At 44.0% G+C, this 131572-nt stretch overlaps 5 protein-coding genes and 1 non-coding gene across 11 annotated transcripts; 3 read left to right on the top strand and 3 right to left on the bottom strand.

Annotated features, from left to right (window-relative positions):
- Positions 1-6913: 6913 nt before the first annotated feature.
- On the bottom strand, positions 6914-7852 carry LOC123949932 (olfactory receptor 10V1-like). Its single transcript, XM_046017686.1, has one exon. It carries the CDS (start codon positions 7850-7852, stop codon positions 6914-6916), a length of 939 nt encoding a protein of 312 aa, XP_045873642.1.
- A 29048-nt stretch (positions 7853-36900) lies between these two features.
- LOC123950156 lies at positions 36901-37003 on the bottom strand. The gene has a single exon (XR_006820154.1). It is a non-coding gene; the product is annotated as a U6 spliceosomal RNA (small nuclear RNA).
- A 6460-nt stretch (positions 37004-43463) lies between these two features.
- On the bottom strand, positions 43464-44393 carry LOC123947950 (olfactory receptor 10V1). Its single transcript, XM_046014291.1, has one exon. The coding sequence runs from the start codon at positions 44391-44393 to the stop codon at positions 43464-43466; it is 930 nt and encodes a 309-aa protein (XP_045870247.1).
- Positions 44394-61607: 17214 nt separating this feature from the next.
- LOC123948558 (olfactory receptor 10V1-like) lies at positions 61608-62609 on the top strand. The gene has a single exon (XM_046015771.1). It carries the CDS (start codon positions 61608-61610, stop codon positions 62607-62609), a length of 1002 nt encoding a protein of 333 aa, XP_045871727.1.
- A 15108-nt stretch (positions 62610-77717) lies between these two features.
- LOC123948557 (olfactory receptor 10V1-like) lies at positions 77718-78656 on the top strand. The gene has a single exon (XM_046015770.1). It carries the CDS (start codon positions 77718-77720, stop codon positions 78654-78656), a length of 939 nt encoding a protein of 312 aa, XP_045871726.1.
- Positions 78657-89858: 11202 nt separating this feature from the next.
- Positions 89859-127826, top strand: STX3 (syntaxin 3). 6 transcript variants are annotated; one of them, XM_046014326.1, is made up of 12 exons: positions 89859-90167; positions 101970-102240; positions 105064-105147; positions 115395-115494; positions 117564-117638; positions 118661-118728; positions 120363-120471; positions 121549-121622; positions 121813-121947; positions 123678-123788; positions 125262-125375; positions 127688-127826. In XM_046014326.1, the coding sequence occupies exons 2-11, from the start codon at positions 102142-102144 to the stop codon at positions 125343-125345; spliced, it is 939 nt and encodes a 312-aa protein (XP_045870282.1). In that variant the 5' UTR covers positions 89859-90167; positions 101970-102141; the 3' UTR covers positions 125346-125375; positions 127688-127826. The 6 variants fall into 6 exon arrangements, with proteins under 6 accessions (XP_045870282.1, XP_045870281.1, XP_045870278.1 ...); XM_046014325.1 differs by having other exon boundaries at positions 127560-127812; XM_046014322.1 differs by having other exon boundaries at positions 89873-90167; positions 127591-127812.
- Positions 127827-131572: the final 3746 nt, after the last annotated feature.

Below are 131572 nucleotides of genomic sequence, written 5' to 3'. Positions count from 1 at the left end.
GACCAGCGCGGTCTTTGGGGGGCTCGGTGGTCCTGGCGAGACACGCTGTGCGCCGAGTGGAGGGGGCAAAACCCGTCAGGTGCAGGTCCTCGAAAGGGGCTGAATTCGTCGCCGCTGTGAGCGGCTCGCCACCCGCTGAGTCCACAGCAGGTCGGGGCTGTGATTTATGTGTCTCGAGGTGATGACGGCGCCGGGTTTTTAAAAAGCGGAGGCTCGTTTCGGGAGGCTCAACCGGGGTGATATTTTTAGGCGCCAGGCGCTCCGGGCACGTGGCGCGGGCGAGCCAGAAAGGGCAGCGCGGCCGTGGGCAGCAAGGTCAACGAGGCCGCCGGGCTCCACCCCGGCTGCGCCGCTGGGGGACACCGCCTCCGGAGCGGACCGAGCCCAGGAAAGAGTTTGTCTGGGTTCTGGTGGTTCGTCATCCGTGCGGGCACCGCCCAGGCCCTTTCGGCCCCTTAGAGCTCATGGAACTCTCTCTTTTCCCCTAAGGACTAAACTTCAACCGCGAAGAATTAATTCCTGTGCATTTCGCAACTCCTTTCTCCGCGTGTCTGAAAATGCAGCCTGGCCTCGGAATGGCATACAGTAAATTCCTCACATGCTAATCAGACCCCAAGTCTGGACACTCTGGATTTGGAAATAGAAGTTCTGGGTGGGAATCGGTACTTTGTCCCTGGCCATCAGATTTGGGCAAATTACCAAAACATCTCTGAGCCTTAATTTCTTTGTGAAATGGGATTAATGGTACCTGCCTCACAGTCGTGGTTAGTGGTATAATAACGATTGAGGTCTACCTGGTACTCTGCTAGGTACTGTATATGGATTATCTCATTATATCCTTCCTTATGCCAACCCCACGAGGTAGGTACTATTATTTTCTCTCTTTTGTGCCCGAGGAACCGAAGGATTAGAGATGTTAAGTAATTTGCCCCAAACCACCCAATAGCAAGTGGCAATGCTGCCAGCTGGGGACTCTGATTCCAAAACCTAGTATCTGAAGCACGGTGATCCTTTAACAAAAGCAAGTGCTTGCGTGGGTCAGGCCTGAACCTTGAAGAGTAGCAGCCGGAGAATAAGGTGATTGTTGGGTTTCAGGCATGCACTGAGCATTACAGAACAGTATTAGGTAACAACAAGTCTTAACAATGACCAAAGCATTTGTACTATAGACCAGGGGTTGGAAACTATGACTCTTGGCTGAATCAGACAAGTTGCCTGCCTTTTTAAGTAAAGCTTTGTTGGAATACAGTCACTCTCATTTATTTATAAATTGTCTTTGCTTTAGGGCAAGGAAGGCAGAAATGAGTACTTAGAGTGGAGACCATTCTGCAAGCAAAGGCTAAAAGAGTTACTCACTGGCTCTTTATGGAAAATGTTTACAAACCATGTTTTCTCATCACTGTGTTAGAAGTCAGATGTTAAAAAGAAACACATCTCTAATTCATGGACTACTTAAGAAAATATAATGGCAAGCAGAAACTACTTAGAACCGAATGATAAAAGATATCAAGAGATTCAGGATATAGCTAAAGAAGTTTATAAAGGAAAATAGGAAAGTCTGAATATAGGTGAAGTGGGTGAACTTGGGAAAGAAAGAAACAATAAGCAGTAATTAAGCAGAAGTCAAGGTATCATTGGATTAACAAAATTACCCTTTTTTTCCTCACCTAATACCTGTTCATGAAGGAGATTGAGAGTTCCCTAAAGAGAATAATGCATTTTTTTAAAAAAAAGTTGTGTAATGTAATCCTTTATTAAGTTGGGGAGGATACAAGTTTTTTTTGACAAGTGATTCTTTAGAGATAAGGTATGATGTCTCTGGAGAGTGTCCCTTGAGTGGGTGAAAGAAGTCTCTTGCATGCCAGGTAGGTAGAAAAGGCTTTGATAGATGAGAGAGGACATCAGTTAGATAAAGCCACTGAGTTTTCTTTAGCGCTGTCATTCCTTTCTCCAAAAGCTACAAATAATCCCTTGTGGTATTTATAGGCTCTATATATTATTTTTAAAAAATTGAGGTAAAACAATCCATTTTCTTGTGAGACTATTTTATTTATTTATTTATTATTTTTAGTTAACATATAATGTATTACTTGTTCCAGGCTTACACATTTCACAGCATTCACCATAGCACATACTCTCACTAATGTCCATAATCCAGCCACTCTCTCCCTCCCCTCCACCCCCCAGCAACCCTCAGTATGTTTCCTGAGATTAAGAGTCTCTTATGGTTTGTCTGCCTTCCTGGTCCCATCTTGTTTCATTTTCTCCCTCCCTAACCCCCACAACCCCTGCCCTGCCTCTCAAATTCCTCATAACAGAGATTACTTGATTAATTGTCTTTCTCTGATTGACTTATTTCGCTTAGCATAATACCCTCTAGTTCCATTCACGTCGTTGCAAATGGCAAGATTTCGATTTTTTGATTCTTTGCCTTTTGATCAAAAATTGATCAAAAAATCAATTTTTTGATTCTTAACAGTTCCCATAGAATCACTGGAACAGGGTCAGGTGGCAGCATCCCATTCAGAATATATCCTTGCCCATTTTACTGGCAACAGCTGGTGCTAAGGAAATAGGGGGCAGGGTAGAAGGGGACTAAGCAGAAGAGTAGGGAGTAAGGGAGGAAATCCTGTGAAAGCTGAAAAGCCTAACTCCCCGTCCCACACCTTGGTGTTCCTTGTGCCATGGGCTCAGTGGTCATCTGTTTCTGGCATTAGCTGGTCTTCTGTATTTCCCCATGTCTAAATGAGAGGAGGCAGGTAAGCTTCTAGTTTCTGGCCTTTTCCTGAGACAGTTGGGGAAAGAGAGAGATTTCAGGCTCTCCGTGGAGCCTGCTTTACTGGGGGGACCTTGCTCTATCTCTTCCTTTGGGCAAACCTTGCAAAAGAAAAAGTTTTGTTCAACAAAGTGTGAAAATTAGTCAAAGTTCCATGAACACCATTAACTGTCTTGAGGGATTCTATTACATACACAGAAGCCTGATGTAAAATATACAGTGATGTTTAAGAATTCAGGTACACTTGTTTCCCTCACCTGTTAGCTAGCAAGTTAGGACACTTTTGATTGAAGAGATGCTTGGATTCTGGTATTCTTCCCCCCCCCCCCCATTAGTGAGATAGGAAACTTACAGTGTAAAACACGTGATATGTTGGACTTTGATGGTTAACTTGGAATGTTGTAGTTACTCGATACACATAACGGAGCATCTGAATTCAGTGGTTAAAACAATAATAATGATTTGTTTTGCCAATGAATCTCAGTTTGATGAGGACACAAGGGGAGCAGCTCGTCTCTGTTCCAGGTGGCATCACGTGGAACTGCTTGCTTGCAGCTGGGAATGACTCAGTGGTTGGTTGTTGGAACCATCTGAAGTTTCACTTACTACCTGGCAGTTGGTGCTGTCAGCTGAGACCTCAGAGGGGTTTTCAGCACTTACCATGTGGACTTTCTATGTGGTTTCTTACTTCCTTCACCGCCTGGTGGCTGGGTTCCAAGAACAAGTGTTCCGTAAGGGCCAGCTGGAAGCATATGCCCTGTCATGACCTAGTTTCGGAAGTGACATAGCATCACTTCTGCTAGTCTCCTAGATTCAAGGGCAAGAAAGATGGACCTCACCTCTGGATGGAAAGAGTGTCAATGTCACAGTGGGAGGAGAGCACGTGGGAAGGGATACGTCATTGTGGTCGTTTTGGAAAATTGGGGCTAAGGGTTAGGAGACAAGGCTTTTTGGTTAAGAGAGGCCAAGAAATCTCTTGAAACAAAAGTCAAATCTTACAAGGTAGGTATTTTTCTCTTTAAAAAGTCACCATCACCACCACTACTACCTGGGTTTATATGGTGGTGTGTGAGGTTGGCACAGAATCAAAGGACATCTAGGAAATTTTAAAATCCTTGGTAAGGACATGCCCTGATTTCTGTGGTGGAATGTAGGCCATGTGCCTGCAGATCCCCCTAAAATGTAGCTCGTCAGTTCATTCCAATAATGGGGCTATGTTATCTATTGCTGCACAAAAAATTACTCTAAAACGTAGCAGCGGAAAACTAAAATCACTTCTCATCTTAGAAAGCTTTGGAGGGTCAGGATTCTAGGAGGAGCAGCTCAGTAGGGTGGTTCTGGCTCGTAGTGTTTCAGGAAGTGTAGTCAAAAAACGGCAGCTAGGGCTCTGTCATCTGAAGGCAGGTGTGTGCCTAAGGTGGTTTACTCGCGTGGCTGTTGGCAGGCAGCTCACTTTCTCTCCACATGGACCTCTCCATGGAGCTTCTTGGCTGTTCTCAGAACATGGTACCTTCTCCCAGAGTAATCAGGGAGAGGCTGCAGCCACAGTATTTTTTATGACTCAGTCTGAGAAGTCATAAGTATCACTTCTACCACGTACTATTTGCTAGAAATAAGTTAACTAAGTATAGCCCACACTCAAAGGGAGGGGGATCAGGCTTGACCTTGTAAAGGGAGGGATGTCAAAGGATTTTTTGAAACCACCACAACCTGTTTGAAGGCAGACTCCAAACCTTTTAATTATGACAAATTTCTGGAAAGATAAGTAGATTCTAATATGATGATGATCATAAAATACCAGTGGTACAAATAAGGTGGTGTTGGTGCAGAAATACACGGACTGATTTATGGAGCAGAGTAAGCACCCAAGAAGTAGAACTTGACAGAAATGTGAGTTTACTATGTGATAAAGATGATGTCTCAATTCAGTGGATAAAAGAAATATGATTTGAAAATTACACTGAAGCAATTGGTTATTTATTTTGAAGTAAAAGTTAAAGCCTTACAGCACAGCATACAATACAGTAAATTCCAAAATGATAAATACGTTCCATGTAAATTTTAAACATAAAGTAGCAAAAACAAGATATGGATGAATATTTGTATGATTTCAGGATAAATTTTCAGAATTTATTTACTATAAAAATGAAAAAATCACAAAACAAAAATTTGAACACTGAATTTTATAATAACATGTATAATATATGTAAATAGTATAATATGTAGTATATGTATAAAATAAACTTTCAAAATATTTTCAGCACATAGGGAAAGTGTTGAATAAAGTACAAAAACTTAAAAATAGATTTTAAAATTCTTTAAGCATCTTAGTAAAGCCCACAAAAATTTTTAAATAGCTGTGGAATATATAAAAAGATCAATTTAATAAATGTAGACAAGATTAACAGTTGCCATTGTGAAGCCATCAAATTGGCAGATAAGAAAAAACTAAGGACAGAAAAAAAAGGAAGGAAGAAGGGAGAGTGTGAAGGAGGGAGGAATGGAGAGAAGGAGGAAAGGAAGCCAACCCAGTGTTGACCGTGAATTTATAAGGCAAATACCTTTGTAAATAGTTTGTGGGAGTATAAATTTGTAGTCTCAGAAATGCAATTTGGCAATCTGTGTGTGTAAATAGGGGTTTAAAGTATTTTAACCTCGGTGAAGTAATTAGAGTTAACACACAATCATTTAAAGATCACCCACAGTGATACCTGTAATAGTGAAAGATAGGTAGCCATTTAAATGCCAATAAGAATAAATGGAAATGTTATGATAACTGTGTTTTAGAAGGCTACTTCAGCAAGGCAGATGTTTATTATATAAGTTAAGAGAATGAAGCAGGGTACTAAGGCTCAAATATAATATGCATAATGTATAAAGTACTCAAACATTATCTGAGGTTTATTTTAATTGGTGGGGTTAGAAGTGATTTTTAACTTCTGTCTACCTTTATATGTTTCCCAATTTTTCTAAAATTGACATGTAGTATACTTAAAAATGGAAAAATTTTATTAATTTTTTTTTCAGAAGATTTTATTTTCAGAGAGAGAGAGAGGGGGAGAGCACCAGAGGGAGGAGGGTCAGAGGGAGAAGCAGACTCCCCATGCTGAGCATGGGAGCAGGGAGCCCGATATGGGACTCAAACCCGGGACTTCAAGATCATGACCTGAGCTGAAGGCAGTTGCTTAACCAACTGAGCACCCAGGCACCTAGGAAAAACGTTATTTTAGAAGTAGAACCATAGCAAGACAGATTGGCAAGAACAGAGGAAAGAAGTTCTTGTACTGGGGCGCCTGGGTGGCTCAGTGGTTTAAGCCGCTGCCTTCGGCTCAGGTCATGATCTCGGGGTCCTGGGATCGAGTCCCACATCGGGCTCTCTGCTCGGCGGGGAGCCTGCTTCCCTCTCACTCTCTCTGCCTGCCTCTCTGCCTACTTGTATCTCTCTCTGTCAAATAAATAAATAAAATCTTTAAAAAAAAAAAAAAAAAAAAAAAAAAAGAAGTTCTTGTACTAATTCTGCCAAATAACCATTAGTTCCTGACCCCTTCTTGAAGTTTCCCATTCTGAATGGGGTGAAGATATTGTTTATGATTTTGAAGCATCACCAATTACACTTTCAAAATGATGATACATTCCAGGTATTTATTACATTCCAGATATTATTTTTATAACTTTTCAACAATAATGGGTCTCACAATAAACACTTCCCAAGACTCAGTCAATGGAAAGGAGAAAAATAAGGCTTTATGAGTAGAAACTTGAAGAATTATTAGTGTTCTTAAAGGGAACCTCTCATAGTTATTCTGAGAGTATTTATGGAATGCCAGCAGCAAATCTCAGTATATAACCTTGTGGGGAGATAACAACGAAATAGAATGTCCTTTGACATCACTTGAAGGAATTCATCAATTCAATAAACAGGTGTTGACTATCTGCTTTAGCTGTTTTAGGCACTGGGGATGGATTAAGTAAACAAAACAAAATACCTGCCCATCAAGAATTGACTCTCTCTTATTTTAAATGTTAATATCTAACTTTCAGGAGCTAGAAATCGGAACTGGGGCCTGAGGAAATAGTAAATCAGTTCCCCTGAGTTTATCATTTTCTGAGTTTATCATTTATGTGAGTCCACATTTCCTAGTGCAGCAAATTTCTTTTTGTTACCTTATTTAGTGCATCTTTCAGCTCCTTGTTCCTCATACTGTAGATCAAGGGGTTCAAGACAGGGGTGACGAAGGTGTAGACAACAGACACCACACGACCCATTTCTGGGTTGTAGCTAGAGCTGGGGCGTAGATAGATGAGGCTACAGCATCCATACTGGAGGAGAACCACAGTCAAATGAGAAGAGCAGGTGGAGAAGGCCTTGTGCCGCCCCTCTGCAGAGCGGATCTTCAAAATGGCAGTCACAATGAAGATGTAGGAGATGGAGATCAGGGAAAAGGGAATGGTAAGGATGATAACACTGACAATGAAGATCATGGCTTCTTGCATCCGAGTATCTCCACAGGCCAACCGCAAGATCGGGAGTACGTCACAGTAGAAGTGTGTGATCCTGTTGTGGCCACAAAATGGCAGGTGGAAAATCAGAGCCGTGAGCTGTAAGGCTAGAATGAAGCCAAGGACCAGGGCTCCCACTGCCAGCTGGGCACACAGCTGCCATCTCATGATGAGGGTGTACCGCAGGGGATCCCGAATAGCTACAAACCGGTCGTAAGCCATGATCCCCAAGAGGATACAATCAGCACTGCCCAGAAAGACAAAGAAGAACATCTGTGTGCCACAGCCAGTGAAAGAGATGGGTATTCTCCCCATGGTCAGGAGGTTGACCAAAGCGAGAGGAGCCACAGTGGAAGAGTAAAAGATCTCCAGAACTGCCAAGTTGGCCAGAAAGAAATACATGGGAGTGTGGAGTGAACGCTCTGCCCAGACAGTGAGGAAGATTGTGGCATTACCAAGGAGACTGCCGATATACATCAGCAGGAAAGCCACAAAAATAAGTATTTGTATCTCCAGGATGGGCGAAAATGGGTGAAAGTGGAACTGGATGTCTGTGGTTTGGTTTTCATCCCCCATAAAAGTGGCACATCAAGTTTTCTAGGACAAAAGAAAAATTACGTTAGGAAAGAAAGTGCTTTGAGCTTTAGGATGAAGGAGATGATACTGTGTTAGCACCTCTAGCTTTAGTAATCTTGAAGCTGAGTTTATACTGGGCACGTCACTCTCTAGTCTTGCTCTAGCCAGCTCACATTTTCAAGAGAGTTGGCTCGGGTTAACTAGAAAGCCTGTCACTTTGAGTAAGAGCCAAGTTAATTTGCCCCATGTGGCCACAGAGCTCAGGACTTTGACTTCACTTTTGTTTTGCAAGAACCAGCTGAACTAATAACCCCTGAGCTTCTAAATATATGTTTTACCTAGCAATAATATACTGGCTATCAAATATGGAGTCATAATGATCCTGAGTCCAAGTCCTATAATACATATTGGGATCATATTGTCCCATATAAATGATGCTCCATTGTTCTCTGAGGGTTAGGTTCCTAGACAGAAAAAAGAGGTCAGCTTGGGCCAGTGCAGTGGCACTGAGCATGATGGCCCCATTACTGCTTTGTGATTGCAGAAAAAACTCTGAGCCTTCTAGTACCTTGCCCTTAACTATAAGCACCCCATACCTTTTACAAACTTTCCCTGTGTTTTTAACCAAGAGTCAAGAGAAGTACAGCAGTTTTATAAATAGCATCCATATAAACATTTAGAAAATTCTTCCCACTATGACAACTGGACAATGCCCACATCCTTGCATATGGCAGAGAAAGTATCAAGTACAATATCTTGCACACCTTTCTAAAACAGACTTTTAATTTTTTTCTTTTATTCTATTTTTTGTGATAATTTGTTTTATGTATATATTATTTATCATAGATATATGAACTTCTACAGGATAAGGACTGTATCTTACTCCTCCCCTCTAATGCCTACTATGGTGACCAATAAACATTTGTAGAATGAATAAATAAATAAGTTTTTCACAACCTGGGTAGATTTTCATTTAGGCAGAGCACATAGTCTTGTAAAGTGTGACTTAAGGGTTCATGGAAAGAAAACATTCCTCTTACAAGCTGGGTGCAGTGTAGTTTCTTTATTAGAAAATATTATCACTAAAAATCTGTGCATCTTATTAGTACTTACTAGTTTGACTTCAAATAAATTCAGTGCTCAAATCTCAAACTGTTTTCCTATCTATGGAAGATAATCCTCTCTCTCCATCTTCCTGAATCTCTGTTTGAGGATTAGACTGATGTACATTTCCGGTCTGGGCCTTGCCCCGCTCTGGGCCTCACCACTGAAGGGGACCAAGCACCAGATGTAGAGTTTCTCTAGACTACTGGCAGTAAATTGGGAGGAGGGTAAAGGATTGAAAATTGAAAACAGCTAGGCCTTGTTTCACCTTCTTTGTAGTTACTACCACACCCATAAACACACCCTCTACCCAATAGTCATCCCAGAGGAAGTCATCCAAACTCCCATGGTTTTGTTAATTACTGCTTGGATCTGGGTCAGCCTCCTCCCCCCAGGAAGAAAGGTTAGACATTTACCATAGGGATAGGAGTTGAAAGGCCTTGCAAAGACTCTCATTCATAAAATTATTTTTTTTCTGGTAAAATGAAAAATGTACCCAGCTAAAATGAAAATGTGAGCTAAGATGCATGGGGCTGTGAGTGTAAATGAAGAGAGTCAGTTACAATGCCATTTTATCTGTCAGCAGCACCTTACCTGACTGTATTTGCCAGAATCAACTCAACTTCTCTTTCAGGCCCTGGAAAGAGGAAATATTTAATTTTTTTAATCTAAAACCTTTTTTTTTTTTTTGAGTATGCTCTACCCCCAATATGGTGCCCAACACCGGGCTTGAACTCAAAACCCTGAGATCAAGACCTGAGTTGAGATCAAAAGTCAGACTCTTAACTAACTGAACCACCTAGGCACCCTTAAAAGGGGAACATTTTAGAGCACTGTGCACAGGGGAGGAAAAAGTGACATGACCTGGATATAAACCTTGAAGAACGACTAGATGTCTTATAGCAACTTAGGGACAATTTGTAATAGACACTCTATACTTTTTCAATGTATTTCTGTTCCACTATCTCATTTGATTGTCTTAAAATATCCAGCAGGTAGGAAGGTAGCTATTAAGACCTCCATCTTGAGGCTAAGGCACAGAAAAGGTAATTAACGGACCCATTATCCTTCAGGGGTTTAGAGGTGAGAGAGAGACTGGCATTTAGATCTCCTTGTACTTATCAATGATTACTTAAATCTTAGCTTGATTCTTGTTGCAGGACCATGAGCCAGCTGGGATCTTGTTACTGACACTCCTGGGGAACTCAGAATAAGCCAGCAAATGGCTTTTCTCAGGGTAAGGCTCTTAGGTTTATAGAAGAATGTTCTTAATGATACTGTAGGAGAAGATAAAGAGAATTCTATCCAGAATTTCTAGCTAATCCCATGAATCTACAAGGTTTATACAGTTGGGGCTACTCTAAAAATACTACTAATTCAAGTGAAACTTGAGACTTGGCTTAGCCTCAAAGGAGGTCAGATCATCTCAGAATTAAAGCAGTGTTTACAGGCACCAAAAGCATCAATCCCTGGTTCCTAAAAACACAGTCATACTGACTGGTCCACAGAATTGGCAGTAAAACCTAACAGAGTTAAGAATTTGAGGACTGGAGTTGAGAAGACCTGGGACCATCCCCTGTCTCTGCTATTTAACCATCTGTGTGACCTCGAAAAGTTTCTCTCTATGCACTTCACTTCTTCATCTTCAAAATGCAGATAATATCAACATCTATCCCACAAAGTTGTTGTAAGGATTAAATGAAAGAATGACTATAAAGTGATTTATACAGCAGCTGGTGGTGGTGTCATTCCAGGCTAGCTATTGCCATAACTGATCTTTGAAAAGTTGTACTAATGGCCCTGTGCGAGTCTTGCCATAGATAACATGAGTTCTTACTCTGATATAAAAACCTTTGATGATCATGTTTTCCTGCTTTAGTTCTCTCTGTACAATTACATGTCTTCCTGCATCCGATTTACCTCCACAGGACAAAGTGTAAGTACATTGGTGTGGTATTGTCATTACTCCAATTTGAACCAGGACAATCTAGTCCTGTGAGGAAATCCAGTGACTATAAAAAGATATTTCCAAGTCGGTCCAAATTTTCCAGGGTATCTTGACCTTTCTGAATTTTAATTACTATAATCGATGACTGAGGCTATTAATATTATATTTCTCTTATTTCACATTCTCCAAGAAGGACGGGCTCATGGCTCTCATATCCCAGGCATACCCTTGTACACCCAGCACCTATCATTGTATTGGAATGCAGGAGACAATAAATATAAGACTGAAGGCATGCATGCATGAATGAAGGGTTTCTTACTGGTATATACGAGGGTAAGGGAGAGCATATAGCGTTGTCTGGGATATTTTGATGTTCTTGTAAGGAGTAGTTCAATGTAGGGCCTTATTACAATCCTAAGAGGTAAAAAATTAGTAGGGAACTTACCCAGAATATTTTGAATCTTGGAGCTGGAGCCGGAAGAATTTCCACCTCATTCCTTAGGACCATACAGATTTATGTTAAAAAATGGTATGTTAAGGAGTTAGCCTATTTGCCCATGAAATAGTCACTGCCATCTTGTGACTAGATGTATAGCTTCCCAGTTCTGTTCATTTTGAAGTTGTCAGATGGTTTTCTGCTCTTAACCCAAACGGGAATGCTCATTGTTCAATGCACAGTGAAACTCATTTGATCCCCTTTGTCTGTCTTCGCTTGGACTAAATTGTGAGAACAAGGACCTAGGATAAATAGCAGGTCTGTAAGTCACTAATTACCTGGAAAGAAAGTCAAAACATATATCGAAATTTTCCTGGTAGAGCCAGTCTTCCAGACTTTTACAGATGTTACAAAAACCAAAGACAGAGACAGAGTATTTGTTATTCTAATGGTTAATTAGAATCATCTTATTATCAAAAACTCTGATGGTATATTGCCTTTGCTATAATCTTCAGAGTTGGCTCTTAAGCACATAGGTAAGGAATCTGATGCCCTACAAGGCAACAAAGAGAGATGCTGGAATTGGCTGAGAACTTACCTTCCTCTGGAAGGAGGACCTATCTTCTAATCCAAGTGTTATTTCTAAGATTTCCCTCAATCCTCAAGCTTTTACAATTTCTGCAGGGATCTTTGGGACCAACCTCCCCTGGGTGTCCCCAGATCCCTGTCCACAAACAAGTGCCAGGTCGTGGCACAGACCTTGTCATTGCTCCTCCTTCCCCAAAGCCACACTCACCATCCAGGGGTTCTGTCAAGCACAGTGTCTTTTCAGCAATCTTGCATGTTGCTGTGTTTTAGTTCAAGGGTGGCATTTATCCCTAAGAGTCTGGGGTCTTAGAAGGATTTCACAATCCAGTCAAATTTCATCTCTAACAGGGGTTTATAGCCCTTAGAAATTCAAAGTAAGAAAAACAAACAACCTTTATCATTCACTGTTTAGTAGCCTTTAAAGGCTTGACTTATGTTTCATGGGTAGTTTAGTTTGCCTTGATGAAGTCACCCCCTTTCTCAATTGTTTTAAAAACAGTTCTTGGGTGTTATGTTCCTCGATAGTGTCATTAAGCCAAAAACCAACAACCAGAATAGTCTTTCTCCCAGAGTAAGAGGTCCTTACTTACACCTTATGAAAAGGTGTCCTTTTCATAAAGAAAAAACATACTAAGTAATATATCTAATGAAGAGTTGAGAAATTGAATCAGACAGACATCTAATTATTATTATTTTGTATTAAAGTATAATTAACAGTGTTACACTAGTTTCAGATGTACAATATACTGATCGGATAATTCTGTAACCACTGTAAGTGTAGTCACCATCTGTCACCATGCAACATTATTACACTTTTATTGACTATATTCCCTATGCTGTACTTTTTATCTCTTGAATACTTGATTATTTTGAGGCAAGCCCCTTGACATTTTGTAGAAGGAAGGCAAAATTTTGGATTAATGGCATACTTCATTGCTGTTCCTATTTTCTGAAGTTGTATAGATATATCTTTACGTTATGTCTTTAAACTTCTTTTTCTTTGGAGGGTGGCACCTGGGTGGCTCAGTGGGTTAAAGCCTCTGCCTTTGGCTTGGGTCATGATCTCAGAGTCCTGGGATCAAGCCCCACATCAGGCTCTCTGCTCAGTGGTGAGCCTGCTTCCCACTCCCCTGGCCCTGCCTGCCTCTCTGCCTACTTGTGATCTCTCTCTCTGTCAAATAAATAAAAATAAAAATAAAGAATTTAAACTTCTTTTTTTAAAAAAAGATTTTATTTATTTATTTAGCAGAGAGATACACAGCAAGAGAGGGAACACATGCAGGGGGAATGAGAGAGGGAGAAGCAGTCTTCCCGCAGAGCAGGGAGCTGGATGCGGGGCTCCATCCCAGGACCCTGGATCATGACCTGAGCCAAAGGCAGACACTCAACGACTCAGCCACCCAGTTGCCCCTGTCTTTAAACTCTTAAATCATTATTATCTCTTCTTTCAAAAATTGGTTTAGTACCACTACCACCATAGGGGAATGTCACCATTATTTTCAAGAGACTTAAAAATTTTCTTTATGTGTGTTGAGTCTGAGATACCACCTTACACCAGTTAGAATGGCCAAAATTAATAAGACAGTAAACAACGTGTGTTGGAGAGGATGTGGAGAAAGGGGAACCCTCCTACACTGTTGGTGGGAATGCAAGTTGGTGCAGCCATTTTGGAAAACAGTGTGGAGATTCCTTAAGAAATTAAAAATAGAGCTTCCCTATGACCCTGCAATTGCACTACTGAGTATTTACTGCAAAGATACAGATGTAGTGAAAAGAAGGGCCATCTGTACCCCAATGTTCATAGCAGCAATGGCCACAGTCGCCAAACTGTGGAAAGAACCAAGATGGCCATCACCAGATGAATATATAAAGAAGATGTGGTCCATATACACTATGGAGTATTATGCCTCCATCAGAAAGGATGAATACCCAACTTTTGTGTCAGCATGGATGGGACTGGAAGAGATTATGCTGAGTGAAATAAGTCAAGCAGAGAGAGTCATATGGTTTTGTTTATTTGTGGAGCATAAGGAATAACATGGAGGACATGGGGAGATGGAAAGGAGAAGGGAGTTGGAGGGGGAGATGAATCATGAGAGACTGTGGACTCTGAAAAACAATCTGAGGGTTTTGGAGGGGAGAGGGTGGGAGATTGGGTGAGCCTGGTGGTGGGTATTATGGAGGGCACGTATTGCATGGAGCCCTGGGTGTTGTGCATAAACAATGAATTCTGGTACACGGAAAAGAAATTAAAAAAATAAAAATTAAATTTTTTTTTCTTTATTAAAGAAGGGGATACCCCTGAAGCTAATAATACACTATATATTAACTAATTTGAATTCAATTTTTTTAAAAAAGAGGGGAAATTTGGAGAAAAAGAGGTGAACAAATTTTTGTGGACTTAAAAACATGGTCATTTAAAAATAATGTAAAGTGTATGTAAAATATGCACATATCATAATATGCAATGTTTTCTAAGTGCTTTTGCATTACCCTTTTATTACTCACACTATCTTGTTAGCTTGAAATGATCATTCCCGTTTTACAGATGGGTCAGTAGATGCTCACCCAGGCTAAGTAATGGATAGTGCTTGAGCCAGGGCTGAAATTCAGATTTCATAAAATAAAGTCCTGTTTTGTTTATTACATTAAGCTAGCTTTAGTCTGTATTTTTGTGACTATAATAATTGTTACAGCTTGTTATTAAGCTTTTTGGTTTAATTTTATTAAAACTTTCTAGTAAACTTTTCTCTTTCCACTCTTTGTCTTTTTGATTCTATGTTTCTCTTAATCATATAAACTTTAGAAGAGGAACATTTTCATGGTCACTTGGCTTATAAAGCTTCTTTGAAGTAGAAAAAAGTACTTTTTAAAGTTAAAAAGTTAAGCTGAGCACACTGTTTCTCAGTCATAATTAGAACAAACACGAATTCTATATAAAGTATACAGATCAAATTATTGAACTTAAATAATAGAAAAATTAAATTTTTAACTACAACAAATATGTACTGGATATAATAATTTTAAAAGTGTTATTTAGAAATTTTTCATTGAAATGTAGGTGACATATATTGTCTTCAGGTGTACAACATAATGATATGATAGTTACATATCTTAACAAATGCTCATCACAGTAAGTGTAGTCACCATCTGTCACCATTCAAAGTTATTGCAATATTTTTTCTCTTTGATTTTATTTATTTATTTGAGAGAGAGAGAGACAGGATGAGACAGAGAGACCAAGAGAGTGTGAGCATGAGCAGGGGGAGAGGCAGAGGGAGAAGCAGGCTCCCTGCTGAGCAGGGAGCCCAATATGGCGTTCCATCCCAGGACCCTAGGATCATGAGCTGACCTGAAGGCAGAGGCTTAACTGACTGAGCCACCCAGGCACCCCCAAAGTTATTGCAGTATTATTGACTGTATTTTCCATGTTGTGCTTTTTGTTCCTGTGACTTATTTATTTTATAACTGGAAGTTTCTACCTCTTAGTCCCCTTGACCTGTTCTGTTCATCCCCCTACCTCCACTCTCCTCTGGTGACCACCAGTTTGTTCTCTTTATTTATGAGTCTGTTTCTCTTTTGCTGTTGTTGTTTGTTTGTTTGTTCATTTGTTTTGTTTTTTATATTCTACATATAAGTGAAATCATATGGAATTTGTCTTAATAATTTCTTATAAAATATTTAAACCTCTTGCTTCCATGGAAACAAAATTTTTCTGAGCATTTCAGTGCTTACCAGTTCTAATATCTCTGTTTTATAGAAGCCATCACTAGATTTGACCGTCATCCTTCTTATGCCATTGAAGACCTTAAGTTTTTTTTTTTTAATTTTTAAAAATTATTAACATTTAAGGCATTATTTGTTTCAGGGGTACAAGTCTGTGATTCATCAGTCTTACACAATTCACAGCACTCACCACAAAGTATACCCTCCCCAATGTCCATCATCCACCCCATCCTTCAATCCCCTCCCCTCTAGCAGCCCTCAGTTTGTTTCCAGAGTTTAAGGGCCTCTTATGGTTTGTCTTCCTCTCTGGTTTCATCTTTTTTCATTTTTTTCCTCTCTTGCCCTATGATCTTCTGCCTTGTTTCTTAAATTCCACACATCAGTGAGATCATATGATAATTATCTCTCTGTAGACCTTAAGTTTTTAACAAATATTAAATTTCAGGAGCTATGTCCTCCACTAGCAACTGATATTGGCAAATTTAGAAATGAGAGTTAAAAAATCCCGAGGCCTAGATAGTATTTGAAAATGTGCCTCGTAAATTATTACTGTAAGTATATTGCACTCTTAAAACAGGAATGTCATACTAGAGCTTAGAAAACTGTTTAAGATTTTTAATTCCACATACACTGAGTTCATATCAACAGCACATTCCTTACTGTGCTCACTCAGTTTCAAGGATAAAGTTTTACAAATGACTACAGTAGCTCACTTTCTTCATAATTCTTTAAGTTACACATGTCAGCTCAGATACTAAAAATTCTCTTAGGAGTATAAACCTTTCTTTGAAAGATAGTATTACTTTTTTCAGTAGAGAAAAACAATAAATGGATTTGAAATTGATGAGCTAATTGTAAGATTCTCAATTCATACTTAAAATGCATGTTGCTCCTGTTTTTGTTTTTTCTTTAAAATTTCTGGCTGGGAAAAGTTGCCATCACGTTCAGAGGCTGAAAATTTTACTTGGAATAAATACGTGTATATTGTGGTTGTTTTTTTTTTTTTTTTGAAATGATTTATTGGTCTCTGTCTTTGCTTCCAAGGGCATTATGTACAATGAATTTTGATGCCTGTATTATATGGCTTAAAATATTAATTTACATAAAATATTATGCCAAATTATAACTTGGAAAAGTGAATTTTAAAGTAGATATTTTCTAAAGTATGTCTTTGGCTTGTGCTGTAGAAACTATATCCTTATATCATCAGCAATTTTCTGAAGAGCATTGTGTACTGTGTTCTTAGAGGCATGATAACAAACTCCATTTTTCTGTTATATATTTGACAACAGCTCCAAATTTATCTGATAAATATAATTTGGATTTGTTCTAGCATTTTTTTGGGATTGAAAAATCATTGTATATCTCTTGGATGATATAAAAGTTCACTGGCATCAAAAGTGAATTTTGCGGGGTGCCTGGGTGGCTCAGTGTATTAAAGCCTCTGCCTTTGGCTGAGGTCATGATCCCAGGGTCTTGAGATCGAGCCCCGCATCGGACTCTCTGCTCCGCGGAGAGCCTGCTTCCTCCTCTCTCTCTGCCTGCCTCTCTGCCTACTTGTGATCTCTGTCTGTCAAATAAATAAATAAAATCTTTTTTAAAAAAAGTGAATTTTGCTACTTTGTTCAGAATAGAATGGTTTGCAATGTTTTAGAGGATCTTATGTTTCAATCTATTATGTATTCTATGCAAATTTGTACCATTGTCATATGTCTCATCCACTCAAATTATTTGTATCTGGATTAAGCTCTTTTTGGCAGAAAAAAAAAAAGCTAATGTACCCTTCATGCATGCAGCATAATATCTATTATATGGTAGGTCCTCACAAAATAGTATCTCTAAATTGTCCAAATATGAAATCTCTCCATATTGTGATTTATTATATATTAAAATTGTTCATGTTATTTTTCTGCTTTGTGGCCCACTGTTACACTATTGTTTAAAAACAAATCCTCAGGGGCACCTGGGTGGCTCAGTCATTAAGCGTCTGTCTTTGGCTCAGGGCCTTTGGCTCAGGTCATGATCCCAGCAGGAAGCCTGCTTTTCCCTCTCCTATTCCCCCTGCTTGTGTTCCCTCTCTCACTGTCTCTTTCTCTCTCTGTCAAATAAATAAATAAAATCTTTTAAAAAACAACAAAAAAAAAGTCCTTCTTTATTCCTTCTTAAATTCCGTTAGATTTTCAGCAGAACCTCAATTTTACTCTGTATCTTAATCAGGCCATTTCCTAAACGGGTTCTATACTTTTCCACCTACATGCTTTGGTTCATCTCATGCCATTATACTAGACATATCCTAGGGTCTCTTGCCATCAAACACCAACTTATCCAGGGACATCTGGGCGGCTCAGTCAGATAAGCATCTGCGTTTGGCTCAGTTGATGATCCCAGAGTCCTGCGGCCAAGTACCGCATCCGGCTCCTTGCTTAGCAGGAAGCCTGCTTCTCCCTCTGTCTCTGCCTGTCACTCTGCCTGCTTGTGCTCTCTCTCTCTCTGACAAATACATAAATAAAATCTTTAAAATAACACAAAAAACACCAACCTCTCCTAAAATTCTTACTCAAAGAGGTGTTTTCTCCATAAAGTCTGTCCTAATAGTGTATTTAGGAATAGACTCTTTAAACTTTCATAGTTCTTCATACAAACCTTGTCTGTGATATTATAGGTAATTGTGTACTTAAAAAATTATTAGACAACATAGATAATTAAGGGCAAAAACAGTGACGAATTTATTTATTTATTTTTTTAAAATTCTGAACCGTATTCTCCGTAACTTTTTTTTTTTTTTTAAGATTTTATTTATTTATTTGACAGAGATCACAAGTAGGGAGAGAAGCAGGCAGAGAGAGAGAGAGGAGGAAGCAGGCTCCCGGCCAAGCAGAGAGCCCGATGCGGGGCTCGATCCCAGGACCCTGGGATCATGACCTGAGCGAAAGGCAGAGGCTTTAACCCTCTGAGCCACCCAGGCGCCCCACGAATTTATTTTTAAAATTTCTACACATGTAGTTACTCAATAGATATTTGTTAACTTAAATCAATCTTCTTGGCCACATAAATGATGAGGTATCAAAGAAGACTCGGCGATATGAGAAGAACTACTTTAGACTGGAAAGTGGTGCTCATTCATGGGACTCACAGTAGAGTTTTTGTTCAAAAAAATATTTATTTTGAGTGTTCTCTTTGTGCTAGAAGATGTATTAGCATTTAAGTGTGCAATCGGCTCGAGAGGAGGAGACAATAAACAGGAACTTACAGGAACTGCCCCCAAAGACGCAGAACTTTGAAATAGAATGCAGACTACTCTTGGTGAGACAAGAGGTTTTATCTTGGTTTCTTTGTTTGTTTGTTTGTTTGCTTTAAAGGTTTAATTTATTTGAGAGAGAGAGAGCGTGAGTGGGGGGAGAGAGAGAAGGAGAAGCATGCTCCCTGCTCAACAGGGAGTCTGATGTGGGACTCAATCCCAGGACCCTGGGATCATGACTCAAGTCAAGTCAAAGACACTTAACCAACTAAGCCACCCAGATGCCCCGAGACAAGAGGTTTTAAAAGAAACTTCACAGAAAAATGGCATCAGTTAATGAGAACCTAAGAGGCAATAGGAAAATCTCAGGAGACTATGTATAGATGCTGTAGAAGGTCCAAAGATGAACATGTCACATTATAGTAATGATTAGAACAACTTAAAAACCAGATATTAGGGGTGCCTGAGTGGCTCAGTGGGTTAAAGCCTCTGTCTTTGGCTCAGGTCATGATCCCAGGGTCCTGCTTAGCAGGGAGCCTGCTTCCCTTCCTCTCTCTCTGCCTGCCTCTCTGCCTACTTGTGATCTCTGTCTTTCAAATAAATAAATAAGATTTAAAAAAAAGAATAAAAACCAAAAAAACAGATAGTAAATATGTTTCAGGCAAACTGAACAAATCAGGGTTAAGAATTGGACTTCCTGAGCCCAGAGCCATTGAAGTTTTCAGTAGGACAGAAAAGTTTAGGTTAATAAAGAATTGCCAAAAGCCATAAAGAATGCTAACTATTTTCTTCTCCAAGAGACCAGCAACCAGGGACTAGCACTGATGCAGAACTTAGGTGGAAGACGAATGAGACCACAATGGGTGATCATGGGGTTCATGTCTTAAAGCCAAAATAAGAGGCATTTTTTTGGGGTGGGGGCGACTAAGATGATCTCCAAATGTAAGAGTCCCACCAATCCTGACATAGCTTATGATGGAAAAGAAACTGCAATGTCTGCTTTTCAACTTCAAATGGAGATCAGAAAAAGCAACTGAACTTGGATACTCTACAAGTTCCATCTACCAAGTCAATCTGTGGTTTGAGTATATTTACCATAAAATAAGAAACATAAACTCTATGAAACCTCTACCCTTTCCATTTTATCTTTAAGAACAGGAAACTTGAAGATATAGGGACCTTCAGAGGGACAAAAAATAAGCTCTGTTTTATGGAATACCAGAATGTAAAACAAAACCCCACAAGAAGACATTATAGATAGCATTTAGTCCTATAAAAAAGAATATCTTCATTGGTTCTGGCTCTGGGTAAAATGAATTAACCATCATGTACCTTGTCCCTTTCACTGAATGGAGCTAAAAAAAACTTGGGCAAAAAGCAAGAAAGAGCCATTTGAGGACTCTGAAAATCAAATAGTAACAGGTAGTTTGGGAAAGAAATCCAGATTGGGAGGACAGCTGAATTGGTGGTTGGTTTGCCCCTTTTTATTCCCTCTCCTGTGTTCCCTCGCCTGGACTCAGGGCAGCCTGAAACCCAGAAGTGGGCATTGGCATGGATAGACAGGGCTCCAAGAGGAACCATTCCAGTTCAGACGGGAAGAATAAGAAAGGGATTTCTTGCTGGTAACAATGGCAGCAGTGGGACTGCCCACAGGCACCTAAAACTCAGGGGGAAAATGCCTTTTTCTCCAATCAAAGAATATGTTGTCTCTAGAAGGTAAGTTAAGGTGAATCCCTGTGGATTTTTTTTTTCTCTCTCCCATCTTCCTGCTGTTGGGGCTCAGACCTGGGGCGCAGTCAAGGGAAACTCCCTTCAGAGTACATAAGTAAAGCTCAGCCTTCTGACCAAGCAGGAGAACCCAGGGAACTGAAAAATACCAGGAAGATTTTGCAGAGGGAGGAGCTCAGGAAAGTGACCTAATAAAGTCATTTATGAATTCCTGGGCTCACTCCTGAGTCACAAATGGGTGGATAGGAATACAAACAGCATACCAGAGACTTTGAGGACTTAGACAGAACTAAGAGATAACCTTCCAGGTGCCCTACTAGACACTGGGTAGAACACATGTGGAACATCTCTGAATATCATATTAAAGGCTTTGAAGATAGAATTAACATGGAAGTCACAACATAAGGGAGTGGTCAAAGAATTTCCAACACTTTGGGGGCGCCTGGGTGGCTCAGTGGTTTAAGCTGCTGCCTTCGGCTCAGGTCATGATCTCAGGGTCCTGGGATCGAGTCCCGCATCGGGCTCTCTGCTTGGCGGGGAGCCTGCTTCCCTCTCACTCTCTCTGTCTGCCTCTCTGTCTACTTGTGATCTCTCTCTGTCAAATAAATAAATAAAATCTTAAAAAAAAAAAAAGAATTTCCAACACTTTGAATCTAATACCCAGAGAAATTACTGAGACTAGTGTTGATAGTAACCCTGCCAGCTCTAGTCTCCAGAGGAGAATGAGGATGGGGAACAGATGGTAAAGATTTGGGGATTGCCATCGATGTTGATCTCTTCCCAACTGGGTTACTTTCTAGAGCAGTGGATCTTACACTGTATTATGTATCAGGATCACATGGAAGGCTTGTGAAAACTCAGATCGCTGGACCCCACCTTCTCATTCTGATTAAGTATGTCTGGGGTGTGGTGGGGGGGTGGGTGCTGATAATTTGCATTTGTAACAGGTTCACAGGTGATGCACAAGCTCCTGGTCCTGGTACCTGCACTATGAGGGTCACTGTTGTAACACAGCATTGCAGAAGAACCAACTTGGTTTTAAGTGCATATCATTAATTAGAATAGTTGAGAATCTAGCCGGGATCCTCTGTGACTTATCCTTTTTGTCTAGCAGTTATATGTTAGGTATTAAACCACACACACACACACCCCTTGGCCCCTAACCCCTAACCCCTAACTCCAGAAACAGCTACTTCTCACACTTCCTCTTCTTTTTCTTCATTTCCTTCTTCACCCCCTCATCCTCCCTCCTCATTCTTTTTTCTTCTCCTTCTTTAGAAACTACTGTATTAGCTATTGAAAAAAAATATGTGATTTTCCTGACCTCCAGGGACAAGAATTCCTTCTCTTTATTTGTTTTCCCTTCCCTCTTCCTCTTTCCCTTTCTTCTCCTCCCTCTCTCCCTACTTTTACTCCTTCCCTGTTTTGGATACAATAACTAAATGGTTGGAATTTTCATCAGAACAATGAGAATTCTCAGCAGAATGCTGACTCAGAAGAAGCCCCAGAATTTTTCCTCCAGTAATTATTCACAAGTTGTTACAACATGGGACACAGGAGTCCCATTTCTCATAGAAACTATAATGCCTTTTGGTTCATTTAATATTTGGGCACCTAACCCTGAGTTTTCCATTTAGATCCATTGATCTAAAGATGTAATTCAGTGGTTCATTTACAATTTTTATAAACTGAACATACTGGACATACACATAAAGAGAGAGCGATCTCTAGAAAATCGAACTAAAAAGCCCTGTTATTTGCAATGAAGTCCTCAACACTGGATGTTCCTTCTGTACTTTTTTGGCCTTTGGGATTTGGGCAGGAAGAAAAGAACTTGAGAAGGGTAAGAGAGGAACTAGCTTTACCAAGCCCTACAAAGAATAGGAAAGCATTTTTGGAATGTCTAAGAAAGAAAACAAAAACTATATTTATAATCTTTCTGAAATCAAGAAATGAAGAATGAGTTTGTTTTCATTCTTTTCATAATTTTCCTTTTTAGAAAAATATCCACATAGACTCCATAGAATTCCAACTCTGGATATTTACTCAAAGAATGTGAAAATACTAATTCAAAAAGATAGAAGCAGGGTGCCTGGGTGGCTCAGTGGGTTAAGCCACTGCCTTCGGCTCAGGTCATGATCTCAGGGTCCTGGGATCGAGTCCCACATCAGGCTCTCTGCTCGGCAGGGAGCCTGCTTCTCTCTGCCTCTCTGCCTACTTGTGATCTTTCTATGTAAAATAAATTAAAAAAAATCTTAAAAAAAAAGATAGAAGCATCCTTATGTTTATTGCAATGTTATTTACAATAGCCAAATTATGGAAGCAGTCCAAGTGTCCTGCAATCAATGATTGGATAAAGATGAATGGATAAAGAAGATGTGGTGTATATATATAAAATGGAATATTACTCAGCCATAAAAAGAATGAAATCTTGCCATTGCAACAGTGTGGATGGATCTAGAGGGTATAATGTTAAGTATAAATAAGTAAGTTAGAGAAAGGCAAATACCATATGATTTCACTCGTATTTGGAATTTAAGAAACAAAATGAGTGAACACAGAAAAAAAGAAAAATAATTAGCCTCGTAAATAAAAAAAGATAGAAAGTTATCAAAAACTGTCTATAAGAGATTTGTAATGACATTAGAAATGAATATAACTTTCAGTGAAAAAAGATAATGTATAATTACAAGTATGTTAAAAATATGCTGTATAAGAGATCAAATGGAAATTTAACAAAACATTAAAATAAATTGATTTTTAGTGCTGGGAATCAAGTTTATTTTATTTATTTATTTTTATTAACATGTAATTTATTATTTGCCCAAGGGGTACTTACTGGTCTGTGAATTACCAAGCTTACACATTTCACAGCACTCACCTTAGTACATACTCTCCCCAATGTCCATAACCCAGCCACCATTTCCCTACCCTCCACCCCCCAGCAAACCTCAGATTGTTTCATGAGATTAAGAGTGTCTTATGATTTGTCTCCCTCCTGATCCCATCTTGTTTCATTTTTTCCCTTCAGTAGCCTCCACACCCCCATGCCGTGCCTCTCAAATTCCTCATATCAGAGAGATCATTTGATAATTATCTTTCTCTAGTTTACTTATTTCGCTTAGCAAGATACCCTCTAGTTCCATCCACATCACTGCAAATTGCAAGATTTTGTTTCTTTTGATGGCTTAATAGTATTCCATTGTGTGTGTATACACACACACACACACACACACACACATACACATACAGACACCACATCTTCTTTATCCATTCATCTGTTGGTGGACATCTAGGTTCTTTCCATTGTTTGGCTATTGTGGATATTGCTGCTGTAAACATTAAAGTGCATGTGCCCCTTTGGATCACTACATTTCTATTTTTGGGGTAAATACCCAGCAGTGTGATTCCTGAGTCATAGGATAGCTCTATTTTCAGCTTTTTGAGGAACCTCCATACTGTTTTCCAGAGTGGCTGCTCCAGCTTGCCTTCCCACCAACAATGTAGGAGGGTTCCCTTTTATCTGCATCCTTGCAACATCTGTTTCCTGACTGGTTAATTTTAGCCATTCTGACTGGTGTGAGGTGGCATCTCATTGTGGTTTTGATTTGTATTTCCCTGATGCCGAGTGATGTGGAGCACTTTTTCATGTGTCTGTTGGCCATTTGGATGTCTTCTTTGCAGAAACGTCTATTCATGTCTTCTGCCCATTTCTTGATTGAATTATTTGTTCTTTGGCTGCAGAGTTTGATAAGTTCTTTATAGATTTTGGATACTAGCCCTTTATCTGATATGTCATTTGGGACTATCTTCTCCCATTCTGTCAGTTGTCTTTTGGTTTTGTTAACTGTTTCCTTTGCTGTGCAAAAGCTTTTGATCTTGATGAAGTCCCAGTAGTTCATTTTTGCCCTGGCTTCCCTAGCCTTTGGCGATGTTTCTAGGAAGAAGTTGCTGTGGCTGAGGTTACAGAGGTTGCTGCCTGTGTTCTCTCCAAGGATTTTGACGGGTTCCTGTCTCACATTAAGGTTTTTCATCCATTTTGAGTCTATTTTTGTGTGTTGTGTGAGGAAATGGTCCAGTTTCATTCTTCTGAATATGGCTGTCCAATTTTCCCAGCACCATTTGCTGAAGTGACTGTCTTTTTTCCATTGGACATTCTTTCCTGCTTTGTCAAAGATTAGTTGACTTTAGAGTTGAGGGTTCATTTCTGGACTCTCTACTCTTTTCCATTGATCTATGTGTCTGTTTTTGTGCCATTACCATACTGTCTTGATGATGACAGCTTTGTAATAGAGCTTGAAGTCTGGAATTGTGATGCCACCAACTTTGGCTTTCTTTTTCAATATTCCTTTGGCTATTTGAGGTCTTTTCTGGTTCCATATAAATTTTAGGATTATTTGTTCCATTTCTTTGAAAAAAAAATGGATGGGATTTTGATAGGGAGTGCATTAAATGTATAGATTGATTTAGGTAGCATAGACATTTTCACAATATTTGTTCTTCCAATCCATGAACATGGAAAATTTTTCCATTTCTTTGTGTCTTTCTCAACTTCTTTCATGAGTACTTTATAGTTTTCTGAGTATAGATTCTTTGCCTCTTTGGTTAGGTTTATTCCTAGGTATCTTATGGTTTTGGGTACAATTGTAGATGGGATTGACTCCTTAATTTCTCTTTCTTCTGTCTTGTTGTTGGTGTAAAGAAATGCAACTGATTTCTGTGCATTGATTTTATATCCTGACACTTTACTGAATTCCTGTACAAGTTCTAGCAGATTTGGAGTGGAATCTTTTGGATTTTCCACATATAGTATCATATTATCTTCAAGAGTGAGAGTTTGACTTCTTCTTTGCTGATTTGGATGCCTTTAATTTCTTTTTGTTGTCTGATTGCTGAGGCTAGGACTTCTAGTACTATGTTGAATAGCAGTGGTGATAGTGGACATCGCTCCCTTGTTCCTGATATTTCCTGATGATATTTGCTGTGGGTTTTTCATAGATGGCTCTGATGATATTGAGGTATGTACCTTCTATGTCTACACTTTGAAGAGTTTTGATCAAGAAAGGATGCTGTACTTTGTCAAATGCTTTTTCAGCATCTATTGAGAGTATCATATGGTTCTCGTTCCTTCTTTTTTCAATGTATTGTATCACATTGATTGATTTGTGGATGTTGAACCAACCTTGCAGCCCAGGAATAAATCCCACCTGGTCGTGGTGAATAATCTTTTTAATGTACTGTTGGATCCTATTGGCTAGTATTTTGGTGAAAATTTTTGCATCCATGTTCATCAAGGATATTGGTTTGTAATTCTCCTTTTGGGGGGGGTCTTTGGTTATGGGATCAAGGTAATGCTGGCCTCATAAAAAGAGTTTGGAAGTTTTCCTTCCATTTCTATTTTTTTGGAACAGTTTCAGGAGAATAGATATGAATTCTTCTTTAAGTGTTTGTTAGAATCCCCCTGGGAAGCCATCTGGCCCTGGGCTCTTGTTTGTTGGGAGATTTTTGATGACTGCTTCAATCTCCTTACTGGTTATGGGTCTGTTCAGGTTTTCTATTTCTTCCTGATTCAGTTTTAGCAATTTATATGTCTCTAGGAATGCATCCATTTCTCCCAGATTTTCATATTTGCTGATATATAGTTGCTCCTAATATGTTCTTATAATTGTTTGTATTTCTTTGGTGTTTTTTGTGATCTCTTCCCTTTCATTCATGATTTTATTAATTTGGGTCCTTTCTCTTTTCTTTTTGATAAGTCTGGCCAGGGGTTTATCAATCTCATTAATTCTTTCAAAGAACTAGCTCCTAGTTTTGTTGATTTATTCTATTGTTCTTTTGGTTTCTATTTCATTGATTTCTGCTCTGATCCTTATTATTTCTCTTCTCCTGATGGGTTTAGGCTTTCTTTGCTGTTCTTTCTCCAGCTCCTTTAGGTGTAGGATTAGGTTGTGTACTTGAGACCTTTCTTAGTTCTTGAGAAAGGCTTCTATTGCTATATACTTTCCTTTCAAGACCACCTTTGCTATGTCCCCAATATTTTGAAGACTTGTGTTTTCATTTTCATTTGTTTCCATGAGTTTTTAAAAATTCTTCTTTAATTTCCTGATCGACCCATTCATTCTTCAGTAGGATGCTCTTTAACCTCCATGTAGTTGAGTTCTTTCCAACTTTCCTCTTGTGATTGAATTCTAAGTCCAGAGCATTGTAGTCTGAAAATATGCAGAGAATGATCCCAATCTTTTGGTACAGGTTGAGACCTGATTTTTTAACCCCAGATGTGGTCTATTCTGAAGAATGTTCCATTCTTCATGTGCACTAGAGAAGAATCTGTTTTCTGCTGTTTTGGGATGGAATGTTTTAAATATATCTGTGATGTCCATCTGGTCCAGTGTGTCATTTAAAACCTTTATTTATTTGTTGATCTTTTGATAAATGATCTGTCCATTTCAATAAGGGGGGTGTTAAAGGCCCCTACTATTATTGTATTATTGTTGATGTGTTTCTTTGATTTTGTTATTAATTGGTTTATATAATTGGCTGCTCCCATGTTAGGGGCATAGATATTTAAAATTGTTAGATCTTCTTGTTGGGCAGACCCTTTAAGTATGATTTGGTGTCCTTCCTCATCTCTTATTATAGTCTTTGGCTTAAAATCTAATTGATCTGATATAAGGATTGCCACCCCAGCTTTCTTTTGATGTCCATTAGCATGGTAAATTTTTTTCCACCCCCTCACTTTAAATCTGGAAGTATCTCTGGGTCTAAAATGAGTTTCTTGTAGACAGCATATTGATAGCCCTCGGTTTTTTTATCCATTCTGATACCCTGTGTCTTTTGATTGGCCCATTTAGCCCATTTACATTCACAGTAACTATTGAAAGGTATGAATTTAGTGCCATTGTATTGCCTGTAAGGTGACTGTTATTGTATATTGTCTCTGTTCCTTTTTGGTCTGTTACTTTTAGGTTCTCTCTTTGCTTAGAGGACCCCTTTCAATATTTCCTGTAGGGCTGGATGTTTGCAAATTCTTTTAGTTTTTGTTGTCCTGGAAGCTTTTTATCTCTCCTTATATTTACAATGACAGCGTAGCTAGATATAGTATTCTTGGCTACATATTTTTCTTGTTTAGTGCTCTGAATATATCATGCCAGTCCTTTCTGGCCTGTCAGGTCTTTGTGGATTGGTCTGCTGCCAATCTAATATTTTTACCATTGTATATTACAGACTTCTTGTCCCAAGCTGCTTTCAGGATTTTCTCTTTCTCACTGTGGTTTGTAAGTTTTCCTATTAGATAATGTGTGTGGACCTACTTATATTGATTATGAGGGGAGTTCTCTGTGCTTCCTGGATTTTGACACTTGTTCCCTTCATTAATTAGGGAAATTCTCTGCTATAATTTGCTCCAATATACCTTCTGTTCCTCTCTCTCTTTCTTTTTCTTCTGGGATCCCAATTATTTTAATATTGTTTCATCTTATGGTGCCACTTATCTCTCAAATTCTCCCCTTGTGGTCCAGTAGTTTTTCTCTTTTGCTCAACTTCTGTATTCTCCATCATTTGGTCTTCTATAACACTAATTCTCTCTTTTGACTCATTTATCCTAACAGTAAGAACCTCCATTTTTTATTGCACCTCATTAATAGCTTTTTTGATTTCAACTTGGTTAGATTTTAGTTCTTTTATTTCTCCAGAAAGGGATATTATTTCTCCAGAAAGGGATTCTCTAATATCTCTGATGCTTTTTTCAAGCCCAGCTAGCACCTTGATAATCATCATTCTGAACTCTAATTCTGATATATTATTAGTGTCTGTATTGATTAGGTCCCTAGCCATCGGTACTGCCTCTTGTTTTTTTTTTTTTTTTTGTAGTGAGTTTTTCTGCCTTGTCATTTTATCCAGATAAGAATAGATGAATGAAAGAACAAAATACTAAAAGGGTAGCAATGACTCCAGAAAAATATACACTAGCCAAATCAGAACAGACCTAAAACCAGGGGAGAGGAAGGGGGAGGGAGAAAAAAATGCTCTCTCTCTCTCCACACACACACACACACACACACACACACACACACACACAATAATAATAGAACAGAATAGAACAGAACTACATACTTGATATTGGGTGTATTTTGGTCTGTTAGAAGAAACTACCTCCCAAAACTTTAAAGAAAGAAAAACTTATATATATACAAAAATAAGGGTAAACATGACAAAGGGATGGAAAAGATGAATATGAAAAAAGATTATAAAAAATGAATTGATAAGAAGTTGGTTGAAGAAAAGGAAAGGAAAAGAAAAGAGTAAAGAATGTGATCAGGCTGGAGACTAGAACAAAGCCATGTGCTAAATTTAGGGTATATTTTCATCTATTAGAAGAATATGTATCCCAAATTTTAAAGAAAAAAAGAAGTCTACATGTATGCAAAAAATAAGATTAAATACAATGAAGCGATAAAACATGAGTATGACAAGGAAAATTTTAAAAGATGTTTAGAAAGGTATTGATAAGATAAAGTAGTTAAAGAATTAAAATAGGAAAGGAAACTTTTTTAAAAAATAGAGTAAGAAAAAATAACATTAAAAAAATTTAACTTTGAATGACTAAGAAATCATGGGACAAAAACCAGGAATTCAATGTGTTGCTTTCCCCTAGGTTTAGAGTTCCGCATTGGTGAACTTGTTCTTGCAGATCTTTAGGGGGAGGGGCCTGTTGCAATGATTCGCAAATATCTTTGCCCAGGCAGGCTTACACAGCCCTTGCCAGGGGCCAGGCTAAGTAATCTGCTCGGGTTCGCTCTCGGAGCTTTTGTTTCCTGAATGCGTTCCGTAGAGCTTTTGGAGGACGGGAATGAAAATGGCGGCCTCCCAATCTCCAGCATGGAGGAGCTGAGAGCTTGGGACCCCACTCCTCAGTGCACCCTCAGAGAAAAGCAGTCAATCCTTCCTGTCTCCCTGGTCTCTGGCCATGCTCTGTGCTCACCCAGCCTGTGGCCAAGTGTTTCTATCACTAGTGCGTGGCCCCATTTAGAGTCTCCAAACCCAGCAGATTCCTGCCACACTCCCACACCATTCCACCCGGAGGAGGAAAGGGGGTGTCTCCCTGGATCTGCCACTTCTGAGGTCCCTGCTCGAAGAGCAGTGGCCCAACTGTGCCTCTGATCATGGTTTAAGATAACCACTAGCTGAGAGCTTGGCTGCTCCACTGCTTGGCTCCATTTCTGTAGCAGCTTCCCCACTCCAATACCCAGGAGCTCTGCCACACTCAGACACCCCTGGTCTTTTTGTGTCCCTGTGGATCCTGAGACCACACTGTCCCCACCAGTGCTCCACCCCCTGCTTAGCCTCTGGAGTGATGTCCCTCAGTGGAGCAGACTTCTAAAAGTTCCAATTTTGTGCTCTGCTGCTTTCTCATTTGCTAGGAGCTGGCCCCTCCCCCCATGGTCTATCTTCCTGAATATTACCTTGGATCCACTTCTCTACACGTCCTACCTTCCAGTAAGTGATCGATTTTCTGTTCCTAGAATTAATGCCCTTCTTCTCTTTGATCTCCTGTTGAGTTTGTAGGTGTTCAGAATGGTTTGGTAACTATCTAGCTGAACTCTTGGGACCTTATGATATTTTGGTCTCCTCCTCTGCCATCTTGCTCCTCTCCTCATGAAGTTTATTTTTAAGGAACATTTTATTTTTATCCATTTGAAAACTTTAATAATTATGCATTACTTTTATAATGAAAATAATGTCAAATTTAAACTTAACCATGAGCTTAGGTGGCTGGGCAAGCCAGGTTACTTATTTGGATATGCAATCTTCCCTGATAGTCCCATTATTAGTTTACAGAAAAGGAAACATAAAAAATTAGAAAGAGTAGCATACTTGCCATTGGAAGACCTTGGACAAATCATTCAAACTTGGTGTACTCTTAAAATGAGCATGATATAATGAGAAACCAGGAACATTTCGATCTTGAGGATCAAATGCATATGAGGACATTCTGTAAATGGAGAGTTCTTATGCAATTAAAAAATATAATTATTATTTCTGAGATGAAATTCCTATCTAGAAGCTGAAGGTTGATAACCATATCATGTTCTAGACAGCAGGCTGTGGGAAATTGTCATGTTCTTAGTTGTCTTAGTTTCTTATGGTCAGTTGGAAAGAGCACTGGGCTGATAATCAGGTTGGCCTGGGTTCTAGGTACGGTGTTGCCACTTGCTGGCCTGGTCACCTTCTGAGAGTCCTTCATACTTTGTCATTGCTGCAAAAATTAGGAAGCTGTGTTAGATGATCTCTGAGGGCCCTCTATATATCACAAATAATTGTTGGCAAAATGACTAATGCAAAATTTTGGAAGTGAAAAGTAATTTTTCACAGAAGGCATAATGCTAGCATTTGCTTGCCATCATTAGGTTGATTTGTTTACTGTTTCTCTAGGTTGATATTCTGCACTGTGTACAAATTTGGTGAGTCGAAATGGACCAATTAATATGTGGAAGCCAAGTTTTCATAAAGTAGATGACAGAGTAGATCATGGAGTTTTATATTTAGAGCCATGAAGTATATCCAAACAGATCATTCTGGGAACTTTTATGTAGCCTTTAATGTGAGCTGGACTTAGTCAGAACATTGAAGTTGAAGTTCTCCTTCTGTCCCTTACTAGCTAGATGACCTTGGGCCAATGCTCTCTCTATGCTCCATTTCTCAATCTCACACATGGGTATTATAATGTCAGTTTATTTTTAGAAAAAAAATTTAAACACTTTATTTATTTGCCGGGGGGGGGGGGAGAGGGATGGGGGGAGAGATATCACAAGCAGGGGGAGGTAGGGGGAGAGGGAGAAGCAGACTCCTTGCTGAGTAGGGAACCCAATGCAGGACTCGATCCCAGGACATGACCTGAGCTGAAGGCAGACATTTAACTGACTGAGCTACCCGGTTGTCCCTATAATGTCAGTTTAATAGGGATTCTGTTAAAAGAATAAAAATGATACTATTTTTGGAATATTTTTATATATGAAAAAGTTCTGTATACAGCAAATTCTCTATTTTGATGTTCAAAAGGGTAAGTCATCTGGAAGTATTTCATTGTCTGTTTTCATTCATCTTAATGAGGGAAGCAGGTAAAGGAAATAATCAAAGCCCATAGATATTGAAAAAGAAGGGAACAAAAGAAATTAGTTTCAAAACCTGGACAAGAACCAGAACTGGAAGTTGGAGTTTTGAATTGTTGACATTGGAGCAAGAGATTTATCAGGAGACTGGGGCTTCAACTTAATAATTATCTGATCCCCAGATTCATTACCTTGGGCCTTATTAAATGAAGTTAGGACCTTTAGGGATATAAATGTGGGGATGATATAATAATTCTCAAATGATACTGTGTGACTTTAAGGCATAATCATCAGACTCAAGAATAAAGTTGAATTTGTTTAAATTAACTCTAGCAAGGAGAACTCAGACAATAACTGTAAATAAAGATGCCACACACATCTAAATAAAAGATACCAGTTCCCAAATACCAGGGTCAATATCGAGAAATATTTTCTTGTTTTCATGCAATGGCACAACTCATTTTTAAGACTGCACAATTTTATGTTCTTTTTCTTCTTTCTCATGTCTTACAGAGCCATGGTTGATTATTTTATCTTAATTATTTTATTCCCCAGATTCTTGATACCTTGGAAAAATAAATGTACTGTCTTCCCTAATGATAAACAACACTATTAGCTCCTCATGGCAGCCCAAATGTCAACCTTGCTCTCTCTCTGGTGCTCCTTTCCAGTTCTTATCCTAGGAAACTCTAGCTCATCTCCTCGTATCCTTCAGTACCACATCTGTGAGGGCTTGGTCAGTCACCCCAGGCTGCAATCCACTCCCTACCATGGCTTTCACAGCCCTTTATTTATAGTTCACTCTTAGCCTTCATTGCATCAAATCATGGTGGTTTGTTAACATGTTTGTTACTCCTTCTAGACTGTGAGCTACTTAGAGAGAAGAGCATCTTTAGGTCTTCCATCTTTAGGTCTCAGGATCTCATCTAGTATCTGATGTTGGGTGCGGGATGAAGTTAGAAGAGAGATGGGAGGCACTCAGTGCCTGAATTCTGGATGTAATTTTGGATCTACATCTCTTCTCTGAATTGGATGTATGGTTAAAAGACCAAGCCAAGGGGTGTCTGAGATGCTCAGTCAGTTAAGTGTCTGTCTTTGGCTCAGGTCGTTATCTCTGGGTCCTGGGATTGGCCCCGTTCGGGCACCTGGCTCAGCAGGGTGTCTGCTTCTTCCTCTCCCTCTGCCTCTCCCCCTGCTCATGTTCTCTGTCTCTCTCTGTCTCAAAGGAATAAATAAAATCTTAAAAAAAAAGAACAAGTCAAGAAACGGAAGTCCTGTGACCATTATTCATTTATTTGCTTGCTTTCTATCTCCCGCATTGGTCCATTCCCTCATTTCCTTCATCTTTCTTCTCTTCTCATCTGTAATAAGTAAAAATATTCACAGTCTAAAAAATAAAGTTATAACTTATTCATGATTATAGGCAGGTATAAATATGTAACTGAATAAAAATTTAAATGAGGGAGCATAGAAAAATCTCCCATACAATACAATTCCGAATAATTTATGTAGATATTCTCCCCTCAGTTGGGGGAGCATGACTCCCTACTTTGTAAGTGTGCACTAAATATGGTGACTTCCTTCAAAAGAAGATGATGTGGAAAGGGAGAAAAGAGAATAAGTTTACACTGGAGAAACCTGACAAATGCTGCCTCTGCAACATGATCAAAGTCAACATCAACGATGAAGTCATGTTTACAGTATGTACCCTTGATATAAGGTGATGAGAATGACAGTTTACCTCTCCATCTTCCAGAAACCTGTAAACTCCTTGTCTAAGCATCAGACAAATTCAGTTTGAAGGACATTCTACAAAACACCTCACCAGGACATCTCAAACTGCTACAGTTATCAAAAATAAGGGAAGTCTTGAGGTGCCTGGGTAGCTCAGTGGATTAAAGCCTCTGCCTTCAGCTCAGGTCATGATCTCAGGGTCCTGGGATCAAGCCCTGCATCAGGCTCTCTGCTCAGCAGGGAGCTTGCTTCCCTTCCTCTCTCTCTGCCTGCCTATCTGCCTACTTGTGATTTCTGTCTGTCAAATAGATAAATAAAATCTTTAAAAAAATAAGGAAAGTCCAAGAAACTCACAGCCAAGAAGGACCTAAAGAGACATGATTGCATGTAGTGTGGTATCTTTGATGGTATCCTTGAACAGAAAAAAGACATTACGTAAAAAAATAAGGTAATCTGAGTAAAGTAGGAGCTTTAGTCAGTAATAACATGTTGAGGTTGGTGAATTAGTTATGACAAGTGTACTATAGTCATATTAACCATGAGAGAACTTGAGTGCAGTGTACACATAGTGTATGGACATTCAGTCTTACCTAAAGTAGATATCCCCTGCTCGGTTACTTCTATTGCATCATCATGGTTACTGCCTTCATAGCAATTATTATTGTCCATCATGTTCACTTTTATTTGTTTACTGTGTGCCTCTCCCATTAGATTGTAAACTTTGCACAGGCAAAGTGCTTCTCTGCTTAGTCTGTTGCATTCCCACTATGTTGGAATTTGCCACACATAGTAGATGTTCAATAATTACCTGTTGAAAGAATGAAGGAAGGAATTATTGGGCATAGTTGTTACCAAGACTTGAAGGATCACTGCAACTGGAGCAGAACAAACTCTTTACTTTATGTTATGAATAAACACATTTCATACTTTTTTAAAAAAGGGTGGTAGTAGGAAAGTACCTTGATCTAGGCTCAATTTCTCCCTCCCTCTCTACTTCATGTCTTCCTCCCTCCCTCCATCCCTTTTCCCCTTCCTCTCTCCCTTTCTTCCTCTCTCCCTTCCTTCCTCTCTCTCTTCTTTCTTTTTTTCTTTCTTTCCTTCTTTCTTTCTTACAAAAAGAAAAATTTCCCTAAGCATCCTGTGAAGGATACCCTGGAGTTTCTTCTTGGAAGGTGTGTAAATAAGGGTGCCAACATACATTTGTTGTTCAGGTTGGGAAGTTCCTCACTTCATTTCTTGAGTCAACTGGAATAAATACATATTATCACGGATGTATACCATAGGAGACTCAAACTTTCACCATTGAGATGTTGTCACTGAAGCAGAAGCACCTAGCTACTAAGCGTAAAGAAAGTCTCTGTGCACAGCTGGGTCCTCCCCACTTTCTGGGATCACTGAAAGCAGGGATATGACACAGAGGCTGGAAAACCTGAAAGTCACAAAAGAATAGTTGGATGGTAGACCCTGGGTGTAGTGTGTCACGCTACATGTTTTGTGAAGAGCAGTGGTGTACAACTAAGAAGGACAGTACTTTATATGGTCTGTGTTAGTCTTTGAAGTATTTCTGTGCTTTGATTGGTGGGTTCAATTTCTTCCATTAGATTATTTAATCTGTAGTTCTTTGGGTGATTTTTTTGACTTCCGCCTTTTCAGTATGGCAAGTTTTGTGAGATATTTGAAGACGTGAGATATTAGGAGTGGTGTCTGCCATCAATGAGGTCAGCATCTGACTTGGGAGACAAAATACAATGGCATAAATGTGAGTAATGTCCAGTGCGAGACTGTCCCTGGAAAGGGATGTTCTCATGGGGGCGGGGACAAGAAAAGTCAGACAGTGCTTTGCAGTAGAGGCAAAAACTGAGCCAGCTCTGAATGCATGGCTGTAAATTAATGATTCATAAATTAATTCTGTATTTTTGAGATCTCTAGGCATCAACGTGACAGGGATAGTTTCTTCCTCCAGAAAGGTCACAGTGTCCTTGAGGGAGATAAATAAGGGCAGGTGTTACAGATGCTGTGAGTTATACACAAGGTACTGAGGGAACACGAGGGATGGTGTGGTCACTTGTCCTGGTGTGGGGGTGAGGTGGATGGTCAGGAAAGGCTATTTAGATGAAGCATTGCTGAGCTGAATAGCTCAATAAAAAAATACATCTCTTTAAAAGATATGTAATAGAAAAGAATGGTGGTATATCACTTAGGTTTTAACTAGCCTCCTGATTTTAAATAGGAAAGATGGTATTCAGTGAAATAGGTGCTTTTCAAATCCTGGAAAGGATGGAGAAGCAGGGCTAGGCTGGGACTCTAGGAGGACAGCACAGAACTGATCACAAGAGGAACTGCCACATTCATCCATGAGAGTCTGGGAATCAAAGAGTCACTCACCACTGATGGGATTTTTGGCTTCAGAGACACACCTCATCTGCTAGACTCCCAGCAGTAAACAGGTGCCTCATAATTCACGCAGCTCTTTCTGTAGGTTACCCAGTTTTAATTCATGTCTTGAGGGAGTGCATCTGATTGGTGGAAAATAAATACATCCTAAATTGCTAGGGAATCTGGGAGTTTGTAGATTCTTACATCCTCAAGTATATGAAGACTCACCAGATAGTGGATGAAACAGATTGTGGGCACACCAGGTTGCCAAATTCTCTGTGAGCTGCACTCTGACCTCCAATGGCAAAGCCTTGGTACCCTGGGGAGGAGGTCTGTCTAACCGGACTGGCAAATTAAAGGCCAGAAAGTTGTCCCATACCAATCAAACACATGGAGAAGGTTCAAGACTGTAATTTATAATCAACACACACACAGACACACAAACCCATAGCCAGTTACCTGCTGTTCTCAAGGCTATCGTGCTAATGTCTTTTATTTTTTATATATTTACTTTTTATTGAGTATTTTTACTTTTATTGTTTATATATTTACTTTTTATTTATTTTTTATATTTACTATTTATAATTATTTAATGTATTTTTTATTACTATTTATTTTTATTTATTATTTATTATAATTATTATATATTTTATATAATATATATATTTTATATATATTTTACTATTTATTTTATATATTTACTTTTTATTTATTTATATTATATATAACATCATTTTAGTTTCAGGTATATGACATAGTGATTTGATATTTGTATATATTGCAAAATGATCATCACAACAAGTCTAGTTAATATCTGTTACCATAGTTACAATTTTCTTTTCTTGTGGTGAGAACTTTTAAGATCTCCTCTCTTAGCGACTATAAAATGTACAATACAATATTGTTAACTATAAGTCTTATAACCTAGGATTTATTTATTTCATAACTGGAAGTTTGTACCTTTTGACCCCTTTCACCCTTTTTGCCCATCCCCTTCCCCCCTGTTCCCTACCTCTGGCAACCATGAATTTGTTCTGTCTATGAGTTTGGGCTTTTGTTTTTAAAAATATGGAATGCTTCATGAATTTGCATGCTATCCTCATACAGGCACCATGCTAATCTCAGTATCATTCCGGTTTTAGTACCTGTGCTGTGACATGAACACTCATTTCTTTTCAAATAATGAGAAAGTCATACACCAATCTGACTTTCAAAAGACCTCAGAATGAAACCATTTTTGGGAGAGTGTGTTTCCTAAGTCAGAGGCCCAAAGAACCCCAGCACTCAGACTTTCTGTCCTACTTGGGAGAAGACAAGGGTACCTACTATCCCACGGGGTCATGCCCATGTTGTTCATTAAACTTGCTAATTGAGAAGCAGCTAAAAATCTATTCCCATGGGGTCAAAGCACCACAGACGTCTGTCTAAGGTGAAGAGGAATGGCCCGAGCTTTGGAAGTGAACAGAACACAGGAGAATTAATGAATCAAAGTCAATGCTCTCAGATATCTTAGATATTAACAGCTTTAATCCTCTTATTTTCTAGATATTGGGATGTGGACTTGAAGGATGAAAGTGACTTTCCCAGCTTACTGCTCCTAGAAATCATGTCCCCATGTCTCTGAATCTCAGTCCCATGATGCACCTTCCAGAAAAGCATGGTAGATGCTCTGATGCCCTGTCCACTCTCCATTGCCTGTTGCAATAATCCAGAACTCCTCCCATCTTTCACACCCCCACAGATTCCTCAGACATCCGCTTTCCTCTGTCAGCCCTATCCCTATGTCCTGATGGGGACTGGTTTTTCTAGTGTCTTCTGACTCACCACTTTTTTTTAAAAGATTTTATATATCCGAGAGAGAAAGAGAAAGAGAGAGAGCACAAGCAGGGGGAGGAGCCGAAGGAGAGGGAGAAGCAGGCTCCTGGCTGAGCAGGGAGCCCACTGAGGATCGCCATCCCAGGATCCCGGGAGCATGACCTGAAGTGAAGGGAGACACTTTACTGACTGAGCCACCCAGATGCCCCTCACCTTTTCTTCATTATCCTCTTTCCTCTCCTTCTAAACACTGCTATACTGTAAAAGGATGAAATAAACATGAGAGTCTTTTTTGGATTTTCTTCTGGGTGTAGTTGCAGAGTATGCCTGTCCCTTTGGCTCTTTATTTTTGGAATAAAGAGGAACAGGATCAATAACATCCACTCTTCAGCAAGTAAAAGTTACAAATTCTCAAAATTTTTCTATGAATGATGGCAGTTTAAAAATACCCTTGCTAAAATTGGGTTAAATATATCAAAGTATATGATCTTTTAATATGCAGTAATAATAGCTATCCAATTCCTTCAGATGGATATATTATAGTTCCCATTTGTATTTTTTTTATTATCTGTAAGTCTTAGGGAGCATAGGGCTTACAGATATAGAATCAAGTAAGGCATTAATAAATGACTAGTAGCAATAAATGTTTCAAAAAAGTTTTTAATAAGAATATACATTTATCAGTAACATTAAAAAATTCTGAAAACCAGAAAAAAATTATCTCCAAAGGAAGTCCTGTTTAATTCCACAAGTATTTATGGAGTACCACCACTGCTAAAGGAATAGTGAAGGATACAAATGGTAGAAAAAGGGTAAAACACAATCCCTTTGTATAAAGAACATACAATTTTTATGAGCAGCAAGACACTCTTCGTAGATGTAATTTATCTCCTGATAATAAATCAGGTGAGTCTAATAAATGCTAGCCGTGGCACTAGATGCTGGGAATTCAAGGATAAATTGCATATTTGCCACTCCCAAGGCACTCACAACTATTGAAATTTTTTCCATTCAGATGAAGACATAAAAGAAATTTACAAACTACCAGTGGGTTTCAAAACAGTAAGACAGCCATCTCAGTGCAAGTCTCTAGTAAAATTCTGGAAACACGCGTATGAACAGATAATTTATAGGCATTTTGAAAAGCCTGGTGATTACTAAGAAGAGCCCATATGAAGTGACCCAAGATAAATCATGCCAAACGCACTTTACTTTTAAGATTTATTTATTTATTTGACAGACAGAGATCACAAGCAGGCAGAGAGGCAGGCAGAGAGAAAGAGAGGGGGAAGCAGGCTCCCTGCTGAGCAGAGAGACCAATGTGGGGCTCCATCCCAGGACCCTGGGACCATGACCTGAGCTGAAGGCAGAGGCTTTAACCCACTTTACTTTTAAAATAAAACTTTTCAGTGGTTAGATTTATATCCCTATGGTAGTGTATTTTGATCATATAAGAAGATCTGATAGACTTTCCATGATATTCTTCTTGGAGAGATGGTTTATTACAGATTGGATGGTGAATTGGTTATTTTTTTAAGGTTTTATTTATTTATTTGACAGAAATCACAAGTAGGCAGAGAGAGGGAGAAGCAGGCTCCCTGCTGAGCAGAGAGCCCGATGCAAGGCTCGATCCCAGAACCCTAAGATCATGACCTGAACTGAAGGCAGAGGCTTAACCCTCTGAGCCACCTAGGCACCCTGAATTGGTTATTTTTTGATGCAAAATATACCATTTCAACCTTAATGACTTACAATATCTATCATTTTATTTGTCCATGTTTCTGTGAGTCAGCATTTTAGCTAGTTCAGCTGGGTAGTTCTTTTGCTGGAATCACCAATGTGACTGTTATCTGGTGGATCAGCTGGGGTTGGTCTAGGGAACCTTCTTGATAGCCTATCTCTAGGTATTATCCTAGCCCCGACTTCATGTGGCAGTCGCTGGGCAGCAAGAGGGGACAGATACCAAAAGAGTAAGTATAAGCCTCTACTTGCAATATATTTGCTAATGTACCATTGGCCAAAGCAAGTCACATAACCATACGGAAAAGGGGCCACCCAGAGGCATGGATCCACTGGGGGGGGGGGTCATAATTGTGACAGTGTACCACTAGTGGTATTAACTGAGCATATTTCTAGCTGACTGGACAACAATTCCCAAGTAGGAGGACTATAGATGCTCACTTGTATTTTATTCTGGATATTGGTTAATGATTTGGACAAAGGAAATGAAATATGATTGTAATTTTGATCATGTCATAAAACTATGATGAATAAAATCCTGAAGATGACTGTGGCAGTTTGGATCACTTGGCCCAAACTAATATTAAAAAAAAAAAAACAAACCAATATATCAGTGTTAGATGAAAAGTCCTACAGGGGCTTCTGGGTGGCTCATTTGTTTAAATGTCTGACTCTTGATTTCAGTTCAGGTCATTATCTCAGGGTGGTGAGATTGAGCCCCATGTTGGACTGCTGAGCTGGGTGTGAAGCCTGGTTATGATTCTCTCTCTCCCTCTGCTCTTCCACCCCTACCCCCACTTACATTTGCATGCTCTCTATCTCTCAAAAAAAGTCCTACATATATATTAGTAAAATAAATTGTGATCAGGCAAAATTGAAAGTCAAATGAAATGATATGGCGATTTTATTTGATACTGAATTTATGAGAGGCTAAAGTGATCAAGGTGAATTGATAGAAAGGTAGTTCATGGGTCATGGAAAATAACAGTTCCCCAGAACAAGATATTCCCACTGCATTGTGTTTATTTCTGGGTGAAAATTTGTAGAAAGATAGGGAGTTAGGGAAAATTTAGAAGGTGACTGGTGTGCAAGCATTTAAATATGATCTCTTGGAGAGAAAACTGATGGAATATTTGCTCTAGAGAAAAGAAGACTAAAGACTTAAAGAAGATACAAAATCTGTTCTAGTACTTGGAAGAACTGTCAAGGAGAAGAAATCTCTGGAGGGCGAAAATAGGATCTGTGGGAGGAAATCACTTGCAGATGGATTTTAGCTAAAACAAGTATGTGGTATTTTGACAACCAGAGTTGTCCAACAAGGAATGTGGTGTCTTACAAGTGAATGATCTTTTTCCTTGGAAGCTCAAGCAGAGTATGGAACACTGAGGTGCTGTAGAAGGGATTCTTGGGGAGTCAAGATTCAACACTTCTTTTCCTATATTTTCACTTGTTGAATTAAATAACATTTTCTTCCATTACTATTACCCTTTTTATTGCTAAGGTGCTCTTTAAAAGTCATGAACACTGATTTTGTATCCTGCTACATTACTGAATGGCTGTATGAGTTCTAGTAGGTTGGGTGTGGAGTCTTTGGGTTTTCCATACAAAGTATCATGTCATCTGTGAAGAGCGGAAGTTTGACTGCTTTGCCAATTTGAATACCTTTTATTTATTTTTGTTGTCTGGTTGGTGTTGCTAGGACTTCTAGTACTATGTTGAGTACTAGACTAGGACTAGGACTTCTAGTACTATGTTCATAGTGGTGAGAGTGGACATCCTTGTCATGTTCCTGATCCAGACAGCCTTCCCATTGAGCATGATATTCACTGTGGGTTTTTCATAGATAGATTTTATGAAGTTGAGGAATATTCCCTCTATCTATATACTTTGGAGAGTTTTGATCAGGAATGGATGCTACATTTTGTCAAATTATTTTCCTGAAGCAATGAAGAGGATCATGTGGTTCTTCTCTTCTCTTATTGATTTGTTCTATCAAACTGATTGATTTGCGAATGTTGAACAACACTTGCATCCCAGGGATAAATCCTACCTGGTCGTGGTGGATAATCTTTTCAATGTACTGTGGGATCCTATTAGCTAGGATCTTGTTGGGAATCTTGGCATCCATTTTCATCAAGGATATTGGTCTGAAATTCTCTTTTTTGATAAGGCAAAGGAAACAAAAGTGAAAATGAATTTTTGGGACTTCATCAAGATAAAAATATTCTGCACAGCAAAGGAAACAGTCAACAAAACAAAGAGGCAACCCATGGAATGGGAGAAGATATTAGCAAATGACCCTACAAATAAAGGTCAATAAAGATCAATAAAGAACTCTTCAAACTCAATAAAGATCAATAAAGAACTCTTCAAACTCAACACCCAAAAAACAGATAATCATGTCAGAAAATGGACAGAAGACATGAACAGACACTTCTCCAAAGAAGACCTACAGATGACTAACAGACTATCATCACTAGCCATCAGGGAAATTCAAATCAAAACCACATTGAGATATCACCTTACACCAGTTAGAATGGCCAAAATCAACAGGAGAAGAAACAACAAGTGTTGGAGAGTATGTGAAGAGAGGGGAAACCCTCTTACACTGTTGCTGGGAATGCAAGTTGGTGCAGTTACTTTGGAAAACAGTATGGAGCTCCCTCAAAAAATTAAAAATAGAGCTACCCCATGACCCTGCAATTGCACTACTGGGTATTTACCCCAAAGATACAGATGTAATGAAAAGAAGGGCCATCTGTACCCCAATGTTTATAGCAGCAATGGCCATGGGCGCCAAACTGTGAAAAGAGCCAAGATGCCCTTCAACAGATGAATGGATAAAGAAGATGTGGTCCATATACACAATGGAATATTACGCAGCATCAGAAAGGACAATTATCCAACTTTTGTATCAGCATGGATGGGACTGGAGGAGATTATGTTGTGTGAAATAAGTCAAACGGAGAAAGTCAATTATCACCTGGTTTCACTTGTTTGTGGAGCATAATGAATAACGTGGAGGACATTAGGAGAAGGAAAGGAAAAGTAAGCTGGGGTAAATTGGAAGCGGAGATGAAGCACGAGAGACTGGACTGTGAGAAATAAACTGAGGGTTTTGGAGGGAAGGCGGTGGGGGGATGGGTGGGCATGGTGGTAGGGATGGAGCAGGGCACATATTGCATGGAACACTGGGTGTGGTGTATAAACAATGAATCTTAGAACACTGAAAAAAAGATAAAATTAAATAAATATGTGAAAAAAAAAAGAAAAAGAAAAAGAAAATTCATGAACATAATCATGAGTTTTCATTTTGGTTAACAAAACAAAAATATGCAAATAAAAAAGAAGAAAAGAAAAGAAAAAGTTCCCCCCTTCCTTTGGCCAACTGAAAACCTCCCCTCTCTCTCTCTCTCTGTCTCTCTCTTGCCATTCAGGGCCTCCTCAGCCAATATTACTGTGTGAAGATAACTTAGTATTTAGATATTTAGATATTTATTTATTTTTTATTTATTTTATTTATTTATTCTTTATTTTTTAGAGAGGGAGAGAGAGAGGGAGTGGAGGAGCAGAGAGAGAGGGAGAGAGAGAATCTTAAGCAGGCTCCATGTTGCAGGCTAAGTCTCATGATCCTGAAACCATGACCTGAGCCAAAATTAAGTCAGATGCTTAACTGATTGAGCCACCCAGGTACCTCTAGATTTTTAAATACTTGTGCTGTCATCCTGGATATATCTTTTTTAGTCATTTTTGTTTCTTTTTCTAAAACATGAAGACTATGGTCCTTACTATGGGCTAAGTGAGATAACCCACAGGAAGTCCCTAGCAGATAGCAGGTCCAATAAGTGTTGATGCTTGTCCATCCATGCCCAGGACACCAGGCTGCCCTCCATGATACAGCTTTATTTCCATTACACAGTAGCATTCATCTCTTCCAGTGATCCTAGAATAGTGATCCATGCTTCAATTTGCTGAGGACATTCCTGGCTCATGTTGTCTCAACATAGTTATTAACAGCATTCCACTCACTCTCTAACATCCAATTTCAATACATCATGGGATCATCCTACCTAGAACTTCCTCAGTGCCTTCCTTAGGGCATCTTTCAGTTCCTTGTTCCTTATACTGTAGATCAAGGGGTTTAGAATGGGAGTGATGAAGGTGTAGACCACGGACACCATCCGGCCCATCTCAGGAGAGTAGCTGGAACCGGGGGACAAGTATATAAAGCTGGTGCAGCCATACTGCAGGAGGACCACTAAGATGTGAGAGGAACACGTGGAGAAGGCTCGGTGGCGCCCTTCTACTGACCGGATCCGTAGAATGGCTGCCACGATGAAGACGTAGGAGATGGAGATTAATGACAGGGGGATGCTTAGGACGATGAAGCTGATGATATACAGGGCAGTCTCGTGAACATGTGTGTCTGCACAGGCCAGACGCATGACTGCAGGCATGTCACAGTAGAAGTGGTAGATCTCGTTGTTGTTGCAGAATGGGAGATGGAAGATTAAAATAGTCAGTGGCAGTGAAAGCAGGAACCCCAGCACCAGGGACCCTACTATCAGTTCCACACACAAGAGCCAGCTCATGATGTAGGTGTATCTTAAAGGATAACAGATTGCCACGAACCGGTCATAAGCCATGACTGCAAGCAGGACACAATCAGCTCCACCCAAGAAGACAAAGAAAAACATCTGGGTCCCACATCCAGGGATGGAAACGGGAGTTTTGCCCATTGAAAGGAGGTTTGCCAAGGCCAGGGGGGCAATAGCAGATGTATAGAAGATTTCCAGAACTGCCAGGTTAGCCAGGAAGAAGTACATGGGGATGTGGAGGGAGTGGTTGATCTGAATAAGGACCGCAACAGTGATGTTTCCACTGAGGCTGGCCAGGTACATCACCAGGAAGGACACAAAAATCCCCATCTGTATCTTAGGGTCAGTGGAGAATGGACGAAAGAAGAACTGTATCTTTGAAGTTTTATTTATTTCTTCCATGGGTAGTGTATTTGATCTGGGAAAAGGAAAAATGGCATGTGTCTCTAGGCCCCTCCATTGCCAAATGATGCATTTGTTCTACCCTGTTCATTGTTAGAGCACTTTCTTAGGTACCTCAGCGATTATGTGCACACACTTTTATGTTGGTGCAGATCATGGAAGGTTATAATGCACGCGTTTGGCACCCCTCACCTTCCCAACTCTACCCTCAAATACAAAGCCCGAGAAATCCTCAGCAGTGGGGATTTGGATGCTCTTTGCTTTGATTTTGGTGCCTAGCACAGTGTCTGATATAGAAAGCTTTCCAATGGGTATTTGCTGAATGAATTAATGAGTAAAGTCAATCTAAAGTTCAAAGTTACAAAATAGATAAAATAGGACTTTAATTCATTATGTGAAACTTGAAACAAAAATGTCTTAGGAAAGTTTCATTAGATGTATGCTACAACTTAAAGAGAGCGGTGGTCCTGCTACATGGATAATACAGCACAAAACGCAATTTAGCTAAACACAGAGAGATGTTATTGACTCATCCTTCCTCTCCTTTACCCAATTTGTTTCTAAATACTGATCATTTGTCCAACAAAAAATTTCTTATATCTATTTCTTTGGTCCTTTTCCACTGCCCTAGTCCGTCCTATCCATTGCTATCTGATGTTTGGATTCTTGTGATAACCTCCTATCTCTTCTCCTTCCTCTTCCATTCATTGTCCATCCTGTTCTCCATGATCACATCACCCATCTGCTTCGGTGCCTCTTTTTGCTCACATGACAACCTTCGTGCTCCTCTGCTGATTAGTCCAGTCTCTCTTGGACATGACTGTTTGAGGCTAATGCCACTATGGCCCCAATTACCCTGTCATGTACCATATGGTGTACTCAATGGCCTCTTCTCCATCATTCCCCTTCCTGTTTCTCTGTTCTCTTTCCAGTTAGAAATCTAATCTTCTCTCTTTTGCCCAACTTTTAAATTCTTGGTCATGTTCTTCTTTTATAAGATCTTCCTAGGCCACTCCAGTTTAAATCTCTCTCTCCTTTCTCTGAAATTCTGCGTTGGTCAGTGTTATGATTTTAGTGCTAATATACTGTCTTTTGCTGTATCTATTGGTTCTTTCCCAAATTATATTCTAGGTTCTCTGAGGACAAGGTATCTTATGACAAATGGTCATTTATTCCATGTTAAGTGTTAGGTATGGTGAAAAAGGATCTATGTGCATTCGTTCCCTTGTTCCACAAAACTACTTTAGGAAGCCTGTACTATTATCACCCATTTTACAGTTGAATACAGGCTCAAAGAGGTTAGGAAATGTTTTGGAGTCACATGGTAGAAAGTGGGAGAGCCAGGATATAACACCGTCTTCTTGACCACAGAAGTCTTATGTTTAATCTAAGTTCATACTACACCACTTCCCTATATCCTACTTCAGATTTCCCAAGTGGCTTTGTTATTTAATGATATTTCAGCCATAGGTAGAACTCTAGATGGCCTAGGTAAAAGGAGCACCTAAGATATGAGACCAAAAACATTAGATTACATTATTTTCAGACTTGAGAGACAGAATTACAATCTAGACTATTGTTTTATCTAGTAAATTCTGCCCCTAACAATGCAACAAAAAGAAATTCTCTCATTTCTTTTATTTATTTATTTTAAAAAAATATTTATTTGAGAGAGAGAGCAAGAGAGCATGAGCGGGAGGGACAGAGGGAGAGGGAGAGAGAATCTTAGCAGACTCCACGATGAGTGTGGATCCCCATGAGGGGCCCAATCTCACAACCTTGAGACCACTACCCTGAAGCTCACAACCTGAGCTGAAACCAAGAGTTGGATGCTTAATTGACTGCACCACCTAGGTGCCCCTTCCTTCTTTCTTTTATAAGGAGCAGAGAGAAAGGGTTTGGTTAAAAACTATGATATTTGGGGGCACCTGGGTGGCTCATTGGGTTAAGCCTCTGCCTTCCGCTCAGATCATGATCTCAGGGTCCTGGAATTGAGCCCCGCATCAGGCTGTCTGCTCAGCAGGTCAGCCTGCTTCCCCCACTCTCTCTGCATGCTTCTCTGCCTACTTGTGATCTCTGTCAAACAAATAAATAAAATCTTAAAAATATACTATGATATTTGGGTCAAGATAGAGGGAGCGTGGCTTAATTCATCCTACATGAGAGAGAGCATGGGGACAAAGAGAAGGTTCTCTGAGACCCAGGACTCAGGATCCTGAGTGATACCCAAAGAGTTTTCATAGGAGCCTACAGTTTTAATCTCCTGCCTTCTGGTGGCTAAGAGTCCAGTCCCAAAACCAACACAATACTTTTGGGTTGAACCAAACCTATGTAGGTGATACAAATGAATAACTCATTTCATAAGAACACTAGAGATGAAAAGTCCCAATGATAACTTCTGTTCATTTTTTTTCTTACTTACCACCTCTGTGGACACAGGAAGTCCACCTAACCTCTTGGACATTAGTCCACAAGATCTCTTCAAAACACTTGTGTCTAAATGCAATGCATAGGCTACATTGGCTTCATTTTATTTCAAGGTCTAGAAAAGGGAAGAGGAAATTAAACATAGAGAGATACAATGAAATCCAGGGGCCTGAATAAGAAATCCAAGTACTAAATTATCCATCTACTGCCTAACTAGTCTCTTCATTTCTTTATGCAAAAGTTCCCCACTCATTGTGATCTCTTCATTGTGACAAGATGAAGATGTAAGTTAGGTTCTATCTCTAAGCTATATCAACTTTAGGTTATATGAAATGCTTTTGTTAATGCAAAGAAGAAACCAATTAGGCACATTTCAAAAGACGGTCTGGAACTTTCAGATATTCCTTCTATATGATGCCAAAATATTGAAGTAAATGTTGGGCATTGTGCAAACAAATAATGAAATGCTTTGCTGACAATTCTTAGTATAAATCTGGAGTGAGGGTGGTGGTTGTTCAGGTCTGTGCATGCTTCCTAAACCAAAATAGTACATTCTAGAGTCTACAGGATACAAAACTGTGTCCAGGACAAAATGAAGTTCCAGGATCAACATGGTGCAGCTTTCTTAAAAGGTCTCTCATAACTTGAAGGTTTTTGGAAAATCATTTCATATAAAAGAAACTGGAGACATATACCTAAAAGGAAGATCTGCATGAATTTTGGGGGATAAAAAGATTTCCATGAAATTTCTTACTTGTGGTTGCTCACCAGGTCCTTAGGAATATAAATTGTCTCTAATGCTGATAATTAGTACTTATGTAGAAAAGTTTTAGATGTACTGATTTAGACCATGGAATGGCTATTACCCAATGAAAAATAATTTTCCAAACTTCCCAAATATACAACTCTGATTTGGAACAGCTCCTCCCTTATTATTCCAAAGAAAACAACTAAAGTAGTAGTCAACATTTTCTAAGATAAGTATGGCTTAGAGAAAACTCCCAGGGGATAGCCAGTCTGTGGAAAGATGGTTTATTATCTCCTGTGACTGGTTACCATCACGCAGTGAAGAACATGGCTCCATGAGTTCTTTGTCCTTCATGTAATTCCTGTCCAAGCTGACTAGTGGCCCACAGAAGGTCACAGATGCCCAGAGAATCAGAGGACTGCCAAGTGATCAGGTCTATCTCTTCTGAAAAGGTTGCTGGATTTGTTCAAGGTCCCACAAGTGGGTCCTATTTTTTTTTAAAGATTTTATTTATTTACTTGACAGACAGAAATCACAAGTAGGCATAGAGGCAGAGAGAGAGAGAGAGAGGAAAGGAAGCAGGCTCCCTGCCAAGCAGAGAGCCCGATGTGGGGCTCGATCCCAGGACCTTGGGATAATGACCCGAGCCCAAGGCAGAGGCTTTAACCCACTGAGCCACCCAGGTGCCCCAGTGGGTCCTATTTTAATTCATCATTTAAATATACAAGGTACTGTAGAGGATGCGAAGATGATTGAGATGCCATCTGTGGAGTCACAGGGACAAGACTGTTGGCTAGATTTTCCCTTATTCTTGTTCTGTTTAAAACACTTGTTCCTCCCTTGTCAGTTTCACTCAATTTGATTTAATTTAATTTGTAGACAACATTTATAACACAGGGAGACAATGTGGTTAAAAAGTAGTTTTTTAACTAAGTCAGTAAACTGACTCTTTGGTTATATGACCAATCTTAGGACAATTCATATATTAAAAAAGCATATAATTTGGGGGAGATGATGCTTCCAGGAAAGATGGTAGAAAGTAGGCTATGTTGGAATAAATGATGTGTACACAAATTCCAGCTTTGCTACTTACTAGTTTTGTGATTTGCTAAGTCACTTGCCCTCTTTAAGACCCCATTTGTTCAGAATAGCACCTCACTTCTTCACAAGGTTTCTGTGAGGTGAAAATGAAATTATGTCTGTACAAGAACCTACTGGAATGTCTCGCACATATTAACTGCTCAATAAAATATATTGATTCATTGATTCCTTCCATTATCTATCTTTTTAAAAAATATTTTATTTATTCATTTGACAGATAAAGATCACAAGTAGGCAGAGAGGCAGGCAGAGAGAGAGGGAAGCAGGCTCACTGTTGAGCAGAGAGCCCAATGTGGGACTCGATCCCAGGACCCTGAGACCATGACCTGAGCTGAAGGCAGAGGCTTAACCCACTGAGCCACACAGGTGCCCCTCATTATCTATCTTGAGACTGAAAAAGATTTAAATTGCTGAATGGGTAGAATGCCTGGCAGGTCTATCTGATGTTTTCTGGGAAAGATTTTATGTTACATCTGGTTCCACTTCTAGTTTCCTGTGTCACCTTACATTGCAGAAATCCCTCTTTAAATAGAATGAAGAATGACCACTGTTTCATAAGTTAGTTGTTACAGCTAAAAGAGAGCTTATATAAAATGTCTTGGCTTTGGGTTTATGTGGTCTAATTGACTTACATGGCATTGTACTGAATATAGCACAAAGTTAGACTCACCTGAAAAGGAAGGTGAAATCTTAACTCGGAAGTGTCGATTGCGGGGGAAACAGAGAAGAACAATGTTATAACCATCATTCACAGGGCAATAGTCCTGTCTGAAGCAAAAGTATTTGTGGCTTTTGGAGATGCTCATACCAGCTGTAAGGTCTATTCATACCTAGTCAAACAAAATGTTCCAACATCAGATATATCCAAACAAAAGGTATATTCATCCTTACAAGACATTCTTGAATAACATTTTCTATATGCTTGAATATATATAAATTTCATATACTAATTATGAATTCAGAAACATCATTCATAAAATGAAATTCAAATTTTGTATGCATCTATATATCTGAAGAGATTAGATGTCTGAAGAGACTCCTTACTTTCTGGAAGAAGCTTCTGTAAGCATTTCCCGGCAGTAGCATCTGGTAAGAAGGAGCACCAATGGGATATCGATTTATTGTTAACACATTGAGTCATATGGAATTTGTTTCTGAAAGCCAGTGATGGTAGCATACAGGCAATTTCACATGGTTCAATACAATACTTTCACAAACATATTTTGAATATGTCAAATGAGATATTCAAGCATGTGACAAAAAGTTATTCTCCTTCTGAATACCAGTGGGTGACGTTTATTGGGCCCTGGTACCCCGTGCTAATCATTTTAAAGGCATCATTTCACATAAGTGGTCCTTTTCAACAGGTCAAAAGACAATACTCAACAGGGACCTTTATTGTCTATATTTTTTCAGATGAAGAAATTCAGGCTTCTGGGTTTGACTGATTTTCCCAGCTGTTAAATTGCAAGGTAGAATTTAATTTCTATGTCAGTTTAGAAGCAAGTGTAAGCTTCTCTCAGTCAAATAAACTGTATTGTCACTGAGCAATGCACAGTCTGTGAAGCTGAATGGTAAGTGTCCTATAGAGAAAACTTTTAAAATTCTAATTGACCCTTGTCAGCAAAGCTATTTCATTGGAAAATGATGTGCCACAAGCCTTTCTCAGTTCATTGAAAAGTCAATGCTCAGTCCCCTAATTTGTGATCTCTCGCTTTCCTTTTTGCTCCTTCTTGTCTACCTCCTCATCAACTACCCATTTAATCAACAATATTTACTTTAATAAATCCTTTAAAAAACATTTGTTAAGGCTCTACTCTATGCAAGGCACAGCTCAAGTGTCTAGGAGAGGAAGGAAAAGTGTAGAGAATGAGAGAAGCCAATGTTCAAAGAGTTCAAAATTGAGAGCAATAAAAATAGTAAAAGTCAAATTCATTTAAGTACCTTATGTAAAAGGACAGCATGCCCAGGGAGCACGGGTATCTCTCTCTTTTTTGCAATAATTTTGAAAAATTGCATGTAATTAGAATTATTTTTGAACATACAAAGGAGAATCTTGATGTGAAGGAAGCTTGTAGTCATTCCTTTTGTAATAGATGTTTCCTAATTTTTTAACTTATATAAGTTTGAAGTTTGGAATGATTGATCTTTTTAAACTAGAGAAAGCCTTTAAACTACTGGCATCTGTATGTTTCAGTGCTCCTTAGCAATGAACTCTTAATCTGATGTAGAGTATGATTCCTTGACCATTTTGGACCGAACCTCCTTCTTGCCATTCATCAATCTGAAGAGCATGAATTTTGCAGCGTGAGTTCTTGAGTTCCCCTTAAACCATCCGGTATAAAACATTGGTTCTGAGTAGGAACTGAACTTTGACTCTGTCTGTGAAAAGTTCCATCCGTAGTTTCTCTTCCCTGGCCAGTGCCTACCACAAAGCTTGACCTAATTACAAGCTAGGGATTTTCCTAATCTCAAATCTGGAGTCTGGGTGGAAATTCTTACCTTATACGGGCTTGTGTGGACTGCAAGCATTTGCAGATATACTTGGATCCTTTGCTAAACACTGGGGACTCTGGAGTCTGCCCCTAGGTCCTTCTGTCCTCAGAAGATCCCTGGGCAGGGATTCTCACCACTTCTAGATTTCACGTATCTCACTGATCCAGGGCACTATGTGAAAACACGTCTCAAACTCAACCGATTCCTATCTAATCAACTCTTAACTTGAAGGCATGTTCCATCCTGCCTTTTTCTTCTTTGTATAAGGTAACATCTAGGCTTTACCACTACATCTTCATAGCCTAAAACCTATCTTTGAAGTTCCCCTGACATTCAGACTCAAAATTATCATCAAATAAGGACATTCGTAACTAATCTGGCTAAAGGGACATTCTTGGTCCCCTGAGATGACAGAGATCCACCTGGGAAGCATAAAGCAACAAGATTAAATACAGTGTTTCTTAAGAATTAAAATTGCATCAGGATTACCCCATTGGTACATCTTCCCTGGGGACTGTCTTTCAGTAACTTGTTGATAAATTCAGCAATGTGGTGAGTTGAGGGAAAGAAAAAATTATTATTTTCACTTGACTCACCTTGAAATCATGTTTTTTAAAAAGTTAATTCCTACATGCAGCATTCTTTTTCCCCTTCTCCTTCTTCTCTCCCTCCCCCTTCTCCTCCTCCTCCTTTTTTTCTTTTTTTAGCGGGGAGGACATATTCTGTAATATCTCCTGCTCTCTTTACTTCTGGAAAATTAATTCCTCCTAATTTTACTTTATATTTCTGGTATTTCTTCTTGGTCTACTTTGCTGGTTTCTTCTTTTCCCCTAACTTCCACTCAAGCTGGGTCTCAGTCCTAGGTCCTCTTTTCTTTTTACATGTTTTCCCCCCTGATGATTCACTTTAGTTGTTTGGCTTTAAATACAAGCAATGGACTGATAATTCTCAAATGCATTATTTCCAGCTAACCTTGTCCTTGAACTTCAGACTTGTATATTCACTATTTGACATTTCTGTTAGATCACTAATAAGTGTCTTCTGTTCGATACATCCAACATCACACTCTTCACTCACCATCTACTTGGGTGTTCTGTAATGAACCATCTAAATCCTGACAGTAGTCAGTCTCTCAGTAATATTTGTTGAGATTAATGAAGACTGATGCTTCATTCAATATCATCCAAAGACATGGTTTCTTTTAATGTTTCCTGGAGAAATGAAGGACCATGTAGAGCTTTTTCTTTTTAGAAAGATCATTCACAAAATTACGGAATGAAAAGGGATTTTATTTTATTTTTATTTTTTTTAACACAATAAAACTTTGAAAAGGGATTTTAGAGGTTGTCTAAGTGTTACCATCTCTGATCCCCATATCTCAAAGGCCCTTTGAGATTATTAATGGATTTTCCAAGGTAATTTTAATATTTCAAAAGCTCTAACATATATATTTTCCTGGGATGATATTATATTATTTTATATTATTATATTATTTTATATTATTATTACTTGTGTTTTTGTTTATTTGATAGAGTTGGGGGGCACCTGGTGGCTCAGTCTGTTAAGTGTTCAACTCTTGATCTTGGCTTATGCCTTGATCTCACAATTGTGAGTTTGATCCCCGCATTGGGCTCTATGCTAGGCATGGAGCCTATTTTAAAAAAAGTTGTAGGTAATAATTTTCAAAACATGGGGTTTGGAAACTGTGTAGGTATGTGTGTGTGTATATATATATATATATATATATATATATATATATGGCTAAAAGAGTGATGCCTGGGTGGCTGTCAGTTAAGTGTTTGCCTTTGGCTCAGCTCATGATCCCAGAATCCTGGGATCAAGTCCCACATTGGATTCCCTGCTTAGCTGGGAGCCTACTTCTCCCTCTCCCTCTGCCTGCTACTCCCTCTGTTTGTATGCTAACACACTCTCTCTGTGACAAATAAATAAATAAATAAATAAATAAATAAATAAATAAAATCTTTGACAAAGAAAAAGAAGACTAAAAGAGTAAGGCTGAATTCAGACAGACTTGGATTTAAGCCTTGGTTCAGCCACTGGCTGAGTGTGCCTTTGGGTATGTTAATTCAACTTTCTAAGCCTTGCTTACCTTACCTGCAAAGTGGGAATGATAGTACCACTCCTCTTTAAAATTTTGACTGTGGGGTTCATAGAGAAAACACCATAAATTTCGTGTGGTGCAGAGAATGTTGAGAGCTACTGATTTCATTCATCATTACTTCCAAATATTCATCCCAAATATTTTGTGTTCCAGCTGAAATTGGCAAATAAGAATTGTATAATTTGAGGTATGTAATGTGATTTTTTATATATGTATACATTGTGAAATGATTACCACAATCAAGCTAAATAATATATCCATTACCTCATACGGTTACTTTTTTGTGTGTGGTGAGAATACTTAATATCTCTCTTCACATAGGAAATTTCAAGTGTACAATACATCATTATTAACTGTAGTCAACATGTTGTTACAGGTGGCATCCAGAATCTATTCATCTTATAACTGGAAGCTTGTAATCTTTGGCCAACATCTCCCCAATTTCCCCACACCCCAACCCTTGAAAACCACCCTCTACTTTGTGTTTCTAGGAGTTCAACTTTTAGGAGTCCACATATAAGTGATATGACTCAGTATTTGTCTTTGTCTGGCTTATTGGACTTAGCAAAATCTTCTGGTTCATCCATGTTCTCACAAACAGCAGAATTTCCTTCTTTTTCTTGCCTAATTACTTTGGCTAGGACTTCCCATGTTAGGTCGAAAAGAAGTGGCAAATAATCCATTTATGCTCAGAACTGCAGAAAAGTTATCTGATGGACTTCAGCAGAGATGCTTTATGAAAAACTCTGAATAAAATAAGAATAGAAGTGAACTGTTTAAATATACTATAGTTAGCTTTCAGCTGCTCTGTGAATATTTATTGAGTACTTACTGTGTGCCAGGACCTGGGAGTACAAAGGGGAATAAATCAGAAAAGATTTCTGCTCTTGTGTCTACATTATTGAATGCTGCTTCTGACCTAGGCATCTCTTCTAAGTACGTCACATGTATCACTTACTCTGCATAATTACATTACAAAGGAGATGCTACTATTACTCTCATCTTTCAGAGAAGGAACCTGAGGACCAACATGTCAAGTAGCTCACCCAAGGGGATGTAACTAGCAAGCGATGGCACCAAAATTCAAACCTATGCTGTCCCTAAAGCAGGAATCAGCAAACCGCGGGCTACGTGTCCCATCTCTGGGCTGTTTGTTTTTTGTAAAAAAATGTTTTATTGGAATGCAGCTGTGCTTATTCATTCCCCTGTTGTCTACGACTGCAGCAAAGATGAGCAGCTGTGACAGAGGCTGTACGAACCACAGAGCCTAAAACACATACTTTCTGGGACTTCACAGAGAAAACTTGCTGACTCCTTCTGTAGAGCCTGATAACTTCATGTAAAAACGACTCTATTAAAATCTCACAGCAGGCATCATTAAAATGGTGGAATAATTAAACCACATTCACAAAATATCAGGTGCTAGACAGGACGCTTGCCATCACCGTGATTAATCAACACTTTTTGGAGGTTCTAAATAATGCAGTCAGACAAGAAAATGAAATAATTGGTCTCAGATGATAGGATTTTACACTAAGAAAATGTAAGAAATTTTAATTTAAAACTGTCTGTTAAGGGGTCTGGGGTGGGACCTGAGATTCTGCACTAGTACCAAGCTTCCACCTGATACTGATTCTGCTGATTCCCATATTGCACTTAGAATACCAGTGTATTCTTTGCAAGCATGTAGTCTAGAGGGTGGCTTTGAAGTCCCTCAAATTAGATTCTATTTCTAGGTTTCTCTGTTTTAAGATACCTAATTTTGGTCCCATTATTTACTCTGAAACCCCCAGTTTCATCATCTGTAAAATAGAGGTAATCATGGGTAATAAGGCACATGACATGCTTAGCAGAAAATGTGCCTATAGTAAGTATTCAATAACTGTCATCTCTATTCATACCTTTTAGAGGTCAAATTTCCTTTGACAACCTGTGGAAATGCAGAGGGCAATAGGAAATATCCAAACTACTTATTTTTTTTTAAACAAAGCCAGTTAGATAAAGTAACCTATTGGAGAGGAGAGCTATGCATCTTTCCCTCACATCTAGCAAGATCTCTATATAATTGATATTTGAGGGGGAGAAGGAAGGGCAGAAGGAAATGGGTGAATTTGATTCTGGGACCACCAGTCATCTCATGTCATCTGAGCTTAGTGACCATCTTCCTGACTTCTCTTCCTTTCTAGGATGTTCTCTGCATCATAGTTGAGTGACCTAGTTGCAACACAAGGGCCAGCATATCCCTCTCCTTAAAACCTCTAGTGGTTTTCCATAACACTTACAATGGAATCCAGACTTCTTACTGTGGCCCTCATATTTCTGCATGATTTCAGCTACCTTCCTCTGGCTTCCTTCTTCCTTTTTCCCCATTGCTGACCCCTTAGCATCCATCCACCCACATCGTTATTTCCGTGCTTCACTACACCAGTCAAATATTCACTGCCTCAGGACCCTTGCACATGCTAATACTTCTCCCTGAATACTTTTCCCCTTCTGTTTATTTTTACACATTCAGGAACCTTGTAAAAATTATTTTATTTTACTTTTTACTGTGATAAGAATACTTAATATGAAATCTACCCTTTAAAATATTTTTGTCATTTTATTTTATTATTAATAAATTTTTACACATTCAGGAACCTTGTAAAAATTATTTTATTTTACTTTTTACTGTGATAAGAATATTTAATATGAAATCCACCCTTAAAAATATTTTTGTTGTTTTATTTTATTATTAATAAATTTTTAAATTTTAATTCACGTTAATTAACATACAATGTATTATTAGTTTCAGGGATAGAATTTAGTGGTTCATCAGTTGCATATAACAGCCAGTGTTCATTACATCAAGAGCCCTCCTTAAGGCCCAACACCCAGTTACCCCATCCTCCCACCCACCCCCTCCTGCAACCCTCAGTTTTTCATTTGTTAATTATGGTTTCCCCCCTCTCTGTTTGTATCTTATTTTATTTTTCCATCCCTTCCCTTTTGTTCATCTGTTTTGATTTAAAAAACTTTCAATTGAAGTTGATATTATATTATATTATATTATATTAGTTTCAGGTGTGCCACATAGTCATTTAACAATTATACACATTGCAAAATGCTCACCACAAGTGTAATTACCATTTGTCACCATACAATATTGTTACAGTGTTACTGATGACAATCCTTAGGCTGTACTTTAATCCTTGTGACTTAATGATTTTATAACTGGAAGTTTGTACCTCAAATCCCCTTTATCTATTTAGTGTACAATATAGGATTGTTAGGTATAGGCAAGTTATATAGCAGATTTCTAGAATGTAGTCACCTTGCACCTGTTCTTTTGTTTATACTTTCAGGCCTCCATTCAAGTCATTTCCCCAGAGGGGTCTTCCTCCAGTCCTTCAGCTGAAATTGCCCACCCCACCCCATGACTCTGCTATATCTTCCATATGCACTTATCATTACCTACAATTATATATTATATATATACCTGTGTATACATACACACACACACACACACACACACACACACACACCCATATTTTCTTATTTCCTGTCTGTTCTTTCTTGTGAGGATCTAAGCTTCACCAGGTGGAGGGCTTTTTCTCTCCTGTTCATGGCTCCACCTCCACTTTCCATATCAGTGTCGGAGGACTCAGTAGGTGCTCAATAAATAATGTCAGATACATGGGCTCAGTGAGGGGTCTTGTAAAGGAGGGACAGGACATGGTTAACCTCAGGCTCTGGCATCCCTCGGGAGAAGTTTCGGGAGACTGGCAGCTCAGCCTCCATGGCCCCCAAATGATAGGGAATGTTGCCAAGCTCTGAAGGAAATAATATTTAAAGAGCCTTCTGCTAACTTACCCTCCCAGTGATCCTCAACCAGCCTGAGGTAGGTTTTGGCATTTGTTTAGAAAAAGTCTCTCTGGTGATGGGTTCCCTCATTTTTATTTAAAAAATACTTTAGGGGCCCCTGGGTGGCTCAGATGATTGAGCATCTGCCTTCGGTTCAGGTCATGACTTCAGGGTCCTGGACCAAGCTCCCTCGTCCGGCTCGAAGCTTATTGTGTGTGTGGGTGTCTGCTTCTCCCTCTCTTCCTGCCCCCCCTGCTTATGTTCTCTCTCTCTCAAGTAAATAAATAGAATCTTTTAAAAAATACTTAAAAATTTAGGTGATTAGACAAATGTATAAAAAATTTGCGGGGTGCCTGGGTGGCTCAGTGGGTTAAAGCCTCTGCCGTTGGCTCAGGTCATGATCCCAGGGTCCTGGGATGGAGTCCCGCATCGGGCTGTCTGCTCAGGCAGGAGGAAGGGAGCCTGCTTCCTCCTCTCTCTCCCTCTCTGCCTGTCTCTCTGCCTACTTGTGATGTCTGTCAAATAAGTAAATAAATAAATCTTTTTAAAAATTTTGCAAAAACACATGCAAACATACTCATTTCTGTCAACACATATTTATAACTATCTATGGTCTCTTAGGACTTTGGTCCAGTTATAAAATTTCACAGCCCTATGATTGTGGTGGAAGGGTACTTGGCCTTGTTTGTTCATACTCAAACTGACAGCCCTCTATTTACACTTCCTGTTTTTTCCCAATACTGCCTTCTCTACTTTTTTCTTCACGAAAGTCTTCTAAACCACTGAATTCATACGCCATAACATTTAATTACTCTTTAACTGTTGGACATTTTAGTTCCTTGTGAGTTGTGTGATTTGCTTCTTTCTTCTAGATACAGGAACAATACTGCTAGAAATAGCTTTGTGTGAATACTACCTTGTTCCTTTGGCTTGCTTCTTCGGAATTAACTCCCAGCAGTGGGAATAGTAAGTACCTGAATTTTTTTTTTTTAAGATTCCTAACTAACAGGTGATGCACGGTCTCCTAGAGATGGAATACAGCAAATCCTTATTCTGCCACAGTCCACAGGTTTAATGCTTCACCACGAAGGTGACAAATGTGGGGACACACTCCTGACAAATCACATGGGACAGGGATTAAGCGTATGCAGTCTTCAGCCTTTTGGCTGGGGTTGAAATCTGTACTTTGATTTCCTCATCTGTAAAACAAGGTCAATAATAGCACCTGCCTTAAAAAAAAAAGAGAGAGGGATAGAGAGAGAAATAATAGCACCTACCTCATAAGTTTATTATGAGAAGTAAATGAGTTAATTGGCAGAAAGTGCTTAGAATAGCTCCCGACATCCAATAAAAGTTAGTATTTGTTTTTTATTTTATTTTTCTAAAGATTTTATTTAATTGAGAGAGACAGAGAGACTGAGCCCAGGAGGAGGCAGGAGCAGTGGGAGAAGGAGAAACAAACTCATTACTCAGCAGGGAGCCCTAAACAGGGCTTGATCCTAGGACCCCAGGATCATGACCTGAACTGAAGGCAGACGCTTAACTGACTGAGCCACCCAGGTGCCCCAGTCATTCTCATTTCTAACGCAGGAGACATCAGCAGGCACCCCATGCAGACTGGCTACTATTTTCATCTTATTCCTTTTTTCAGTTTTGCCGGCTGTGATTCAGGATGTCTGGCTTTTGTCGGTCTGGCTTACCTACTTTTTAAAAAGTTGAGTTGTGTCTGTCATTGGCAAATCGTGTGTGAGTGTGCGCGTAAGGACGAAATATAGAAGCTGCACGTGTGTTGTGTAGCCAAGGGGACAGGCACGTATACCGATGACTCAGGAGTGAACAGTGGAGAGTGAGGGGGTGGGTGGTCTATGCACTGAGTGAGAGGAGCCAGTTTCAAGTTCGCACATCAGCCCTCCCGAGGCTGTGCGTGGTGCTCCAGGGTACCTTCCTTCGGTGTGGCTCTTTCCCGGGAATTGCTGATGCGCTGGCCCTGTTCTATGTGGGCATTTAAGGAAAGCAGGCTGGCTAGAGCAATGGACTTCCTTCACTTTCATTCTGGGGATGATTGACCCCAAGTGACTTGGAAGAAGGCCTGAGTGCATTTGTGCGATTACACTTTCTTCCCGAAACTGTGGTGGTCCATCGTGATGAGGCAAATACTCTCCCTGAAGAAAGATTCTGTACAAATTCTTCACTTTGCTCTAGAAATTTGCAAAACATTGTCCTCTGCAGTTTGAAGGCAATACTGCTTGTCTCTCTTTTTATCATGTTTAAGCTTGTAATGAAGATGATGAGTTATGATGTTTATTATAGGATTTTGGAGAATATAAAACAGGAAAAATATCAAAGACTGGATTTCTTCTGTGGTGCAGAGATTGTAACTTTTTAAATTTCATTTTCTGTGTAGTATTATATCGCCAATATTTTCATGTTAGGACATTGTCCCAAAGTGTCGAATCTTTCACCCCTCCATCAGTGAGCTTGGCAGGGCTCATTTCTCCACATCGTGGACAGCACTGAGGATTATCCTTAAGATCCAAACCCAAAGAAAACATAATATTAAAACCTGACTCACATGTTAAAAAACAAAAATAATTATTTTGCCATTTTTGTCCGACCCCTGTAATTCAGCAGAACAGTATTTTTGGCCTGGCCTGGCCAAGAAGATCAATACGAGGAGAGCTCCGTAGCTTTGGCCATTGGAACGTAATCAAAAATTCCACAAACACCGGAAAATACTTGCATGCATATGCAAGCCTACCTTGCAGCAAATTCAAACTCACTGCAATTTAAAGGTCATGTTAAGGACCTAGTGACTTGGAGTAAAGATATGAGTGGTGAGATGGGGCCATGGGGCATGTTCATGGAGTGATTTCCTGAACTTCCATCCCACCCCATGAGTCACGCTAATTATACTTATAAAAATATTTTGTGACTCAGCCTGTCATAATTGTACATGATACTGTAAGAATAAGAGGTTTCTTTGCTTTTTTTTTCCTTCAGCTTTATTGAGGTATAATTGACAAAATTGAGGTTCTTTTGCTTTTTAAGCTTAGAGTCAATGTGGAGTCATATGATTTCAAAAGTGTTTAAGAGGGATGGGTTTAGGGGTGCCTGGGTGGCTCAGTCAGTTAAGCGTCTGCCTTTGGCTCAGGTCATGATCTCAGGGTCCTGGGACCGAGCCCCAAGTGGAGCTCCCTGCTTAGCAGGGAGTCTGCTTCTCCTTCTCCTTCTGTCCCTCCTCCCTACTTGTGCTCTCTCTCTCTCTCTCTCTCAACGAAATATCTAGAATCTTAAAAAAAAAAGGGATGGACGAAAAGGATGAAAATTTGGGTTGGCCGGAGGGTGATCCCCATAGGAGGGCATTAAACCTTATCCAGGGTAGACCATAAAAACTCAGGTGGACCTATGCAAGAAGACAGAATAAGAGTAGGGTTCACATTTGGTAAACAAAACAAAACAAATTGGATGTTGAATGTTGAAGGAAAAAATACAAAGTCCTAACTGGGGAGGGTAGCTGTGTGAGTTATTTAACTCATCTGGGCTCCAGGTCCACATTTCTTTCCTTCTTTTTTTTTTTTTTAATATTTTATTTATTTATTTGACAGACAGAGATCACAAGTAGTCAGAAAAGCAGGCAGAGAGAGAGGAGGAAGCAGGCTCCCCGCTGAGCAGAGAGTCCAATGTGGGGCTCCATCCCAGGACCCTGAGATAATGACCTGAGCCAAAGGCAGAGGCTTTAACCCACTGAGCCACCCAGGCACCCCTGATCCACATTTCTATTGGCCAAAGATAACACCTGTATTGCCTGCCTTCTAGGCTTGACCTGAGAATCATATGCTCTTTGTACAAATATGAAACTTTTAAATCTTTATTTATTTAGTTGAGAGAGAGCACATGCAGGGGGTGCAACAGAGGGAGAGGGAGAAGCAGGCCCCCCGCTGAGCAGGGAGCCCGACACAGGGCTCCATCCCAGGACCCCATGATCAAACCTGAGCTGAAGGCAGCCGCTTAACTGACTGAGCCACCCAGGTGCCCCAAATACATATTTTTAAGTTGCTGTTGTGGTCACTGGATAATCAGAGTGCTAAACAGACATGTGAATGATCGGGAGTGTTCATATATAGATCAAGGAAAGAATGGAAATAGGAAAACCAGAAACCCCATTGTGAACCTACTGGGTGCACTAGGCTTGGTACTTTCAGACACAGATCTCAATTAATTGTCACACCTCAGAGGTGGGTGTTCTGCTCTCCTCACATTTAGAAGGAGAGTGGTGAAGTCTGTAACTTCTCCAAGGTCACACAGCTAGTAGAGTAAGCCCAAGCCAGGCGAGATAACACGAACTAGCTTCCGAAGGAAGCCCTGAGGATAAGTACTCAGCGATTGCAGACAGTGTTTTTAACACGACTGGGCAGGTTCCAGGCTCAAGGACAAGGACAGTCACTTTTCCCATGAATTCTTTCCTCGTACCAGGTAAATGGAAGAGGAAAACCGGACAGGAGTGGTCTACTTCCACTTCCACCCTTTCTCAACAGACCCAGCAGTGGCTCGCCTCATATTTGTGGCCCTCTTGCTGTTGTTCTTAGGAAGTCTTGTTGGAAACATCACCATTGGGCTCACCATCTGGAGAGATCACTCCCTGCATACCCCGATGTACTTCTTCCTTTTTGTTCTGGCCATGCTGGAAATTGGCTACTCTACCAACATTGCTCCACTGACACTTGCTAGCGTCCTGTCCATGGGGCAGATGCTTATCTCTCTCCCTGCCTGTGGGACCCAGATGTTCTTCTTCGTCCTTCTTGGAGGGTCTGACTGTGTCTTGCTTGCTGTCATGGCCTACGACAGGTATGTGGCCATCTGTCACCCACTGCATTACAACCTCATCGTGAGTTGGCGGCTCTGTGGGCAGATGACTTTAGGTTCTTTGGGGCTGGGATTCCTGTTGTCACTGCCTTTGACCATTCTGAACTGCCGCCTTCCATTCTGTGGCCGGAATGAGATCTACCACTTCTTCTGTGACATGCCTGCAGTCATGCGCCTGGCCTGTGCAGACACCCGTGTGTATGAGGCTGCTGTCTATGCCATCGGTGTGGCCGCCGTGGCTGTCCCCTTCCTCCTTATCTGCCTCTCCTACGGCTGCATCGTGGCCACCCTCCTGAGGATGAATTCAGCTAAGGGAAAGCACCGGGCTTTCTCCACCTGTTCCTCCCACCTCATCGTGGTTCTCCTGCAGTATGGGAGCTGCACTCTTATCTACCTTCGCCCCAGCTCCAGCTACTCCCCAGAAGAGGGCCGGGCAGTGTCTGTTGTCTACACCTTTTTTTCACCGTTGCTAAACCCCTTGATCTACAGCATAAGGAATCAAGAGGTGACTGATGCAGTAAGGAGACTTTCGGCAAGAATGTGCTGGTTCAGGAAACCAGAAATATTCCTTGCTAGAAAAAATATTGCCCAAACCAGGAGTAGTGGCATGATCTGAAGGACAAGAAGCTCCAAAGCAAAAAGGAAGGAGTAGAGAGATAAGTGTCTCTCCATGACTATCTTAGTCTGTGAAATGCTTATCATTGCAAATTCCTCTGCTTTTTCATGGATTCCAGTGAGGAAGCCCTGGATTGGCCCTGCCTGCTTAGCCAGCCTCCTCTCTCACCGTACAGCTTAGAATAAGGACTGGACAGGAGTGTCAGTGAGGAAAAGGATGAGTGAATGGACACACAGACATGAGAGCAGTTCATATAATGGATGCTGTCCTGTTACCTGTTTTAAGAGCCTGCATCCCGGACAGTATGCAGAGCCAATGCGTTCACGTATCCAAACGTCTTTTGACCTTTCTCTTTAGCTGCTCTAGTCACACTGTCTGATCCCACTGTCTAGTCCCACTTTAAAGTCCCATAAACTTTATTATTTGTCTGGCCACCCCTTCAACAGTGATCTTTCTCTTTTCACTAAATCACACTTCTTTTTATGTAACTAAGTTTCTTTTCTTTTCTTTGTTAAAGATTTTATTTATTTATTTGACAGAGAGAGAGAGAACGAGAAAGGGGAGAGATTAGGGGGAGTGGGAGAGGGAGAGGGACACTGGGATCATGACCTGAGCTGAAGGCAGACACCTAACGACTGAGCCACCCAGGCACCCCTATAACTAAGTTTCATATGTTTTGGAATTGCCTTTATAATAAGCCTATAAGGCCTCTCGGAATAGATGAAATGGCTTAGTCTTTCTTCGTATTTTCTGGTAAGTGCTGCATACTTAGCCTTAAGGTCCAACCACAAACTTGAGTCCTAACCTTTCCTTTACGTAAAAGAGAGGATGGTGATATCTACAGGCTTCCTACCTCAAGGGGGTTGAATGGACAGACAAGTGAGAATACGGATGTGGGAAAATATAATAGGAAAGTACAGAAGAAGCCACGATCGTTATGTATGTATGTATGTATGTATGTATGTCCTCTGTCCCTTGCCCTTGAACGGCTTTTACTAAGTTGTTCAAGTCCTGCCTTCCTGCTGGTCCCATCAGCCCTTCCCAAAGCAGTTGAGTCAGTGGCTCCTCATCACAGCAGGTGGGTCCTGTGACTCTCACAGGCAAACCCCAAGCCATAGTGGGCAATGAGCTGGGCATTGGTGGCAGGAACCAGATGGAGGATTGAGAGTAGAGAAAGGTATTTCCAAGACATCTTCCTTGATAAGAGCAAAAGAAAAGAATCCCATTCTCTCGATATGTTACAAGTGCACTTGGTGATAAAAACCAGCCTCTTGCGTATCTGATTGTTTTACATGTGAGAAAGAAGGGGATATGGAATCCTGATGGTAAGAATTCCTGGGGCATCTAAATATTTTTAGTTGTGCTTGTATGGAGATTCAACAGATATTTTATTGATAACAATGGTGTTTTTAGAATTAATATATTACTTCTCTACTTTTATTCTGTTTCCAATATGCTTCCACAAAAGATGTGAAGCAGCTTAAAAATACCTTGGATACAAATGTTAAAAACACATAGGCAAGAAGATTGGGGTAAAGGAAAAATTTAGGTAGGATTATGGAGAATATAGTAGTAAAATTCTATGCAGAAATGCAAATCATGTGTTCTCTGCAGTTTCTACAGTGGTGACTTACAGGTATCTAAGATTTCTAGTAGCCAAGGAAAAGAATAAAATATAATTCAGTTGGAAAATTCAGAATTCATATGATAATTTATAGTAGAAATATGGAGAAACCTAACACTTTTTTTTTGTTAAATCTCAGAGGTAAAAGAATGTTCTCCCAAAATTATCCAAAGGAGAATATTCCATATTTAATAACCTTCCTGCAATTGTAATAATAACCCTAACTATCATTTATTGAGCACTGAATAATGTGCCAGACATTGTTTAGGCACACTTGATTCCTACAATATCTTGTAAGATATGTACCATTATTATCTGTATTTTACACATAAAGAACTGAGGCTCAGAGAGGTTAAGTAATTGTCCCAAGATCACACAGCTAGTAAGTGCTGTCACAGTCTTAACTCCAGAGTCTGTGACCTTAGCCACTGTAACATACAGTAAATATGAAATGCATTTTCTAGGGTTAATTCTCCATGTAAGCTGATAGTCTGATGTGTTCAAGTCACTTAAAGTAGTTCTGGAAGGGATGATTATGGTCAAAAAGAATGCATCTTTCAAATTTTCTAACTTGATTTTGGGGAATAAACCTAAACTATTAGAGCCTGATTGGCCAGCACGTCTTTCCACAAACACTATTTTACTCGACCAGGATCTGGTTAGGAATTGGAGAAGAGGAATTTCCGGGTTATTATTATTATCCAAGAGTTGGAATGCATATATTCTGCATTAATAATGAGCCAAGAAGTTTTTTGCTTAGTACAGAAGATTTGGACATGATTTGGTTTTCTTTTCTTTCATTACACATCCATCAGCATGCTCTAATTTCATAATGGTGTTCCAATGGAATTAGATTTGAACAGCACAAAATACTGTGATCATATTCTAATTTGATTTTATTTACTCATTGGTCTGAGCCTACTGGAAAGACTCCTAGTGGCATGTGCAAGGGAAGTGGCCTAGTAGGCGCTGAATGTTTGTGTCGCTTCAAAAATGTATATACTGAATCTAATCCCTGATGTGATGGCATTTGGTACTTTTTGGAGGTAATTAGTTCACGAGAGTGGAGCCCTCATGAACAGTATTAGCGCTCTTATAACGGAAATCCCACAAAAGCTCCCTAGCCCTCTCCACCATGTGAGGATACAACCAGAGTGTGGAAGAGGGCACTCACCCAACCATGTGGCACGCTGATGTCAGACTTCCTGCCTCCAGGATTGTGAGAAATACATTTCTGTTGTTTAGAAGCCACCCACTTTGTTCTAACAGCCAGAACTAACTAAGCTATGGTCCTACTGCCTAACTAGTTTATAGAAGGTAGTTATTTAAGAAAACATTCCCTTTTTTAACTAAAAATATCAGGCAGGCTGTAACTCAAGTTTAGGTGGGCCCCTGTGGATCCCCAGTCCTCTTCTTGTTGTTCACCAAACTGATGGAAGAGAGTGATTTAGGACATCAACCTTCATCCTTCTTCCTCTATTCCTTCCCTTTCCTTCCTTTCCCATCCTTTCCCCTCCCCTCCCCTCCTCTTCCTTCCCCTTTCCTCCCTTCCCCTCTCCCCTCCTCTCTTCTCCCCTTCCTTCCCACCCTCCTTACTTTTTTCCTTTCTCTTTCTTTCTTTCTTTCTCCTTCTCTCTCTCTCTCTTTCTCTCCTTCCTTCCACACCTAATTAACCTGATCAAGATAGTCTTCTGTGAACACTCTTAGGGAAATGTTGTGTAAATGACCAACAGCAGATATTTAGGGTAGTGGTACCAGCTAGATGGTGCCTCAGCTCTGAAAGAAATGAATCTGTTGTAACAGACACCAGGCTATAAAGTAAAACACATAAGCAAATTGGAAAAATGCAACCTGTTCATGTATGGATGTTACTGAACACAAATCCTTGTATGTATATTTTAAGATTTGATAGTTACTCAGGTAAGTTTGACCTAGAAACTAAAAACTTTAGGAAAGAATAGTAAAAGCCAAATGATTTTATGATTTGTTTGTAGTGAAATTCAGAGCTCACCAGTCCTGGTCTTTGCTCTTAGCAAGGAAAACGATCTTTGGGGCTATGCAGTGTTTGCTATAGTGTCTCTCTGGTTGCCCTTCCCAGAGAAGTGAGATATAGGTCAGGATGAAGGTCAAGGGCTTCTCTATCAACAGCAAGATTTACTGACTCTCCTCATCCCATAGAGACAATTTGCCAGCTATGCCTACTGTGGTTTGTGGTTGCCTGTGGGAGAACTGACTAAAGTTGGGATCAGTTGGACGCACTCAGTGAATCACTGGAGAATGTGGAGAGACCATGGGGGAAAGAGGTACACTGATCATAGACATCACTGGATGCCCCCCCCCCCCCCCCCCGGATGCACTCACTCTCTTTCCCAAAGTCCCTGGAGTCTGATTCTAGAAAGAGGATGACTCAAGATGACTCAAGGCTGGTGCCATTTGCTAAGAAGTCAGTGGATTTTTCTCCCTGTAGCTTCTTAAAAATGATATTTATTTAACACCTATAAGGCACAGGCACATTAAATTTGACAAAGAGAAAACCATTGTTAGGATTGCAGGAAAAAGTAAGAGAGGAGAAGAGGCAAGATAGTGGAGAAGTAGGAGAGCCTGTTTCAACCGGTCCCCTAAAGTGAGCTAAATATCTATTAGGACACTCTGAACACCCATGAAATCAGCCTGAGATATAAGATTATACACTTCTGGATCTCTACAGGGGCAGAAGACATCAGTGGGCAGGTAAAGTGGAGTGGGAACACTTGGACTGATAGCGGAGGATAAACAGAAGGGGGAGGGAGCCACCAGAAGCAACCCATTGGAAAGTAATACCCCAATACAAAAGTGCCCTGTGATTGGGGACCAGCATTAACTTGGAGTCTGGTTAAAAGCACTCAAAAAGAGTAAAAGACCTTAAGGGGCAACTGGTGGAATCGGGCGGTCATGGGTACAGGCCTAAGCCCATGGTCCCAGGACGGTCACCACCAGTGACCAACCATGCCAGAGAGACCCCAGTGGTGGCTCCAGCCCATGGTCCCTGAGTCCATGGCTTTCCACTACTTGCACCACCGCTGTGCCGGGTGTACTCCTGGCCGTGCCTGAGAGAGCCTGGTGTGGTCTCGGTTCTGGGTCCCTCAGCCCACACGCTTCTGACCTGCGCCTCCAATGGGGGTGAGTGCACCGGGTGTGGTCATGGATCCCAGACAGCAGTCCTGGCAATGGCAGTCACCAGGGTTTGGGCTCACCCAGTCCAATATTGCTCGCTATTTTAGTGGCACGGGGGTGCAGAGACAAGCGAGGACCTCGGGCGACTACTGGGATGGTGGCGGGGGGTGCACACCACCTGTGGGAGGTTGTGGTATACATATAGATATAAGCTTCAAGGTAATCTTTTTTCCCTATTCAATACTACCCCTATATATAAGCCAGTTTTAATTTCCCTAACAATTGTAAATATTTATGCTCCCAATATAGGAGCAGCCAACTACATAAGGCAACTGTTAATCAAAATGAAGAGTCATATTGATAAGAATACATTAATTGTAGGGGATCTTAGCACAACACTCTCAGTAATAAACAGATAATCTAAGCAGAAAATCAATAAAGAAAGAAGAGCTTTGAATGACACATTGGGCCAGATGGACCTCATAGATATATACAGAACATTCCACCATAAAACAACAGAATACTGATCCTTCTTGAGCGCACATGAAACTTTCTCCAGAATAGACCACTTATTGGGTCACAAATCAGGGCACAACTGATACCAAAAGATTAAGATTATTCCCTGACGGATTCCCTGGGGGAATTCTACCAAACATTCAAGAAGAAATAATACAGATGTCTAACAGACACATGAAAAAATATTCATTATCATTAGCCATCAGGGAAAGTCAAATCAAAACCGCATTGAGATACCAGCTTTACACCAGTTAGAATGACCAAAATCAACAAGACAAGAAACAACAAGTGTTGGAGAGGATGGGGAGAAAGGGGAACCCTTTTACACTGTCAGTGAGAATGCAGGTTGGTGCAGCCACTTTGGAGAACAGTGTGGGGATTCCTTAAGAAATTAAAAATAGAGCTTCCCTATGACTCTGCAATTGCACTACTGGATAGTTACCCCAAGGTTACAGACATAGTGAACAGAAGGGCCATCTGTACCCCAATGTTCATAGTAGCAATGCTCATAGTCGCCAAACTATGGAAAGAACCAAGATGCCCTTCAATGGACAAATGGATAAAGCAGATATGGTCCATATATACAATGGAGTACTATGCCTCCATCAGAAAGGTTGAATACCCAACTTTTATATCAACATGGATGGGACTGGAAGAAATTATGCTGAGTAAAATAAGTCAAACAGAGAGAGTCACTTATATGGTTTCACTTATTTGTAGAGCATAAAGAATAACTCAAGAGGACATTGGGTGAAGGAGAGGAGAAGTGAGTTGGGGGAAATCACAGGGGGAGACGAAGCATGAGAGACTGTGGACTGTGAGAAACAAACTGAGGGTTTTGGAGAGGAGGGGGGTTGGGAGGGCCTGGTGGTGGGTGTTAAGGGGGGGCATGTATTGCATGGAGCACTGGGTGTGGTGCATAAACAATGAATCTTGGAACACTGAAAAAATAAAATACAATTTTTATAAAATAAGAAAAATAGGCAAAAGAAATGGAAGGAGAGAGAGGAATGGAATTGAGAGAAATCGTGAACAAACTACTGCCACATTGCCTGCTGTGTCACTCAGAGACGTCTGTGGCTCTGGCTATAGTGGTAAGAAGTCTGGACTCCAAAGAAATGGAGTCCCAACTCAAGTATGGCAGCTACTCTGCTGCATTGCATTCTGGGGCTTTCCACAAGGCAATGAAACTCAGCCACCTGAGGGCCCCCCACCGCCCATCGGTATCTTGTGTGCTGCAGCTTGCCCCTTCTGCTCTAGACAACAGAACAGTTCTGTTGGCCCTTCTCTGAGTGGACACCTGACCACTTCTCCTTTCTGAAATGTGTTTCAGTTCAGTGTACATACCGTGAGACTTTAAAATGGCTGGTAGTTGTGTTTCAGGAATCGCTTTGCATTGGTCTTTCTAGATTGCTTTGACAGGCTCCTGCCAAGTTCTCTCTCTCTCTCACACACACATACCCACATCCCTGCAGGCCTTCATTTTGAACACGTTCACAGAGTCTTCAGAGATACTGGTTCTCGAAAGGAAAGTTTTAGGTGACACATAAATGAGCATTTAAACATTTGTTTGTATTTACTGAAAAATGAGAGATTACCAAGTAGAACCCATGTAATATACATTGATACGTAACAAAAAGTAAGTTGAATTTAAGTCAAGAAAAACACTAAGTAGTTCATACCAGTAACTCAGATAAAACATAAATCATGAAGACTATTCATTAATGCCTGAAGTTTGGGAAATGTTTTTCCTACATTTTATAAAAGCCTTAACCAGGATCACTATAAACTGTTATTGTAAAACAATTTAAGGGCACATGGGTGGCTCAGTTGGCTAAGTGACTGACTCTTGGTTTCAGCTCTCGTCATGATCTCAGGGTCGTGCAATATACCATACCAGGCAATGATATATCTCGTTGAATTAGCTGCTCCCATTGCACACATTATGTGGTAGGGATGGAATGACAAGTAATATAATAAACAAAATATATAGTGATAGATGCTACATGACAGAAAACAAAGATAGATGCTATATGACAAAAATATGACAAAGCCATCACAGAACATGAAGCAGGGAGTGATTTTTCCTTTTTTGGAGGAGGGAAAGGGTGTATATCAGAATATGGCTTCATTTAACACTTGGCTGAGTTCTGAAGGATTCCTAGAATTTGTCTAAGTGCCCAACATTAATCTCTACTTGGATAAATTAAAACTGTTTATCTTTTAAGCTCTCTCAAACTTGGAGTGTAAAAATTAAGCAATACTTAGACTATAGCTAAGTCTAGTAGCAATTAAACCAATTTAGAATATCAAGTCTCCAAACAATCCCTATTTGTGTTCAAACATTGACCTACAGGGGATGGTCAAGTTAAAAGTGAATTTAGCCTCTTGGGGCTTTATTGAACCAAAGCTGGCAGGGAATTCCCCAGAAATAAGACGAGAAGAACTGAGAGCTAAGAGAGAACCCAGAATTCTGTCTCTGCAAGATCCAAAGTCCCATGTTTTCCCCTTGGGAAGACACAATAGGGAAGGATTAACAGTGTCTAGATGTGTGCTCCCCTCAGTGCCCGGTGGTTTCTCAGCGTGTTGGTCTCCACGATTCCCAAGATCATTGAGAAGAGGATTCCACTGTGGGCTTCACTCAGCTTCAGGGAAGGATGTGTTTGCCAGGTTCTCCAGGCAGAAGGTAAGGAGAGCACAGGGAAGACCAGGCTGAGTGAGTTGTTGTGTGGTCTAGACCCTGGGGAATGGACCAATGAACCCTACCGACCTTGGGATTCCCTGATCCCCTGAGGGGCTTCCCCGGGTGGAATTACAAACGAGTTGGAATATTTGTGCTATCTCCTGGAGCAAATGAAGTGACATAGTTTATGCCAAATATTCTAACAATAAGCACATCTTCAAAACAGATAGCCCCCTGCTGAGGGTGAGAGAGTAAGTCTGCCTCTCTCTCAAAGTGTGACCAATTTCCTAGGTTAACCGAGAGCAGTGAGAAAGTGTTCTCCATCCTCCTTGTAGGAGGGGTACATGCTTCATCGGGACACCCAGAAAACATAGTATAATCTACTCAGTTTCTGAGTTACATGCTTAATGCCTCGTTGGTCATAGATGCTCAGTAAATACTTGTTGAACAAGTGAATGCAGAACAGTACTGTTAATTATATCCTATGAGGGAAGAAGGTAGAGGAGTATGCCAAGGTTCCTTCCTTCTCACCAAGGAAGAGGAAGGGATCTTTCTTTGAGTGTTTGCCAAGTGTTTGGAAGAAGTACTGGTACCACAAAAGAGACTCATCGAAGAAGATGCAACATTATTGAGGGTTTATATTTCCCAGGTAAGAAGAGAGTTAGAATTCCCTGATCCAATGTTCAAGGAGCAAGGGATTATGCATCAGCAAAGGCAGAAGAAAGCAGACAATGAAAGAGAACATTTAACTACCACCAAGATCACAGGATTGTCATTTTTATACCATTGAGAGGAACCCAGAGAAGGAGTAAACTTGGGAATGGAGAGTGGAGAGATTTCTCATTCACTTGTCAATATCTTGGATGAAGACACAAAAGGCAAGAATAATTTTTTATTCATATAATATATTTACTATGGTTTGAATACTCCTAAAAATAGAGTGCCTTGCAATAAAACCCTAGCTATAGTAAGATCAAAATTCACTTGTGCAGTATAAAGGCAAGAACGAAACAGAAACAGAGTTACTGGAGTTGAGGAATGATAAGCAGTTGAATATAAAACTTAGTTTTGGGCTTCCTTGCAGCTAAGGCAAAAATAGATTAATAGTCAAGTAGGACGACATATATGTGTTCATTAGAGAGAAATGTGTGTGCCTTGGCAAGGGCGTGGGGAATGTGTTGTGAATTCAGGTGAGTGTAAGGAATGAGAATTAGAATTCCTTATCTAAGGAATGTTGAACATCTCTCTGTAATCAGTGTGATTGTGTTCTGCAGTGGAATTTGCTGTCATTTTTAAGACATTCCACACAGAGAACCTTTCTTTAAAATTGGGTGTTATATGCAACTGATGATTCATTGAACACTACATCAAAAACTAATGATGTACTATATGGTGGCTAACCGAACGTGATAAAAAAACTTCTGGGGCGCCTGGGTGGCTCAGTGGGTTAAACCCTCTGCCTTTGGCCCAGGTCATGATTTCAGGGTCCTGGGATCGAGCCCCGCATTGGGCTCTCTGTCCAGTGGGCAGCCTGCTTCCTCCTCTCTCTGCCTACCTCTCTGCCTATTTGTGATCTCTGTCTGTCAAATAAATAAATAAATAAATCTTTAAAAAACACTTCTTTGAAAACATATTGATGTTCTGAAGAAAATTTTGAGGGATATTGGGGTTATTATGCTTGAGGGATGTGGCTTCCACATCTTATCTAATATAGCTATAACTGGGCATTAGACCAGTTACAGCTTTGAGAAACATGTTCATTAAATTCGTAGATGACAATGGGAGAGAAAGTGGTTGCTTGTTGGAGCAAAGAATTGCAACTTTCTGTAAGATCTTGATGGGCTAGCAGAATGAACTCCAAAGGGTTGGCTTTAAGAAGAAATGAGGATGGGGCTTCTGGATGGAGTTAGTTAAACTAACAGTTAGTTAACTGTTGAACATCTGACTCTTATCAGTTAGTTAGTTGAACATCTGACTCTGGGTTTTGGCTAGTGTTATGGTCTCCAGGGTCGTGAGATGGAGCCCTGAGTCAGGCTTCGTGCTAAGCACGGTGTCTACTGGAGATTGTCTTTCTCTGCTCACCACTCCTGCTCTCCCTCTCTCTCATTAGAGTAGATAAATAAGGTCTTAAAAAAAAAAAGACATGAGGATAAAGAAAAATAAAGAGGGGAAGGAAAGAAGGGAGGAAAAGGAAGGAAGGAACACAACAATAAACTTAGCCCAAGTCAAGAGTGTGATATGCCTGGGAATTAACAAACATAAAAATAAATATCTAGATTTAGCACCATCTTGGTCTGCCTCATTGGCAAGTGTGCAGATCCCATGGCCATATCTGGATGTTAATCCTGGGTCTGACAACGACTGGTTGTATAACTAAGGGTGTGTTATGTCTCTTCAGTTTCATTGCTTCTCAAATGAGAATTCTAAAAATCAATAACATTTTTATAACTAAAAAAAATAATAAACCCACATTTTTTTGGAAGAAAATTTGAAAAGTGGAGAAAGCATGAAGAAAACGTAATCCCTCATTTCTCCCAAAAACACTATGAAGAGTTTACTGTTGCCCTTTCTGCTGTCTATAGAACTGGTTGGTGCCATGCATGCAGTTTGCTTCTTTGTTTTCTTCATTTAATGTCATATTATAAACATCTTCTTACTTTATTAAACCTCTTAATTATAACAATTTTAAGGGAAATGTAATTATTTTGTCACATGGATATACTCTAAATGACTGAAATGTTACTTTCTATTAAGCATTTGTTTTGGTTCCTTATAAGAAATTATTAAGGCATACTATCCATATCTCTGTGCATTTGGCTCCATATTCTGGGCTATTTCCTTAGGGTAGATCCTCTAATGATGAGAGTACTGATTCGTGCATTTGACATCATTTTTGTTGTTGTTGTTGTTGTTGTGGAGGGTAGGGGCCAAAGGAGAGGGGAGAGAGAATCTTAAGCAGACTCCATGCCCAGCACAGCGCCCAGTGGAGGGGGAGACTTGATCTCACAAACCTGAGGTCATGACTTGAGCTAAAATCAAGAGTTAGTGCTTAACTGACTGAGCCACCCAGATGCCCCAATACATGTGACATCTTAATCATTTCTTGAAAACAGCTGATTTTCTTTGGGGCGCCTGGGTGGCTCAGTCAATTGAGCTGCCAGTTCTCGATTTTGGCTCAGGTCATGATCTCTGAGTCCTGGAATTGAGCCTCTTATCAGGCTCCGTGCTCAGTGAGGAGACTGCTTGAGGATTCTTTCTCTCCCTTTGCAGCACCACACCCCCACCCCCAATTCTCTCTCTCTAAAATAAATAAATAGATCTATTAAAAAAAAAAAAAAGAAAAAACAGCTGATTGTCTCTCCAGAAAGGATATGCTTAGTATCAGAGTGCTAAAATGAAGATTACTATTTCTACTTCAAAAGTACTCAGTATCAGTTGCTGGCATTGATGGGGCTCAGTAAATCCCCAGTGTTCATGTCAATATGGAATTACATTGTGCCTGACACTGTGCTAGCATCCTGGGCATTAGTGAAGAATGGGATCCAATCGCCCCTGCCCTCACGGAGCTTTGAGTCTATGGAGGGGACAGAAATACACAAGTGAACACAGAAGCAAACACATCATTCAGGAATGGTGAAATCCCTGATTATAGATAATAGTACTTTTCCTATAACTGTTTGCCCCCTTAGTGTTTAATTCATGGAGATCAAATATTTGGGGTAGAGGATGTACTGACCATCCTCACTCCTCAGAGAGAGAGAGAGGCAGGCAGGTATGTGCTCCTAATGTTGCTCCCAGAAAAGGTGCTGAAAATTTCAAGGAACAATACTTTCAGAAACTGATGGACTTTTCCCTACCATGATTCCAGCCATCTTCTAGCCCTCCCTCCCTACATAAGGCTGTGACAAACCGATGACCCAGTGGGGGCAGATGCATTTAGGAAGGAATTTACTTGCAAAGAATGCAGGGCATCAGACTTTGAAAAGACTGACCAATTAGATGCAAAAACCCAGCAAATATTCAAAGGATAAAGCCACAAATCAGCAAGAATACTAAGGTTGTATTATTCTGTTTATGGTGGAAAATAGCATTCTCACATGATCATCATTATTTTCAAAGGCCATGACACATCTTCAGACATCAGGATAGCAAAAATAGTAAAAACACATTCTTTTGGGCATCCTTAAACCAGTCAGGGTGATCTCGCTTTGGTTTAGTCCGGGGTACTATGTGGTCCCCTCCTCCTTCTTGCTGTGGTATCATGAATTGCTTAATCATTGGAAGAAAGGCAAAGTGCCAGTTTTTGTTTCTGCAAGAGATGTAGTATGGTGTGTGTGTGTGTGTGTGTGTGTGTGTGTGTGTGTGTGTGTGTGTTTTGGGGAGAGGGTAAATACCCTAGTGTTTTTTTTTTTAATTTTAAAAAATTTATCTATTTGACAGAGATCACAAGAAGGCAGAGCAGCAGGCGAAGAAAGAAGAAGCAGGCTCCCTGCTGGGCAGAGAGCCCGATGTGGGGCTCCATCCCAGAACCCTGGGATCATGACCTGAGCTGAAGACAGAGGCTTTAACCCACTGAGCCACCCAGGTGCCCTACCCTAGTGTTTTTTTTATGCTACTCTTCATTCTCCTGCCAGTACCTCTCATTGGCCAAATTCAATGAGAAACCACAAGGTGAGGGAGACTGGCTAATGCAGTCCTTAGTGACTAGCCTCCCGTGGGACAGAGCACGGTGGAGAGTGGATCAGAAAGCCGACCTAGAATAACCAACAAAATCTTCCTTTTGCAAATTATTAAGAGGAAGAGTGGTCTCTGGAAGGGACAGAAATGGAAAAGTAAAAAAAGATGGAAACGTGTCTAGAGAGGTAGGAAGAGAGTCTGGGTAGAGTAGCATTACAGAGGCTATCGGTGAGGAATTTCAAGGAGTAGGGACAGCTTCAAATGTAATGCTGATCAAGTCAAAAGTAGCTGTTGGATTCAATGATTTGGAAGTCATTGGTGACCTTCATTAGAGTTGTTTCGAGGAGTAAGATGGAAACTGGATTGCCTCTGCTAAAGAAGAAGTAGGGAATGGTCATAATGGGAAGGAGATAGGGAGGCATCAGAGGGTGATGTAAGATTGAGGGAATGTGTTATGGATACACTATAGGTCCTATCTTCTAGGTCCAGTGCTAGTGAGGGTGATGATGGGCTGCCTCCAAGTAGCTTTTGTTATTTCTTTCTGTGAAACTGGAGGCTGGGTCATCTACTATTAGTGAGGAAGGAGGTAGCAGAGGGAAGACTTGAAGAGACCAGGGAGGTTTGCACTAGTCTTGGTAGGGACCAGAAGGAGGAGCTCTTTAGAGGACTGGGGACAATGCTGGGGTTGGTAATGCGCCTTTGTTGTGGCCCCTTCAGCAGGATTTTGTAATCTATAGCCCTGTTCAGCCTAGAATAAGTATGTTGGATATTACAGAAGACAATTGGGTTGACAAAAAGTCAAGGAGTCAAGGATAATGGCAATATTGGCAAAAGACTAATGGAAGAAATAAACCACAGGTCTTGGTTGGGTGGGAAGGGAGTAAAGCCCAAGGAGGCCTATTTGGAGGAACCGGAAGCATCAAGGTGGTCTTGAAGAGGTGGAAGAAATGAAATATTAATGATTATTGCTAACAGTCATGGAGAGCTTACTAGGGGCCAGACACGTTTACTTCTCAAAACAATCTTAAGAGTTTTGTCCTATTGTTATATCTATAGATAGAGAAATTGAAGCAGAAAGCATCAACGAGTTGCTCTAGGTCATACTCTTGGTCAGTGGCAGATCAGGGATTAGAACCTAGATGGTCTAATCCCAGAGTAGGTTCTAATCCCAGAGGCTGTGCTCTTGAGAACCAGGGGAGGAATTAGGGAGCAGAGAGATTTGTGGTCTGGGTATGGTATTCTATGACTTAAGATCTCAGTGTGATGCAAACAGATACTTACACACCTACGATCATGACAGCATTTTTCACAAGAGACAAGAGGTGGAAGCAAACCAAGTGTCCATGAACAGATGAATGGATCAACAAAATGTGGTATATACACACAATGGAATACTATTGGGCCATAAAACATAAAGGAAATTTGATATGTGCTAGCACATGGATGGACTTGAAAACATTATGGTTAGTGAAATAAACCAGACACAGAAGGACAAATATTGTATGATTCCACTTGTGTGAAGGTACCTAGAATAGGCAAACTCAAAGACAGAGAGAGAGAAATTGGGATAGAGGTAACTAGAGGCTGGGAGGAGAACATATGGTGAGTTATTGTTTAGTGGGTACACAGTCTTTGTCGCGGATGATAAAAAAGTTTTGGTTATGGGTAGAGGTGATGTTACACAACATTGTGAATGTATTTAATGCCCTTGAATTGTACACTTACATACAGCTAAATTTATGAACATTATGCAATGTATATTCTTTTTTTTTTTTTAAAGATTTTATTTATTTATTTGGCAGAGAGAGATCACAAGTTGGCAGAGAGGCAGGCAGAGAGAGAGAGAGAGAGGGAAGCAGGCTCCCTGCTGAGCAGAGAGCCCGATGCGGGACTCGATCCCAGGACCCTGAGATCATGACCTGAGCCGAAGGCAGCGGCTCAACCCACTGAGCCACCTAGGCACCCTGCAATGTATATTCTAATACAATAAAAAAGAAAAGGATTTCTGAGGTGAACTACTTCTGGGTGATTACAACAAAAAGTCTGATTTGGAAACGAGTTGCAGAATTTATTTATTTATTTATTTATTCATTTAAAAATTTTATTTATTTGAGAAAGAGAGTGAGAATGCACAAGTGGGAGGGGCAGAGGGAGAGGGAGAGAGAATCTCAAGCAGACTGCACTGAGCATGAAGTCTGACATAGACCCCCTCTCGGGACCATGAGATCCCGACCTGAGCTGAAACCAAGAGTCAGATGCTTAACCGACTGTGAGCACCACTCAGGTGCCCCAATTGTGGAGTTTAGCCTGGAGAAAAAGACGGTTGGGGTTGGGGAGCTCAAGAAAGGGAGAAGCCAAGAGTTGAATGGGTCACCCAGCAGGAGCTCTGTGTCCTGACATTAATCTATCGTCAGGGGCAGCAGGTTACCATCAACAGGCCCAACCCATTGAATATATGGAGAGTGCAAATCAAACTGGGATGATTCACTTCCACTTCCGCCCCTTCTCCAAACTGCCTGAGGTGCAGATGCTGATTTTCGTGGCCTTCCTGATCATGTACCTGGTCAGCCTCAGCGGCAACGTCTCCATTTCTCTCATCATCTGGATTAACCGTTCTCTGCACACCCCCATGTACTTTTTCCTGGCCAACTTGGCAGTTCTGGAGATCTTCTACTCTTCCACCATTGCCCCTCTGACTCTGGCCAGTGTCCTGTCCATGGAGAGAGCCCTCATCTCCCTGCCTGGCTGTGGCACCCAGATGTTCTTCTTCATCTTCCTGGGCAGCACTGACTGCATCTTACTAGCTGTCATGGCCTATGACAGGTTTGTGGCCATCTGTCACCCTTTGCACTACACCCTCATGATGAGCTGGCGCTTGTGTGTCCAGCTGGCTCTGGGGTCTCTGGTGCTGGGTTTCATCTTGGCCATGCAGCTGACTGTGCTCATCTTCCAACTCCCCTTCTGCAGCAGCAAAGAAATCAGCCTATTCTACTGTGATGTCCTCCCTGTCATGAGACTGGCCTGTGCAGATACCTGGGTCCATGAGGTCACGCTGTTTGTGGTCAGTGTCACTGTCCTCACCATCCCTTTCCTGCTTATCACTCTCTCCTACATCTTCATCGTGGCCGCCATCCTGAAGATCCGCTCGGCAGAGGGGAGGCACAAGGCCTTCTCCACCTGCTCCTCTCACCTGACTGTGGTCCTGCTCCAGTACGGATGTGGGAGCCTCATCTACCTTTGCCCCAGCTCCAGCTACTCTCCAGAGAGGGGCCAGGTAGTGTCTGTGGTTTACACATTCATCACCCCTGTGCTGAACCCCTTGATCTACAGCATGAGAAACAGAGAGCTTAAGGATGCTTTGAAGAGAACAATGATCAGGTTCCTGTTGTCCTAAATACAGTGAACACTCTGGATGTCCTTCTCCAACATTGCTGGGAAGAAACAAATGAGTGTTCTTTCTGGAAGAAGAGGAGGTGGGAGCTAAGAGGTCACTGGATTTGTACTGTTACTTCTTCCTGGTTATTTTTGAAAAGTCATTTTTCATTTCTCAGACTTGGATTCTTCATCTCTAAAATGGGGATGAAAATGCCCACCAGACTTACACCTGGGGGTAGCTGTGAAGACCCAAAGTGAAAATATTTTGTGACTTTTAAAGGGAGATGACAACCATGGATGTGGTCATTGCTTATCCTCATCGTTACGTGTAGAGTCTAGGTCTAGTTCTCAGGTTCTTAGCAGGGTCATATGTACATGCAAGCAGGGGCAGAACCAAGAACGAGATGCACATCAAACCGAGACCATCGCAACCACTCTGCTGGTTCCTGTGGTGCAAATGCTGGGCTCCTACCTTCTCAAATTCTCTTTCATCCTAAATTCTTCTTCCTGGGAAAAGTGATGGGGGAAGAGCTGGAGTTTAAAAGTTGTAGTTCTTTTTTCTTACCTTTATATCCAGAGCTAATCTGTGTCCATTTTAGTATCTGACTCTGTATTAGTTATTAGTCTGAGTCTAACTCACTCTCCTGTGCCCACCGGGTATCCTCCCCTCATGTTCCTTCTGTCTCAGATACACACATACACACACACACACACACACACACACACACACACACACACACATTCACAAGTCTCACATTTTTCTCTGTCCCTAGATGCTATGGTCTGAATATTTGTGTCCGCCCAACTCAGGTTCATCTGTTGACATCCGAATCCCCAGTGGGATGATATCAGGAGGTGGGGTCTTTGGGAGGTAATTAGGTCATGAGGATGGACACCTCATGAATGGGATTAGTGCCTTCATAAAAGAGACCCCACAGAGCTCGCTGGCCCCTTCCACCATGTGAGGGTACAAGAAGTCTGGAAGAGGTTCCTCACCCAACCCTGACCTCAGACTTCCAGCTTCCAAAACTGTGAGAAATACATTTCTGTTGTTTCCAAAGCCACCCCAACTATGGTACTTTGTAATGGCAGCCCAGTTGGACGAAGACATGAAGTGCACATAATTGGGAGGATTGCTTTTTTAATTGAGCCTCTCTGGGTCAGGGAGGGGTAATGTTGGTTCAAATCTGGATTCAGGTTGAGGAAAGCTCATTCTGTGTCGATAAACACTGGCTGGACACAATGTAGGGAAAGGACTGTAGTGTGGCTGTGAGCGGGAGCGTAACTATTGTAGGATGATCCCTGTTTCAGGGTAATGGCATCGGAACATCAGAACATAGATAGTTTACTGCCTTTTTGTAGGGTGGGGGAAGTTCATTTATTCCTCTGCCCATTGATTAGTGAGTCATTTATTGGGGTACTGGGCTGGCTCAATCGGTGGAGTGTGCACCTTTTGAGCTTAGGGTTGTGAGTTAAGTCCCATGTTGGGTGTGGAGCTCACTTAAAAAAATAAAAATAAAAAAAATTATGAGTGATTCATTCATCCAACAACATTTAAGAAGACAGTAAACAAGTACTTATTGAACTCTGCTATGTACTATGTACCCACCTGGGGTAGTTGGGGCAAGATGTAGAGAGGTAAGAGGCAGCTCCTGCCTTGTAGGAAGTTAAGTCTGGTAGTGTTGAAGAACACCGACCATGATAGCCCAAGGGCAAGTGATAGAATGCAGTGAGCTTCTGATGAGGGACAGAGAAAGGAATAAAGGCAAGTGTGTCTGGGGAGGTGGCCTTGGAACTGACCATGCAGGTGTCCAGGTCTCTCTGTGTGCAAAGAGGAGCAGGATGGGCATTTCTTTCTTTCTTCTTTCTTTCAAAAAGATTTTATTTATTTATCTGAGAGAGAGAGAAAGCGAGAGAGTGCATGTGTGGGGGGTGTGGAGGTCGGTGGGGGGGTTGGTGGGGCAGGGACAAGCAGACTCAGCTGAGCCTGACTCGGGGCTCAATCTCATGACCTTAGCGGACCGAGCCTCCAGGCACCCAGGAAGGGCATTCCTGAAGGGGGGATTGTAAAGGCAGAAGACTGAGCTCTTTGTACCTCTGTTTCCTTATCTGAAAAAGTATAAAATGCTTGCTACATTTTTTTCTTTTGTTTTGTTTTGTTTCTGAAAATGTATCACAGGCTTAGAAGGCAGAAACCATGACCAGGATTTGTGTTACATGGAACTGAAATGTTCCCATCTTCCTTTGAAAGACAAGAAGCGGGGGGCACCTGGGTGGCTCAGTTGGTTAAGCATCTGCCTTCAGCTGGGGTCTTTTTTTTTTTTTAATATTTTATTTATTTATTTGACAGACAGAGATTTCAAGTAGGCAGAGAGGCAGGCAGAGAGAAAGAGAGGAGGAAGCAGGCTCCCTGCTGAGCAGAGAGCCCGATGCGGGGCTCGATCCCAGGACCCTGGGATCATGACCTGAGCTGAAGGCAGAGGCTTTAACCCACTGAGCCACCCAGGCGCCCCTCAGTTGGGGTCTTGATTCTGGGGTCCTGGGATCTAGTCCCACGTCAGGCTCCCTGCTCAGTGGGGAATCAGCTTCTCCCTCTGCCTGCTGCTCCCCCTGTTTGTGCTCTCTCTCTCCCTCCATCAATGAATAAATAAAACCTAAAAAAAAAAAAAAAGGAAAAACAAAAAGACAAGAACTGGAAAGGATCTTTTTTGGCTCACTTATGGATACTTTGGGCCCCTCCCGTATTCTAGTGCAATATTTCATTAGGTCGGTGTTTACTGCAGAACACGAGTCTTGTTGAATAATTTGTGTTTGGGAGAAATAAACTTTCTGTGGTCAAACAGGTGTGAAGAGCGCTGTGCTGATCAAACCCCAACCAGTGGTCTCCTACAGGTTCACTCAGTGCCTGTAATGTGCAAATATGTGCAAATATAGATTGGGGGTGCATTTCTCTTATGTTTTCTGAACTCTGTCCCCACTAAACTCTTCTATTCCTTACCCTGTTGAACCTCCTGAGGCTAACTGACCACTCAGAGGGTGGTTTCACTAGTGACTGAAATAGTCCAGGCACTTCTCAATTCCTCATGCTCCTTGAGAAAAACAAGTGTAGTTATCGTGGCTTTGCAGGCTTTGCACAAGGGAATTAATGATTGCCCATTTATCATCACAAAAACCCAGGAGACAGACCCTATTGTTTTCTCTGCTTACAGATAAGGAAACTGTGACACAGGGAGTTTCAGTAGCGTGTTCAAGGTTGCACAGCCAGGACAGGCAGAATGTGGGATTCTGGTGTGGATGGTGTGTGGTTTCAAAGCCCCAGGAACAAAGCTACAATCTCTCTCAGCAAGCTCTCCCTGTACTATGGAAGCCTGGGGGGACCCCTTCATTTTTCTATACTTAATTTCATAATAAATGGGGGAAGTAATATCTACTCTATTTCCTCAACTTATTGTGACATCTTTGGGGGGCACGGAAAAACTGTAAAAACACAATAAAAGATTCAGCATGGTTGGCTTAATATCCCAATGGAGGGGAGCCTGCGGCGGCACAGCTCGTGGAGCACACAACTCTTGATCCCAGGGTTGTGAGTTCAAGCCCCACACCGGGCTTAAAAACACAACATCCAAATGGAGAAATACATGACATGGCTTATTTTTTCGGTTACAAACATTTTAAAGCCATAGTGATTCACTTGCCTTCCCCCTTTGCTCCACTGTGTTTATCTGTTCTCCTGATAGGCATTTTGAAGGTGTTGCAAGAAGCAAGAAGAAGTTGTCTTCTGCAACTCAAAGTAACCATAAGCTCCTCTGGGTGAGGCTTCTTTTCTAGGCTCTTCAGGGGAGCACTTGGTGCTTTTAGGCTCTAGGAATTGAGGAGTTTATATAAACAAAACGAGAAATGCATAAGGTTCAAATTATAGTGTCAAGTTGAAGGCACAGGTGTATGGCATGTGGAGTTTTGTGCTGGGAAAACATCTGAACAACATGATATAAGACCTCTTTCTTTGTAAGGGGCGCCTGGGTGGTTTAGTCGGTTAAACATCCAACTCGATCTCAGCTCAGGTCTTGATCTCAGGGTTGTGAGTTCAAGTCCTGTAATGGGCTCCATGCAGGGCCTTTGGTCTACTGAAAAAAAAAATCAGTTGACCACTGATATATGGATTTATGTCTAAGGTCATGAACTCAAGCCCCATGTTGGGCTCCTACTTAAAAAAAAAAAAAAAAAAAGACATGTTTGTAAATATTTTAAACTCATCTCCAAAACATGTGGCATTGCAATTGCATTTAGTTTGAAGGAAGGATCTTCTTTCTTCCTCAGGGAGAAGACAAGAGGATCCCCAGGGAATGCATGAGTGTGTGTGTGTGTGTGTGTGTGTGTGTGTGTGTGTGTAAGTAGCCAACCATTCTTTCATTTATTCTCTAAATATTTGCATTCCACTTACTTCGTAGTAGCCCTGGAAGGTTAATAATATTGGTTTGTTGCTCTTAAGCAGTTCGTGGTCTAGCCAGGGAGACGGAGGGGTAAGCAGCTAGATACAAGACAACCCAGGGTGGGCTTTCAAAAGAGGTCTGAACAAGTGCTACTGGGAGCAGGCAGGCAATGGGGGCCAAGGGGCTGCCTGAGCGAACAGAAGGGTTCCGGGCTTTTTGTTTTTGTTTTTTTTTTAATGTAGTGTTCAATGATTCATTATTTGCATATAAGACCCAGTGCTCATTACAGCACGTGCCCTCCTTAATATCCATCACTCGGCTACCTCCTCTCCCCTCTGAAACCCTCAGATTGTTTCCCAGATTCCATAGTCTCTCATGGTTCTTCATCTTCCCCTCTGATTCCCCCCCCCCCCCAATGTCTGGAGGGTTTAGGTCTTAAAGGAGCAGCAGGGATATGCCAGATGTGAAGTGGAAAAAGGGCAGAGGTAGGTGGGAAATCCTGGGCACATCTGGCTCAGAGAAGAGGTGGGCGTTAGATGAGGCTGACAATGTGTGTGTCGTGGGGTGACAGTGCTTGGGGCTGGGGCCAGAGGGGGCAAGGGCCTGAATGCCATTCTAAGAGTATGGACTCCCTCTTCTTTGTAATGAGAAGCCACTGAGGAGTTCCAGTCAGAAGAGAGACGTAATGGAGCGTATCTTGGGAAGACTCATTTATTAAATGTGGTAAATGTTAATGGAGTGCCTAGTATATTTTTGGCCCTACGCCTGGGTTTGGGTCCATGTTGGTGAAGAGGAGAGATGAAGCTGCTGTCCTCACAGAGTTTACAGAAGGCATGTGAGGCAGACCAGTGGTGTGTGGGGCAGACCACGTAACTTGCAGTGAGGTATGGGCTATGACGAAGTCCAGGGTGTCACATGGGCATGTCTGGGGGACACTCAAGTTCATCCTGGAGGGTGCAATCTTTACTCCGAGACCTGGAGAATGTATCAGCGTTGTCCAGGATGGACATGGGGGAGAAGCAAGCTGTAGGAAGGTGAAGAGTGTAACTCTGGCATTAATTTGGGATTTGACCTCTGTATTGGGTAGCTAAGAGATGGCACCTGGCTTTCATTCTCCTGTGTAATCCTCTTCACTTCAAGTGTGGGCTGTAGCCCACGAGTCACTGCTAGTGAACAGAATACAGCAAATGTGATGTCACAGCTGGCATCAGGTTACAAATACACCTTGGCTTTCTTTTCCCTTTTTTTTTTTAAAGATTTTATTTATTTATTTGACAGAGAGAGAGAGATCACAAGTAGGCAGAGAGGCAGGCAGAGAGGCAGGCAGAGAGGCAGGCAGAGAGAGAGGAGGAAGCAGGCTCCCTGCGGAGCAGAGAGCCCGGTGCGGGGCTCGATCCCAGGACCCTGAGATCATGACCCGAGCCAAAGGCAGCGGCTTAATCCACTGAGCCACCCAGGCGCCCCTCCTTTTCCCTTTCTTGTTCACCTTCCTGCTCTGATGGAAACCAGCTGCCGTGTTGTAAGCTGCTCTAGGGAGAGGCCTACGTGGCCAGGAAGGAGATGGGAGGAAGCCTCCAGCTAATAGTTCTTGAGGAATGGAATCCTGGCCACGCAGAGTGACCTTGGAAGCAGACCGTCCCAAGTTAAGTCAAGAGATGAGACTGTTGCCCCAGGCGACACTGCTCTCTGAGGTCTGTGAGACTGTGACACAGAGGCACACAGCTCAGCTGCATGGAGATTCCCAAATCACAGAAGCCAGAGGATGATAAAGGTTTGTTGCTTCCAGCTGGTGGGTTCAAGGGAAATTTGTTATGCAGCAGTATGTAACCAATACAAATGCTAAGGGAGTTGAAAACCATGGGTCAGTAAGTTTATTCTCCAACCTTCCCGTGGTGGGGAAGAGCTGGGGAACAGAAAGGACCTTCCCCTTAAGTTCTCTAGTTCCCCTTACCTCTACTCACCACTGTACCTCGAGGTGCAGCAGCCAGAAAGTGGTCTCGCCTGTTCTGCAGCAGCCTCTCGAGGTTCAGATGGGGTAAGGTTCAGTCCTTTTCTCCAATGGGAAAAGAAGTAGACTCAGAGGGAGGAGAGAGAAGTGGAGCGCCCAAATGCCATGATCCTCTCTTTGGTTTGTTTATGAAAGTGAAATTAAGTGTTGGCTGAATTATACAGAGCCAAAACGTACACTTACTTGACCTGCATGAGGTTTGTTTAATGGGGAAACAGCCGCACCCAGACAAAGTGGGTGGGAAACCAAGTTCCACTGTGGGGCAGAAAAATAAAAATACTTCAGAGAGAAAGGGCTCCTAGAGAGCTTGGAACCTTAAGTCCCTGTCCACCTACCTGGAGACCCTAGTCTACTTGGGCTCAATATCAGAGTCTTTTTCACCAGCCCCTGGGCTCCTCTTGCCCAGGTCCCATATCCCAGTGAACTTGACTTTTTCCAGTTCCTTGTACACAACTAGCAGGTGGAATCCATACTTCTGCCTGGCGGGGAAGAGCACATATTAATATACTAAAAGAAAATGAACAAAACAGGGTTCATGACTAACGAGACTTTTAAAGGGGCGCCTGGGTGGCTCAGTGGGTTAAGCCGCTGCCTTCGGCTCAGGTCATGATCTCGGGGTCCTGGGATCGAGCCCCGCGTCGGGCTCTCTGCTCTGCAGGGAGCCTGCTTCCTCCTCTCTCTCTGCCTGCCTCTCTGCCTGCCTGTGATCTCTCTCTCTGTGTGTCAAATAAATAAATAAAATCTTTAAAAAAAAAAAAAAAAAAAAAAAGAAGACCTGAAGTCTGTAACTACCTTCAAATAGAAAAACATAATAAAAGATGTCTGCTGATGCGGCCCATCTTGGGTTCCTGGACTCCAACTGCACTGAAGAGAGCTCTTAAAAAAAAAAAAAAAAGATTTTATTTATTTATTTGACGGAGAGGCACAGCGAGAGAGAGCACAAGCAGAGTGAGAGAGGGAGGTCTCTTGGGATCTGGGTCCTGGGATCAGGACCTGAACCAAGTCCAACAACCGAGCTACCCAGGTGCCACTTAAGAGAGCTCTTTACAGTATTTTTTAATATTTACAAAGTTTTAAGGTAAGTCATAGAGTCATATCTGTTATGGCCCCACAGGCTAACCAAGAGTTTATTCTATTTTTTCTCCATAGAAACATCTTGTAGAAAATAAAATGTCTTTTTGGTTTCCTAGTTTTATTGAGATATAATTAACATATGACATGGTATTAGTTTGTTTTTTAAGATTTTATTTATTTATTTGACAGAGAGAGAGAAAGAGAGAGCACAAGTAAGCAGAGCAGCAGGCAGAGAGAGAGGGAGAAGCAGTTTCTCTGCTGAGCAGGGAGCCCGATGCGGGGCTCGATCCCAGGACCCTGAGACCATGACCTGAGCTGAAGGCAGAGGCTTAACCCACTGAGCCACCCAGGCACCCCAAGACATGGCATTAGTTTAAGGTGTACAGCATAATGATGCGATACACACACACACACACACACACACACACACACACACACACACTGCAAAATAAATTTAGTTAATATCTGTCACCTCACATAGTTAAAACTTTTTTTCCCTGTAATGAGAACTTTTTTTTAAAAAAGATTTAATGGGGGCGCCTGGGTGGCTCAGTGGATTAGGCCGCTGCCTTCGGCTCGGGTTATGATCTCAGGGTCCTGGGATCGAGCCCCGCATCGGGCTCTCTGCTCTGCGGGGAGCCTGCTTCCTCCTCTCTCTGCCTGCCTCTCTGCCTACTTGTGATCTCTCTCTCTGTCAAATAAATAAAAAAAAAAAAATCTTTAAATAAAAAAAAAAATAGCAGTCCTCTCCTTAGGAAAAAAAAAATAAATAAATAAAAAAGATTTTATGTATTTGTTTGCCAGAGGGAGAGCACAAGCAGGGTGGTGGTGGTGGGGGGCAGAAGCAGAGAGAGAAGCAGAATCCCCTCTGATCAGGGAGCCCAATCCCAGGACCCTGAGCCGAAGGCAGACGCTTGACTGAGCCACCAGGGGTCCCAAGAACATTTAAGATTTACTGTTGAGACCCCTGGTAGCTCAGTGGGTTAAGCATCTGCCTTCGGCTCAGGTCATGATCCCAGGACTGGGATTGAGCCCTGCATAGGCTCTGCTCCGCGGGAGCCTGCCCACCCCCCCCCACCCCCCGCCTACTTGTGATCTCTGTCAAATAAATAAATAACATCTTTAAAAAAAAGATCTACTGTCTTGTCGACTTTGAAATGCACAATACATTCTTAACTCTAGTCGCCATACCGTACGTCCCATCCCCTGGACTTAGAACTGGCCGTTTGTACCTTTGACCTCCTCCTTCCATTTTGCAGCCCCACCTCTGGCAACCACCGATCTGGTCTATGCCTCTGAGTTCGAGGAATCCAAATTTCTGATTATCCCATAAATATATTTTGATAAGGTTACGGAATCTTCTGAAATAAGAGATGCATGAATGAAAACAAAGACAATAGGACGTTCTTGATCTTGAAAAGGTTCGGAACCACTAGTTTTGACAGGCCCCTATGTCACAAATGAGAATGCAGGTTGTGTGATGTGAAGGGACAGCTGTCGTGTGGCAGAAAGTCTGCCTAGAACCCTGGCCTCCTGGCTCTGTGTCAGCAATCCTTCTACAACGCCATAGCAGCTCTCCCTTCATGGAAAGAACAGATTACATTCCTTAAATGTTTGGACAAAGGCAAGGAGCAAGAAATAGCGGTGGAAGTTATAGGGAGGGAGATTTTTGTTTTGTAAAGCAATACACAAACAGAAGTTGGAACGCTTCAACCAGGAAAGATGCTTCTGTGAGGTGTCTGGAAAAACTGTGAAATAAAATGGAAAAAAGAATTACTAGGTATCAGATGGCATGCTGGGTCTTTCTGGGTTATTTGCGTTTATTACTGATTTGTGCCTCCTGTGGTCTTGTAACTATTTTACAATTCTGTAAATTGTAGAAAACTGCTCGGAATGCAAATAATTCTTGTCCATAGAGATGCAAATGAGATCTTTCCTGGGGCAGAAGCCGGTTTTGCATTTAACATACTCACTTCAGCATTCCTGATTGCCTGTGTATGTGTGTTCCTTGGGTCCTTCTCTTAACAGTTTTTTGACACCTTAATTGTTCCCTCATTAATTAGTCAAGTAAAATCTTTGATGTGTGTTCATTTTATAGTTGTCTGAGAGTCATGATTTTATCTTTATTTTCAATATTTTATTTATTTATGAGAGAGGGAGCGAGCACTGGGGTGGGCAAGAGGCAGAAGGAGAAACAGACTCCCGCCGAGCAGGGAGCTGACTCAGGACCCTGGGATCATGATCTGAGCCGGAGGCAGAGGCCTGACCGAATGAGCCACCCGTGCCCCTGATCTTATCTTTTTAAAAACGATTATCTTTAACAAGGAGGCCTTGAATGTTCCATCTGTGGATGTGTTCAGGCAGAAGCTGAACGGCTATCCTTGCTCCTTATTCCAGACTCCTATGGCCCTTTCCAGAGTTTATTGTAGAGCTGTTCAAATATCTGTTTCCCTCAGGAGACTCTTTCCGAGGCGCGGGACCCAGCTGTCCATCCCCACCAACAAAAATTGAAAGGAAGGCGGGATCCGGTTTCTGACTTACTCACTTTTTCCACGTCTGACCACCAGGGGGCGCAGAAGCCTTCCTTTATCAAGGTCGGGAACCCCTCTAAGGGAAGGCCCGCGGTGGGAGGAAGCGGACCCTTTAGGGAGGATCTGGGCTGAGAATCAGAGTTCATCCACCGACCGCTCGCAGACCGTATCTTTATGGGAGGCGATGAAGTCAGCATGGAGCAAGCACTGAGATCGCAGAAGAGGGCAAAGTCCTGTTAGAGTGACGGAAGTACTTACAGCCTTTTAACCTGAGTACAGAGCGCACAGTCTTCTCCTGACTTGGGAATTCCGTCTCCGGAACGCCAGTCCCGCCAGCGGAGCGCGGCCCTCCGCGGGAGAGATCACCGGTTCCCCAGGAGGAAGACGAACGGGGAAGAGGGAAGGGCGCGTGGGTGGGGCATGGAGGGAGGGGTCAGCACGAAGAACCCGCCCACTTTTCCCAGAAGACACACCCACCTGCGGACCCGCACCGCGGGGGGGCCGAGGCGGCTTCAGCTTTCCAGACAGACAGAGACACGCGCGTCTCCATCTTAGCACCCCGCGCTCTGTGGCGCGAGCCAGTCATTCCTCCCCCGTCGCCCAGGCCTCACGGCACACCCAAGTGGGGATTCACTCTGCCTTAAAGACGCGGAAACGGAGTCCCCTGGCGAAACGGCGACTTCCTCAAAGTTGTGCACCTTCTGAGCAGCAGGGGCTGGCTTCAGCGCTGGACTGCTCCCCTTCCTCGGAGGAGCCCCGATTGCCGGACGTGTCAGACCCAAATTCTTCGCCCCCACCTGCCCCGTCCCGTCGCATTCCCAGTTATTTCCTCTAGGAACACGCGTCCACAGCGTCCACCCGCAGGGCCCTGGACGGCCAGCCCCGGCACCCGGAGCGCCCTTCCTCCCGGCGGGACGCCCGGCTCTCCCTCCCACCTGCGAGGCGCAAAGCGCGTCGCCCGAGTTCTCGGTTCGCGGGACCGCGCGGGGCTGGGGCTGGGGCTGGGCCCGGCACAGCCTGGAGCAGCCGGGAACGCCGGGCGGGCGGGCGGAAAGGGTGGGCTGTCCGTCGGTCCCGCGGGCACCGCCCTCCCTCAGGACTTCCCCGCCCCCAGACGGTGCAGCCGCGCGGGTAGCGGGAGCCGTGGGGGCGGGGACCGGCTCGGGCCCTTTAAGGAGGAGCGCGGGGCGCGGCCCAGGTGAGGGGCGGGTCCGCCGGGCGGATCTGCGCTGCGTGTCGGCGCCGGCCCGGGAGCCGGATTTGGAGCGCTCGGCGCCGGCGGGGCCGGAGGGGGCGGCGCGGCGGAGCCTCCAGTGGCCTCGGACGCTTCTTCTAGCCCGCGGCCGCCGCCCGACTCCGCCTGCGCCTCCAGCTGGGTCGCCCCGGCCAGGCCGGCCGCCACTTCCGGCCGCTCACCTGGGACGCGCTCACCTGCCTCGGCGCGCCTGGGCACCAGGATGAAGGACCGGCTGGAGCAGCTGAAGGCCGTGAGTCCCGCCGCCCCCGGGAACTGGCGGGCCGGGGGCTGCAGCTGCGCGGGATCGGGCCTTCCCTTTGCTCCCCACAGCGGGCTAGAGGGGGGCACCGCGCGAGGCTTGAGCTCCCGGAGCTCCAGCCGCATCCGCGCCCCTTCCTCACTCCCCTCTCCTCCTCTTCGGGGTCATGTGCCGGTGATTCATCCCTGGGCTGCGATTTCCGTGGATGCCTGCCGCTCTTCCCCCGCCCCGCCCCCTTCCTCCAAGCTGGACAGTGTCACTCCAGAGCTGGGGTCCGCGGGCGGGGGCTGCCTGAGCCCAGCGGGATTCTCTGTGAAGTCAGGGGTCACCTCCACCTGCCTGCTACTGCCTGGCGCTCTGCCCAGGATCGGCCTCCCCTTACCCTCCTTCTTGCCTCCCTTAGTGGGGCGTCGAGTCGGGTTGTCCCTCCCCACCCCAGCAGCTCAGAGTTCCTGGGTGACCTCCTGAGCTGGGAGCTGGTCACGTGCCACGATGGGCTTTGCTCCCCGCCATTCCGAGGTCTATAATTATTAATTTCTCCCCCATCCTTCGGACAGCTGGGCAAAGGATCCGGAGGTAGACCGTCTTTGGTCCCACTGCACTAAAGCTGAAAAACTCCGCCTACTTACCCTTCTGAGCTTCTATTTTCTTATCTTTTGAGTGAGGATGATCATGGCTTAGAGATTTGTTATGATATCAAATGACATAATGGGACTTGATGTAGAGAATTGTTAAAGCGTGGGTATTTGAGTCATTGACTCATTCTACAAATAATTACTGAGTACATTCTATGGGGCAGGCCCTGTGCTAAGCCCTGGGGATTGGGTGACACAGGCTCTGTCTTTATGGAATTTTAAATCTAGCCTTTGACAGATACAGAGCAGTCCCTCTACCTGGGAGCTTGTTAGGAGTGAGAAGCCTAGGCCTCGCTCCACCCCCGCCCCGCCTGGACCTACAAAATCAGTCTGATTACTCAGGAATCTCCTCAAGTGAGGCAAAACCACATTCAGCTTTGGGGAGCACAGGAATGCATAGAACTGGGTTTGCCTCCTGGCTGCACTGCTTACTCGGAGCCTAGTTTTGTCATCTGTAAAGTGTGTGGTTGTGAGGACTGATAGTGGGAGAGCACACAGAGCCCTTTGCAAGGTGCAGAGCACAGGTAGGATTAATACACAGTAAATATTATGCTGATAGCTGTAAAAGCTCTTTGGAAAAATCCAGTCCTCGTACAGGCGTGAGGGACTGCTGGGAGGGCATTGGGTTGGTATTTCTTTCTCCTCCCTTGTCTCTGGTGAGAACTTTATGCCCCTCTTGCCTGCTCTGCCAGCTCTGGGTCTTAGGGCTGCGGGGGGGGGGGGCGGTGCAGGGTGATGGGGAACAGGGGATGCAGAAGGCACAGCTGCAGAGAGTGGGAGGGAGACTCCCTCCCTCCCGCTGGCTTTGTTATCTGAGTCTCATAACATCCTGGTCACTGACAGGACAGATTTTATTGCCCCTATTTTCATACAAGAGACAAGTAGAGCCCAGCTTGGGTAGGAGGGGTATCCCAGAGCTGGGTCAGGGCACAACCCGGAGAGGAACCCAGGCTCCTGACGCTCTCCACCAGACTCTTTTCCTGAGGTGTGCTGGTTGGGGAGGCAGGGACGAAAGAGGAGCGTGGTTTTGAAGCTCTTCCTCTATCAGCCAGCACACCCACCAGTCCTAAAACAGCGCGGAACTGAACAGGAGGCAGAGGCAACTCCCTTCCTTGTGTTAGGAAATCCCTTTCCAGAGGAAGATAGCCCACAGCCCCTTTTAAGCCCACTGTCAACAAATAGCAAAGAACTTTGAATTCTGCGTTTCCTTGCCAGAAAAGCCAAGCAAGTCCCTTTAGTTGGTTCCCGAGCCTCACTGTTAACCTACTCTGTCAAATGGAGCTTCACCTCCAGGGAAGGTCAGGGTGCCGCCCCAGTGTTTTGGAGCTGGGAGACGACTGGAGCGGAGCAGAGAGGACCAGGCTGCAGGTTCAGAGGTTCTGATTGTCGCCCAGCCACTGAAGAGCTGTGTTCCTTCCTATCCTTTATCCTTCTGCTTCTCTGTTCCTCTTTTGTTAAACAAGAACTTTTGTTCACCTCAGAAGCCCCTCCTGGTTGGTTCACGTCTTCTGCAAAATCTGTTCAAGTTTGTTTGGATTTTTGTTTCTAGTCCACACCCTGCCCCTATCCCCCTGCAGGTGAGAGGTGCCTTCCCTGCAGCAGGGTAACCCCTCTGATTGCTTTAATTGGTGAAGGACATTCGTTACCCTGCATGAAACCCGTTTCACATGGAGCAGTCGTGTGCAATCTCCTCTGTGGGATCTTTCTAAACCTTTAGGGGAGGCAAGCTGATAACTGCCTCTAGATAGTTGGAGGGCTGTCCTGTGCAGGAGATTAGCTTTCCTCCTTGTAGATAAAAGATGATTGAAGTTGGTGGGTAGAAAGAAGGACTGTGCACAAAAGCTTTGTCAGTAGTGAGAGCTGCCCAAGAATGGACTGGGCTGGCCGGAGAGGTTGGGAACCCTCAAGCCGAACCCTCAAGCCGGCAGTGGGGGCTGGTGAGGCAGGAAGTTTGTGGGACGTTGAACATTGTGGAATTTGAGCAGTGAAGGCAAACAAAAGATTTCAGGCCCTCATCCACCCTAATGATGTGTGGATGCTTTGTTGTGTGTGAGTCGGTTCTAGGTGAGGTGAGACTCAGGGGTTTCTAGGACTAAAGTCTCAGGGTTGCACCCGTAAAGTGGGTCATTGTACGGTTCCCATAGCGCCGTTGTAGAAGTTGAATGAGATAATCCGAGATAATCACCCGCCATAGGACATGTGAGTTCCCCAACTTGACCTGCTGGGAGCATCGTCCACACTGAGGGGGCATCCCTTCCAGAGACCAGGGTCACAAGACCTGACTCATCCCTTTCCCTGCTCTTCCTGGTAGGCTTAGTCAGCAGCCTGCTTCTCCAGGGAGGAGGACAGGCTTGCCAGGAATGGGCACTGCCTACCTCCAGCCTGTCTCACAAGGCGGTTCTTGCTGATTTCTCACTTAGCCGACTTTGGGGTCCTTGGAATCCATGCAGTTCCTGTCCGTGCTCCCTTTTCATTCAGCAAACATGTACCGAGCACCTACCATGGCCCAAGCACCAGTGATGGGTACTGGACTTCACTGGCGATTACCGCCTGTTCCTGCATGTTCGTAGGAAGTTCAAAGACAGGGAGATGCAGGAGAAGCAGAAGATGACAATACCATCCTTGTGGTGGACGCTACTGTGGGAAGACCCCGTTGACTGGTCTCGGGGGATAAGGCACTAGAGGGTGCTTCCCCGAAGGGATAGTTAGGTGGTCTTGTTGAGACCAAGTCTCATCTCTCCAAGACATGTGAAATCTCCCGAGAGGGGAGGATCTGGGATTTTCTGAGCCACTCTCCCACTGGTGAGCGTTTCCCTTCTTCACCACGATCAGTGCTTTGGGACTTGTATGTGCTGGGAAGGCTCAGCCTCATCCTCTTGGACCTTTTCCTCCTGGACATCATGTTAGACAGAATTAGGACACAGAGTCCGGGTCTTAAAGAGTAAATGGTCACGTACGAAAGAAGAACCCAAATCAAAGGTAGGTTATGATAACAGGGAAGCCAGTGATGTCGGGAATCGAGGTCAAGGACTTTGGACCTCCTGGAGTTGGCCTGTGAAGGACTAGAAATAACTTGGGGTACACCGGGCCCTCCAGAGCCAGTGCCAATAGGGACACACTAATGAAATCAACCACATGGGGCTCGAAATGCCAGACTGACTCTTTTTTCTTTCTGTTCTGTCTTACTGTATCCCCCAAGGGCTCCTTGGCCTCCTGTCACATTTGACGTACTGGGGTCTCCTTGGGATGGGGGTCCCGATGGTAAGGGTTCTAGGGTAACCCCCTCAGAAGCATGGGGCTGTACTTTCTCTTTAAAGCTTACTTCATTCAGTAAATATATATTGGGCTCCTACTGTGTGCCAGGTGCTTTGGCTCATAACCAAATCTTGACATCCTGACTCGAGAATCTCTTCACTGAGATTCAACTTAAGAACCTTTTCACTGAGCTTCTGTCCTTTAGTGATAAGATTTCTTACTGGCCAGTGGTTTCTTCCTGGGAGGACTCACCCCATGGGAGAGCAGTTGAACTGGAGCAGACAGGAGGCCCTGCTGGGATGAGTGACAGGGGATTGAGCAGGGATTACGGGACTCATCAGCCAGAGGCCAGAAGAGAAAATGCTTGGACAGAGAAGGGGATTAGATTTATTTTTGTTCCTGGGAGTGAGGGGGAGGCCGGGGCCTGGCAGAAGCTGGGAGAGAAATGCTTGTTTGTATCATGCTCTCTCCCTTCTTCAGCTGACAAAATTCCTACCTGTCTTCCAAAACACATTTTTTACACTCACCCTCCCTACCTGCAGCCTGGATCTCCTCCCTCTGCTCCAGGTGCCCACATGGTCTGCACTGCTTTGTAGCAAATGCCCCTCTCCTATGAGGCCAGTGGGGCTTGTCACCACGAAGCAGGCCTGAAACCACCTTCTTTTGTTTTTTCATGAATTGGACTCTTTGTCTCCTAGGTCCTATTGTCTTTAAAATTGATGATTCTAGGGCCACCTGGCTGGCCCGGACTCTTCAGCAGACTATCCTTAATCTCAGGGTTGTGAGTTTGAGCCCCCACTGGGTGTAGAGGTGACTTAAAAATAAAATCTTAAAAATTGCTAATTCTCTTCCTTGTCACCATATCATCAGCTGCTATAAAAACGACCTTTTATTGAGCAGCTACTGATTCTCTGACAGGACTTGTGTTAGGGGCCTTACGGACGTTGTCTCTAACCCTGTCGGCTGTGCAAGGCAAGGTGGTGGTTTATATGATTCCCATTTCACAGGTAAGGAGACTGAGGCTCAGATTTGATTGACGTTCCTAGCTAGGAAATGTTGGGATCAAGAACCGAACATGTCTGGCTTTTTTAGGTTTTCCTGCGTCCGTATTTGATCCTCTCCCAGCTACGCTGCACTGCACGCCCCCTGATGGAGTGGCAGAGAGGGAATTCCTGTGGGGCCCCAGTGCCTGGCACTCTGCGTGGTGGTCCTCTAGCCAACATTTGTGTATTGACGGATCCATGGCGTAGCCCTTACACAGCCCTTACTCGTCGTTATGGCTTTGGCTTTCCTCTCCAGTCCCTGTGGGTTGGTGAAATGGCAGCATTTACTCAGGAAGCCTGTGACTTTGCTTAAGAAGCCAGGGGTCACCGATTCCATGCTCAAGGACAGGATGGTCGAGTTCTGAGGCTCCTAGCTGTTCCTAAACCCTCAGCCTGGTTCATCATGGAGCATGGCCTCGTTCAGAAGGACAATGAAAGAGAAGATGTGGATGCCACGGGTGAAAATGTAGCTCACTCCATTTCTCCCCTGGCAAAGTCTTAGACACCTCTTAATGCTCCGGTCCAGGGTCACCGCAGGGCAGCCTCCAGACCCTGAGTGGGCAGCACTTCCCATTCCTCGAACTCTATTTTTGTTGGTGGGTAACAGCAGGGACTGAGTGTTGGAAGCTGCCTGCCTGGTGTGTATGCTGTCTGGGGGAGCACAGACCATAGAGCCCCCAGCAGGGGAGGCTGCAGACCATGCATCCAGTGAATGAATGGGGACAGTCTGCCCATGAGCTGACTTGGGATTCTGGAGCCCCCAAGGGGCCATACCTAAAGCCACTTGGATCTCAGTTCTCTGTGGCTTCCTCCTGTCACCAGTGTCCCCAGTCTCCCTGGTCAGGTCAGTTGGTTTTCCGGCAATGGGCCACTTCCATGGCAGCGTTCCCCTGCGGGCACTGTGAATGCGGTTCAACCTAAAGGAGGTGAGGGGAACAGCTCTTCTCTGGAGTGCTTAGCTGCCTGGGTCAGGGCAACTCAGTGTGGCATTGGCTTGCTTTAAAAAAAAAATAAACTTGTAACTTTGGACTAATTTTGGATTTACAGAAAAATTACAGAGACAGGGCAGAGAGTCCCTGTCTGCCTGCATCTGGCGTCTTCCCTGGATGACACCTTCCATTATGATGGTACGCTTGCCAAAACTCAGACCGGTATTGGCCTGTTACTACTCACTGAACTCCAGACTTGATTTGGATTCCACTCCTTTACCCACGAATGTCCCTGTCTCTGATTTGGGCTCTAGTCCAGGACTCCAGATGGCAGTTGGGTGTCTTGCTTCCTTCACCTTCCCTGGCCTGCGATGGTTTCTCTATCATTCCTTGTTTTCCACGGCTTGGTCGGTATGGCTTGTGTGTTTTCATGCCTTGGAAGAGTGTTTCTGGAGGCCAGCGCTGCGTTCCTCCGCTGGGGTGTTGTGGCTGTTGGAGGCATCGCTCGTGGCGGCTCCTGGCTCAGACACTCACCATCTGTGCCATCTTGGTTGCTTGGCATCTTTCTGCTTTCATTTTCTCAGCTGCAAGATGGGGAGGGTCCCCAGAAGATCGCTATAGAGGTTAAATGGTAAAGGTAAAGTGCATGTCTTAGACGAGTCAGCCCGTGGGGAGCGCTCAGTAGATGGGACCTCGGGTACCTAATAGTGAAGCGTTCTAGAACGATCATGATGGGATGGGGCGGAAAGGAAGGGTTGAGCAGGAGGCTGGGGATGAGTAGAGAGGAAGATGGTATTAGTTCCTCCATTCTGTGTCCTTGAGAACGGGGTGCTGTGGGGTGTTGAAGGGTGGGGTGCAGAGGGAGAGGAGGTCAGAAAAGAGTGAAGACAGGCTGGGTAGGGGGCAAGGGCTGGAAGGGGACCTGACCCATCCAGGGGGAGGCAGAAGATATTTTTCAGGCTCTTTGAATGGCTCCTGGGATGTGAGAGGACACAGGAAGAGGGGCGGGCTTCTCACTCCCGTGGCCTTCCCGCAGGTATCCTTGGGTAAACTCACTCATCTTTTAGCATTTCCCCAAGGGGTCACCTTTGTGCACATTCTCTACTAGACGTCTCTCCTCCCCAGGAGGGAATCCCCTTGGATTCAGGCAAGGTTGGGCACCCCGTCTTCTCCTGGGTGTGTGATTCCTTCAGTGCTATCCTCGCTCACCACGTGGAGTTGTAACGACTGGTGTGCCTCCCATTGGAGCTAGTGAGGTCCTGGAGGACAGGGGGTGCTAAGCTTGGTCTGTGCATCTGCAGTGTCTGTACTGTTGTCTGGCAAATGATGGTTGTTCAGTAAATACTGTTGGGTGAAGGAATGGATGGGACCTTGTAGTGGGAAAGAGAATGTGTGGCTGAGGGGTGGGCTGTGACATTCCATCATCTCTCTTAAGTTCATGCACCATGAACCCAATGGATTCGACCAGCAGGGTTCCATCCTGGCTTTGTTCCATGTTAGCTGTGTGATTCTGGACGAATTAACCCCCTACCACAGATTCCTCATCTGTAGAGACATCTACCCAGAGGACATTTTCCCCCTTCCTCCTTTTCTTTCGGTGAACTTCCATCCCTTTTCACTGTTCCTTCTCCAGACCTAGTTCAGGTCCAGAGAAGCAGAAACAGTTGGCAATTAACATGGCACTGGGAATGAAACTTAAATGATTTTTATATCCAACCAATGGAAAGCAGGATCTTTTCAAATACATGTAGAAGACTGAAAAATACTGACCGTGTATGAAGACATGAAGAAAATATATGTCAGATTGCACAGAATATGAAATCCTTTAGGCCATGTTCCCTGATGGTGACATAATAAAATTAACAATACAGTAATCACTCCCTCCCCCCGGGGGGCTTACCTGCTTTAGAAATTTAAAACATCTTTCTAAATAACTCTTGGATTAAGAAGGAACCAAAAAGGAAATGACAAAATGTTTAGAGTGATAATAAGAGTAGTAGATACCAAACTTTGCTAGAAGTTGGCAGAAGCAAAATTCAGAGACAGCTTTATTCTTTAAATGCATATTCCAGAAAAATGACTTCATTCAAATAAATGAAGGAAGTTCCAGTTCTGGCTGAGGGACCTGCTGTCCCCACCTGAGCACTGGTATTAGAATCGCATCTTTGGTAGAAACTCTGTTCGGAGGACACAGGCCCGGTTCTCTGCTTAGGTGGCATGGTCTTGGGCATTTAATGCATACACAGCACTGCTCTCAACATTACGTGTATTAACTCATTTAATCCTCACAACAGTTCTGTGAGCAGATTCTTCATGTTGCAAAGGAGGGAACCCCACCACAGAGAGGTTCAGTGACTTGTTTAAGATCACACAGCGGCTGAGCTGCAGAGCTGGGTTCTCAACCTGGGATGTCGGATGTATCTGTGTGTCTGTATATACGTGCATAAGATTCATAGAATTTACAAGCATAGATAAATTTTAAAAAAATTACTTAATTTTGGGGAGAGAGAGAGAGTCCCAAGCAAACTCTGTGCTAAGTGTGGAGCTTGATGTGGGACTTGATCTTACAACCCTGAGATCATGACCTGAGCCAAAACCAGGAGCCTGTCGCTTAACTGCCTGAGCCACCCAGGCGCCCCTGTTCTGGTAACTTTTTCATTCATGCATATAGATTAATCCAGTTCACAGCATCCCCTGAAGTCAGCGAGGGTGTGTCAGGAGCTGGAGTGGGAAGGACATCTACAGGTGGAGTGCGGAGGGCAGGGCCCTGGGCCCTGGTCCCTGCGGACCTGCTTTCAAGCCCTCCCACTGCCCCTTACTGGCCGGAGCCCTGTGGACATGGTATTTAACTGCCTGCTCGAGAGGTGGCTTGGTCTGTCATGGAGAGAATAATATTTGTCCCTCTGAGGGCTGACGTGAGACTGACGTAATATATTTGGAACCACAAGAGTGTCAGTGACGAAATACACACCTACTACAAGAAGTAGTGTTGTTGAGGCAGAACCTGTGGCGTGGGGCCGTCAGGGACTTCGGGTCCAGTTCGGTTGTCCACGGACTCGCTGGCCTTGTTGACCAGCCTGGCCGCGGGCTGGTTCCTCGGTTCTTCATTTTCCAGACAGGGCCAGTGTGGGCCTCGAATTACTCATCCAGAAGACATCTGGAAAGTAAAATCGCGAGGCTGTTGTTCACCGTTGATTTCCTCTTGATTCCTCTGACAGGCTTCGGTCAGAAGGGAAGTGTCCCCCTGGAGGCTTTCACTGGGAGAGAAAACAGGCTGGCAGGGAAAACGGGTGTTGGAGAAGGGCCATCGGCCGCTGTAAGTGGGAACATGAGCACCGAGTACCTCTTGAGAGCTGACACGCTTACTCAGAATTCCTGGCTCTTTTAATTGGAGAAGAGGGACTGGAAAAACCAGATGTTGGGCAGTGTGTCATGGGCGTGTGGGTGTGCGCGCTTAGAATCCTTGTCATTGGTGCTCTTTGTCTCTGGGAATCCACAGACCCTCATTCCAGAGGGAGGCGGATGGGGGAGGGGGCAGCAAGGACAGGGAAAATCACATGCCATTGTCTCTTTGAGTTTAAGGCGGGGGAATCCGGGTTTATGAAGAGGAGTGTGTAGCTCCCAAGCAAAGAGCTGTTCTGCATGTGGAGGAGGAAGTTACAAATTTGTGTTCACCTGCTTGAGCCCGGAGAGCCCTGCCCCCCTCCAGCCACAATCCTTTAATACCCCACTGGGGGGACGCTAAGGACCAGATGTCCCTTCCTAGTCCAGACTGCTAGTGCCTTCCCCTCTGAGTATTTCCCTCATCCCGAAGCATTCCCAAAAGCTCCCAGGCCTTCTGGCATGTCCCGGGACTCTCCTGTCTTCCCAGGCCTGGCCACTGTGGGAAGGCAGGAATCGGGGACCTCTTCATTTGGGATGGCTCCCTGCTTGTCCCTCCCTTCTGTCTTGTTGCTCTGATGTGTATGATCCTTGAGGAATGGCTGATGATTTAAACTTCCATTGCAGCTGTATTGGGTTTTTTTTTTTCATTTTTAATTAAAGTACTGTCAAAATATGATGTTATCTTAGTTTCAGGCACAGTGACTTTGACAACTCTCTGTTACGCAGAGCTCACCACAGTAAGTGTGATTACCGTCTGTCCCCATACAACGTTATGACAGTATCCACCCTGATCCATGTGCCATACCTTTCGTCCCCGTGGCTTATTTATTTTATAACTGGAAGTTTGTACCTGGAAAGGTGTGAGGGGCTTTCTTTCTCTATCTCTATTCTCCAGAAGGCATCTATTTGTTGAAGCCTGTGGTTTCCTGGCTAGCTAGGCTTGTTGGTTTGCTTGCCGTCTTCTTTTTTCTTCCTTTCTTTTTTGACAACAGGACTCTTCAAATGCAATGTCATATTCAGCCCTGGGGTATAAAGCAGATAAAAGGGAAGGCGTGCAGATTTCAGAGTAGGGAAGGGCCTGCCTGCTTGACTCCCCCCTCCCTGGCTTCTCTGGGTGGTTTGGGAGGCACATCTCGAGAGTGTCCTGGGGTTCCACAAAGCCGGGCTGGAGAGCTAAGCTCCTTACTTGGTGAGAAAACCCAGGCTTAATGAGACAAGCGCCCAGTTGGGCTGCTGCTCGCTGTGGCTGCTGGTTGCTCTGGGCGATAGGCCGCTTTGGGAAGGTGCAGTGGAATAACAAGGGCGTAAGACAGACAACCCAGGTGTGAGCCTAGACGCTGCAGATCAGCGGCTGGGAGACCCCAGGGAACTTAGAACGTCCATGACTTGCAGATCCTCCACTATAAAACATGGATGGGGCTCGCTGACGTGATGAACGTGAAGCAGCTAGGGAGTCGTGGCCAGGGGGGGTCTATGGGTGGCAAATGTTTTTATTAAAGAAGCGAACGAGGGGGACCCAAGTCCAGTGGACTGAGCTTAACAGAGAAAACGGTTAGTGTGGGGGGAGGGGAATTAGGGCTTTGGCCCCTGCACGTTGTGCTCTGGGGCCCTGAACACTCCCCACTCTGCAGAGGAGGTTGTGGTCACGGCTCCTTCACGGGACTGTGGGGCGCGTTTGGGAGGCAGGGGTGGGCAACAGACCCAGCGCTGCCCCCTGGTAGATCGCCCATCTCCTGGGGTGGGAGGAGGGGGGCGGGGGACCGGGCAGCAGGAGGCTGTGCCTATGGGAGGGGAAGGAAGTGGCCGAGCTCATGGTTCTCAGAGTTTCTGCTGTGGCCCCATGTTGCAGTTCCTGCAGTGTTCCTGTTACCACACGCCTTGATTCTTTGGTAAAGACGGTGAAGTTCTTTTCTTGGCTGTGCTCAGGCTTGTGGGCCGAAGAGAAAGGGCGCCGTGTACTTTCCCTGCCATTGGGGTCCCCGAGGCCTCTGTCCAGTGAGCCTTGGCTGTGTCAGAAGGGACAAGGGGTCTCCCTGGGACCAGTTAGATCTCCCAGTGCAGAAGCCTGATGGGGGTCCCCATTGTCTCACGACTCCGGATAACCCGTGATGACAGACTCTGCTTGGATTCTCTGACTGGACTCAAGCTGTGCTGTTGTCATTGGTGTTGCTATGTTACTTTTCTGGAAGTGGCGCAGCCTGGTGGAAAAGACTCTGCGTGGGAAGATGGGAATGGAGAAACCCGAGCTCTTTTCCCGGCTGTGTCCGAAACTCAGTGTTTGGCTGCGGGCCTTGATTTGCCCATCTCTGAGTGAGAGAATTTGATGATAGAATCTGTAAGGTTGCATTCAGCTCTAAGAGTCATGTGTCTCCCCCCTCCTTCCCGTTTAAAGATACTTAAGTCTAGGTTGCAGCTGTAGAGAAGCTGGCTAGATCTTGTATATGGTGGCATTTTTGAGTCGTAACTACGTGCTGTCCGTTGCCTAAGGAACTTTAAGATATTGAATCCTCACAGAAGCATTGGTTGACTATTATTCCTATCTTGTAGTAAGGAAACTGAGGCCCAGAGATGCTAAACCAGTCGTGTAAGGCTTGGCAACCAGTATGTGCCGATGTGAGCCTTGGATCCCCCGTCGTCCAGATGCCCTGGAGCCGACTTTACTGTCCTGGCCATTAGTGTGGACTTCCTTGAAGGAGGAGAGCTCACTCTTTTCGACAACATGTCTTTAGGGCAAGGTGATAGGGAAGCAGGTGTGTGCCGGTGTTGTGCTGGAGACCTTCCCGATGTGCTGTTTTCCAACGCCCATCAGGGTCCTAAGGTGTGTGGTGTTATTACCACTTACAGCTAAGAACCCCAGAGCAGTAGGAAACTTGATTGGGGTCTCACGGCGAGCAAGTGGTTAACAACATGTTTTAGACCCAGGTTGTGAGTTTCCAAAGACTTCTTTTTTCCTGGCTCACACATTCTCTTACTGGAGATGGAGCAGTCTGTGCCCCCCCACCCCCTGGGGCCTTCTCTAAGCCCAGAAGTGATGTCTCGGATGGGGGGAACGTCTATGCCAATTCCAGGGGCCTCAAAGATTTATGTCACAACGGACCGCTAGGTGCCTGCCTTCTATGCTCCAGGACACAGTTGTTCCCAGCCTCCAGAAACTTCCCTCAGTCCATCCCAGGATGGTAGCCTCATCCCACTTCCATGACATCTGTAGAGAGGAAACTCAACAAACACTTGTTAACTCATCTTCCCCGAGGAAGACTGAGCCCCTGCTTTCCAGTGAGGGTCACAGAGATCTTTCCTGGGACACGGAGCTCTCTCTGGAGGCTGCCAAGAGGCCCATGTGCTGATGATAGTTGATAAAGGAAGTGCTCTGTCTCCACTTTAGAAACTGCTGGCTAACCCCGAAACAAATAATGCGTTACATGTTAAGAAACAAACAAACAGAAAGAAACTGCTGGCTGAGTGCAGGCTGCATCTCTGCAGAGGCTAGTCTCTCACTGGGCTGAAACTGATTCCATTTCCTTACATAGCTGGCCCCCGGTCAGTGCTCAGTATACACCTGAATGAATGCCGAGAGCCAGTTCCTCCAAAACAGAATTTTCGAAATATTAGAAGAGTACTGTTCCGCTCATTGGAGGAGTGCTAGGAACCTCTGTGGAACATGCCGGAAGCCGAGGTGCGGCTTCGGAAGGGGAGAGGCAAGGGTGACTGCAAAGCCGGCAGGTGTCTCTGTTGGGCGCTGCCGCTGGCCGACTCAGCTCTGTTCACTGTGCCATTCAGATTCCACAGGGAGCCGGGGTCCAGGTGGATTCCCTTTCCCTTCCCCACACAATTCTGGGAAGGTCCTCTGCACCAAGGAAGGTGTTCTGGGCAGGTAGGGACACTCAGAATGTCTGTTACACTAGATGAGGCAACCCTGGCCCTCGGGGTTTACAGCCAGGGTGGGGAGGAGGTGAAGATTGATAAGTGAAGGAATAATTAACAGTAGGCTGTGCTGGGTACGTTGAGAGCTTAGCGGGGAAGTGTCAGGGAAGGCACACAGAGAAGCTGGTCTTGAGATTGACTTTTAAAGGCTAAGTACAGTTTTTCCAGCTCGTCCTTGTGTGACATTTGAGCAAATGAAAGAATGGTGTGTCCCGGAACAGCCAGGAGTTACCAGTGCCTGGTCTAGAGAGTTCATCCTAGAGGGTGGAGTGTGGGTGGGGCCAGCCGGTAATGGGTCCTGTGTGCTCTTTTAGGCAACAGGACTTTCAGTCCTGGTAGAGATGGACAGAAGGAATGACTTTTTAGGAAGTCGATTTCAGGGGTTGTAGCATTGCCCTTGAATTCAGTTTCTTGGAATATGGCTGTCAAGTTTGGGTTGCTGATGGTTCCAGACAAGCCAGAGAATGACATGATGGGGAGCCAGCCGGTCAGAACAGACTCCCCAGGGGTCTGGAGAGTCTTAGATTTCAATGGGAATTCCCAGTAATTCCATCATCTGTTGAAGGTGGGGTTGTGTGTGTGTGTGGTGGGTGGGGGGGAGGTTGGTAGCAGGTAGAGACGAGAGGCCCCTGGTGGGTTCAGAGTATCTGGGTGACACGTCTTGGTTTAGAAAGCCCCCTGGAGGTCGTGGAGAAGCAGGTGTAGGGGAATTGCCGCTCCCCACTTCTACTGCCAAGAGCCCGTTTTCCCTCTGTGCTTAGAAGTGGTCAGTGTGTCGTGTGGCGCTGGGGAGAACGTAGAAACAGCTGACGCCCTGGATGCTGGGGGGGAGTGGAAGCAGTTCCTTTAGATAGCCGTTTTGTGATTTTGCAGAGGAAGTGGAATGAGATCAAGAGCGCCGAGGTCCCCAGGGATTGCGGGGGGCTGAGGGGAGAGCTTCCTTTTCCTTAGAAACATGCGTTCTGACAGGGAACATCACACAGTGCTGGGTTTTTTGCAATAGGTGGTTTATGAAAACAGGAAAATCTTTGCTCCTACTGTGAGGATCAGAAGCGAGTGCTGTGGAGGAACCGAGGCTAGAAACTGTTCTAATAGAGATCTCTGGTAAGGCAGACATGCATTTGAACACTGTGGGGAAGGGGCTGGGAACATGGGGTCCAAATCCAAAAGACAGGCTAGAATCTGTCTCCACATTTTAGCTGTGCGACTGTGGCCAAGTTATGCAACCTCTCTGTTTTAGGTTCTCCAACTGGATTGAGTCATAATACTACCCCTACTACTACCCCTACCACCTCCAACAACAACAGTAACAACAACAATAAAACCTGGCATTTATTGAGTACTTAGAGTATGCCAGGCACAGTGAAAACATGTTTTAGCTTTATTGTCTCATTTCTTAACCACCCCCCATTTAGTGCATTGTCCGCATTTTACAGGTAAGGAAACCGAGGCACAGTGAGGTTGGTAGCTTGCCCATCCCTCCCTTTCTCCACCCCCACCCTCCCCCCCCACCCCGCCAAAAGTCAGTAAGCGGTGCAGGTGGGGTTAAAGTGCAGACAGTGTGAGGTTGGAGTTTGATGCCTCACAGAGCTGTTCTGAGTTTTAAGGGAGATCATGTATGTATAATGTTTAGTATGGGCGTAGCGCCGGGTGAGGATTTGGTGCCCTTAGCCGCGTCTCGGGTCCTGAACCTCACTCTGCTCCTTTCTGTCTCCCACAGAAGCAGCTCACACAGGATGATGATGCGGACGAGGTCGAGATTGCCATTGACAACACGGCTTTCATGGATGAGTTCTTTGCGGAGGTAGGAGACTGTCCTGAATGTACATAAGGAAACTCGGCTCTTTCAAGGGTAGCAAAGGAGGGTCCTTGGTCTTTTTCTGGGGTGGGAGCGGCCAGGTCAAGCAGTTGCACGGAGATTCTCTTCCATACATACTTGGGAGGGGCTGGATCTTTAATCTTACTGAGAAAGTCAGCAGAGGGTTAAACTATACGTAAAGAGATGTTTTTAAGGTCTTATGCTACATGACTCCATTTTCATGATACCCTTTCTTGCCTGAATTTTGTGATTTCAATACAGGATCAACCATGGGGGTCACAGTCAAGAGTATATAAGAAAAAAATATTACATTTTCGACCCGTGATTCAGATAGATCCGATTTGTTGTTTCCAAACCTCAGGCACTTCGACTTAAGTCTAGTGACTTAAGCAGTTTATGTTTTTTTTTTTTTTTTTTTTTTTAAAGATTTTATTTATTTATTCAACAGAGAGAGATCACAAGTAGATAGAGAGGCAAGCAGAGAGAGAGAGGGAAGCAGGCTCCCTGCTGAGCAGAGAGCCCGATGCGGGACTCGATCCCAGGACCCCAAGATCATGACCTGAGCCGAAGGCAGCGGCTTAACCCACTGAGCCACCCAGGCGCCCCGTAAGCAGTTTATGTTTTTGGAAGTTCAGCAGGGGCAAAGATGGGTTGCCTCCATCTGTAGATCCACATAATCTTTGCTCTCGAAGGTCCTCGTGGGGAATGCCTCTGTTCGATGGTGAGTGGTGGAGTAGAGTCATGGGTTCACATCTCAGCCCTGCTGCTGACCAGTGGTGGTTCCTTCCCACATATGGTTTCCGTATCGGGATTGATACTGCAATCCTCCTTGGGGTTATTACGAAGATATCCTGAAATAATGTTTGTAAGGCATTCAGTGTAGCATCTGACCCGTACGTGCCTGATGGATAATCCTTCAAAACAAAAGCACAGAAAGTTCCATGATGGAAGTTTCTGCCATCACACTGTGGGTTGTTTGTTTTTGTTTGTTTTTTTTTTTTTTTATATTTAGGCTTTTTATTTTTTGGGAAAGAAGACAAGGAGCGCTACATTCTTTCCACAGGAAGAATGTGGGCACCTCCCATCTCTAGGTCGTGGTTGTGGGAAGTCGCCCTCTAGCTCTTGTCTAAATAGCGTGGCGGTTCACGGGCAGGTCGTCTGTGGGAGTCGTTAGCAGGTAGGAGCGAACTGCAGTGCGTGTTGGCCTGATGGGGAAGTTGGCTGTGAATGCCTGCAGTTCCCCACCCTCTCCCTGGGTGGGTCTGTCCTTCTGGTGGAGGAGTCCCTGGGAGACCCAAGAGCACTTGAGTTTTGTGAGTCCAGTGCTGTCCCAGGTGTGGATTGTGGCAGGAACATGTCTTTTCAGGGGTGGGGACAACCCCCGTAGGCACGGTAGCTTGTCCTGATCTTGCCTTGGAGAAGCAGAGATGTTAGGGAACGTCTTCCCTTAGATAAGGTAGCTTTGCCAGAAACAGTGCTTTGCCCCTTGTAAGCCAGTTATGGGGGTCCCCGGAGGGCAGGGTCCCATGTGAGGTGGGAAGATGGTGGGCCTACACAATGTGGTCTCAATTCCTCAAGCATTTCTTAGTAGTTGATTTTGGTCCAGTCACTTAACGCCCTTGGCCTCTACGACCTGCTCTGGATATTGGGAATGTCGGTATGTACCTTTCAAGGTCGTTATGGGGAAACGTGAGTATCACACATCCGGTAAGGGTTCTCTGAACAGAAAAGTGCTGGCTGGATCAGAGTGATTTTTGGAACCTTAACAAGACCTCAAGGGCTGCTTTTCTTTTTTGCTTTCTTCTTACCAGATGCTTTTCTGTCATTGAGGAAAAGGAAAGAACAAAAAATAGACCCAAACCCTGTCATATTTAGAGTGGGGGAGGGGACTACACGGTGGGGTGGAAAGAGTGTGATCTTTGGAGTTAAGTTCTTTATCTGCTACTAACTGTGCGATCTTGGACATGTTTCTTGACTTCCCCCAAGTCTCTGTGAGCTGGTCTGTGAAATGGGGAGCAACACAGTCACCTTGCAGATTTGTTGGGGAGTAAAGGAGCTGACCCTCAGAAAATGCTTTGTTTGGGGTTAGGTAAATGTCACTCCCCTGCTTTCCATCTGACAGGGCCCAGGGAGGATCACGCTGCATTGGGGCAGAGGTGGGTGAGGAGGTGAGGGCGGCCATGGACCGTGGAAAGAGGCCACGTAGGCTCTGGTGTCCACGGGTCCTGGTCCAGATCTCAGCACCGCCCTGACCAGCAGCATGACTTTGGAAAAGTTGTTTCACTACCCTAAAGCCCAGCTTCCTCTAAAGCAGGACTAGTGGTGTTACCTGCTGGATATTATAAATGTAAACGGAGAACATGCACAGATGTACCGAGCACAGCGGCTGACATACAGTATGTCTTCATCTGTTTGAGCTCTGTTCGCTGTTCTGTTCCTGATGTGTTTGGGCATGTGGACTGGAAATAGCCTTGAAAGTGGGATAAAGTACGTGCCAGGTAATGGGGGTTTGGACACGAGGAGGGGCCCCTGCATGTGGCTGGGGACACACTGAGTGCGTCCCGCGGGAATAGAGCCAAACAGATGGCTTGGGAAGGCACTCTTGCGATATGCCTTGCTTTCTGGACTTGTTCCAGCAGCAGGTCCCGTGGCTGTTTGAGGACTGAGTGTGTGAATCACAGCCCGGTCAGAGGGGCGGGTGCAAGGTGCAGGTGAAGTCATGGGACCAGGACGTTTTCAGAATGTGCACTCCACTGTAAAACTCAAATGGGTTCTCCAGCTTCTCAGCCGTTAAAAAAACAATTGGCCCGTGGGTCCCCAGGCCTTGGATGATTACACCAGGGGCCGGTAAATGATAAACCTCAGATTAGTGTCTGATTTGCACCTGTCTGTATTTTCTTTGCTCTGTTTGCTCAGTTGGCAGAAAGAACACATTTTCAGAGGAAGCGGACCTGCGTGAAGGCAGAAGCATCAGGGGCTTACTCTGTATCCCTTCGTCCATTCACGAGAATACACACAGGCTTATGTCTCTCACACTGTGTTAAGGGCTGGGACTAATAACATTCTGTGTGACAGGGTCCTTTGCCCTCTGGTGTCCCTTTATCTGGTGAGTCATCAAGATAGAAACATCAAGGCCCCGGGGTGGGTGGAGCACAGCAGGGGAGAGAGGAAGGTGAGGGAAGGCCCCGGTGGTTCTTAACTTGACTTGCACCTCAGAGTCACCTGGGGAGCTTCCCGCCGGTCCACATGCCCCATTCAGGGGGCCTGGAATGGCTTAGACTTTCAGGTCTTTGGGAAGTCCGTCCAGATGAGTCTTCTGCTTCTGCGGTTATGATCCGCTTCGGAGTGACATGGGAACCTTTGAAGGTGTTAAGCAAGGAAATGCTGGGCACAGACTGTGTTTCAGGAAAATCATTGTGGTGGCAGTTCATGGAGGGCGGGGAAGGCCAGCAGTGGAAGGACTAGCCGGCTGGCCGGTGCAGCAGCCTGTGGGAAGGAGGGTGAGGACTCTGACCCGGGTCTGGGACCATCTAGGGGTCATACCACGGCATTCCATCTGGGGTGCTTTTGAGTAACTCTGGCTTAAGCAATAAAGATGCATTCCCACGTGAAGACGTCTGCGTTGAGGTTGGTGCGGTGGGTTGGAGGTGGTGGGGTTCTGGGTCAATATGTCTGTGATCTTCTTGGCTTTTCCCTTGGGACTGGGAAATAGAGTCTGTTCTGATTCCCTGTTGCTATATGACAAATCACCCCAGTATTTAGGGTGTCAAAACATCCATTTTATCGTGCCGACAGTGTGTGTGGATTAGGAATTCAGGCACAGGGCACAGCGGAGGTGGTGACTTTTGCGCCATGATTTCCGGGGACTTAGTTGGGAGGACTAGAACAGCTGGATGCTGGTACTTACAGCGACTTCTTTATTCAAATGTCTGCGGACTCAAGGGGAATCTCTGTAGAGACCCTCCGTCAGAGCGCCTCTGCCTGACCTCTCTGCGGCTTGGGTTTCTTAGTCCGGCCAACTCAGCATCCTCAGGGTCTCCTCCCTGTCACACGGAGGCTCAGGGTTCCAGCGCAGGGTTCCAGCTCTGGAGGTCCTATGGCACATCATTTCGTGCTGGGATGTCAGAGCAGTCACAGGCCTGCCAGGTTCACGAGAGCGGTGCATAGATACCCCCTCTTAGTGGGAGGACCATTATAGAACCGGTGCCACGTTTTAAAACTTCCAGAGCCACAGCTCCATATGACACGACACCACCGTGTACCAGCATCGCAAGAAGTCAGAAATGGGGAAGCAAGAGCAGTCCCCGGATCCTTTTATGAGGTGAGAAAACCACCCAGATCCTCTAAGTTGACTTCCCCTTGGGGCCCACTGACCCGCAGTGGATCACGTGGTCATGGCCACTGAGCTGGGAGGGGCACCAGGGATTGCCGTAGAACTGAGCCTGACTCCTCACCGCCTGGGGCTGGCAGCATGCGCACAGGCAGACTAGAGTTCTGTTCACAGGACAGGGCAGGGGCAGGGGACGGCTATTTGGTGCATCAAAGTGCTTGTCAGGGGTGGTGAGCAAATACGTTGGAAAATGCTTGGTACTCTTTTCCTCCCGTGGGGAATTAAAATGTACATGAACTTACTAAAGGCTCTGAGATGTCTGTAATAAAGAAAACTGTTTAACTTGCTTATCTGAGCATTTAGTTTTTTCACGGAATGCTTTCTGACGCATAACTTCTATTAGCAGGGGTGAACGGTGACGTTTCAGAAAATGCTGTTATAAAGTTTTTGGTGGTTTTTCTCTTTCTTTTTTTTTTTTTTAAGATTTTATTTATTTATTTGACCGAGAGATACAAGTAGCACAAGTAGGCAAATCAGCAGGCAGAGGGAGAAGCAGACCCCCGCCAAGCAGGGAGCCCGATGTGGGACTCAATCCCAGGACCCTGGGATCATGACCTGAGCCAAAGGCAGCTGCTTAACCGACCGAGCCCCCCAGGCGGCCCAGAGGAAGTGTTTTTAAAAAAAGTCTGTGAGACTGTTGGGCAGTTCCAGTGGTCTGTGAAGCTTGCTTGTCTCCCGAAGTTACTTGCATTCACTTATTTACTCAGTCAACAGACTTACACTGCGTCAAGCCCTGTGCTTGGCCAGTGGTGGCTGTGAGTGCAAGCAGGAGGAGGTCACTGCGTCAGGGCTGGGACAGGTGACAGTGCAGGGCGTGTGTGCCAGGGGCTGGGGCTCCTCGCAGAGCACAGCGATGCCTACTTAGAGGAACCGGAGGCAGAGGCATTTCTGCAGAGGCTTGATTTTCATTAAAACTAAGAACCTCAGAGTGAAAGTAACATGGAAGCCTCAGGATCGAGTCAAATCTGGCAGGTTAAGGACTCTTTAGTTTCTTCTACAGGTGGAATATTTGGGTGAATCAGTGAGCTGGGCAGTGCAAAGCCCTCGCCTGTCACGTGCCTGTTTGCTCTCAGGTCTGTCTCTTGCCCTTCCTGGGCTCTGCTCCGTTCTGAAGGGCACTCATTTCCCAGGTTCCCTTGCCTGCTGGCTTTGTTGTGTCTGCCCTAGGGGAGGCACTGACAGAAGACTCAAGGAGGAGGGAAGAGGCCATGGTTTTCCTCCCAGACATGCCTCCTCTGTGGCCTCAGTTGTTGCTGGGTAGAGCCTGCCTCCATGGTGCCCGTTCTGCTGGGCAGCTCCAGCATGCTCTGGCTCCCATCAGAGGGCACCTGGCCTTGGGCTCTGGTGACCCCAATGTTGGTGATTTCCAGCGTGCCTCACTTTCTTCTGTTTGGCTTTTTGGCCCTTCCATCCTGGGGGAAAGAATCCCGGCATTCTGTTATTTCAGCTAAAATAACTAGATAGATTTTTGCTTTCCTGACCAAATTTTGAATGATGCAAAACCAGAACGTACTTAATTGATTTGAGATTGTTATCTAAGAATACTGGTTTTCATTGGTCAGAATGACTCTGAGACTGCTCATTTCTTTTCGTTCATGAAAGGGAAGTTCCACTGGTTTATCACTAGTCTTGATAAAACCCGGGACAGACTTAACTTCTGTTGCTTGGGCTGAGACCTCTCTGTTCCTTCTAGTCTGTCTGTCTGTTTTCCAGAGCCAAGAAGCAAACAAATCAGAGAGGACTTGACTGAGAACGTACAATACAGGAACTGTTTTGGATTCTCCTAGTTCTGAGGACTAGTCAAGGTGTATGAACTGTGACCCTTACAGTCCCATTACTTTGTCACCGTAATGGCGTGGCACATAATAAATATGCAGGAATTAATTAATGTCTAACTAGGGATACAGAGTATGTGGGAGCTTAGGGGAGGCAGAGACTCGTCTTTAAGTACAGTGGACAAAGCCTTCCACCCTCCCCCATGGCAATACGCACTTCTCCAAAGGATGGACTTTCTCTGCTTCCCATTATCTAATTAGATTCCACTGTCTCCTTAGGTCCAGAAGGAGGAGGCCATCCATGCCTTAAAAATAACTCCCTCCTTTAGTTAGACGGTGGTGATTAGTATAATCTCGTAATCATAATTGGTTTCCTGAGGCAACACCCAACGTGGAGAGCGATTGACTTGCTGCCCTACTTGATTTCCTGGGGTGGCTGCTGACAACGTCACAGGGCATTTTGTTAATGCTGGGGATTAATGGGAGGTGTAGATGAGGCACACTTGTGAAGGCAGGCATAGTGTCAGGCACGTAATAAACGGGCAGTAATTTCTGGCTGTTCCTGGATTTCTCATCATTTCAATTCACTTCATAGCATGTACTTCTCGTTAAGCCTTTGACATACATTATCTCATCTTATCCCTCCGCAGAAACTCTAGGAAGTGGGAAACAGGAAAATCCTCGTTTCACAGAGAAGAGAACCAGGGCTGGGTGTTTGTGTGTGTGTGTGTGTGGGGTGGTGGTGGTGAGCGGATTGTTCAAGGTCATAGAACTGCTAGGATATGGAGCTGAAACTTGAGCCTGGCCTGTTTGATTCTTAACATTTTCTGCACTGTACTGTCTGAGTGGCCACATGATGGACAAGTCATTGAAAAATACATTAAAAAAATCATTTTAAAAGATTTATTTGAGAGAGAGAAAGAGAGAGGAGGGGCAGAGGGAGAGAAACTTTAAGCAGACTCCTCACTGAGTGCAGAGGCCGACATGGGGCTCAATTTCATGACCCTGTGATCATGACGTGAGCTGAAATCAAGAATCGGGTGCTGAACGAAGCCACCAGGTGCCCCCAAAAATACATTTTGAAAACTAACATACAGTCAGCAGGCACTGAGGATGTACTGGCTGCAAATTTAGCATGGTGGTTAAAAAAGTAACGACTTTCAGATGGATTCCCTCCATCAGCAATGATTCTTGAGGACTCTTGGTGCTTAAAGCTCTCTGTAGGAGAAGGAAGCAGTAAGCCACATGATCCCGGCAAACGGCAACTGAGCCCGTGGAGACAGGGAGTGGAGCATGAGCCTTAATGTGACACTGGCTGAATACACAGGACGAGGGAGAGGAGAGAGGAGCCTCCCATCAGCGGTTCTTGCACCTTTATGCCTGGTTCAGGAGACAGGGCTTGGGGTCTAACAGATGCCTGGTTTCGCCTCTTTCTGCAGCATGGCCCGGAGTGACCGCCGTCCTGTGAGCTGCAGTATTCTCAGGCTACAAAAAGGGGCTAGTGAGGGCGAGCTCACAGAAGTGTCTGCTTGTCTCTGACATGCATGTTCGTTCAGTCAGTTCAGTTCTTAAATATGTTCTTGTATAAGGTGATGTCAGGACACGGGAACAGCCCCCAACAAACACAAACAGCCCTTGGGCTTTTGGATTCAGCCTTGTAGGCTCCATACCAGGTTTGCTCCCCTACCCCAAGTGAGGCTTTGGTTATCTGGCAAATGCACAAAAGAAAATAAGTTGCGTGTAGCTGCCCCCATGAAATACCCAGAAAGTCCCCTTGGAGGAAAACCAGCACTTCCAAGAAAAAACAGAGACACAGAGTTCAAATAAAGAAGCTTTGTGATCGGCCAGTTGCTCCTCCTGAGGGTCTAGATGGGCTCTGTGATTGTTTGGTGAATTGACAGTTACTGGATTACTAAATCAGAATCCCCGAGATGCCTCCAAGTGGTAGGGTTGATGGAGACAGAGGAGAGAGGGCAGCCAGCCCACACTGGGTGGAGGGTGGAGGAGTTGGGAGTGGGAGCCTGTGCTCCCTGGGCTGGGACGTCCCACAGGCAAGCTGAGGGTGCAGCGCCCAGGGCTCGGCTCTCCCCTCCACGGGGTCCGATAGGCCATCTGCCTGCCGGTCTCCGGATGTCTGGAGTGACAATCGACTCGAGGCCCCGCAGCTAACAGCTTCCTATCTCATCTTTCTACCATTGACCAAAGTTCAGATCAGGATGTTCTTTGCTTTATGAAATAATATTCCAGAATTTATATTTTAAGACATCCAATCTGTTGAACATGCAAAATCGAGGCCTTATGGTGTTAAGATGTGTGAAATCCTCTTTGAAGTGGTTTGTGCATTTTATTCTAGACAGCCTTTTCCCTCAATCCTATGTGATAGAGTGGAATTATTTTGGCAAGACAGTCCCATGACAGAAATGGAACGTGGTGTGATGCAATGACCTCTTATGAGTTGTAAGAGGAGCCAGTGTTTGATGTGAGAGATAAGGGAAGGGAGGGGCAAAGTGGCAATTTCTGGGTTGACCCAAGGGCCTGATTCTGAGGTGGTCACACCTCTAGAGCCTGCCAGCATTCACAGGTGGTAACACAGACCCTTGTTAGCATTCGGTGGTTTGGGATTCTGCTAGAAGTTAAAGAATATGGAGAAGTCAAAAGATCAAGTCTTAGAAATAATGCAAAAAGCATCTTAGAAATAATGCAAAAGTCTTGGAAATAATGCAAAAAACATGCAAAAAATATTAATGCAAAATAATACAAGTCTTAGAAATAATGCAAAAAACATGCAAAAATCATGTTAGAGTCTGGAGTGCTCTAACATCCAAACATCCCTATTTGAGTGTCATCCCCCTATGTGACCTATGACGTCCTCAACCTTTAGGTTCCTCACTTGGACCTCATGCATCACCGTGGCTTGTTCTGCCAGCTGCTAACATGTTTCACAAGTGTGTGGGTAGCAACTCGTGCTAGGATTTATACTCTGATCACACGGTTACATTGACAGTTCATCCTACATCTTGAAGCAAGTGAGTCTGCTCTCAAACTGTGGTTCATCACAACCACTGTGTTTGTAGAGAGGCAAACTCCACGGTTCCACTGGCAGCAGGGCTCATTTGAGGGTTAGAGAACTCAAGTTTTATTTTTCCTGTTGTCTGTTCAATCTGGAAAGCTCTGACTAGGTTTTCAGACACAAGTGAATTATTTGCTGGAAGAAAGGCACGCTGGACACTGCGTACTGAGTTATACTTTACTGTATCCCTGATGGTAAGATCCTGGCGGATGGTATTTTACAAAATTTGTTGGTTAATTGCTGCAGTGTTGACAAGCCCGACCTTTTGGAAGTGTGGCAGCTAGACCTGGCGGGCACTGAGGTCTGTGTCGGGCTCCCTCATCAGCAGGGACCGTGGCGCCTGAGTGCTCGTGCAGCCATGTCTTGTGATGCTGGAAATATTTTATGATGCGCACCTTGCATAATCAGGAACTTTAGACAGGTGCAGAAATGGTCTGTGGCTGGAGCGTCTGGAGGCTGATCATCTGGGGAAATCCAGCAGAACATGTGTCCAAGGGAAGCTCCGGCGTCTCCTGAGGGGGCCATGCTTCCTAGTCTCTCGCTCTCTCTTCTTTGTTTTCACTCTCTACATTTGTTCTCTCCCATTCATTACTTTTCTTTGCTCTTCCTTTTCTCCTCTCTGCCCTCTTCCCCCTCTGCTGTTCTCATTCTGGGGATGGCTGATGGGTCTGCTTGATGGGGCTTATTGGCCTTGTCCTTTGACTCATCTTCATGGGTTTTCCTGGCTCTTCTGGTCTCTGATCCACAGCCCCCTGTCCCAGATGGGCGGATATGTTCTTCATGAGGAGCAGGGCCTGTGGGTTTTCGGTGACTTCTCTGGACACTAGTTTATCTGGCCATGCAAAGGGTGCTTACCCAGCAGCAGCAGACTTTTTAGTCCTCATTAGCTGTCCCACAACCATGGGCAGCTTTCACCAGTGAGCTCTGCTAAGCTTTTGTCTCAGTTGTGGACATGTTCTTCCTCTCCCAACAAAGGCCATTGTCTTTGTGATTCTAGATCGAGGAAACTCGGCAGAACATTGACAAGATCTCAGAGCACGTGGAAGAGGCTAAGAAACTCTACAGTATCATCCTGTCTGCACCGATTCCTGAGCCAAGTGAGTGTTTCCTTAGAGCTGAGTCATCCAGCGACGGCCCTTGGCACTGGGGCTGAGCCAGTCTTCCTCCCGTGAGCAGCAGGGAGTGTGTGCGCTATGGACACATTGGGTGCTCTCCATTCCCCTTTCCCTGCCTGAGCTCACGCCCCCAGCGCAGCCAGCTTTTGTTTTCATGGTCCCACGGAATCCATGTGGCTCTGCTCTCCTCTCCTTCCCATCCAGCCTCTCTCATGACCAGTGACGCTGACTGCTTCTCACGGCCCCCCCATCTCCCACCCTTGGCGGTACCTTTGCGTGTGCTGTTTCCCCACCTGAAATGCTTTTCCCTGTCCCCAACCAGATCCTGCCAGATCAGGGCCACCTTTTTTCCATGAAGTGTTCCAGAATGGGTCACATTGACTTCCATCCCTCCTATCCCGAGACTCCCATTTGTTCTGCCACCTCGCAAACTTTCACATTTTTAGAGTAGGGCTTGAGGCTGTATTTTAGGTTCCTTAAGGACAAGGAATGAGCCAGACAGTATTATCTTGCTCTGAATTGATCAGTGGCTCCCTAGCACCTGAAGGTTAAAGCTGGAATGTTTCAGTGGAGCATGTTGGAATTGTCTTGGTCACATGCCTGCCCTCCTCTGTACCTTTTCCTCCTGCTACCCTCCCCACGTCACCCATACTTTAGCCAGATTGAACTTGGGCTGTTCCCCAAATAGCTTGTCTCATGTCTTTTACATATTGTCCCTTCTCCCAGACACTCTGCTCTTTATCTCCTTTTCTGCCTGGTTAATATTCCTTCCCTCATCAAGATGTGGTCTTACTGTCATCCGTCTTTAGAAGCATTTCCAGATCCCTCCAGGCTGTGCTGGATCATCACCATCCTGTGCACACCTTTACCAGAACTCACACCTTACTCCACACTGCGCATTAGAACAACAGATTGATTCGTCCCTTGTGCCTTAGTAGACCCTGAGCCCCTGGAGGCAGGATCTCTATCTTCTCTCTGAAGGCTTGGTGTCCAGCTCAGGTCCAAGCTTGTAGCAGGGCTGAAAGATGGTTTCTGAATGTATAGTTGTTGCCAGTGCTTACTTTGCTCCATAGATCCTAGAATAGCATTGTGTACATAGTAGGTATGTCATAAATATTTGCCTGAATCTCATTGGCATTCATTTTCTCAAAAATCCAATGAAACTCTCTCTTACCTTTGAGTTGAAGCCATCATGGTAAACCAGATGATTGCCTCTAAAAGCAAGGTTCTCATAATTTAATTTTGTGTGCCAGAGAATACTTGGGAAAGCTTTTTTTTTTTTAAATTCAACTTAAAGTTAGTTAACATGTAGTATATTGTTAGGCTCAGGTAGAGTTCAGTGATCATCAGTTGCACATAACACCCAGTGCTCATTACATCAAGGACCCTCCTTCCCTCCCCTCCAGCAACCCTCAGTTTGTTCCCTAGAGTTAAGAGTCTCTTATGGTTTGCCTCTTTCTCTGTTTTTATCTTGTTTTTCCTTCCCTTCCCCTCCCCTATGCTCATCTGTTTTGTTTCTTAAATTCCACATATGAGTAAAATCACATGGTATTTGTCATTCTCTGTGACTCATTTATTTTGCTTACGATAATACTGTCTAGATCCATTTTATGTTGTTGCAAATGGCAAGATTTTATTCTTTTTGATGCGAGTAATATTCCATTGTGTGTGTGTGCACGCATATGAGCGCACGTGCACCCCACATCTTCTTTATCCATTCATCCGTCAGTGGACATCTGTGCTCTTTCCATATTTTGGCTGTTGTGGACATTGCTGCAATAAGCATTGGGAAAGTTTGTTAAAAGACAGGCTGTAGGGCTCCAGCTGTGGGGAGTTTTATTCTGTAGGTCTGGGACCAGGGTGCCTAGAAAAGTGCCCTTTAAATAAGCTGTCTGTGATTCTAAGGACAGATGCCTGGGAGCATCCCAAGATAAATACTGGTGTGGGTGGGAACCTGGGAGGGAACCTGAGAAAGCTCCCACCTCCTCTTGATTGGTGAGGCTCACAACGGCAATTAGTCTAACTGATTCTGCTTGCCTTTGTTTACCCAGAAACCAAGGATGACCTAGAGCAGCTCACGACCGAGATCAAGAAAAGGGCCAACAACGTCCGGAACAAACTGAAGAGTAAGAAGGGAGCAAAGGGAACAAGCCAACCCAGCACCACCCCTCACATCCGCGGGGCCCAGCTTTTTGGAACCGAAATGCATGCAGATGATACACTCGTCCCATCTTTCTTTGCGGTTTGGGCACTGCCCCCGAAAGTTTGCCTGTCCTGGAAGCAGGACTGCAGTCGAGAGAGTGCAGAACCGAAGTGTGCTGCCGGCTGCTGAGTTGTTGTGTGACCCGGTGCTTTAACTTAGTCCCTTGACTTTTCTCTTACTCGTCCCGTTTCCCAGCACCTGTGTCCGTGTGGACAGAAATGCTGGAGCTGTCTAGATGCAGAACATGGTATTATTCAGTCTGCAGACGTTTCTTGGGGGCCAGGTCTCCTCCGCTTCAGTTTAGACCTTTGTTCAGTGAGACCATGGTCACAGACTGAGTACCCCTGGGGCCAGAGAGGTCCCTTTCTTCCAGCTGCACTTTTGCCCCATTGGTTTGGGAATGCAGGTCAGGGTCAGGCTGTTGGTCAGGGAGTGGAGGCGGCACTCACCATTTCTTCCCCCAAACGAATCACAGTCCCTGTTTTCTTGGGCAGAGGGGGAGGTGGCTAGGGGTAGCTTCCAGTAGTAGCTGGGAGAGTGTGCAGAGCCCTGTGTGTTCTCATCCACTGCCTGCTGGGTGGGGGAGGTGCTCTCCTTGCTCCGTTCTGCACACGAGAGGACAGGAACACTAAGGTGACATGGCCTTCCCAGAGTCACACAGCTAGCGAGTGGAAGGACAAGGATTCAAACTCGAGCCTCCTGCTGATGGAGACTCTTGCTGTTAGCTGGGCCAAGGTACAGTCAGACAAGACCTGGTCCAGTAAAGGGCATGGGATGTGAGGCCTGTGGGTCCCTGGTGAGCTGGTGTGTTGGGACGGTGGATGCCTGTTGCGTCTACATCCGCGGGCTGGGTGTTAGAGGGGGTGCGGGAGCCTCGCACTGAGCTGTGCGTCTTGGAGGAGAGCAGCGATGGTGTTGCAGGAGTAAGCTTGCTGTGCTCTGCAGGTATGGAGAGGCACATCGAGGAAGATGAGGTCCGGTCGTCCGCAGACCTTCGGATTCGGAAATCCCAGGTAGGACGTTCCCTGGTCATTTCATCCAGTCTTAATTTTGTTGTTGTTGTCATTCTTAGCTGTGGAGCCTTTTTTTTTTTTTTTTCCCAAAGTACAGTTCTTGTTTGGACTCATTTGGAAGAACTGGTAAAGGATTGCTTCCCAGGCTGAAGCAGGAGAGGGGCTGGAGTCCAGGCCTTGTGGCCCCTCTGTCACCCAGGGCTTCTCTGAAGAGGCCCTTAGAGAACTTCTGAAGGTCCCCCACGCCGGGCACAGCTGTAGAATTATTCACCTCCTGAGGGCATGGAGATTTTCTCTCTGAAGATTACGGTCATTAGTTGTCCAGTTTGGAGTTAGGCTCTCTGGTGGTCATCAAAGATATGATCCATGTCCTCAAAGAACTGTCAGTCATGTTCAAGTGGCATGAGGAGGCTGTTACATAGGACCCAACAGGAGAGCGGTGGGAAGACTCAGTGATGTGCACGGTGTTCTCAGCATTCACAGAGCTCGGGCAGAGTTGGGGGCAGTCAGAGGGGGCTGGGCCTTGGGTGGGCAAGAGTGGCAACATGGACAGGCTCAGGGGTAGAGAGGTTCTTTTAAGAGGCGTGGGGACAGAAGTGGTGGTTATGTTAGTAGCAATTGTGGTAGTGATGGGGGTGGGGCAGGGGTGAGGGGCAGGCATGGAGAGAACAGCCTGTCTGGAGAGAAAAGTTAGTTGTGGGCTCGTGGCTATTGAGGTTTTTGTTTTTGTTTTTTTTTATTTTGATAGACAGAAATGACAAATAGGCAGAGTGGCAGGCAGAGAGAGAGGGGGAAGCAGGCTTCCTGTTGAGCAGGAAGCCCGATGCAGGCTGTTTCCCAGGACCCTGAGATCATGACCTGAGCCATCCAGGTGCCCCGTGGCTGTTGAGTTTTTATCAAGAACGTACTGCTGTACTCCAGAGATCTTTGAATACCTGTCCGGAGAACCAGATAGCCTGTGTGCATTTCCTTCACTTGCAGTTTGTTAGGAGACAGTCTGGGAGCCTCCCAAAAGCTGGACCAGAGTGGGGGAGGGCCAAGAGGCAGGTGGGTCTCTTGCTGGGCTTCTGCAGTGACTTAGGTTTGAATGTGCGTGCTGCAAATACTGGTGATTTTGCAAAGGTGAAGCCAGTAGGCCTTGATGTGGAGAGGTCGGCAAGGGGTAGAAATCATGGTGAAGATTGGAACACAGGCACAGGGGGCTGCTGCATGAATGCACTGCATTATAAGCAAGGAAGTTAGGGATGTTGGGTTGGGTAAGAACTCAAGAATTTTGGCAGGTTTTGGATTTGGAAGGGAGTCTGGCAGCTTTAGAAAGCAAGCCAAGGGTTGTGCCAGAAAAAGGCAGCTTGTCGTGTGGATGCAGGGCTCTCCTTTGGCCTCAGGATTACCACATGAGATCAGCAGGGCCGGCAGACAGATGCTGGACACATGCCTTGGAAAGGTCAGGAGACTCTCCTGATGGTGTGAAGTTAGGAAAGCAGAACGCTGAGTCTCATACTTGGTCTTTTGCTTCCAAGTCCAATGCTGCCGCAGACTGGGCTGTGTGGGACCAGGGGTGCGGGCTCTCAAACAGTGTGGGCTCCCTGGCCTTCCGCTCCTGGGGGCTCACTGCACTCGGATGGTTCCCACAGCACTCCGTCCTGTCCCGGAAGTTTGTGGAGGTGATGACCAGATACAACGAGGCTCAGGTGGACTTCCGCGAACGCAGTAAAGGGCGAATCCAGCGGCAGCTCGAAATCAGTACGTGTGTGAAGTTTGGTGCGCGCCCCTGTGCCTTTCCCTGCCACGGGCTGTCTGTCCCAAGTCGGGAGAACTGGGAGAGCGAGAAGCAGCCCCCCTGCTTGGCCTTCTGCCTGCATTCGCACCCGAGCCCAGGAGAGGCCTTAGATCACCCGTGCGCCTGCTGCCCGTCGTGGCTGAGGGTGGCGCGATGCTTGTCGGGCCTGGGTTGTTTGGTTCCTGGGGGCGCCAGCATTTCCTCATACGGAGGGGAGGTGCTCGCTGACAGTTGCTGTCCTGGGGACCAATGACATCTTTTTGTGTGTCTTTGACAGCAGAGAACATTTATGAGATTATAGTATGGCGCCAGGTGCTGTGAGGAACACGACAGACGTGACAGACATGACCTGAGATTCAGGGACTCGGGGCGCTGCAGGGTGCCAAGGGCTCTAAGTGGAGAAGTGTGTGAAGCAGCACGTGGTCAGAGACACGCAAGTGTGTCTGGGAGTGCTGCCACTGTGCAGCCTGGGAAGAGAGAGACCTTGGGAAGAGCAGTGTGGGGTTACGTGGAGGAGGGCGGGCTCGCTCGGGAACTGGCTCCCGCTGCTCCCAGGCACAGTGCATGGGCCGGTCAGCTCTCTGAGCAGGAAGGGATGTGGTCAGCCTCGTGCTTCAGGAAGTAACCGCGTGTCATGCTAAGGGTGCACTGGATTAGGGGAAAAATCAGAAGCAAGACGCATAAGGGGCTCTTGGGGGGTGTGTTATAAAGGCCACTGTCTTTAGAGTGAAGTTACCGTGTTCCCACATGGTAAATGTTCCAGGGAGCTTTTTTTTTTTTTCCCTAAAGATTTTATTTATTTGAGAGAGACAGAGATGGTAACAGAGAGTACGAGTGAGCACAAGCTGGGAGAGGGAGAAGCAGACTCTTCGCTGAGCAGGGAGCTCAGGATGTGGGGCTCGAGCCCAGGACCCTGAGATCATGACCTGCGTTGACAGCTGATGTTTAACTGACTGAGCCACCCGGGCGCCCTTTTCAGGGAACTTTGAATTGGTGTGCTTTGATCTTGTATTTGATGCTCTCCTTCTTTCATTATAAAGCTGGCAAAAAGACCACAGATGAGGAGCTGGAGGAGATGCTGGAGAGTGGGAACCCTGCCATCTTCACTTCTGGGGTGAGTGTCCAGGAACTGGGATACAAGTCCCTGTCGTGGAGAGGGGAGGCTGCCATGGAGCTCCATGTGGTTGGTGAGGGCAGGGCTGCAGGTGCAGGGAGGCAGGGAGGCAGCGGGCTTGGCCGGAGTGTGAGTGGGGGCTATGACAGGGGTGCTGGCTGACCTTGGTCTTTTGTGTGGCCTGTTGTAGATCATTGACTCTCAGATTTCCAAGCAAGCCCTCAGTGAGATCGAGGGGCGGCACAAGGACATCGTGAGGCTGGAGAGCAGCATCAAGGAGCTTCATGACATGTTTATGGACATCGCCATGCTGGTGGAGAATCAGGTAACCGGCAGTGGGCACCACCCTGGGCAGAGGGAGGAAAGCTCAGGTCCTACTGAGAAGGGCACACTCCTGAGAAGGGTGGACTGGAAAGTCAGGTGAGGTGCAGTGGGGGAGTCATCAGGAATCTTCACGATGGGGTAACAGGATCGCAGTGTCCAGGAAAGGAACGCCCTCCCGCGTCCGTCTCAGCCTTGTCCTCTTGCCGGCTCCTTCGGCCTCACTTCTGCCTACTGTGGGGTTCGATGCGCTCCATCAAGTACTGCCTCCTTCCGTCTCAGCACCTCTTGTGCCCTTGTACCTGGGGATGTGGGTTCTTAATGGGGATGCCTTAAAGCGGTCTCCCGATGGGAACTATTTCATGGGTGACACTGAAGACAGGATCATTTCCCCAGTTCATGGTGAAAAGTTAGCTTTCCCAGAGGCTTTAAATTTTTCCCCATTTTTTTTTCTGTGTGTTTCCCCCAAAATTTTGGCACTTTTTGCTAAGGAACAAGAGCAGATAACAAAATGAAGGAAGGAACGGTAGAATAATATTTATGGGAACACTCGAACGCCCATGGTTTGACAGCTTATTTTGTCCCTGGGTTGCTGGCTCAAGGCCTTGAGTCCCTGTCACCTGTACACGGTGTTGGCTCCACATGGTCAGGCGGCCGCTGGTCCTTAAGACGCAGTCAGAGATGTCTCGGTGTCCGTGCATGACACTGTTACCATGAACCCGTGGCTGCTCTGCCACCTGGGAAGGACTAAAAACTGCTCCTTGTGGAGGGGCTGCAAAACCTAACTGAAGCCCGAGCACTGCTTGGCTGGTTTCCGACAGCCGTCCCCTGCTCAGAGCCCGGCTGCCTTTCCTCCGTCCCCTTCTGTCCTTTTGGATCATTCCTTAAGTGCCCCCTTCCCTGCTCTTCTTTTTTCTCTCCTCGCGGCCTTGCTGAGGACTTGGTTTGAGAGTCGAGTGATGGTAAGTGCCTTTCTCTGCTTACAGAGTACCATCAAGCAACGGGTTGGGTTGAGGCAGGTCTCGGTAGGGGAGGGGCGTTCCCATCCTAAGATGCTCAGAATTAATTGGAGTGACCAAACTTCTGTGTCAGGAAGTAATCACTGGTAGATGGTTGGGAACCTTACCAAGAGACTATTGTCTCTTAATAACCACATAGATATAAGATGTAACCAGATAGCTTGGGTAAACCCCGTGCCTGTCACTTAGGGGCTTGGGAGTATCTCTTGGAGAAAGTGGATGTTCCCAGCTGTGGGTGTTACTGAGCAGCTCCCGTTTGCCAGCACCATTCTGAAGCACGAGTCCACACACTTGCCTCAGGCCAAATGAACTTGGTTCGGGTCTGCACGACCAGGAAGAGGCCAGCATCCCAGTTATGCCCTAAGATATTCTTATTTTGGTTCCTCTCCTCATATGCTTAATTAAAAACAGAACAGTGGTGGTGGGATCGGTCTTAGAACACGTATTTACCAGGCATCTTGACAGTGTGCTCCAAGTGCCTCCTGTAGTGCCTGTCCCCAGAGAAGTGGTTTACTGAGGGTTGCTTGCGTGAGTGACCACCACCAAGGACTGGGGAGCCATAGGTAATCCCATAGAAGATGGAACGTGTGCCCCACACAAGACTTCCCCATGCTCCTCTTCGCACTGGGGATTATAACAGAAAGCTCCGTCCCCAGTGAGCTCTGACTGTCCTGGGGCGGGTTTATGGGGTGTGACTTGTGTCTGTCCTTTGCAGGGTGAGATGCTAGATAACATAGAGCTGAATGTCATGCACACAGTGGACCATGTGGAAAAGGCACGGGAAGAAACTAAAAGAGCCGTGAAGTACCAGGGTCAGGCCCGGAAGGTGAGACTCTCCAGCTGCCTTCAGAGAAGAGAGTCCATTCTGCTTGCTGTCTCTCGCTCTTTCTCTCTTCCCTCTGCCTGTCTCCTTTTCTCCTGCCACCACCTCTTGCATCCGGGCAAAGGGAGCCATGATTGACCGTATCGAGAACAACATGGACCAGTCAGTGGGCTTTGTGGAGCGGGCCGTGGCGGATACCAAAAAGGCTGTCAAGTATCAGAGTGAAGCTCGCAGGGTGAGCGCCTTAGTCTCCACGGGTCTGGCTTGCTCCTCCTCTCTCTGGTCCTCCCCGCCCATGTCCTTGAGCCCATGCTTTCTCTCTCTGTCTCAGCTTCATCCCAACACCTATGTCAGCCTTTCCCAGAGAGTAGCTGCCCTTCCTTCCCTGGCGTGCCTTGCATGGATCTGGCTCACGTGTTCTCTACCCAAGAACCCATACTTGAAGGCAGTTCTGCAGGGTGGACGCATTGCCCAGTGTCACTGCTAGTCTTCTCCTGGACAGAGCTCACGATCCTTTCAGATGTCACACTTGACTCCTCTGTTCTTCAGAAACCTGTTCACTCTCCTCCACTCCATTAACCAGGCCCACCCCTCTTTTCTCTGCTGTGGACCTGATGCTGTGCTGATCCCCATGCAACATTACCCCCTATCTTATGGAACACTTGTTATTCCTACTTATAGGTGAAACACTTGAGGGTCAGAGGTTCCGTAACTGGCTTCATGGTACCGAGTAGTATAGGAGTGGGATTAAAATTCAGATTCCAGTCATGCTCTTTCCCCCGTACCAGCGTCTTTACCCTCTTCCGGTGCCCCTGTTGCTTGAGGACTTCTAAGCTGCTGTGCCCATTGGGGTAGCCGGCTCTGGTAGCTTGTGCTTTTTAGACTGTTCTTTTCTGACTACTTCTGGGCTCTGATACTTTCCTTCTTCAGTTCTTTTTCTTCCGACTTTACCCATTGCTTGTGCAGAGATTCAAGGAGCTGGGAAGTTGTTTTACCTGATGAATCCAGGCTGGCTCACAACAGCACCACAATCCTGCTTTCTGATCCCCAGTCCCTGGACTGGGTCTGATGGGTGGGCGTGCGCTATAGGGGAGAGACAGACAGAAGTTTGAAATTATAACTATTTAAAAACATACACTTCTTTTGGAAAAGGAAAAATTGGTCCCTTGATACCATGGCCCGTTGTTGCTAGGAGATCCTGTGATGGTTGTTTTTTTTAATCTGTCCATGCATACAAGACTGAAGTGTGAGCGAAGAGCCGACAGAAGCTCCGTATTTCCATCTGCTGGTCTTGTTAGCCAGGAAGTCACTTAAGATATGTAAAATATCCTAGTAGAATGTCTTAATGTAGAGCTGTAGTCTTATTTCGGTTGACAAGAGGCTTTCGGTGTGGATGTGAGAGGGGTTGGGTTTTGGATGAATTGTTATTTGGTTATTTCTAATGATGGTTTGTTTTGTTTCTCTTATCCTCTCCAGAAATTGATAATTATCATTGTGGTGGTAGTGGTGTTGCTGGGCATTTTAGCATTGATTATTGGACTTTCCGTTGGGCTGAAGTAATGGTGGCCCGAGTGGCTGCTGCACTGAAATGTAAGTAAATGGAAGGTTCTTGGGGATTCTGGATTGGCTCTCTCTTGAGAAATTGGCCTAGGGTTTCACATGGCAATGCTTTCCTCTTATGATTGTCCTTGATACACAGAGCCCTCTCGGACTTTCCATCGCCTGTGCCTTCTTTCATCTCCTTAAAATACTCTTCTGGGCTTCTACCCCTGGGGAAAGTTCTCTTCTGGGCCGGGCTCCCGTTGGTTCCTCTTCTGGGGACTCTGTCCCAGCCCCCTGTCTTACACTGTGTTGCCACCTTTCCTGATACACCTGAGCACTGCATTTTTGCTCCTTTTGCTCGGGAAGCATGCTCCAAATTGGGAACAATCTGTGTCCTGGGTCTGGGGTTCATCTTCTGAATTCTTGCTGACTTTGATGGATGTTGGGCTTTGCTTTCCATATCCTTTTTAGTGTCAAGAAAGCACTGGGTTGGGTTGTGGGGGTTTTGTTTGTGGCTGATGGGTTGGATCTTGAATGATATAGCAGTTAACATTTCTGAGTGTTGAGTCATGCCAGGCTGTGTACTGAACACCTCATACACACGTCCTTGAACCCCCACAACACCTTCTGGAGGTAGGTACTGTTGTTTACCATATTTTACAGACAAAGACACTCAGGCTTAAAGAGATGTTAAGTCACAGGACCAAGTTTGAACACACAGCTGATGGGGGGCCTGGAGAGTCCTTTCTTACATCTTAGCTTCTCTTTGTGAAACCAGGTAGCCATTTATCATTGTCTACAAAGACTAGAGAACCTTGGAGGAGAGCGAGTTTAAAATTTAGGTTATCAATTTCTTTAAAATCTGGTGAAAAGAATAGAGCTGACCACTGAATCAGGGCTTCATGGGCATAGCAGCATGATGGGAATGACCTAATTGGCACTGTTAACACATTTGTAACTTCCTAAATATTACTTTCCTGAATAAAGTATAGGATGTAATGTTAACAAAAACCTCTAAAACACAGAAACAGTAAACAGAATCAATTTTTAATATTATTATTGATAACCGTGTGGCATGCTCACACACTCACACGTGGTCCACAGACTTCAGAGTATATCATCGATGGTTTTAGACACAGTCCAAAAATCCTGTGTCATTCCACATCACTAAAATCTCTTTGTGACTCTAATTTTCAACGCAAGATTGTGAGTGTACCCTGAATTACTTAATACTTCCCCAAAGTTGGAGTTTTGCGATTACAGTGTTAATATAATGAACGGTGTTACTAATCTATATTTTTCTCATTTTTATTTTCTCTTTATTATGAAATCAGAGAATTCAGGTTGCTGAGGTAATAGATACAAATGTCTTTAATACTCGACACATACTTCCATGTTGGTGCCCAGACCTGATCCTTCTTTTTTTTGCTTCCGTGTACCTCTTCCTTCTTCCTACTCCCATGAGCCGGAGGGTCTCAAAGTTGGATAATTATAGCACCAAACAACTTCTTCTTGAGAATGTAAATGAATCCCTTTTTTACATGAGGAGACTAATGAATGTATTGTTTTTAGTTGACTTACCTGATGTCCAAGAGACTGCCTCTCGCTGAGCAGTGTTGAGTTCTTTCTGTAGGGGGTTTCATGTCCATGAAGTCGCAACTGGTTGCTCCTTTTAGGTCTGGACCCTTCCCTCCCTCCCATGTGGCCTGAGGACGAGGTCTCTACAGGAGGGAGGGAAGACAGCCTACCTTTGACTCCCTAGTTGTGTGCCAGGTACTATTCTAAGATAGTAACATGCTCCCTGTTTTCACATGGGAAACTCTGAAGCTCAGTGAAGTTAAGAAACTTGCCCAGGCCTACCCAGCCATTTAAGAGGAGCAGCCATGATGACCTCTGGACTTTTCCTTATTCTTTTCACGGTGTCAGAGAAGTGTGGAGCAGGGGAGTAACGGAGCAGAAGATTCCAGTTCTGTAGCCTGTATATCAAAATTGCTGATGAGGGGGCCCTGTAGAGAGAACAGGTGCTTTCGTGGAGTGACTGCCTCCTGCTGATGTGACAGCCTGGGTGAAGGATTACAAGAAGTCCAGGGACTTTTTTTCCCCCTCTCATAATGTAGCTTTTTGTTTCTGTCACAACAGGATATTTAATTCCGGATCCGATCCTATCTTGGGTTTGTCTATAGGATTTCTCAGGTTTAGTGTTGACTTCTCCATCGCTTTCCTTTTTTGCAGTGACATCTGATCTTCTGTCTCCACCTTCTAGGTTTGTGACTAAGTGTTAATGTTGCTCTCCACCATCATTCTGTGCACTGATCAGCAACTCCTTCCCGTGCCTCTCTTAGAACCCGATTTCATTCCAGCCTGGTGTGGCCACCCTTGTCTTCAGATGGGAACGGAGTTTGAATGGCTTTCCTGAGAGAGAGTGGGACCTGTTCCTTTGTTTCCTTGTAACCGTCCTTGGACCTGACCCAGCAAACAACTTAGCCCCGGAGGAAGCTAATCTGCCTGATGTAACCCTGAATTCTCAGAACCTTCCCCTGCCTGACCAACTCTGAAGTACCTTCTCTCCCGGATAGTGTGAACCAACCCAGCTTCTCTTTGTTCCCTCTGAATGTGTCAAATTAAGCCTTGCACCTTGGAAAGCCGATTCCAAACCTTTCCAGGGTGCTGTATTTTCTACCTCATGGAGTATTCTTCTCCCAGAAATTGCAACGTATTTTTTAAGGGGTATCTGTAACAACACAAAGGGATTCTTCCAAGTGTGGCAACAATAAGGCTCGGCTTGAGCCTTGTACTTGGCAGGGTCTTGGTCCTCGTAGTTTGTTGTCCCTATGTCTTGAAAATATGTGGACCTGGCAGATGTCATTTTGGTCTTAGCAGCTGACTTATTTGAAGTTCAGTCTTAAATGAAGCTCTTGGTATGTTCAGCTTCATGGCCAACTTCAGTCTCTATGTTGTGTTCTCTCATGTTTACTCAAGGAGGGACCAGGATGATACGGTTGTCTGAGGTTACCATTTGTAAAGGCTGAAGGTATGAGATATTTATTTGCCTCTCCGAGTCTTGGAAACTGGCTGTTCTCCTTTGGAGTGATGCTTTGTGAAGCCACTGCCTTGAGGCCAAAAATAACCAGGCACTTAAAATTGGGCCAGGGACAAGGTGCTTGAGTCTCAGGCTCTGGAAATGCTTAGATTGGTGCATGTATTCAGTCACTCCTTTAATATATTCTAGATGTATTTTTATAATCATGGGTGAGACGTACATATATATTTGCCTGTGTCTCTCAGGAAGTAGGAAACTAGAAATGGAGAATATTATAACATCAAAAAACAAAAACAGAACCTTGGGCTGGGCTAAAAATTAGGTAAGAGACATTTGCTTATTTGCAAATGAATCACAGTAGAAATACGATCTTCCCCTGTCATTGAGAAACCTTGTTTTCTGGATGTGTACTGGGACAATCATAGATCTTTGGGGTTAGGACTACACTGATCCCATTAAGTTTTTTTGCTTAGCAGATAGGTATTGACAAGTTTTGGCACCTCACCTTGTTGCTGCATAGGTGAGGCTTGTCCTGAGAGTATCCCACAGCAATCTGAGATCATTCCTGTGGCCTTTAGGATGATCCTGTCTCCAGGGCTGAGTCAGCTGGGGGAGACTGAGGACTACTGAGTAGCTGGTATTGCTACCGGGTAAATGAGCTTGACAGGTTCTTTGTCTCCCCCCAATTCTTCTCATGGAGGAAGCAACAGCCAGGAGATGATTTCAAGTGTAGTGACTATGGTGACACAGTGGTGAGCCCCTTAGATTCCCTGCCAGTCTCCCTGATGTATAGTTGAACTTCGACACTCTAGGATAGAGTGAGCACCTAATCCAGGCACTGCCCCTGGGCTTCCTTTGCAAAGGCTATGTACTCCGTCATTGCTCAGCACTCCGACAGAGCCAAAGGGACGCCCTCTTCCCATGGCTATGAAGTCAGACAGTGGACTGGCTCCAGCAACGAGGGAAGACAAGCTCTTACCACAGGCTTTTGTTGAGCCCTGGGGCTTAGTTTGCAATACAAGTGAAGGGTTTTTTGTCATTTGTGTTTTTTAAATGTAAACTTGATTATTTTATTGATAATTTAAAAATAAATGACTTTATATTGATTGTGAAACAGTTCCTGCTCTATTTCCCTACAAAATAGTGGTTGGGTGCCACCATGTGGTGGTTTTTGTTTAGGTCTTGGAAACAAGGGTTACAGTGCTTTTTATCCATGTGCCAGACCGGGATGGATCAAAAGTTCTAATTTTTGAAAATGCTTTAACTCTCAAGGAATACGGTTTAACTGTATTTGAGTTTCAGGTTTAAGGTGCTCTCCCTAAGAATTCAGTTCACTTATCAGGAGTATCTGTCTCAGGAGGAGATAGGGTAATTCTGGTGTGGTGGGAACCAAAAAGCAGAACAATATACGGAACATCCTTAGAGACTGCTGTTGATCTCATTTTGAATCTCTTGCCTGAGAGCAACGCTTCCAGTAACATCCTGGGTTCTTGAAGCCAGATCCATCACCCTTTCCCTTCACGTCTTCCTCCGTGTCTGGATCCACTTTTGCCTTCCTTCCCCTGCAACTCTGCACAGTGATGCTGCTTCTCACATGCTTTTTCTTTCCTTGTCTGGATGAGCAGAAGAAGATCATGATCATGATCTGCTGTATTATCCTTGCGATCATCTTAGCTTCTACCATTGGGGGCATATTTGCCTGAAAAAGGTGAGCCATTTGTGGGGAGATGGTTTTTTTCTTTTACTTACTTGAAACTCTTATATCCCTAAAAACACCTGTCGCTGGTTCCCCAGCTTTGGGAGGGAACAGGTATTAGAATAGAGAAAGGCTGGAGAAAACTATAGAATAAGGTTTCATAGTGAAATATGGGTGAATAATGAGTTGGCTATAGATGGGGAGGCAGGGGGCAGTCTGCTCTGTTTAGAATGATTTGTAGAAGGATGTTGACTTCCTGCAGCAAAATTTGGGTGGTAGTGTCTGGGAATGGCTAAAGGAGAATTAGTTCTTGCACTGGAAGCACCCCTCTTTACTAGGAGAGAGCCAGCCAGTAACCCCAGAGTTAATGTCCTCTCTTTGAGGGTTAGGACACGTTAGTGCAGACTTGCCGAGCAGACTCTTTGCCCCTGCAGAGGAAGCACTTGGTGATCCTGGCTTCGAACATCCTGTTGTATAACCTGTGATTCTCTTCCCCTTCCGTTACCCCCTGTAGTCCTCACCGATGGAGCCTCGGCCGGCATTTTTAATCTTCCTTCCACTTTCTGTGGTGCCATCACTTCTCCACTGCAGATTCCTCAACAGCTACTCCTTTCCACAGTGAAACCTATGACATAGGGTCTCCATCAACCACCTCTTAAAAGTTATGCAAAGGTAGACTTAGGACAGTGCGGGATTGGGCAGGGGGCAGGGCTGAAGGAACATGAGCTGGTTAGGAAGGTGGTGTCAAGGAGAGGCTGAGGGGCAGAGAACACGTGCCTGTTGGGGAAATAAAACAGAGCCAGGCGGGTATTGGAGCACACCCAGCTCATCAGCATTTAATTTTCTCTGATCAAGACCAGGCCCCCGTTATGTCTGGTCTTTAGGATCTTCTAGGTCTCACCTTCGACCAACGCTCCATCTACTTCCTTCTTCAGGGTCTGATAGTCTAAAGTGAAGATGGTCTAACCACAGGCACCACACATGTCTTGTTCACAGCAGCGTCCCCAGCCCTTAGTACAGTACTTGCCACTTACAGATGTTCAAGGATCCGTTGACTTAATTACCTGTAATTAAGCTCTGATTTCTGCTCACGGTTGACTCCGTGGGTGTTACTTTGAAACCTTTTAAGACATCAGTGGTAAGTGGGTTTGTTAGTATCAGAGGCTGTGTGCAAATACCTGTGAAGGGGCTGATTCACTTATGCAAATATATGACAGGCCTCCCACTACTCTGACAGTCTTTTTTTATGAATGGTGATGGGAGTTGACAGTCTCTCACTCTACAAAGACTGGCTGGTCCCAGGATTGTGGCTCCGTAACTCAGTGTGGATCCCAAACAAAAGAAACAGGTTTATACCATGACTCAACTCCCAACAAGCATCAGGACCATGCTCTATGAACTGTAACAGAGATGAGAGGTCAGGTCAGAAAAGTGACAGGTGGCTAACACTTGCATTGTTTCTTAAATGGTTCATGTTGCTAGCTGAAACTGAATTTTCTTGGCCATAGT

The sequence above is a fragment of the Meles meles genome, chromosome 8, assembly GCF_922984935.1.
Source record: "Meles meles chromosome 8, mMelMel3.1 paternal haplotype, whole genome shotgun sequence".
Taxonomy (NCBI): domain Eukaryota; kingdom Metazoa; phylum Chordata; class Mammalia; order Carnivora; family Mustelidae; genus Meles; species Meles meles.
This window is presented reverse-complemented; position numbering and strand designations above follow the sequence as displayed.

Excerpts from the sequence above, each read along its gene's own strand:
- LOC123949932 (XM_046017686.1), bottom strand. The coding sequence starts at position 7,852 with ATGGGGGATGAAAACCAAACCACAGACATCCAGTTCCACTTTCACCCA.
- LOC123947950 (XM_046014291.1), bottom strand. The coding sequence starts at position 44,393 with ATGGAAGAAATAAATAAAACTTCAAAGATACAGTTCTTCTTTCGTCCA.
- LOC123948558 (XM_046015771.1), top strand. The coding sequence starts at position 61,608 with ATGGAAGAGGAAAACCGGACAGGAGTGGTCTACTTCCACTTCCACCCT.
- LOC123948557 (XM_046015770.1), top strand. The coding sequence starts at position 77,718 with ATGGAGAGTGCAAATCAAACTGGGATGATTCACTTCCACTTCCGCCCC.
- STX3 (XM_046014326.1), top strand. The coding sequence starts at position 102,142 with ATGTCTTTAGGGCAAGGTGATAGGGAAGCAGGTGTGTGCCGGTGTTGT. Across the intron at positions 102,241-105,063 it reads ACGCCCATCAGGGTCCTAAG|AAGCAGCTCACACAGGATGA; the intron begins GTGTGTGGTGTT and ends TGTCTCCCACAG. Across the intron at positions 105,148-115,394 it reads TGGATGAGTTCTTTGCGGAG|ATCGAGGAAACTCGGCAGAA; the intron begins GTAGGAGACTGT and ends TTGTGATTCTAG.